The sequence below is a fragment of the Cupressus sempervirens genome, chromosome 9 (assembly GCF_028749045.1).
Source record: "Cupressus sempervirens isolate cs-2001-9-10 chromosome 9, ASM2874904v1, whole genome shotgun sequence".
Classification (NCBI taxonomy): domain Eukaryota; kingdom Viridiplantae; phylum Streptophyta; class Pinopsida; order Cupressales; family Cupressaceae; genus Cupressus; species Cupressus sempervirens.
In genome coordinates, this window is record NC_143126.1 from 339,084,359 (window position 1) to 339,228,537 (window position 144,179).

At 33.6% G+C, this 144,179-nt stretch overlaps 1 protein-coding gene across 1 annotated transcript; it reads left to right on the top strand.

The window, feature by feature from the left end:
* The first annotated feature begins 44,550 nt into the window (after positions 1-44,550).
* Positions 44,551-45,745, top strand: LOC149538717 (uncharacterized). The gene is made up of 2 exons (XM_089798895.1): positions 44,551-44,886; positions 44,970-45,745. The coding sequence occupies exons 1-2, from the start codon at positions 44,575-44,577 to the stop codon at positions 45,273-45,275; spliced, it is 618 nt and encodes a 205-aa protein (XP_089655021.1). The 5' UTR covers positions 44,551-44,574; the 3' UTR covers positions 45,276-45,745.
* The last annotated feature ends 98,434 nt before the right edge of the window (positions 45,746-144,179 follow it).

Consider the following 144,179-nt stretch of genomic DNA (forward strand, 5'->3'; position numbering starts at 1 on the left):
GGTTGACATTTCCTATTTAACTATTTAATTTAATCCTCCAATGATTTAATAAATCTAGACTCATTTGCATTATGTGATTAGACCCATGAGTGTGTGTGTGCATTTAGAGGTTGACATATGTCATGAAATTTATTAAGGAGTATTGTGATTTAACAGTTAATTAGAAATTTATATTTGATTTAATTATTTTAATTCTCAACAACTTTTTCATAGTTGAATTCCATTTAATTGGAATCACCCAATTTTTTATAGGTTGAGAAAGGGATTTTTTTAGTGGGCTAGTTAATTTCCTAATATTATATTCTACTTTTAAAAGTGGATACGTTTGTATGTGTGTATGTGTGTATTCAAAAGGGGAATTGTTTTCACTCACTTCTCACTTGTGGAATATAAATTTGAGAGAAAATTCAAAAATCCTCTCAGAAGGATTTATTATTTTATTCATTGTAGGAGCTATGGTCATGGGATCATCATGTCATTGAGCTTGTTGGATATGACTCAAGGAGACCTTTGTTTGTTGAGGATTTTGGTGTTGACCGTGGGGCAATTATTTTTTCACCCGCATTCCTATTTCAACCCTTTTGGCTATGAGGTAGGGCTCTTCTATTTTATTAGTTTCACTCCATTTTGGAGTTTTTTTCTAGTAGTGAATTATTTGGAGGCTAAGAACTAGTATTCCCCTCCATTTTTACATGCTAACTCTATTCGGTTGGACAAGTATGAGTGTTTGAAGCTTTTTGGACTTGGGGTTTTGGGGTTTTGGGTCGTTATGCTGGCCATTTTTGCATATGAACTCTAAAACCAAATTTTATTTAATATTTTGATTTTTGTACCCAATAGCATAATGGGTTTTAATTTTGAGGTTTTTGGGCATTTTGGTTTTTCCCTCAATTTGTATGTCACCCAACTTTTTTGGTTTTTATTGGCACTATAGCTGGTCATGGATCTAGATTATTTGTAGGGATATCTATCTTACCCTAGATGTATTTTATTGCATTAAGATTTGTATTAAATTCATACTCCCAGAAAAATGCTTGGTTGAGTGATTTGATACTTGGTATTTTATTTGTTTCTCATCCAACAATTATTATTTATGATCATCGTGTAGTTAGTGTGCCCACACATGTGCACTTGTTGGGTTCTTGCAAGACCCAAACTCTCAGTCACTTTCAATTGAGTTATGTTCATTAAGGTTGGGTTAGAAAACTACATTTCCTATGGGCACTCATCATGTTATGAGCGTGGGTATGTAGGGTAGACAAGTGAAGGAGCTTCTTTTGTAACCCTGAGTTGTGTTTCTGAAAAGGTATATGTGAAGAAGTTTCTAATAAGAGATAATTAAATAAATTTATGGGTAATAAACTAAGATAAGAAAATACTATGTACCTATATGGCTCACCCAAAGGTATATGCTCATCGATTTATCTGAGGGCCTAATGTCTATGTGGTTCATCCAGGGACATAACACTATGGCCTTGTGAGGGTTTGATTATATTGGGTGATTAGCTTGGGCTCTATGATGCCAAAAAATCTACTCTCCAATAGGGTCCCTACATGGTAGACCCATAAAGTGTCTAACAAGGACAAGTTGTATTGCATTATCTCGTGATCTTGGTTTTGGCCCTCTATACAAACCATGACCTTCACTAGTGATCTCATCCTCACTTTCATGATGTGATTGTGATTGTCTAGGTGGTGATGGACATACTCTTATGTTGACTCTAGGAGTCCTTGGAGGTGTGTGATTTCCATTGTTGCCACTAGTGGGGATGTGTTCAAAAGGATTACAATAATAGTTTCTTCCAATTTCCCCATTATGTGTATGATGGTTAGCATCAACTTGTTTATTTTCTCTTTCCCTAGCATGGATAATTTCCAAAAGTCTTTGATTTTCATGCGCTTGCTCTTCTATGCAGCATTTGATTTCATCAGGATGCATGTTTGTCAAAATATTTTCACTCGTGGGTGTGTCAAAGGGCATTCTAAATGGGTTTTCAAAATTTTAAAGTAGATTGTGTCGAACATTGGTTGTCTATGTTTGACTAGAATCAGGGTCTTCTACACAAAGTTGTCCATGAGGATGCCTTGGTGGAGTCTTTAATTATGTGAAAATTAAAGGGGAATGACTACCATTACCAAATTGGAACCTAATTGTGACCATCATGTAAGGATGTGTCTTTGCTTAATAGGATGAGAGAAGTGGTTCAGATTTGAAGCTCTTACAATCAAGAATAATCACTTGTCAAGGTAGAATAGACGGCTTGTCAAAGGTGCTCAAGAATTTATAGCACTAGTGACTCGAGCCAAGCAAGTCAGTAAGAATATTAATAGTGAAAAGCTAGCATATAGTGGTAATAGGATTTTGACACATGATCATCAATGACATTTTGAGACTTACATCTGAGGAACTAAACCCATCTTTTCAACTTGGGACATCAACCTAACATATGGATTTGTGAGTAGGACTAGGAAGGACTCAAGCAACAAGACCCTATATTAGATAAAGTGGGATGCAAACTCTATTTTGACAACAAAAAAGACCTAGGTGATATTCTTACAAAACTGAGGAAATAGTAGGACAACACAATATATTCTACAACACAGTTTGTAATACATGTGCGACAATTTTCTCTTAGGCAATAGTTTGCATAAGGCAGAATGAAAAATTTTGGTATAGCAAGGTGACAAACTCTATAATAGTAGGGCAACACAATTCTTGAAAAAAACTATCGCGTGGTATTTCTCCAAAGAGTGTGTGATAAATGTCCACTTTTGTTAAAAAAGGACAAGTTTTGGCTACAATTTGTTGTGTTTTGGTTTGATAGTCAGATAGTTTTCAAACCAAACATTTTCAAGTTTTAGTTTGTGTAAAGTAACAACAAGGTTGCAAATAGTAGGGGTTTTTAACATGTCTCAAACAATTGAACAAGGGTCAAAACAACCTTGTCAATACACATTTTTTATATCAAAATAGCCAATCCTACCAGTTTTATCAAGATGTTTGATTTGTAAGAATATTTTTATAGGTTGACACATTCAAAAAAATTAGCCAAGCAATCTACCTTAGAGTCACAATCCATTACTCAGCAACTTGGCCCATGCTAAGTGCTCCTTCACCTCACACCAAGTGGTTGCCCATAAGAGATATTAGCTTTTTCATGGAAGTGTCATTGGTACAACCAAGGGAATACAAATGGTGAGTGTAAAATCTTGGGATGATCTGGGTAATCCACTAGGATCCATCCTTGCACCAAGAAGTTGAGCAGCATGATAGGGTAGCTACTAACTTAGAGTGTTTAGAAAGGGCTTCCATTTGTAATGTTCCTCTTGCACCGAATTAAGGGACACCCAACCTTGCAGTGGGTAACAGACCTCAATGTCACAAGAACACCTTAAGCATTCTTGCCTAGTGATCTCCTCATTGTCACAATCCCACAAGAAATCACACTGAATGAAGACAAACAATACATCTACCAAGATTTTATGTCCTTGATAGCCTTGAGTTTATAGTGGGTTGGAATAGTCAGGTTCACTTGTCCCCACTTGGGTCATTCCTCTTGGTTGTCCAAGAGCAAGCTCTCTAAAGGATTCTAACCACCATAGATTAGATCCACTTTCAAGAGTCAAGATTTTTGATTCACCACAAGGGTTAAGAGCATAATCTCCTATCTTGATCATTTCCCCAAACATGCTAAGAAGATCTAATTATCCCCTTTCTTTCAAAATCAAAAGGCAAGTCAAGATTTTTATTTCACCACAAGGGTGAAGAGCATGCTCTCCTATCACCAAAGGACCTTAATTGCAAGTTTAATGTGCCTATGAAAATGAAACAACTAGTAGTATTGTTGCACATGAAATAAATGAAATATGAAAAAGTTTGGATTTTTATGCTTTGGGTAGCCTTGCAAACAATTTTTAGTATCCCTTGTGCATTTGAAGCTTTGACATGTGTTCCTTTCAAGATGATTAGGCAAACATCTCAAGGTAACAACTTACAAACACAAACATTAACCCCACAAGTTAGCTTCAAAATAGCATGTAATATGTAAATAGATAGATTTCTTCCATGTGATATTTCTATCTAAGTTGGGTGATAAAACTTACTATACCAAGGTGATAAAGTTTATTATTTTCATGTGACACATTTATTGGAAAAGTATCATACTACGTAGATAACATGCAGAAAATGTAACAAAAATAACGAGATAAAGGACGAAACCAAGTGTTTTTCCCCACAGTGGGTGCCAAAAATTTACACTATAAATGTGTCACACTCTAAATCATTCTATCCAAATGATTCCATGAGTTCAAAATGCTTGGATGTCAGCCTAGAGCTCCCTATCCATGGAGTACAAGAGAGTATGATTCAAATATGAGGGCTCTCAACCGAGCCTTAGAAATGCTCTTCTTGCTAGTAAACTATGCAATGGTAGCTTCTCTTAGAGATGAAATGCAAGAGTGCAAATGTCTACAAAGGATGCCTCAATAATGCAATGTAAATGTAGACTAAACTAACTTATGAATATGCAAAATGTAGCTACATTAAGAAAGGATGAGAGTGTTACCACCAACCTAGTTAATCTATGTGAGATAAATCATTAAAAAAGAGAAACTAAACTAACATGCAACATGATATGAATCTAGAATGTGATGGAATGAGAGAATGAAGAAAAAAAAATGGAAGTTCTCCAAAAAGATCCAAAGAAACCTATTAGAAAACTTACATTATAACAAGGTGGATGGATCCTTTGAGGGGGAAAGCTCTTTCTCTTATAAAGTTGTACAGATGGTAGAGATCAAGGTCAAGATGATGGAAAATCAATGTTGGAGTTTGAAAATAAGAGTGATCCATGTGCATAAGCAATTCAACTAATAAAATAGAAGTTGACTTTCCATATGAGACAAATGTCACAAAGCCTTTTTCTTTTAGTTTGAAAAATATAAAAAGGGCTTTATATGTGAACTTTAAGTGGGTTAAAGGAAAGGGGGCTTTTATGTAATTAAAAGGCAACATGTTCTTTTAATCAAATAATGAACTGAGGATAGCATAGTCAAACTATAGGTTATAATCAAATAAATTGATTTTAGAAATTTGGTCTAGGTAAATGATGAATTAATTTAGCCAAAATGATGATAAGGGGGCTAATAGACTAGATGACCATTTTTAGGTGATTACAATAGGCATCTATGCAACTATTGCAAACCACCACATTGAGGAAAAAAATATTTCAAACACATGATCTTATAATTAATGCACCCATCATCTCATTTACATAATGCACTTGCAATATATTCTCTCAATCAATTAGGAGGTAATTGTAGACCACATTCCTACAATATATCATTAATTTGCAAAGTACAAGATATATAACAATAAACATCATAGTGCATAGAAAAATCAACATGAACCCTACAACAACATGTAGTGCGTGTATGATTCATTTTAACATATAATGGTATGGTCATCTCAAAAAACCTTTGGCTGATTTTAATTTGAGGGATAATTTGAAGAAACATTTCATAAAATTGTGTTTGAGTCACATCCAGATAATGTTTTTCATGTGGCTCGTAGTTTATTTTTCCAATTTGCCTCTTGACAACATCTTTTTTGTTTGGCAAAACCCTTGCATTTTCATGCCAAAAATGTTCGATTAATGTTATTAGTGCATCAATGATAACTTTATCCTTATGTGGGAGTGTACCTTGGAATGACCAAAAAGAAGTATTCTTAGAATCTTCAGTTTTGTCTCACCTTACTAATGCTTTGACTAATGTTGTTCTACTTATCCTTAATGATTGACTTGTTTTACTTATTATACAAGATTTTTCCATTTTGTTTTCCATTATGGTTGAGGTGAGGACATTTTGACTAGTATTAGCATCTTTACTATGTGATTTTGAATGAATGGATTGGTATTCATTAAAGATATTTCTAACTACACTTCTTTCACTTCTATTTTTAGAAATTCTTAACCCCAAAAGTCACATTGTCTCTCTAAATTTCAGATTTTTAAGCATTTCAACAAGAAGTTTGCATATTTCACTTCGTTTTAATTTTTTTAAATAGGTGTTCCAATTTTTTTTTTAAATTACTCTACAATTTATTTATGGTATTTTGTTATGCATTGGCTTCAAAATATTTTCATCAATTTCAATAAGAAACTTTGGTTATCTACAAATTATTTTAGGAGATGTTGATGTAGTTTCATGCTTTATATTTTTATTAGTTGCATTATGTGCATTCATCATGTCATCTTGAGATGTTGCATTAGGTGATGTAGGTGTATTTGTCATAATTATTTCAATTGGGGTATGTTGAAAATTTTTCATTTATCAAATTAGATGCATGCTCATGATTTTCATTTGTAACATTATGTACATTGATCATGTCAATTCGAATTGGAATTTTTATCACTTACATTGGAGGCATTTGAAGATATACCTTTATGTAATCTCCTAATATGATCCTTTGTTTGTGCCTTTGTTGCCTCTCATTTTTCAATCATTCCTCTCTTTGTTCTTTCCCATGATTGTAGATCCAAATTACCCTACAAAAAATAACATGATCAAAATACAAAACTAAACAAATTTGCATCATTATTTTATGATGAATTAGAAGATACAAACATAAAATATAATGTGGACACAAGAAAATAGATCAAATTAATCATTTCCAAGCAAAAAAGACTAATATTTGCATACCTAGTACAAAAAAATATCAAACAATAGTATATTCTCATGGACCACAATAAAATATTATAATAGTCATTGACATGTTTTTGTATTTATAATTTTCAATAACTGAATCAACTTATCAATAACCCAATCAAGTTATTAAGTCCTAATTACAATGTCCATAGGATCTCATAACTTGATTGAGTTATGTAGAACTATTTTACAAAGAGAGATGAGGGTTAGCAGGAGGTTGAGGGAGTGAGAGGGAGGGAGTTAAGGTATTGAGAGAGAGAGAGAGAGAGAGAGAGAGAGAGAGAGAGAGAGAGAGAGAGAGAGAGAGAGAGAGAGAGAGAGAGAGAGAGAGAGAGAGAGAGGTTAGGAAGGGAGGAGGAGAGAGGGATATGGGTTAGGGGTTAGAGATAGAGATTAGGGAGGTACAAGAAGAGGTAGAGAGGGGGGTTACAAATTAGGGGTGTGTGAGCGAGAGAGGGGTTTGAGAGGGGGGGCAAAAGAGAGGTTAGCGGTCAGTGAGAGAGGGAGGTTAGGGGTTAGAAAGATGGGGTTTAGAGTTAGACAGAGAGATATAGAGGTAGGTTAGGTGTTTGAGAGGGAGGGAGAGAGAGGGAGAGAGGTAGGTTAAGGGTTTCATGGGGGAAGATTGAGAGTGGTAAGGGGTTAGTAAGAAAAGGAAATTTAGGGTTCAAGATGTGGGGTTAGTAGTTAGATAGAAAGAGATGCAGGTTAGGGGTATGAGAGAAAGAGAGAGAGGTAGGTTAGGGGTTTCAAGAGAGAGAGGGTTAGGGATTAACTTGAATAGAGAAGGGTTATAGGTTAGAGGGAGTGGGTGTTCGAGTTAACTAAGAGAGAGAGAGAGAGAGAGAGAGAGAGAGAGAGAGAGAGAGAGAGAGAGAGAGAGAGAGGTTATGAACATATGTGATTGTATATACAAAAATAGAATAAAGTTATTTAATTATATATGAATTTAGTTATATACTCATAAATATAAATAATATTTGATTATATATTAATTTAGTTGTATAATTCTATATATATAATATTTAATTATATTTGAATTTGTTTATATATTTATAAATATTGAATTATAAATATTTAGTTTATTTATGATAGACATGACCTGACTGGGTTATTGCTATCATAGTAACCTAAGAGGGTTATGTCAATGCAATATATTTTTTATTCACTCATTAAAAACCCAATTAGGTTCTTTAACCATTGCAACCCATTTTTGGCTCTAATAACCTATTGAGTTATTTGAAAACATAAAAACTGATAAGGTTGTGGCTTGAAATTTTCCTTGGGAGTCGACCCTAAGGCTTGGGAGCTTATTTCACCTCCAATTTCAATCCTTTGATTTTTTCTCATCTTCTAAGATGAATTCTCATCTTTCCTTCATCAGGTTTCCAAATGATAAGGTTCATATCTCTGAAATCACCACCATAATCTAACACATCTTCTTACCTTTCCAAATATATATAATTTTTCTTTTTTCTACAACCTTAACATTGTAAATGTTAATTAGTTTTATCACTATCTTCACAATACTCATAGACACATGTTTAATTTTTTTTAATAACTTTTAATAGAATTAACCAAATGCAAAATAACTTACATATTGTTTTTCTACTCTTTATTCTATACACTTCAAAAAATAATTCATTTTTTATTAATTTGATGCAAGTTATGCCTTGCACATGAACATGTACCAAAATTTCAGTATGGATTCAATTCAATAATTCATAAAAATAAATAGACTCATTAAAAAAAACAAAAAAAAACACAACTTTTAGATATCACTCTTAATTATCATCCTACCAAAGAGATTTGGAAAATATTGAATATAACTAGATCTTTTGTGTTGTATAAGAAAAAAATATGTTATGTTTTCTAAAAAATCATGAATTATTTTCATGTCTGTGGGGTTTGACCGACTTAATCCTATCCATTTTGTAAAAACTCTAGTAGTTTAGAAAGTAGATTCAGAGTACTACAATCCATATTTTTAACAAAACTTATCATTTTGAGTGGATGACCCTCAAACGTCTCATCCAAGTTAAGGTTTACATGATTTCAAAAAAAAAGTGTCCACTTATACCCCCCTTTTTGTACACCATCTTGGTGCACTTACCCCATTAGCACCTTGATTGGCTAGTTCATCAGCTAATGTATCTCCCTTGTGTGTGTGTGTGTGTGTGTGTGTGTGTGTGTGATGTGTATATATGTGTGTATGTATATGTATCTATATGTATATTTATATATGTATATATATGTGTGTGTGTGTTTATATCTCTCTATATATATATATATATATATATATATATATATATATATATATATATATATATATATATATATACACACACACACGCACACACACACACACACACACACATATCACCTAAAAATGGTCATTTAGACTATTAGCCCCCTTCTCAATATTTTGGCTAATCTAATTAATCATTTACCTAGACCAAATTGTTAATAATCAATTAATTTGATTATAACCTATAGTTTGACTATGCTATCCTAAGTTCATTATTTGATTAAAAGAACATATCCCCTTTAATTAAATAAAGGACCCCATTCTTCTAACCCACTTAAAGTGCACATATAAAGTTCTTTTTCTATTTTGTAATTAAAAGAAAAGGCTTGTGAGACTTTTGTCTTATATGGCAAGTCAACTCATTTTCTATTGGCTAACTTGTGTGTGCACACAGATCCCTTCCATTTTCAAATTCAATCATTGATCATCAACCATCTCAACCTTGATCTCTACCATTCGTACAAATTTAAAAGGAAGAGAGATTTCCCTCTCAAAGGATCCACACTCTTGAGTATTTTTATGCTACAACATTTCCATTTGAATGCTTGAGAGCTTTGGTGGAGAATTCCATCTTCTTGTCTACATTCCTTGCATCCATAGCATTTTGTTGCATGGCATCATAGTTTAGTTTGCATATAGTGTAGTTCTTTTTGCAAGTAGCTTAGATCACATAGTCTAATTAGTATGGTCGTAATACTTTCATTTATGTAGCTTAGTTGCATTGTGCATCTCATTTTAGCACAATTGCATTCTTGTATTGCATGCATCAAGAGTTCTTTGACACTAGCATTCTTGCTCTTGCTCAAAGAATCTCCCATTTCATGGTTTACTAGCAAGGGCTACATTTCTAAGGCTTAGCTGAGAGTCATTTTATGCTTATTTGTATGCTTTTGCACTTCATGACTAGGGAACCCTAAGCTAGCATTCAAGCTTTCCAATCTATGGAAAACCTTGGATAGAAGGGTTTAGGGAAGTGCACTTTTCAAGTGTACATTTTTGGTGCCCACTGTGGGGTAGAACAATGGGTTTTGTCCTTAGTTTTTCTATTTTCATCACTATTTTCATTTACTATCCTGCATTTTCTTTTTTTAATAGTTGCAATTCTAGGCAACATTTTTCCAGTTTTGTACGACAATTCACATTACTATTGTGTGATACTTTTTTTGAAAATAGTATTTCATGGACATATTAATAATGTCACACCAGTATTGTAGATTTTGCCATCTTTCTCAGTAAAATCTATTGTATAGGAAGATTATATTGCCCATGCATACTAAGAAATATCATACAATAGCCTTCTAGTAAAAACTATCACCTGATAGGGATTTGCTTGTTGTTTAGGGCGTTTTGGTCTTTTTTAGTTTCTACTTGTTAGTTGTTGGTTTTTTAGGTCTTTAACTATTTTATAGAAGCCCATTTATAGATATATTTTGGTTCTTGGAAGCTAACCTGTGGTGCTAACAGTTGTGGTTGTAGGTTGCCATTTTGAAAATTTTGAAACACTACCTAAAAGAACGCATGTCAAAGCTCCAAATGCAAAAGGGCTACTAATGGTTGTTTGCAGGGCTTCCTGACACATAAAAACCAAACACTTGCTTGTTCTTTTATTTCATGTGTGGCATTTACTAGTTGTTCATTTTTGTAGGCACATTAAACTTGTAATCAGGATTCATTGGTGATAGGAGACTATGCTCTTTACCCTTGTGGTGAATCATAAATCTTGACCCACCTTTGGATTTTGAAATCAAGCTAATAATCTAATCTTCTTGGCATGTTTAGGGGAAGCACTCAAGATAGGAGAGTAAGCTCTTCGCCCTTAAGGTGAATCAAGCATCTTAACCCTTGAGAGTGGATCCATTTTGTTGTAGTTAGGATCCTTTAGAGGGCCTACTCTCAAACAAATTGATAAGAATGACCCAAGTGGGGACAAGAAAATTATCCAACTCTTCCAATCCACTATAAACTCAAGGCTATTAAGGATACAAAACCTTGGTAGATGTGGTGTTTAGCTTCACTTAGTGTTATCACTTATGGGCTTTCAACCATAAGGAGATCACTAAGCAAGAATGCTTAAGGTGCTCTTATGACCACAAGGTCTATTACCCACTACAAGGTGGGGTGTCTCTTAATTGGGAGCAAGGTGAACACTATGAACAAAAACCCTATCTAGACACCCTAGGTTAGTATCCACCTTATTTTGCTGCTCAAGTTCTTGTTGCAAGGATCAATCCTAGTGGACTATTTGGATCACCCCAAGATTTACACTCACTGAAAGCCAATATCTCTTTTGGGTAACCACTTGGTATGAGGTGAAGGAGCATCAAGCATGGGCCAAGTTGTTGAGTAATGAACTGCAACCTTGAGGTAGATTTCTTGGCTACTATTTTTGAATGTGTTGACTAGTGTTAACGTTCTTGCACATCAAAAAATCATGGTAATATTAGTAGAAAGGCTATTATCATATCACAAGTGCATATTGGCAAGGGTTTTTTTACCATTGTTCAACTGTTTGAAGACATGTTAAAAAAACTTGCTATTTGCAAACCTTGTTGATAACTGACATGAACTAGAAACATACACTGTCTAATTCAAGAAATCACCTAGTTGTCAAGATTGAATCACAAATATTGGAGTCAAAACTAGTCTTTTGTACACAAATTGGCACTCTATTGCCTGGTCTCTAAAGAAATATTTCATGACTGTAAGTTTTCAAAATTGTATCGCCTACCTGTTGTGAGTTATATTTCCATTATATACTAAGGTCTATCACATCGCTCTGTGGGAACTATCATCTTAAAGAAAAGTATCACTCTAATGTTCTAAAGTGTATCATATGACATTTTATAATGTCCTACTATCGCCTAGTAATTGAGAAAGTATCACTTGGAGTTATTTTTTTCCAAAACAACATTTGCATTCTAGTTTTTGTAGTCTAGGGTGTGTCACTCCCATTTCCTGAGTCCTTGTTGTATATCTGTATGTTAGGAAATTGTCCTAGGTTTAAAAGATGGGTCTAGTCCATTGGATGTAAGTCTTGAAACATCATTGATAAATCACTTGTCAAAATCTAGTTACCATCCTTTTTAGCTTCTTGCTCACTTTCACGGCTCAAGTCACTAGTGCTATAAATTCTTGAGCATTTCTTGACAAGCCATCTATCACACTTTGACAAGTGACTAATCTTGATTATAAAAGCTTAAAATTTGAGTTTCTTTTCTTGTCCTATTAAACAAAGATAAGTCTTTACATGCTAGTTACAACTAATTTTAAGTTGGGAGTGGTAGCCATACCCCTTTTGTTTTCAAACAATTAGAAACCCCACCTAGATGTCCTCGTGGACAACCTTGTGTGGAAAACCCTAAGCCTATTGAAATGAAAACAACTAATGTTAGGCATAATCCACTTTACAATTTTGAAAACCCATTTGGCACACCTTGTGAGACACCTAAGGGTGAGAATGGTTTGGTCACCATGGTGCACCTCAATTAAGTCCAATGTCATTTAGAGGAACAAGCATGTAAAAATCAAAGGATTTTTGAAGCCATGTATGTTAGGGAGCAAGGACATCAACAATCTAAAAACAATAACCATACCCACCATGAAGGGAACAAGGGGACTTGCTCTCAAAATCCTTTTGATGGTAATGATGGAAAAAACACACTGCCAAGAACTCCTAGAGTCACCACAGGCACATGCCCTTCTCATCATGAAAGTGATGAAGAAGTAACTAGCAAAGATGTTATAAAATTCCAACAAGATGGTTTTACTCAAAAATTGATTCTTAGAGCTTTAGAGGAAAATAGAGACCAATACTTCTGATACATGGTAGCAAGAGGATGGAAACTTTTCCAAGATTTTGATATAGAGCACATCATTCCAAAATGGGAACCCACTAAAGCTGAGATATTAAGGGAAGAAATACAAGAATTGAGGAAACAATTAAGTACACAATTGCAAGCTTCAAAAGAACCACCTAAAACTTCATTTTTTGAATCAATATGTGCACTTCAATTTGATAGGAGTCTATATATGCTACCATTTCCTAAGGATATAGAGGTTCCTAAGTATTAAAAATACGATGGAAATGGTGATCCTCATGATCATGTGAGGCATTTTTATGCTCTTAGCATGGATTTTATGCATGAAGACACCTTTCTTATGAGGTTATTCCCTAGGAGTCTAAGAGGGCAAACTATGGAATGGTTCACCAAATTGAGTCCTCCCATTAAGACATTTGACAAGCTTGCACAATGTTTTATCTAGCAATACTCCTATAATATTCAACATCCTATAATAGTGTTGAACTTCTGCAACATCAAACAAAAACTGGGAGAGCCTTTTGCAACATATCTTCAATGATGGAGGTCATTATACTCTTGATATCCCCAACAAGTTCTTGAGGCTGAAAAAATTGATATCTTTGTCGATACACTCATACTAGAGTTATACTTTGATATGATGGAACAACTATTCACATCTTTCAATGCCATGGTTGAGAGTGCATATCGTATTGAAGATTTTGCTATCAAAAGGGGTGATATTGTCATAAACAAAGACAAGAAAAATAATGGAAATGGTCAAGAAAAAGGTAAAACTTGGAATAAAAACAAGTATGTTGTCAATGATGGGGTAGTGGATACTCCTAAAACCAAGGAACCCACATTTAATCTTTCCACTACCATTTACACCACAAAGCAACAGGAAAATGCAAAACCACAAACACTTGACAAAAGTTCTAAGTTTACCAAGAAATGACATGTTTACACACTAATGGTTGAGTCCTATGAAATAGTCATAAAAACTCTAATTGTAAACAACTTGATTACTTTGCCAGATAATTCTTGACACTATGATCCACTCATTAAACCCCCATGGTGGAGAGAGGATCACATCTGTAGTTATCATTGAAGTAAGGAACACAACATTGAAATATTTTTTATGCTCAAAGATGTAGTTCAAGATCTTATTGAGGAAGAAAAAGTAGTCACAGATGGTCCTACCAAAAATTTTGATCACAAAGCTTTTAAGCAACCCTTACCAAAATACGAGAAGGATGAAACCTCTAAAGTTGCTAAAAAGAATCATGATGCCAAGATCAACTATGCGTATGCTTATATCAACAATGTTATAGGTATGCTTGAGGCTATTGAGTATTTATGCATGGAAAATTATAATGATGACAACTAACAAGTAGATGAATGACCTAAAGTTGTCTTACAAATGCACAATGTTCCTCAATACCATAATGAATCTAGGCCTAAGGCGGTGCTCTAGGTGACCAATTTTTTTTCATCAAAAAGTGAACCACTTAATGTTTTTACTAGGGGGCAATCTAAACTTGTTCTAAAAGTTTCCCAGGATTCCAAGAATGCTTCATCTTCTAAACAACCAACCACTTCTAGGATCTCAAACTATGACCTTATCAGTCAATTACAATGTACCTCAACTCAAAGTTCCATTTTTGAGTTGTTAAAGTTATCTTCTTTGCACAATGATATCCTTTAAAAAGCTTTACACTCTGCCAATGTTCCCATAGATATTGATGTGGAATGATTCCAAGCTATGGCGAATCATATCTCTTCACCTCGTCCCCTCACCTTTTTTGAAGAAGATGACCAAGCTCCCCATCATCCTCACAACCTTTCTCTCCATGTCAAAGTCAAAATATTTCATACTTGCATTCATTGAGTCTTGATAGACAATGGTGCAGGGTTAAACATTATTTCCTTTAATGTCATCCAAAAATTGGGCATGTCATAATTTGTTATCAATCCTAGGCACAAGATCATCGTAAAAGCTTATGATGAGGTTGAAAGATCTTCTAAGGGTCTAATTGTGCTACCAATTAGAGTTGGTCCAGTAGAAAAGGATGTTGTTTTTAGAGTCTTAGATATATCCCTTGCATACAATTTTTTGTTGGGATGACCATGGATTCATGACATGCAAGTGGTGCCTTCTACATACCACTAGTGCATCAAGTTTCCTTTTAATGGTACTAAAGTAGTTGTCCCTGGTGCCAACTCAATTTCCATCAACACATTGTCTATTGCTAAAATACTAGTTCCATACAATCTCTCTTCTCATGAGCCAACACTATCTCTTATGAAGTGTGAATAGAAAATGAAAATGATGAGTCTTGGTATGGGAAAATATACTTTAGACTCTATTGTAGCTCTGCCTATCTCCCCTCGGTCTTATGGGAAGTCATATACCAAAAAGAAACCTTCTATATCTACCATGAATCTTTTTGGCACTTTTGTCTAGTCCTTAGTTCCCCTGGAAGTAGAAAAAGAAGAATAAGCTATTAAAGATTGGATATACAGGGGAGAGGAATATGAAGGGGATATTACAGTCACCACTCCCATTTCTCCCAAATGATATGGAAAAGGACATAAGATGCTTGTAAACATGGGCTATCAAGGTCATGGGTCTTTAATTGGCAACAAAAAAGCTCTATCTGAACCTTTAAGTCATACTCAAGGTTGTGATGCTCGAGACACTGCTGGCTTAGGATTTGGGCTAGAGAAAAATGCTCTAGATTCTACTCAAACTGCACCCATATCTAGTGAATCAAAGGATGATGATTCTCCCTTTGTTACTACCACTTCACAAGATGAAGATTTTGTGCCTACAACTTCTATTCTTTGGGGGGAAGACACTCCAAATACTACTAATGATGCTAAAGCTTCAACTTCTCGACAACTAGAACAAGATGAATTCAACCATGAGGACATGGATAGAGGTTGGATTAGACAAAATATTGCTCATCTAATTGCTAGAGATTAGAGTATAGAATCTCAAGACTATGATTGGGAAATTTTATCAGACAACTCTTGTGAACTCAAGGTTGATCACACTTATGCAATTCAATAGAATGTGGTAGATGAGTCTAGTGTAAGTTCCAATGAGTTTGACTCAAAAAATGCTTTAGTGGGTCACACTAGTTCCTCTAGGACTATTCTTGATCTAGATACCTTTGCAACATTCAATATAGGCTCAAATTTGCATGTCACTAGAGATGACTCTTTCCACATCAATAACCTTGAAACTTCTACCTCACTCTCATTGATTCATCCTAATCTCATAGATTGGTCCATTCAACATTGGACACTAGAAATACTATCTTTTTGCAATGACTATGAGATTGCCTACCACCTAAATGCCATTGAACCCATCACTTCTTCCACTAGTGAACCCAGGATTCACATTACAGAATTAGATATCACATATCTTAGTCATAAAATCAAAAGAAAAAAAAAATAATTAGATGGAAAAAACCACATTATGGTGGTATCTGAACCTAAAAATAGTAAAAATAAAAACATTTTAATAGTGAAAACCTCTTTGAGGGACCTACAAATGAGGTACTTGGTAGTCTACTAAGCTATTTTTAAGATAGATTATTGGTTCTCATTGAGCCTATGCAAGCAATCAACTTGGGGACAAAGGAATCTCCTAAAATTATTCATGTAGCTCAATCATTGTTAACTGAAGAAAAGGAACAATTTGCCCAATTTTTTAAAGATAAAAAGATCAATTTTGCATGGACATACTCAGACATGCCTGGGCTTGACATAGATCTTATCACACGTCATTTTTTTATTTCTCCTAATATCAAGTCCATTAAACAAAAATTAAGGAAGATGCATCCACATGTAGCTTTATTGGTGAAAGCAGAGTTGTAAAAACTTTTGAGTGCAAATTTTATTAGAGCAATTGACTATGCAGAATGGATCTCCACTATTGTACCTATATCCAAACATGATAAAACCATCTGATTTTGTACTAATTTTAGAGATCTTAACAAAGCATGCCCCAAGGATGATTTCCTACTACCAAACATTGACATGATAGTAGACATGACTGCGGGGTATGAGATGTACTCTCTTATGGATGGGTTTTCTGGGTATAATCAAATTAAGATAGCTCAACCTGATCAAGAGAAGACAACCTTCACATGTGCATGGGGTACTTTCTATTGGAACATAATTCCTTTTGGGCTCAAGAATGTCGATGCTACCTTCCAAAGAGCAATGACCACCATATTCCATGATATGATGCATAAAAATATGGAAGACTATGTTGATGACACATTGGAAAAATCAAAAACAAGAGATACACACCTTCAAGACCTTAGTTTGATATTGGACCGTATTGAACAATTCCAACTTAGGCTAAATCCAAAAAAGTGTGCCTTTGGTGTCACTTTGCGCAAATTGCTAGGCGATATTATCTCAGCAAAAGGTATTAAGGTTGATCCTAAAAAAGTCCAAGCTATCATGGATATGCCTCCTCCAAAAAATATCAATCGACTTAGAAGTCTACAAGGACATCTACAATCCATAAGAAGGTTTATTTCTCAATTGGTTGATAAAGCTCAACCTTTCAACAAGAATTTTCACAAAGGTTCTACTCATATTTGGAATGATGAATGTCAACAAAGTCTAGATCAAATCAAAGGGTACTTGGAAAAACCTCTAGTTTTGATGCCACCTATTCTAGGCAATTCTTTGATCTTGTATATCTTAGCTATAGCTTCTTCTCTAGGACCTTTATTAGCCCAAAGTGATGAGATTGGTAAAGAATGGGCCATATATTATATTAGTTGAACTTTTGTTTGTTATGAGATGAATTATACCAGCATTGAGAAGGCTTGTCTCATAGTGGTCTTTGCTTCTCAAAAGCTTTGACATTACATCTTGGCACATACAGTCCACCTAGTTGCTAAAATTGATCCTTTGAAATATCTGTTGAAAAAAGTTGTGCTTATTGGTCATCTAGCTAAATAGATGATGATTCTTTTAGAATTTGACATTTAGTATGTCAAACATAAATCCATCAAAGGACAAGCTATAGCTGATCAATTAGGTGATTTTCCTCTAAAGGATACAACACCTATACAAGCTGAATTTCTAGATGCCTCAATTATGTACATCACTAAGAGAACTTGGAAAATGTTCTTTGATGGTTCTCACCCACAAAATGGAGCTAGAGTTCATATATTGTTTGTTTTCCCTCATCGGTATACAATTCTAAAGTCTTACAAACTCTTGTTCCTTGTACAAACAACATGCTAGAATGCGAGGCTTTAACAAATGGGATCAAGATGGCTATTGAATGGAGAATAATTAAATTACATATCTACATGGATTCCCAACTTGTTATTAACCAAGTGAACAGTGACTATCAAACAAAAGATGACAAGTTGATACCTTATAAAAAGTTGATAGATGCTCTAAGGAACTACTTCACTTTTGTGACATTTCAGCAAATTCCTAGAGCAAAAAAAAAAGTTGTTGATGCTATGGCCACTCTAGCATCTATTCTCCAACTACAAGAACATGAATCTTGATTTGAGTTCCTAGTGGAAGAACTACATCATCCCACCTATAATTCTCTTGATTACCAAGTGATCTACACCATTGTAGGTCAGGATTCTTCCCACTATGCTAACATCTTCTCTTACTTGCATGATCAAATTGTTCTTGAGAAAATCACATACAACCAAAAATGCCAATTCCTTTGTAATCCCTCACATTACATTTTGGTCTTGGGTGACTTATATAGAAGGGGTCTAGATGGAACATTGCTTAGGTGTTTAGAGCTAGAAGAGTTTGAAAAGGCACTTACTAAAGTCCATGACAGCATTTGTGGGGCACATTCTAATGGCCTTGGACTTGCTCAGAAGCTACTTAGAGAAAGTTATTACAGGCCAACTATGCAAGCTAATGATGTTCGTTATGCCAAGTCTTGTCAAAAATGTCAACTCCATGGTAATTTAATTCATGCTCTTAGATGCAAGTTGATTCCTTTTGTGACATATTGGCCATTTCAACAATGGGCCTTTGACTTGGTTGGAAAAATTCACCCAATTTCATCTAGTGGCCATAAGTTCATCATTACAACAATTGAGTATTTCACTAAATGGGTTGGAGTTGCTCCATTATCTACTACTATAGGCAAACATGTTGCCCTGTTTATACTAAATCACATTTTTTTTGGTATGGTATTCCTTCCTCTATTGTCACTAGTAATGGGGGATAATTCAAAAATAAGGATCTAAGATAGCTATGCAAGAAGTTTCAGATCAAAGAACACTAGTCTTCTATTTATTACCCTCAAGGGAATGGTCAAGCAGAGGCCTCCAACAAAACATTGTTGAAAATATTGCATTGCACAGTTCATAAATCTAGGAGAGATTTTCACTTATAGATAAATCCAGCACTTTGGGCATATAGAACTACTATTTGTACTCCTACAGGGGCCACACCCTTTTCTTTAGTCTATGGTTTTGCGGTCATTCTCCCATTAGAAGTAGAGATCCCCTCCTTGCATGTCTCTTTGCATGGGTTGATAACCAATGAAGACCATACAACTATGTGAATACAGGAATTAGATACCCTTGATGAGCATTGTAAGGAATTAACTTTTGATCACATGAGGACTTATTAGAAGTGCATCTCTACTCAATATAACAAAAAGGTTCATCCACATGAGTTTCAAGTTGGTGACCTCATGCTTAGAGAAAATCCAAAGAATCAACAACATAGAGAGAAGAAGGGAAAGTTTGAACCCAATTGGTTAGGCCCATACAATATCACAATAGAATTTTGGTCTAGTGCTTATCAACTATCTACTCCTAAAGGTGAAGAGCTTTCAAAGCCTATTAACATCCTACACTTAAAAAAGTTTTATGCTTAAAGGTCTACTGCTCAACTCTCTTGTACATATTTAAGATCCTGAAAAAACCCTAAAAATTAGAAAATGTCCTAAAAAATGATCATCTTAGTGAAAGCCTGGCAATAGGTGCTTTGATGTATCACCAAAAAAATCAAAAAAAATCAAAACTACAAAAAAATAGAAAAAAGTCCTGAAAAAAAAAAAAAAAAAAATCTGCCAAGTGGTGAAAACTTGGAAATAGGCATTGCTTGAGGCCCTTGCACCTATGTCTATCAGTCTCAATCACTCATTTCACTACACATTTCCTAGCTTGGGATTGTTTCGTGTCCTCGTATAGGGGACACCACTATTTAGCCCACTTGAGGTTTCCTTGTACACTGGGGTTTCTTTGGCAACTCACAAAAGAGTGTTTCTCAACACTACCTCCAACTTGACATCAAGTGTTTCTCAATACTTTTCAGATAGTTTACCTACAGTCTTTGATTTCATGATATTTCTCACTATTAGGATCAAGTCTTGAAGAAATAGCCAAGTGGCTTACACACACACACACACACACTTAAACACTTAAATGATTGAGCTATGCTGATCTTTATTTACTTTGTGATCTATCTATGATGATTTCTTTACTATGTGCTCCCTCCTTAATAGTCTCTTGAGGATGTTATTGACTAGAATACTGGGGGCATGGGGCATGTTTTCTTGATTTTTTCTTGTGGGTATACCTTATTTGTCTATAGTGTTTTAAGCATTTCATGCTTGTCTTATTTGACACTTGGACTTATAAACACATCATTCTTGATTGTTTTCTTGCAAGACTACACTCAAGGGTTATCCTGGTGCTTATGCCTTGATATAGGTGTAATCTTGCTATACTAAACTTAGGGAATCTAATCACATAGTTATCTTGACTTGTATGTCTTTGATGCTTTGGATTTCAACATACCTATCTGATATCGATCATATTCATATCCTCATAGTTATACCAATGATGGTTATGATCTCATGATGTCCCTAATAAGTGCTCAATGATGAAATAAGAATCTAAATGTTATGTGTCCCTTGTTGGTAAACCACCTTACATACTAGCTTGCATTTTAGGTTCATTTTTCTAGTCTAGTCTTGCATTCCTGCATATGGGAAGAGCTCTCTCTTTATCCTTTTGCAGAACTATTAGCTAGTTTCTTTCATGTCCTTCTTTGCTTTCTTTATCATGTCTTTCACCTTCTTGATCTTTTCATTTCATATCTACCTTGCTATCATGTCATCACAAGGGGTTAATCTAACCATCACATTCAATCTATCCAAGTGTCACATATTTTCAAAAATATAAAGTCTATATCATACACATGAGAGCTAAAAACATCATACATAAGAGAGATACATGAGCATAAGTATCCAATTAAACACATACATGATCAAGAAACTAAAACTAAAACATCACATGGAAATTAAAATGCTAAAACATTTGAGACAAGCACACAAGACTACCAATTGAATCCAGCATATATATATCAATGTACCATAGTAAATATACAAAAGTGACATCCAAAATTTGGATATCTATCTCAAAAATACATGTTGTACAATCAAAATGTCCAAACATCAATATCAGCCTATGATTGACTCCCACTCTCTATAGTAGGTGGAGGTGGTGGAGCCTGTCTCCTATCCGACAATTGTATTGCACCCTTTGATCTACCTGCTTGCTCTAAGTAATTAAGTAGTCCCTACCCTAGTGGCACCACACCCCTATAGGTGGCATAATAGTATGTGGCATGGGCACCATGATGAGTTGCCTCCCACCTTGTAGCATCCAGCTCCCTACGGAGCTTGTCTCCTCGCACCCACTCATATATCAGTTGTTGATCCCACATTGCAATGGTAACTTGAGCTGCCTATAACTCTACCTCTAAAGTGTTTATCCTAGCATCATGCTCATCATCACCCCCCCCCCCACCAGCTAGCTGCTCTAGCTCTGCCTCCACTCTTCTTGCTTGCCATTTCCTTAGTGGCACCTCCTCCTCCATCTTTCTCATAGTGTGTGCCCACATCCTCCTCCTTCATGATTGAGATCTCTCTCCAACCTCCATCCATCTCACACCCCTGCCTCAACCTCTACCTCTACCATCTCTATGTCCCCCTTCTATGGGTAGTGCATCAAGCTCTATAAATCATGGGAATGGGTGCCTTTACCTCTCATATAAATATGTAGGACTTGCCACTGCATCTATGACATCTGGGCAATAATCCCAAGGATTCGCCACTAGAATAACTATATCTCATACTACTATCTAGTAATCCAAAATTGGTAACCATCCTCATACCTCATCTGAATGCATCCAAACATAGGTGGTAGTCTCCATTGATATCACCTGGTGCTCTGCAAACTACCGCCATACTCAGGTGATCACAAACTGCTCCACTACATCTGCCATCCTACCCACTAGTGGCCTACTATATCTCATGTAGTCTAACTCCCATGCATCAAACCATCTATGGCACTCTCAATAGGGCTGCCATGTGAATATTGTCAGCTCATCAAAGATGCATTGATAATATTTCACATTCCCACTATTTGTCTATGGGATAAATCCTCTATAACTGAAGATATATGGATGGCTCTGCTCTTATGGCTGCACCCATTGTTAGATTATAGAAATGTGCTTCCAAGCCCAAATCTATGTCACCACTATGTGGCATACCCATGAGTGGCCCTCGTGATACACTATCTCACGTAGCTCATGGTACATCTCTACCAGTATCGTAGGCCCCCATGTCATCCTGCATGGGTGTGCAATCAGATCAAATACCAATCGACCCCATCCAAGTGGAAAGTCCTTCTAGCCCTTGTCTATAACCAAACCCTAACCTACCAATGAACATAATAAGCTAGGAAGAGGGAATTCTACTCTGTACTTAGAAATCAATCACTCCCAACCCAGATGCTAGTCTAAAATGGTGACATCATGAAATAACTACTCTATCATGGCTCGCCCCTATGTTAGGGTCTAATCATAGTACATCTATGACATAACCAAGGTTAACATCAATATTCCTCACATCAAAATTTGCAAAACATGACAAGAACAATCAATCAAACAACTAACTAGCTCATTGTGGCATGGCACTCGAAGAATGTGATACACATCCTCCAATGTGATTGAGGCCTCTTCAATCAATAGATGAAAAGTTTTATGCTGACTGTGCCACTGCTTAGCTAGCGCAGTCAGCAATCCATGGTTTTCCCATATATGGGGCATCTATATAACCCATTGCAACCCCATAGCAGATATGGTTGTATGCTCATCATCACTCAGATATTGTACAATACGTAACCCCACCACTTTGAGGGCTCTGATCGATAGTGATGGAAATACCTCCTATCAACACACAACATGTGCACATCAGTAATGCATCACAAACATGATCATAATGCAAAAAATCCACAAAAATATGCTAAAAAATAGTTGTGTGATACTTTTTCATACTATAGGTGACATAATTTGTTGACGTAGTATCATATGATACTCTAAAGCCGTGTGACATTTCACACTGGCTCATGTGACATATGGGTATGTCCCATACAATAGACTACATAGCATTTGTGCAATACATTTTGGGCAAAAATCTATCACACGATATTTACCAAAGTACCCATGTGATACTTTTTAAGTATCGCACAATATTCTACATAAAATGCTAAAAACATGAAAAAAAAACCATAAAAAGCTCAAAAAAATGACAAAAAGTTGTTACTTACCGGTGCCCCATACTACTCTAGTTGGTTGTGCAACCAACTGCTCTCAAAACGGTGTTGGTGAAGCGAAATGTTCACTAAAGCCATTGTAGCCTCTCAAACACTCACAAGTTCTCAAAAAATCACAAAAGACAAAATGAATTTGAAAATGACACTTGGGCCCCTTTTATATAGCTTCGACCTCATTTTGACCTAATTTTCAAACCCTTTGGAATTGCACAAAAATTGCACCCCTAGCTAATCTTGACATCTTGGATCCATTTTTGGGATCAAAATTGAAATCTGAGTTCATCTCAATGGTCAAAATTACATTTTAAAATTCTACCTTCTTTTGAGCAACTAGCTGACCTTCTAAGGTCTAATCTCTGAATCATCACTAGGGCATCTTCATTTCTTCATGTCTTCACCATTCCTATGCTTCATATCTCCTTCTATTCACCTTTTCATACTTAAAATCACTTTTCTACTCGATTTGACCTAATTTTTATGTTTAATCCTTCATGGTCAACTTTGGTCAAATTGAGGCATTCTATCACTTCTTACTAGTCACTCTTTGGTTCTAATCATTCATCTGTCATATTGTACATTGCTATATCTTTATTTATTCATATCTAGCTCATTTCTATATCCCCCTTGCCTCATTTTGATTTTGATCCTAAGGGGGCAGACATACTTTATCATCACTTGCTATAGTTGTTTGCATAGGATTGATCTTTTCACTTGCTCTTGATCTATCTACTTTTCTAGGTGTTAGCATCCTTCTTGGATTCTGACATCATCTTTCTTTTCCTAGTGTTCAATACAACTATTAGGCTGTACATACAAGATTTTCTATCTCTTTTTGCATTTCATTCTTCGAAATCAGAGACCTATATCTATTGCTGCCTACTTGGCTTCTGTTTTCTTTGACATAACATGTTCCCAGATTGATCACACATTAGTCAAAGAGGGGAAAATGTAATCACCTAAAAATGGTCATCTAGACTATTAGCCCCCTTCTCAACATTTTGGCTAATCTAATTAATCATTTACCTACACCAAATTCCTAATAATAAATTAATTTGATTATAACCTATAGTTTGACTATGCTATCCTAAGTTCATTATTTGAGTAAAAGAACATGTCCCCTTTTAATTAAATAAAAGACCCCATTCTTCTAACCCACTTAAAGTGCACACATAAAGTTCTTTTTCTAGTTTTTAATTAAAAGAAAATGCTTGTGAGACTTTTGTCTTATATGACAAGTCAACTTTTTTTCCATTGGCTGACATGTGTGTGCACACAGATCCCTCCAATTTTTGAACTCAACCGTTGATCATCCACCATCTCAACATTGATCTCTATCATCCATACAACTTTAAATGGAAGAGATCTTTCCCCCTCAAAGGATCCATACTCTTGAGTATTATTATGCTGTAGGATTTCCACTTGAATGCTTGAGAGCTTTTGTAGAGAATTCCATTTTCTTGTCTACATTCCTTGCATCCATAGCATTTTGTTACATGGCATCATAATTTAGTTTGCATATAGTGTAGTTCTTTTTGCAACTAGCTTAGATCACATAGTCTAATTAGTATGGCTTTAATACTTTCATTTGTGTAGCTTAGTTGCATTGTGCATCTCATTTTAGCATAGTTGCATTCTTGCATTGCATACATCAAGAGTTCTTTGACACTAGAATTCTTGCTCTTGCTCTAACAATCTCCCATTTTATGGTTTACTAGCAAGGGTTGCATTTCTAAGGCTCAACTAAGAGCCATTTTATGCTTATTTTTATGTTTTTACACTCCATGACTAGGGAGCCCTAAGCCAACATTCAAGCTTTCCAATCTATTGAAAACCTTGGATAGAAGGGTTTAAGGAAGTGCACTCTTTTTAGTGTATATATATCTACACACACACACACACACACACACACACACACACACACACACACACATATATATATATATATATATATATATATATATATATGCTTGATTTTAGTCTCTTTGAAATTCCTAAGGACTTGTAAACTACATTCCAGTTAGGTGTATATCCTATCCTTGTTGCATTAATCACTATCTCAAAATATCCCTCCACTATTATCTTTTTAATACCAAGATCCTTGCTAAGGTGAAGACCTTCTATTATTTCTGCCATTTCTACCAAATTGTTAGTGGTGTTTTTCAAAGGCTTTTCTAATTATTCCATGACCTATGTAGTACTATTATGTATTATGCACTCAATACCAATTGTGCCAAGATTGCCTCTTGAGGCTCTATAAAAAAGTTAATTTAAATAGCCTTCTCTTGGGTTTTCCCATTTATAGGGAGTCCTTGCTTCCTTACTCTATCTTCCTCCTTTACCATGTTTTAGTCATTTAAATTTTTGGAGTAACAGACAATCTATGCATTTACACAACCCTGATCAATATATGGATCTCAAACATGAACATAAAACATTGAATAGAGATGCTTAAGGGATGTATAAGTTGCTAGGTCGAAGGAGGTGAAAGATCAATGCTTGGTGGAAATTGCTAGTTTCAAGAGGCTCAATGGAAAGGTTTTAAGAGATCATCGTATGAATATATAAGTTTCCAAGATGTTAGGAGATTTTTTATTGAAATAAGATGATAAAATATTTGTAAGGTCACTATTTTTATCTGTGTAAAATTTGACCCATTAATTTGAGTATCGGGAAAACAAAATTCTACATATTATAGTTTTTAACTAAGGGATTCACAAAAAATATAATTAGAATATTTTAGAGTGGAATAACAATAAAAATATTAAATATTAGTTATGGAAGAAGGTCTAACAAGATTTCAAAAATGAATTATTTATATAAATTCTAAGATCTTTATAAGACGTGTGTTTAATGATCTTATTATGAGTTTTTTTGTCTCATAAACTATAGTTGAGGGGTTGGGGGTCATCTTTAACCTACAATTAACTTGAAATTGTACCAACCAATGACATAATAGATTTTTTATCATTCCTTTTCATGCCATGTTTAAGCAGATAAATGTGTGTGTATGTGAAGATGATATATTTATATTGAATCAACATATTGGTTATAATGTAAAATTTATATGGAATTTTGAAGAAGGAATTTTAGATTGCATATTTCCTTATTATGTTTAAGAAGAGTCATAATTTCTCTTCTAATAATAAAGTAAAACAATTATATAGATTAAAAAATAGAATGTAAAATAAACTTAAAATATTATAGGTGGAATAATATTATTTTTCCTTGTGCGTGAAATAAATAGCATAGTTAGGATTGAGTTTGGTATGCTACAATTTTACCCAATTTCATGTTATTCACTCAATCACTACTCTCTCATAAGTCATTAATGAGAGAGAAAAGTTGACATCCTAAAATAAAAATTATTTTTATTCATGGTAATGGACATTAGTATCTCTTATCTAGCCTTGTAGTTTAGTTTAGAAATTGTGGCATTTATTAAAAAGTGCACGTGTCTTATCTACATCTCCACATGCTTGAAATATGATTTCACTTCTTCTTTCATGAAGTAGAATGATGATATTTTATTATTTTTTCAAAGAACATTGTAGCTATGCAAAGCAATATTTAAATTCTTTTAATTAGCATATAAGAAAGATGATATCTTCATCTTTACTAAAAGATCACTAGAGATCGTATGTTTTTTTTTTCTATCAATTGAGATTATATGTTATTATTTGTTGTAAATATTCAAGACTATGCTAAGGTATTGAGAGGGGAGGGGTGAATTAGTAACTTTTAAAACTTCTACCAAATTTCATTTCTTAATCCAATAAACTGTCATGCCCTGAATTTAACAAGATGAAACACGACTAATTTTTTTTTGTAATTTAGTTTACTTCTCATTATTATTTATTAATTTCATAATCCTAAATAGCCTTCATTAAACATGTGTGTGATTACACTAGATCTTCAATGAGTAGGACATTCCTCTAACATCTACTGACCTAGGGTTTGAACTAGGACTACACCTTGACCCACGTGCCTCTACATTGAAAAACTATTACCAATGCAAGAAACTTCCCTCATAAATCCCTTAGGTGGATGTGCATGGTCTGCATAGATGTGGGTGCCACTTGCAAAGGGTAACCAAAGACTTGCATTATACCGTGGTAGTTAGGACTGACATAATCATGTAATTGCAATTAATGTTTATTTCATCCTTTTTCTCCAGCGCCTGCTCTCCCTTTTCCCTAGGCATGGAGTATGGAAAGTCCAATGCATTAAATGTTGCAGTGACTAGTATGAGGTGCCTAGTGGATAATTCTAACCTTTTCATCATAACATATTAAATTTTTCCCTCATGCACCAATCCATTATCGCCTAGTGGGGCCCTTTCTCCATTTTTTTTTTGATGGCAGATTTTTAAATGAGTTTAGACAAGCTAGCTGGTTGCCTAGGGTAGATAATGGGTTGCTTGTCATGCTATGTTCTTTTTTTAAAATTATTACTCGGTGCTAGTTTACACAAACATTATATATATATATATATATATATATATATATATATATATATATATATATATATATATATATATATATATATATATATATATATATATATATATATATATATTTGAAGTTTCCCTTTGATTTAAAAGGATGTTGACTTGAGTTATGAGTCTCATATGAGGTCCCCTTTAATTCAATCAATAGGAAGGTGAGTTTATTATATTAAAATATGCCTTATAGGTTATAGGATCCTAGGATACTAAGAAAGCTCTTGAATATTTTAATGTCTATATTAGGAGAAGTGATTTATTTTACTTTCTCATATATTTTCCAGAGGATAAAATGTGCACCTATAGAAAACTTATTTCCTCTACACAAAATGCTACCTTGTTCTCCATTAATTTATTACCTATAAGTCTATACTATAATTTATAGAATTTTACTATGCTAACTTAGAAATTCTCTTCATATTGTATAAACTAGGTTGATAACTTTTCTTTTTAACATCCAACAATAAAACTCAATGCAGTGACTATACATTGCATGATAAATTCTTATATCAACTATTAGGATTATTCATATAAATAAATTATGAAGTTCAACAGCCATTTTCCCAAGGCAAGGATTAACATGATGTTCTCATGTATATTCAAGTTTGAATGTGCATTCACGATTATCATACAATGGAACTGAAGTGATAATAAATCTCGAGAAAGATAAATCTTTCAATCAATTCTATCTCCTGAGAGGATCACTATACATGAAACTAATGATTTCACTTAACTTATGAATAATGGGATTTGGAACAACATATAAAAAAAACTAATGATATATTCTCATGCAAGATGCTACTATGATGCATTAGAGCTAAAATGATAATAACTTCTATAAACCACAATTTTGTTGTCTCCATGCAAATCAAATCCAATCTAGAAATCTACATAGAAATGAAGGAACACAATAATATTGAGAACCAAGATAGCTTATCCGCTTGCACCAATTATGTGCTTTCTTCAAGAACTCTTAAGATACACAAAAAGGTGGTGAGGCCATCATATCCAAAATACACAAAGGATGGTGGGAAGAATGTATCACAACAAAATTCACAAAGGAACACCTTCCACCATATAGAAATATGCATACCCCTTACAATTGACAATTGAAATGAGACAATAACATTACTCTTACAACACATTTGGATTCACATATCAAGATGGAATTGACCCTCTATCTCATCACAATGCAATAGTGAAAGTCTTCATTTCCTATGCACATAGAAAGGAAATGAGAGCTCCAAGTTCCAAGACCATCAAATGAGGACCTGAAAATAAATGGTAAAACAAATAATGAACCATGGAGGCTCACCTCCCAACCTAGGCCTCAAGGAGGCCACCCTCGTGCTAGGGGAAACAAGGCTCAACCGGGATACATCCATACATTACCACAACAACATGAACTAACAGGATCACACATTTAGCAACACATTTATAACCCCAACCAAGGTTTCCACAATGATTCTCAATTGGATTCATACACATTGGGTGAAGGTGGGCCCTCAATTAGGAGACTTTCCATATCATATAAAATCTATAACAACAATTTTCATGCCCTTTAAGGGCTTTCATAAATCAATAATTTCCATGCCTTTCGGGCTTTCACTAAACAATAATTTCATGCCCTTTCAGGGCTATTCACAAGCATTCTCCCATCATACTACCATCAACTACAGCCACCTTGAAAACCATACTTCATAACCTCCTTTCCACCCCATCTTTTCCTTCACACCACAAAGAAATCCATGAACAAATTTGGCATACAATGGAGCCCATACTCCAATGTTCTCAACTACATTTCAAGCCCAACTAACCCCTTCACCCAAGGCTTACTCTTCCCTCACAAGGGTGAGTGAAGCCTTCACACCCATGAACAAAATCCACATCCAACAAACAAGAAAATCTAATAGAAAACCCCAAGAAGTTTCACAAACCATACATATACTCACAATACATCACAACACAAGAAACCCAAGAACAATACATGATACCATATCACTCACACAACCCTGCAAAAGGCACTCTTACAATTTCCAATAAAGAAGCACGACATAAAGAACTAACCTATTTACAAGCTATGGCAATGGAATGAGGACCTCTTCCTACTTGGCTTCCAAGCTTCTTCTTCCCAATCCCTGGTTGTCTCTAAAATTAGAGAGTGGGTGAATGATCACCAAGGTTAGCACAAGCTCCCTATAAAGACCTCCACTTTCATTCTCACCTACCCCTCTTAATTTCTTGTATTTTCCACCAATAAGAACTTGACCAAGTGGTGTAATGAGGAAAGAAGTTATGTAACAATGTTATTTTCGAATTGGCTTGGAAATGACTATTTTTGAGGGTCCCCTAGACCCACTTATGATTATATTTTAACCCCCAACCCTTACTATTACCATGTGGGTGACTTATTTTCACAAAATTAACACTAAGGAATCATTTTAGGCTCTCTAAAATTCCTATCACTTATAACTTGAATTCTATAAAGAAGGTGACTCTTCCTAACACTCTCCGAGGTGGTTTAATTGATTTCATAATGAGGATTAGGCTTAGGTTAAGTGACTTCATGCCAAAGAATCCTATTTGACAAGTCATTTACACATAAACAATACAAGTGTCAAATCACACACACACACACACACACACACACATGTTAAAACACTTTACTCATCATGATGACATGTCTCTAATTAATCATGCTCTCTGACTATAACACTCATGCACAGTCACATTACGAAAGAAACACAATACAATGAAGTTTAGAATCTTCCAAATATTCACTTTGGCTTCACTATGTTCACATAAGATTGAACCTTGTATCCCCATTAATCTCCATGGTTCAACTTTCCTACACACTCAACATAAACATCAATAACCCAATAAAATAGTAAGAGATACATACAAACACATACAACATAAATCCAATATCTCATACTTCTCATTAACGTATTTAATTAATTATCATCTAATCATTCCTATTCTAAGTACTATCAATAAAACATGGCAATATCATATTCCATTTAACTTTCATCTAAGTGCATATTCAAAACATTGCCTTCTTTGTCTCATAAAATATTTAAAACATGAAAATATCAAATATGTGTATCAATAGTCATCTTTCTTAATAGAAATCACTTTCAATTAGAGTATTATCACAACTCTTTCTCACATAACAACAAAACTCTAAGTCATCTTTAGTAAATCGTAAAAACAATTTAAAATGGATATGTGCAGACCGGTTAACTAGTAACTTTTGATCAAGTTAAACAAAGTGACGTTCCTAGCAATATCCCTTTATCACATTATGAGGGGTTTGTGTGATTTTCTAGGTTTAATTCCACAGATTGTTAGAATGTTTCAATAATTATGTCATGATACTTGAGAACCAATTTCAAACATACCCCTATGTCTGGTCATCATCATAACCTATACTCACAATTGTTCTTAGTAGGCTGAATGTTATCTTATCCTTCTTAACTGCCTAGGAGATCATCTATAGTGTCTCATGGTTAGGTTCTTGTCTTGAAAATTTAGATCTCATTTCCATGTGGTCTTATCTTATCGACCTAATTTTACTAGAGAGAGTATCAAAATCTACATTAGTCTCCTAAAATCATAACTCAATTAACTCCTAACCATTTTTATTTCATCAGGATCAAGAATAGGGTACTAGTGTGGGCCTTACATAAACCAATTAGCATTTAATTCATCACATCTGATCTAATTGCATGCATGAGAAATTGAAAACATGAAAGCATCCATAACACTCGAACACAAAGATTTGGTGACCCTGAAACCTTCCAAATAGAAAGTAAAACTAGGGTGGAGATGATACCCACAAAGTTTAGTATTGCAACATAAAGTTGGCTAGTTAAGGCTTACATTGATCTCTTCTAATGATCTGCCTTGTTAGGAGCAAATAGGACTGCTAGGTCCACCTTGTAAGAGGATTCACAAACATACAATAAAGTATGCACTCGGTAAAGAGATTTAAAAAAGACTATTAGGTCTACCTTGTTAGAGGATTTTAACTGGTTCACCTATTAGGATGAAACAGTAGATCTCTAATTTGCAACTAAGTTTTCTGATAGAGACTCCTTAGTGTAATAATCACTTTTCTATGATAGATTTGTCACTGTTGCTCCTTGTACTAATATAACCTTTATAATTATTTATCTGTTGCATTCACAATACATGCTTTTTCACATTTGTATTCTTGCACTTTCTTTTTCTTACTTTAATTTTTCATACAATGGATATGATACAATACCTCACATATATATACCAATCCAATTTACAAAATTACATAGTCAACCATGACACAAGTTAACACAAATATTAAATGTTAGCTCACATGAAGACACTCGGGTCCTGGAGACTAATTAAGTCTACCTTGTTAGAGGATTTTAACTGGTTCACCTATTAGGATGAAGTAGTAGATCTCTAATTTGCAACTGAGTTTGTTGATAGAGATTCCTTAGTGTACTAATCACTTTTCTATGATAGATTTGTCACTGTTGCTCCTTGTACTAATATGACCTTTATAATTCTTTATCTGTGGCATTCATAATACATGTTTTTTCACATTTGTATTCTTGCACTTTCTTTTTCTTACTTTAATTTTTCATACATTGGATATGATACAATACCTCACATATATCCAATCCAATTTACAAAATTACATAGTCAAACATGACACAAGTTAACACAAATATTAAATATTAGCCCATATGAAGACACTCAGGTCCTGAAGACTAACTCAGTGAGGTTCTAATACTTGGCATCCACTATCACTACTTCACATCATCATGCTCTTGGTAGATGTTGAAGCTCGGTTCATACTGATCACTTTTAAGTACTCTTGAACTCGATATGTATTGGTGACTTGGTAGATATTGTGCAACTTGATAAACATTGAATCACTTGGTTTTCATGAAGTAGCTCAGTTAACATTGGTTTCTCATCACTTGAACTATGAACTTAGTAGATAATGCAATGCTTGGTAAACATAGGCTTCACATCATATGAGTTGTGAACTCGGTAACCACTGATAAAATTGGTATATACTAAAATGCTCGGTTTGAACTATTGAACTTCACACTAACTGATTCTGCTTGGTAACCACTGAGATTAGTCCAAAAGACTCGATAACAACTGTAGAACTTGGTGGCTACTGAATTACATGGAAAACATTGTAAACTATTCAATGAGCTAGGTAGCTATACAAAATCTGAATGAGTGTATGTCACTAATAACAAACTTGAGTGATATGTCAACAATCTCCCCCTTTGGCATTAGTGACAAAAACACTTATTAACCCAAAACTAAATACCTTGTATTCATCACCATGTGATACTAGCTTGGTCTATTTTTGAGATTTTTCAAAATTGATGTTTGTAAGTATATACGGAGTATTTCTTCAGCATATCATATTTCTCCCCTATACTATGTGTTCTACTATGTACATATAACTTTTCTCTCATATAATAAGATATTTTCTATAACAACATATCTTCCCCTATAACTTTTCTCCCATATCTCATTTCCCCCTTTTTGATAGTAATGCCAAAGATCTATTCTAACATATTTACATGGAGAGACCAAAATGAGATAAGAATTTAGAGTGTATCTTGAGGGTGATTGCCAAGGTTTTATCCTTGTTTTCTTGTAGTACCTTACATGTATGAATGGCAATTTGCACTTCTACTAATAATTCAATCATGTGATCAGCAACAGAGTTGTTATCATGAATCAGATTCTTTGAATATACAATGTGTTTCTGCATAGAATCCATGACTAGAATGATCATATTTTGTATATCAACCAATGTTGAATGGATCCATGCTTCTTCTCTTAAAAATTTAGCTTGCAAGTTTGACAAAACCCTGATCTTCTTGAAATGTGTAGAGCTTGAACTAGGGTCAAGTTGTAGCTGCTGAGTGCTTGTCTTAAGATCTATATCAATTTTGGATAATTTTTCCTTTACTTCCTTTGTATACTCAGTGACATCACATAGTTCTACAAAAAGTGATGACACATTTGAACAAGATGCCTCAAGATTGACCAAAATTGTTGAAAGCTCAACTTGATGAATAGCTATTTGCTAAGAAATGTGCTCCAACACTTTATTATTGAATTTCTTTTCAGCCTTTTCAACCAATTTTTCTTGTCCATTGGTGTCCTCTTTGAATTTTTGGATTGCCTCTCCAAGCTGAAACAAAATAGGTTGAGAAGAATCAACCTCAATTCCAATAGCCTCAGTCAAAATATTCTTAGCATCATCTATAATCTTATACTCTTTGTCTCTGTCCTCTCTCAATCTTTGTTGATTAGCCTTTTTTTGGAGGAGTTCACCAAATATGTGCATTTGATCTATAGAAAGATTGTAGATATCCCATTTGGGAATTTCTATTTCCTCATCCACGTCTATATCTTCCTCTATCTCCTTTCCTTTCAAAAATTTTATACTCGGTTGAACCTTAGGTTCAACTGTCCTTGCACATGTTTCTTTAGTGCCCAAAATGGAAACAATAGTGGACATACACAGGCTTGTAGTGAAAATTGATATAGAATTGACTAATGGAATACTTATAGAGATGCTAAAAGAATCAAAAATTGATTAAGTCAAACTTATAGAATCCAAAACTAAAGTAGACAAAACTTGAGAGCTTACCATGGATGCACTCAAAACTAAAGAAGTCAAAATTGGAGAGGTAATGACTAAAGAACTTAACTTAGTAGATGAAGAGGGAGTCTATAGCTCAGTTGATGAAGTGGAAGTCACTTTTGTCAATGATATGTTGAGTTGATTTGGGGCAACAAGTGATTGGACATTTGATGTATCTGTAGTAGTCACAACCAAACTTGTTGAAGTTGTCTCCATGCTTGATGTAGTCAAAGGTTTTCTCAGGGAGTGAGGAAGTGAGGCATTGACTGTAGTAGCTATCTTGACTAGGTCAATCTCCTCATCATCTTCCTTTTCTTCCTCTATAGCTTCTTGCTCCTTGTACTCTTCATAATCAACTATAACATAATGAGTTGATCCTTCATCATCCTCTTCATCCTTATCTTTTTCATCATCATCATCCTTAACTTCCACTAGGAAATCACTTGGTTTGTGTAACAAATAGATATTCTTCCAAGTATTAGTAGCATCCAAACAACATGCTCTATATCCTTAATCAAAATCAAACAAGTATTAAATCTTAGAGTCAGTTTTTCTTCATTTTTATTTAAAGACTCTTTCACCTTAGCATCTATTATGCTCGGTAGTAACTACCTCAGGGTTTGTGCATATATGTCTTTCACTATTTGTATAGCAGAGTCCCATCTTGGCTTTAACTTTTCTAGCAATTCACTATAGACTTGAGAGGCGATCTGATCTGGTGAGTACTTCTATTTACCCATTTTTCTCAACACCAGTTCTTCAACTTGTTTCTACTCTGCCTCTATCCTTGTCTCATATTTCAAAGATTTGAAATTTATTATTCCAACTCCTTCCATTTGCTTCAATTTTTCCTAAAAGGTTGGTGGAGATTTGTTGAAAACAATGTCAGTTCCTTTCTTCTTTGACCTCCTTGTGAAGACTGCAATGGATGATTTTTTAGGCTTGGTGATAATCACCTTGCCCTTTTTCTTCAAAGGTTCTTCTTCTTTCTTTGACTCTTCTTCATCCTCTACTTGTTCCTCATCTTCACATTTACCTTTGGTTAACATGAGAGGTGCACTAGATTTCAGTTTGGCTATCCTCCTCTTCCCTTTGTTAACTATCTAAGGAAGCTTTATCTCTAGCTCTATTCTTGCCTTAGCCTCTTCATAAGTACCAAAATAAGGGGCCTTGGGATCAAAAAGTAATGATATCCTTGGTCTCATCAATGTTTACCTCATAGCCAAGAGGCTTGACCCACACAACTCTAGGCTTGACTGCTTGGATGTATACCTTGTCATAGTCCACCATGAAGCACACATCATCCTTGTAGTCCTCAACTAAATTCTTAGGTATCCTGAACCTATTGTTCATTTTATCTTTGAACACATCAAATTAGTTGTCCATAATTTTTTCATAGTTCTCACCCATTTTTGCAATATATTCATTTATTTGGTACAATACAGACACATCTATTCTCCAGACTACAGTGCCTTTGGAAGGGAAGAACTTCTAGACATAAAAGAATAAATAGGTTAATAGAGAACCAAATTTGCATGGATTATTCTTGGAAGTTCTAATACTTTCCATATTCTTATTGAATTGCCTCAATAGTAACTCGGCAAGGTCATAAGATAAGTTGTTCTTCACCACTTTATATGCCAAATCCACCACTTCACATGATACACAATTAAGACCACTTGAACTATATATCTTATGAGCTATAACATGAATTCCAAACTTCAACTATGCATCAATGACACTGCTTATTTTCATACCTCTGCCATTCCACTTAGCTAGGGTTTTCTTTTCCAACTCTGCTCAACCTAGGGTTTTAGTTGTTTTGGCTTTGGCAAGCATGGGTAGGCCAGTGATTCGATGAATCATTTTCTTGGTTATCAATATTGGTTTCTCTAACTACAGTTGTCCATTATGCACCCACTAAGGATATACCTAATCCATTTTATTTGAAATTTTTGAGGCATATGGGGAATGTGTGCTAATCCTTTTGCTTCCAAATGTTGATGCTCGGGTTTCAAGGTTCTATCAACACATAACTGACCTAGGGCATCATCCATCTCTAGAGTACCAATTTCTTGAATTACACATTCAAAATGAGTTCGAATGTCATTAACAAGAAGTACCTTGGGAGGGATTTCAGATTGAGCTCTTCTTGGGTCTAGGGTTTCAGCAACCATGGGCATGAGCTTGAAATTTGATGCCTTCCATTCAACACCTCAAACCAACATGTCTAAACCTTTCTTGACCTTGCTACTACTGGATGTCATTTTCACTCGGTAGCTTGAGAGAACTTTGAAAACTTTTGTAAAAAAATTTCTCAAGTCATTTGATCGCACATAAAATAGCTCTTTGTAATAGCACTCAAAATTTCATGGTGAAAAATGAATTTGTTTCCATGCCTTTTGTTAAAAAGTTTCCATTAATGCTCGATATAGTAGTAGATGAGTTGACATAGTGCTTGACAGTCTATCATCCATTATTCTTTATTGATCACTCGACGACATCTCCATGATTTGATAACAATAAGTGCCTTCATTACTCTTGACCTTGCTCAGTAGAGTTTATGACCTAACCTTACTCAGTAGAGAAGCTAACTCGATAATAACTGATATAGATTTTGCTTAGTGATCCCTTTGTATCTTGCATATGGATTTGGATCTTTGTTACCTTTCAACTGGAATTGATTCAGATGTCTTCTTTGATACCCTAGTTCTAGTTCTTCCTTGAGAACTTAATTAGAAATAGTAGAGTCACCCAATTCTTGAGTGATTTGACCATCATTACTCAGACCAATATCCATGATAGACTTAGGAATCCATTGTTGTCTCATCTACTTTTGAATGTTATTTAGCCTTTGCCTTCTTCTCATCTTCAATTTTACTATTATTCATACAATTCTTGGCAAGATGACCAAGTTTTGTACAAATAAAACATCTTTTAGTGGTATCTCTTTTCCTCATATGATGTTTAACACAATTCATGCCAATGTGTCCAAATTCTCCACAATAATGACATCTACACCAGGTATTGTAATCTTAACCAAATATTACTTTCACAATCTATTCTACAGGATTCAATGTCTTTGTTTTCCATTTTGATACCTTGTGTCCATGTTTATTACATTTATGATAGTTTTCTTCAAATTTTGGTTTCTCTTTGCACTCATTAGCCTTGTGACCATGCTGATTGCAATTATAGCATTTTCCATTGAATTTTTCTTTTTCATTACTCCAACATCTGTTTGATGTATGACCTATCTTACCAGAGTGATTGCAAGTAGGTCTTTGATTCTTTTGAGCACATTGTTTGGAGGATTCACCTTCTTCTTTGTATCCAATTCCCGCTTTTCCTTTTTTCCTATAGAGGTTCTGCTCATTCAGTTGATCCATGTTTTCTTAAGATTTCATCATTCTTTCATTAATTTTCTTCTCAATGTTTAGCTCATTTCTCAATCTTTCACTGATTTTTTTTTTCAGATCTTAGCTCATTCTTTATTCTTTCATTGATTTGTCTTTCAAAATTTAGATCATTCCTTATTCTTTCATTTTCAAGTCTTAGGCTCATGATTTATCATTTTCATTGCAAAGCTAATCAATAAGGTCTTCTTGCTGAAGGGATTGGTTTTGGATCTCATTGTTCCTTCCATCCATCTCATCTATTATCTTTTTTCTCTATTCCAAGACTTCACATAACCTTACCAACTAAATTTCTTGTTCTCTTTTCAGCTTTCTTACTTCTTGCAGGGAACCATTCTTCTCTAGGAGTTCTTTGATTGCATCATTTGCTTCATCTGAATTGCTTGAAGAGTGAAAGTCTTCAATTCTTTCTTCAATGTAAAGATGATCATTCATTTGATTTGAAAGTTCCTTTATTCTTTTCAGGGATTGGGGAAGTTTTTCTTTAGCTTTCTTGAGTTGGGCAATGGCCATTTCCAGATCCAACTCTTCATTGTCAATAGCTTTGTCAAGTTTGAATATCTCCATATCCTTGATCTTTTCTCAATCTGTTAAACTTTCTCCTGAGAACCACAAAGCTCTAATACCAATTATTGGAAATATTCAAGACTATGCTAAGTTACTGAGAGGGGAGGGGTAAATCAGTAGGTCCTTTTTTGTGGTTTCAAGTCCCTATAAAACCTGATTTTGTAACTTTCATACTACAAGTTTGAGGTCCTTGTAAAACTTGGCTATGCTTATTTGAATAATTTTTGTTTTTTTGTTAAGGTTTTTGGGTCCCTTCAAAAAATATTTTTACCTTAATCTAAAACTTCTAAAACTTCTACCAAATTTCAATTCTTAATCCAATAAACCAATTAGCATTTAATTCATCACATCTAATCTAATTGCATGCATGAGAAACTGAAAATATAAAAGCATTCATAACACTTGAACACAAAGATTTGGTGACCCATAAACCTTCAAAATAGAAAGTAAAACTAGGGTAGGGATGATATCCACAAACTTTAGTATTGCAGCATGAAGTTGGTCGATTAAGGCTTACATTGATCACTTCTAACGATATGCCTTGTTAGGAGGAAATAGGACTGCTAGGTACACCTTGTGAGAGGATTTACAAACATACAATGAAGTATGCACTTAGTAAAGAGATTTAGAAAAGACTGTTAGGTCTACCTTGTTAGAGGATTTTGATTGGTTCACCTGCTAGGATGAAGTAGTAGATCTCTGATTTGCAACTGAGTTTGCTGATAGAGATTCCTTAGTGTACTGATCACCTTTCCATGATAGATTTGTCACTACTGCTCCTTGTACTAATATGACCTTTATAATTCTTTATTTGCTGCATTCACAATACATGTGTTTTCACATTCAAATTCTTGCACTTTCTTGTTCTTACTTGCATTTTCATACATTGGATATAATACAATACATCACATATATATACCAATCCAATTTACAAAATTACAAAGTTGGCCATGACACAAGTTAACACAAATATTACAAAGTCGGCCCATATGAAGACACTCAAGTTCTGAAGAATGACTCAGTAGGTTTGGGTACTTAGCATCCACTATTATAGTTGGCATCATCATGCTCTTGGTAGATGTAGAAGCTTGGTTCATACTAATCACTTTCAAGTAGTCTTGAACTCGTTATACACTAGTGACTCGGTAGATATTGTGCAACTCGATAAACACTGAATCACTTGGTTACCATGAAGTAGCTCAGTTAACACTAGCTTCTCATCACTTGAACTATGAACTCAATAGATACTACAATGCTTGGTAAACATAGGCTTCACATCACATGAACTGCAAACTCGGTAACCACTAATAAACTTGGTATATACTAAAATGCTCAGTTTGAACTGTTGAACTTCACACTAACTGATTCTACTTGATAACCACTAAGATTAGTCCAAAAGACTTGGTAGTAACTGTAGAACTCAGTGGCTATTGAATTACATGGCAAACACTATAAACTGTTCAATGAGCTCAGTAGCTATATAGAATCTGAATGTGCGTGTGTCACTAATAACAAACTTGACTGATATGTCAACAATTATTTTCATTACATATTTAGGTTTTAATTCATATCCTTAAAATATGTTGTGTTTATCAAATATTCATATGTGATTCTATAAAACATGTAGATTTAAGCTTTAAAGAATACCATAATTACAAGAAGTTATTAACCAAGATCAACTAAACAAATGCAACTACTAAGAAACTATATACATTGTAAAGGTTGAAGATGATAAAATTAAATATATGAAAATAAACTTAGTAAGGTAGGTATACGTAGTTTTACAATAGATGATGAACAAATAATGTTTGATGTTATCAAATTTCAATATAATGTTCTTATTAAAATTTAATCTTTGAAATAAATTATATTTTATCTTTCAAAACTATGCTCATTGATTTTAAACCCTATTTGTTATTGTTAAGTAGCATCAACTAATTTTAGTAGGCATCATTAAAATGAAATACATAGGATTAATATAACAAAAAATGTGATAATTAAATTTTCAAGATTAAAGGTCCATAAAGAATTGATTTGAGGTCATATTGTACTTATAATTATGTATATAGGTTGAATTAAATGTTTTTTTTTGTATAGATTGTTTTTTTAATCTTTTTAGGGTTTTTGTATGCTTCACACGTATTGGTGAAGGGTGCCCATAATTTATTTCACTAAATCTGCATTAGACTATAGTTACAACTTTAGCACGAATGACAACCAAGTCATACCATGTAGCTTCTACAATTTTAGTTTACAAGAAGAACATGTGGCATTTGATGAAATGTGTATGTCTCTTATGTCTGATTCCACATCTCATAGTCTCCTCCAAATGTGGTATCACATATTTTATATTGTTATAAGTAGCAAGTTATGAATCACCTTTATTCCATCTCCAATTGTAATGTGAACAACTCGACATGAGTCACCTTTATTGCCATACACTTGACTCTACAAATAAATTATAGAATATGATCATGACTACCCACAACTTCTAACATATGAAAATTTAAGTTTTTTCTTTTATTGGAATGCTTAAAAAATATTTGTATGCATAAACATGCCCTAAAAATACCATGTTTACTTAAGCACAATAAAGAATTTCCACCATGACTTTCCTCATGTCTTCTCCATCTCCCTTATGAGCGGTGTTATTGTTGTACCAGGGTGCATGCAATAATGCTATAAGCCACAGTGTTCTTTTTTAATCCACCCTTCTAAGATCCACCTAATCTCATAACCAACATGCACTTCCACAACATAAAATGAGTAGAGGAGATTCAATCTTGAGCTGCTATTTTTGAACAGCATTTTCCATCTACCATTGTATGCTCTAAATTGATCTCTTATTATGAGTTAAAAGGTCTAAATCTCATGATTTCCTTGGATAACCATCCATGGCTTGCTACTTGTAAACTAGGGAAGTTGTGTGGATCCTCCATATCAAACTACTTTCACTTACCATAAACTAGACTAGAATCCTATAAATTGTAGAAAATGTTGAATTCTCATACCTTTTCATATTATTTTATTTGAAATTTTTTTGACACTTATGTCGTGGTTGTAGAGGTTATTTATGCATTATATACATATTAGATGCATCGTTTCAACATTTTACAAATTCTTTATTACCCTGATTTGAGGTTTGGGTGTTTGATCTATTCTTGATCTTTTGGTGTCTAGGTCACACTTTGTGTTCAATTATTAACATTATAATTTGCAAAATCAATGAGCTTAAATTTAAATAGTTTTAATGTGAGGCCCATTAAAAATATGTTGATATGTTATTATGTAGTATTCTATATTGTTGCTCTAGAGTGCAATTCATTTAGAAAGTGAAATATCTTTGGTTGAATGCTAATTACTTCTAGAACTCATGATAAATAGATTCATGTTTAAAATGAAAATTCCTCAATAATCAAAATAGAATGCAAAAGAAATAGGAATCAAATTCCAAGAAAACACACCTAAAGAGGAGATGCAAAAAGAATAGTCCAGTACCGACCCAAAAGAGAACCTACAAGAAATGCTCTAATGAGAGGAAACATGGATGCAATAACTGACTAGAGATTCACATTTTTTTTTTTATCAAGAGTGCTCTATTGCATGCAAGTTGTGAAATACATGATCAAGTTGGAAGAAATGCTAGTGTAGGCTAGATTTTTCTCAATATAATTTCGTAAAGGCTAACTTTGTTAACAATTGGTATTGTATATATTATTTGGGGATTTTATATATTTTAAAATAACAAAAAAAAAAATTCATTGTTGTGTTAAAACTCCAAGGCACCCTATTTCAAGTTTCTTTATAGTTGATTGTGGTTTGCCAAAACATATTTTTAATTTTGGAACACAATCATTTGTGCTAAAAGTAAACAACCATCATGTTATTAACTTATTTGAGATTTCGATAGAAAACTATTTCCCACTATTTAATGGTAAAATATTTTGATTTTATCATAAATTTCAGTTGAAGCAAGTACATTATGCAATGTTAAGAAAGGCCAAGGAAAAACTACCCTTTCAATTGTGAAGATCCAGCAATTAGAAAAGAAGGCGACTAACATTCAAGTAAAATACAATAATAATTTTTCCATTATCTTTGAATGTGAAGAGATTGTATATAAGCGATTGTCCATATTGCGTTGTATGCACAAGTTGTTTAAGGCTTTATATGCACTGGTTGTGTTCTCTCTGTCTTGTAATTATCATGCTCTAATTGTGCCCAAGCTTCAAGTTGTCTTTTTTTGGGTTGTGGTGAATGAAGTTAACAATTCCTACCATTTTCCTTTTCTTGGCCCAACATCATTGAACTTAGTAGTTCTCAGTTGCAATGTACAAGCTTAGAACATGGGTCTCATAGCTAAAAAGAGAAACCTGAATTTTTAGGCCAATTGCTATATTATTAAGTCTCGTCTATAAACCCAAATATGAGAATGCCAGAATCAACTAACTCACACTTGGAACAAGAGATATAGGTGCAAATTCAAATATTATTGCCTAAAGAGGATACAATTTCTTGTTAGAATTTTTGAATAAGGGGCATGAACAAATCAATCATCTTACGCTGCACAATTTTGGATTCTCTCAACCTCTACCCTTTGAGAAATAAAAGAGAGTAAAAATGGAATCTATCTGACCTTATCAATTTTGACATCCTTAGGCAATATCCAAATTATGAATTTGCTCAAAGTTATCAAAGTTATCAGTGGCTCCAAAGCACATACAGTTGTAATGGCCTTTCATACACATGCCATAAAGACTTACAAACTTTTGGAAGAACAAACTTTAGAACCAAAAGCTTCCAGATTATTAGATTCGTTATATTATAAATTTGGAAGAACAAACTATAGAACCAAAAGCTCCCAAAATCCCAAATTTGATACATTATAAATATGGAAGAACAAACTTTAGAACATATAAATAATGAACTTTATTTAATATTTTTAAATTATATATAAATATATAAACATAGATAGAAAGTTCAAAGTAGATATGTCTGATGCATTATCTGCTATACCATAAGAAATATTGAAATCAGATGTATATATATATGTTCCATAAATTCCAAAATATCATTGACTAGCATAATTGTCTATTTTGCATACATGCATAAGTATTCTACCCAGCCAACACAGCCAAGAACTAAGAACTAATAAACTGTTATAAAAAAATTAAGATTGATTTGAAAAATTCTAATAGGAATATGGATGAACTAAAACAACCCCCAACATGTAACTATTTGGCAATAGGAATATGAGTAGAATAGGCATATGTAAATTTTTAAAATTTAAAATCCTCTATTTGGGTGCACCAAATCGAAATTGTGAATAGGAATATGTATTCCAATTTTGGTCCAAAAATGAACATTTGCAATTCCACCTAAATAGGTGGAATCGGAATGTGTATTCCTCTTCCAGTTTAATTTATTTTAGAAAATATAAAATTTTGGATCCGTGAATTCCCCATCAAATTCCAACTGAACCAAACAAGAATAGGAATACCTATTCTTATTTTCTATTTTAGAATAATGATTCCAAATTATGTATTCCTATTCTCATATTCTCATTCCCGCAACCAAACTGACCCAGATTTTTACCTCAAAGAAATTCCATGCTCCCCTATAGGTAAACCAAATTTGAAATTGGAAAACAAGTGTGTTCAGTGTGAGTCTGAGAAATAACATTCTCTACGTTCAATTTGACCAGATTCGGTTCAGCCATTCCTGCAAATAGAAACCCACCCCAATAGAAAGCAAGGGAGTACGGTCTAATATAACTGCATTCATTTCCCTCTCTATTCATGCAATTCCTGCCTCTGCAAAGGGAGCGCTGTCAGATGCGCAGGAAAACATTCTTGGCGTGTTGGTCGTGCAGTTGCAGTGAATGCTCATCTCCTCTGTTGATAAAGGCAAATGGGCAATCCTTCTCAGAAAGTGAAAAGAGGAAGAAAAGAGGAAGAGATGTTGATGGAGATGAAGAAGAATGTAGCGAGAGGGTGTATAAAGAAGACGGCGGGGCCATGGATTGTGAGGCGGGCGTCGGCGAAGGGAGGGAAGGAGAGGAGCGGGTGGAGAGTTCCGTCTGCAAAGGAGAGAGAGAAAAACAGAGAGAGGGAGAGGTTCCGCCGGGCTGTTGCCGCCAACATATTTGCAGGTCTCCGAGCTCATGGGAATTACTCTCTCCCCAAACATGCCGATCACAACGAGCTTCTCAAGGCTCTCTGCAACCAAGCCGGTTGGCACGTCGAACAAGACGGAACCACTTACAGAAAGGTTTTCTGCTTTCACATCCTCTCTTTTCAACACTCTTCACTTTCCCTCATTCTCTTCTCTCTCTTTTTGCCTTTTGCCCACAGAATTCGGGGATCAAGTTACCGGCGGCGGAGTCTCCCGGGACAAGCAGACCCAGTTCTTCAAGATGCCATATTTCTGAGCAACGCGAAAGATCGCAGATACAGAGCAGATTTGAACCCAAACTTGATGTGAGCTACGAGAGGGAAAATATGGGGAGGCCATTGCCATTGCCCATCTTATCGGAGTTCGTTTTGAATGCAGCTCATGATGCTGAACAGAGTAAGATGATGGGACTTGCTCAATCCTGTGCCTTCATCCCCCCCGCTGTACCCACCGGATTATCTTTATCTTGTGAAGGAAGAGAGTAATGGTTCATGCATTGTAAGTTTGCTTTTGTTGAAACAGGGTCAAGGTGTTTTGCAGGTGAAGTGAGTCTGTAAGTTTATGAGCTTCATTGGTTTGATATGAAATGGGTACACTAGTGCTTTGAGTCTGTAAGTATATGAGTTTTAATTGTTCGGTTTGAAATGGGTGAAGTCGAGCAATGTCTTTTCCCCTTCCTCTTTGGCAACCTACTCATAGTAAGCCACAACTTCAGCATCCTCTTTTTGTTTATTACTGAATTAAGCAGCAATAGCTTGCTTCCCTCTAGAGAAGTTGCAAGTTTATAAGAGGTCTTAGGGGTTTGGTGTGGATTGAATCTCATCAACAGCACAAGTAGGTCCCTGATATTTCACTTTTTAATAAATGTCCTATAAATTTCAACTAAACAAGTGAGGAGATTAATTTGACAATTTGTATTAACTATGTTGGTATATTTAAATTCTCGCATTTATGGTACGGGTGATATTCTTAATTTTTATTAGAGTTTAGAATTTTGTGGAGACAATTATTGGGGAGGGATATAGTAGTTGAGTACTTAAATTTTGTTTCTTAAAATCGTTAAGAGTATTCAAATGATTAAATTTTATAGAAATGTCTATAAATAAAACTTACTTCTACAAAAGAAAAGGCATAAATTCTCATAATGAATGTAAAAATAATATTGGATCAAATTGTGATCAATAATATTTATATATAAGACCTTGTGTATATAGGCAAGCTTAAGAGATTATTACACGAGACTGAAAATATTAAATGATGCAAGACACAACAAGTAAATGACAAAATGATAAGATCTTATGACAACTAAGACTTCTAGAACTATTTCTAGAACCTAAATGAATTAACATATGAATAGAACCTACTAAATGAAATAAGAAAATAAAACATCTTACTCACACCAACAAACCTCTTTAAGTGTAATTTAGGGAGAATGTGCATGACATACACTAATGTGAGATGTAAAGATGGATCCCAATCATTAGGCCATGTTAGATGACATGAATAAATGCAAGCTCTCACTAACAAAGAAAAAGAGGAAATCCAATGGGATAAACTTACTTCCCAAAAGAAAAAGAAAAATTTTCTCAATGAAGAATGAGAAGGAAAAAATCACAAATGAAGAAAAAGTCTCTCCATAGGAGAAAATGAAGAAGAAGATGAGGGAGAAGAGAAACCATGTAGGCTCCTTCACTACAAAATCTTCTACAATTATGGTAGATTATCATGAACAATTTATGTTGAAAATCATCTAATTTTGTTGAACAATAATCCTCTTCTTAGGAAGAAACAAAACCAAGATTGAGTGCAAGATGTCTTGTTATTTGTGAAAGACGGATGGGAAACTAAAAATAAAATATTATACATTTGAATTTTGATTTAATATCTCCATTTCAGTGTAAAAAAATGTTACAATCAAATCAAGGATTCTAAGCCACATTGATGAAAATGACATTACAAAATCTTCGAGAAACAAGTGTAGAACATAATCCAAGGAAAAATAATATCTCCTTTAAAGATAAAGATTCCTCCTCCAAATGTACTTAGTAAGATCCATGCTTATGTCAAATTATGAGGAATGATATGTGAAGAATAAACAAGAGGTTTGAATGTTCCCTCACAATTATTGAAGAACCATCTCCACCAAATAGAAGATGAAGGCAATTGATAATGTCTCTCAAATTGAAAATGTTGGACTCTACAAAAACATGTTATGTTTGCAAGTATTTATACCAAGTGGTCATTTGAAGACAATGTGTGTACTACTACACTATATCACAAGTAGTAATTATAGTAGTAACACAACCATCATTAAATGCAACAATAGATGGAAGAGATGAAATACTAGCATACTGTTGCAAATATAAGAGAGTAACTAAGAGGGGAGAGGTGAATCAGTCACCACAAAACAAAATCCTTGTCCCTTAGATGTCAATATAAGCTTTCACTTATCATGTAATATTGAATAACTCGATTAACACTAATATTATTGATGCTCGGTTAACAAAGTAATCTTAAGATTATTAATCAATTATATCCTTTAGTAACCTAGTTGTAGAAACATAAAGCATAAGAAAATAACATGAACATAGATGAAACCAAGATTTTGTAATGTCCCCGTCATAAATAAATGTACTTAATTAAACCTTGTTAATGGGCTGATTGATTTAATATATCTCGGACCCATTATTTAAATTTATTTGTTTTTGTAGGTAAGTGTGGTCATCAATTGTCTTTGTACACCCTCAGAAGGTTTACCCTACGGGTATTTAACCATGACATGTAGGTAGTTGTTAGGTATGCATTCTAGATGATTTTCTTTGTACTGCAAATTCTCATTGGGATTCTCTGTTGTTTGTCATTTCAAAAGTGAAATACCTTCCTTATTGGGCTTTCCAATTTCAGTGGGATTCAACCCTCACCTATTTCGTTCTACATTACTTGCTCATATCTGGCAAATCCATGCATCATCTTTGTTATAGATTCATACACACACGCGCGCGTGCGCACGCGCACACACACATATGGGTTCCATTGTTCTGGCATTAATTGTTTGGAAAATACATGTTTTGGCATCTTGTTCGTAACTCATTTTGCATTCACCACGTGGCTCTTGCATACCCCATGGCATAACAAAACATATCATATGACCTCCCAAAAGCAACCTTACGACTACTAGCAACTATCGTACAACTTCCCTAAGCTACCATTCTTCTAACATACATCCGGAATGAAAAATTATAGTGGTATCAGAGCTTTTTATTCTACAAGCCTATGGAAGTGAATGCAAGTTTACACTCAAAGGAGGAGGAAAAATTATAACCCTATTGATAGAATGACAAATCATCAAGATCCTATAGCAGAACTCATGAATCTTTTAAGAGAGCTCAATAGAAACCAAAGACAAATCAATGAAACCCAAAGGTTGATGCAGGAAACACTAAAGAAATTATCCAAGGGAAAGACAACAGGAGAACAAAATGGGCATAGAGATGACTCAGTTTTAGGAAGGTAAAATTTTCAACCATCTCACTCTCAACCCACAATACTCATCTTCCTTCTAAGGATGGAAGCATGATGCAAAGAAAGAGAGCCCACTTTTTAGGAAATACAAGAAAAACTTCGACAAGATTGGCAGAATACAAATATGGAAGGTGATATATCTTACAGAGACTATGTTGATCTAAAAATGAGATATTATGGTGAGGAAAATCATAGTTATTTTCATGATGATCTCAAGAGAAATATTGGAAAGGTAAACTTATCACCATTTGATGGATCTAGAGCCATTACTGTGCAATCATGGATTCTAAAGGAAGATGCCTATTTCCAACTCAATCCAATGCCCAAAGAGGAAGCAATCAAGTTCGCAAATCTAAAAGGAGTGGCACATGAGTGGTGGCATCATGGATTGGCCACTCTCAAACATGACTAAGTAACCTCTTATGTCGAGTTCACTGAGAGACACATTGACCATTTTGATGGGAAGGACCTTGAGCTAAACTTTAAAGATCTACCTCTATTAAAGCAAATGGGAACAATAGACAACTACATCATTGAGTTCTAGAGGTTGTTAGTATTAGTCACATACATCTCTAAAAGATGTGAAATTGTGTTATTCATGCATGGGCTGAGAGAGGCTTTGAGAGGATAGATCAAAGGGTTTAACCCATGTGCACTCAACAAAGCTATAAAGAAGGCATGACATGGTCACATCTTCCTCCAAAACTCACACAGCTACACCAACACCATCCCCACAAGAAGACAAAGACAAGGAACCAATTCAAAAAAACCTCTGTTTGATGAAGATTCTTAGCAAGAGCTCTAAAGGAAAAAACTTTGTTTTACATGTAAAGAACCATGGGGACTTGCTCATTGCTGCCTTAGGAAGGGAAAGATTCATTACATTGAGGTGATTCCTAATGATGACGAAGGAAAAATACCTACAACAACTGATGAAGAAATTACCTAGCAGGAAAGAATAAATACCCTGATACAAAAAGTAGGTTCCATTGCTACCCTCACTATAGCGACTAGAAGTGGTATCTTCAAGATTTGTGGCACACTTCATGAAAAATGAGTCCCAATCATGATTGATAGTGGTACCACACTCAATTTCATCAATTCATCTTTGGTCACTAGTAAAGGTTTGCACGCAGTTGAGCATGGAGGATTTGAGGTTAAGGTTCCTAGAGGAACCTTGTTACCTTGCACTCATGTGATCCCACAACTACAAATTTCCATGAGAAACTATACCATGACAGATGAATTCTTTGTCATAGATTTGGTTGATAGTGACATTATTTTGGGCATCCAATGGTTGGAAACTCTTGACCAGTACACCCAAAGTTTTAAAAGGATGGACTTTTCATTCGAGATGGATGGCAAGAAGGTGTTGCTAAGAGGAATGTCAAATAAAGGATCGAGGGAAGTCACAATCAAGAAGATGGAGACTATTTTTAATTATGATTGGATCCTAGACACTACAAGTAAAAAAATGATTGCCAATGCCTTACCCCATTCCTTGGATGATTGGCAGGCCCATCCATTGGTCAAGTACTCCAAGAACACTTTTGCATGTCAGTTGATGGATGGTTATGTGTGTGATAAAAGATACAAAGTTATTTATGACATCATTTACTTTGGGAATAAGATCTACTTAGTACCCAACTCAAAACTAAAGAAGTTGATTACAGAAGGTTTCCTACAATTGGATTTGCATTTGCTTGAGGACAAGAAAATGGATAGGAGGACTGTAATGTCCCTGTCATAAAATAAATGTATTTAAGTAAATCTTGTTAATGGGCCGAATGATTTAATATATCTTGGACCCACTTTTTTAATTTATTTGTTTCCCTAAGTAGATGTGGTCATTGGCTATCTTTTTACACCCTCAGAAGGTTTACCTGACAGGTATTTAAGCATGGCATGTAGGTATTTGTTATGTATGCATTCTAGATTATTTTCTTTGTACTATGAATTCCTATTGGGATTCTTTGTTGTTTTCCATTTTAGAAGTGAAATACCTTCCCTATTTGGCTTTCCAATTTCAATGGGACTCAACCCTCACCCTATTCTATTCTAATTACTTGCTCAAATCTAAAAAATCCATGCACCATCTTTGTTATAGATTCATTTTTATATATATTTATATATCTTTGGGTTCCATTGTTCTAGCATTAATTGTTTGACAAACACATGTTTTGTCATCTTATTCATAACTCATTCTGCATTCACCATGTGGCTCCTACATACCTCGTGGTGTAATAGAACATATTGTAGACCCTCCTACAAGCAACCATACAACCTCTGAAAGAAATCATATAGCCTACAAGAAGCAACTGTATGACTACTAGCAGCTACCGTATGGCTTCCCTAAGCTACCGTTCTTCTAGCATACATATGGAATGGAACATTATAAATTTAATGGGGAAACCCAATTTGGGAAAACTACCATGCAACTAGTCACAATAATTTTCACTCTTCTGAAGTGAGCCCTGTTAAGAGCCAACCCTATTAAAGGTTACAAAAGATACTATTAAGTATGACCCTGTTAGATGATTTAGATCACCTTTTTAGGACTGGCTTGGTTAGAGGTCTTCAAACACTTCAATCTTGAAATTTCACCTTGTTAGAAGATTTACAAAATGACTATTAAGTCAACCCTATAAAGAGATTTCTTGACTGCTACAATGGTTAGAAAGCAACAACAATTTGAACCGATTTATAAAGAAACTATCTTTGCAGATTCAAATCTCTATTCTGGCTTAACCTCTAGATCCTTCCTAATCATATGTTATTTGCAATTTATCTTCCACACTTTTCATGCCTTGTCTTTCCTTTCCTCACATATCCATCTATTTCATATTCCACTTCTTTCTCTATTTATCTTCTCAACTTGACCTTTCTTATATATCATAAGCTAGGAAAAGTTAGCTTGAATACCCTTTCAAAACATCAATAAACATTCAAATAGTCAGCCTTAATTAATAAAAATTTGACAATTACATTCTTCTATCATGCAGTTAACACTAGGACTAAACATTTAGTTGACACCATGACTTCTTCATTTCCCAACCACTCTATCAATACCAATCTCCTTCAATGCCCAACCACTCATTCAATATTGTTCTCCTTCAATGCCTAACCACTCAATCAATACTTCAAGTAGGAATCCTTTTATTAACCAACTGCTCAGTTAATACTGGAAAGTCTTCATTACTTGGCTGCTTAGTTAATACTAAGATATACAAGGTTAATACTACAAACTCTACATTACTCTGTTAATACTGACATTTGTGTAAACATCAATGATAATATACAATTAAAGAATTGTTTCCAACAAACTCCCTCATTGGCATTGATTTCAACATAAATTGATAAAAGTATGAGAAATTAGATAATATCCTTAGTTTCATTCTGATTTTTGTCCATACTAACTCCCTCTAAGATTCTACTTAGATCTATCTCTATTGTTTTCCTGTTACTACTCTTATGTCATTTTCTCCCTCTTAGTTGTGCATTTCATCATCTAAATATTAAGATGCTCCCTCTTTCTCATCAACACTAATCTTTTTACAATCTTCCATGTTGATACTAAAATCTCCCTCTTTGACATCAAATACCAAAGGATACAAACTTTGAAGTTATAATGTACCTTTTGTACTGATTCATATGCATTATGCTTTGCATTTCACTGCATCAACTTGATTGATCTTCAATGGAGCTTGGTTGATGTCACACTATCTTTTGCATTTAGTGAGCATCAAATAGGGGAATAACCCCTAGTTTACCTCTTAGATACATAAATGCATCCTTAGGTAAAGCCTTAGTGAATATATATGCTATATGTTCCTTGGTGTTCACATATTCCAATCTCACCTCTTTGTCTTGAACTATCTCCCTTAGGAAATGATATTTGATTGCAATGTGTTTTGTCTTTCTGTGCATCACTAAATTTTTGGATATATTAATTGTACTTGTGTTATCATGATAGATAACCATTGGTTACTTGATTTATTCCTTCATTCCTGACATCAATTGCTTAATCAACATAATGTTAGAACAATTAGCTATTGTAGTAACCCACTTTGATTTTGTTGTGGATTGAGAAATACAATTCTATTTTTTGCTTGTCTAAGACACTAGCCTCTTTCCAATAAAGAATTCTCCTTCACTGGTACTTTTTCTATCATTAATGCTTCCTACCTAATTTTCATCAGTAAAGGCTCTTAATTCAAGATTTCCTCCTTTCTTGTACCATAACCAATAGTCTTCAGTTCCTTTTAGATATTGCAAAAGTCTTGTTTTTTTCATCATGTGATTTGCTTTAGGATTAGCATAAAATCTTGCAACTATGCCAACTACCAATACAATATCAAGTTCGGTATGAACCACATACTGAAGTTTCCCAATCATTGATCTATAAGTAGTTTGATTTACCTCCTTTGAATCATCACTCTTTGAGAGCTTGTGTCTAATAGACATAGGTGTCCCAACTAATTTGAAATCTTCCATTCCAAATACTTTTAATGTCCCCTAATGTATTTTGATTGAGTGATGTATATGCCATCCTTCATCTAATGAAATTGTAGACACACAAAGAATTTAATCTCTCCAAACATAGAAATTTCAACTTATTTCATCATTGCTTCAGAAAATTATTTGCATAACATCTCATGTTGACCAAATATGATGTCATCCACAAATATTTCTGCAAGCAATATCTTATCCTGTGGTCCTTTCTTAATATACATATTGTTATTATCATTTGTCTTTTCAAAGCCAATTTTAACTAGATTATCCATGTAGTTTTTCATTCCATGCTCTAGGAGATTTCTTTAATCCATATAAAGCTTTATGAGGTTTACATACCATGTTTCTTTGGCTTGGATCAATGAAACCTTCAAGTTGTTCAACGTATACTTCTTCTTCTAGGACTTCATTCAAGAAAGCTGATTTGGCATCCATCTGATATACTTTGAATCCCTTTTATGTTGCATAAGCTAGAAGTATTTTGACTCCTTCATGTCTTGCAATAGGGTAAATTGTTTCCCCATAATCAATGCCTTTTTCTTGAGCATAACCTTTCATACTATTCTTGCCTTGTTTCTTTTCACTTCTCCTTTCTCATTCAACTTATTTATGAATATTCAATTTCTAACAATCATATTTTTATCCTTAGGTCTAGGAACAAGAGACCAAGTTTTATTCTTTTCTATTTGCACAATCTCTTCATTCATTTCTTCTATCCAAATTTCATTTTCTAAAGCATCTCTTATAGATCTAGGCTCAAATTCACTAAGAAAACATGTACCTTTCAATTTGTTCCTCGTTAGTATGCCTTCTATCTCTCCTCAAATTATTTGATTAGGTGCATGATGCCTTCTAACATATTTGGAAAGTCTTGGTTCTTTCTTTTTTTGCTATAAACTTGGTTCACTTGGTTCTCCAAGATCTCCATCCTTTTTCTTGGGCTCGTATAGCTAATCTAGCTATAGCTTGAGTGCCTATAACTGTGACTCGAGTTGCATTGCTTAGGGCTACAACTCAAGTTGAGTTGTCTATGACTCGCGCTTAACTACCAATGAATTATTTGGTTATCATTAACGTAATTCTAATTCTAATAAGCCATTTCAAATTTAATGTATGGTTAGAGAACGAACAAGAGGTAGCTATCAAAGTATCCTTGGCAACATCTAACCAGGGAACACATGAATTTACTATAGAGGTCTATATGTTTCTGTGATAAATTGACTTATAACATCATTTTGAGCATTGATCAATAGTTTGTTCTTATATAAATATATGTTTTTAGGCTATCTTTCTTTTGAGGGTGCACTACAAAAATCTTGTGTCTTTACTTGGGTATTGTTGTGAAGAACACTGAATATTGATTTACGATTTTATGCCCAATTGAAGCTTGAATGAACTTCTACATGGAAATTTTATGCTCCATTTATTTTCTCCAACTATTATCAAGTTTAATATTTTTAAATGAATATTCATTCACTATTAATTAAATATTAAAGTTATATATTCATAAAAAAGGTATTGGGGGATACAAGATCACCCTGCCAGAATTCAAACAATAAAGATGGAAAACTTACAGCTATCCATCCAAAAAAAGCATAAAAATAGCCCTTAGATAGCTAAAGCAGTGTCACTTTGAAAACCAATTCTTTATTTAAAATTCGTGTTGAATACTATTTTTATTAAAAGAATGGTAGTATCCTCTCAATAGTCACGCAAAAATTATTTAAAATCTCTTCATAAATAGACAAGCAAGTGATGTGGAAACTATTAAACCATTTTATTTTTCCTCTAAATTTGAAATGGCATAGTACAATTATAATTACAAAAAATTCCCTCCTTACCTTATCATAGGCCTTAGAAATGTAAAGTTGTAGAGCCATACTTGGGTTCCCACACTTCTCCATGTAATGTATCACCTCATGGGTGGTAATGACTAGATCCAAAATCTATCTACCAGGGAAAAATCCATTCTGGTAGGGACCTATAAAATTATCGAGTAGGGGCTTAATGTGGTTCACCATGACCGGAGGATATTATAAATCATGTTGTAGAGGCTTATGGGTCTAAATTCCTTGTCATCCATCTTTGGTATTAATACAATGAAGGTCAAGTTAATTTTGTTTAGAAACATGCCCGTTCTCACAAAGTCAACAACAACATGGGAAATATAGTACTTAACAATATCCCAAAACTCTTGAAAAAATGCAGGAGGAAACCTATTTAGCCTTGGGGCTTTAAACTAGTTCATACTAAACACAAATTTTATCACTTCCTCCTCTGTAACCTTGTTAATCAAGGCATTTTTTATTTGGTTATTAACAATCGAGTTCATAATCCTTAAAATATCCTCCTAAGTATTAATACTAATTTGATTTGGTGGGGGGTTATAGATCTCTTGAAAGTATCTAGAGGCTTAGTCCTTTGCCTAGTCCTCCTCCAATATTTCCTGACCATTATTGTCCACTAATAGGCTAATGGTGTTCCTCTCTTTTTTTTCCTCGTTGATGCTAATCTATGGAAGAAGGTCATATTCCTATCCCCCTCCTCTAGCCACTGCACTCTATATCATTGCTTCTAGAAGATTTCCTCTTGTTCTAAAAAAAAACTTTCCACTTAACCCAACATTCCTTCTCCTCATTTTGATGTTCTGGAGAAGAATTACCACAAGCCAAATTGGATTGGAGGGACTCTAACTTATTCTCAGTCATCATCTTTTCCTTAAAAATGATTCCAATTGATGACTTTCTCCATCCTCTAATTGGAATGTTCCACCATTGGGAAATATGCTCTCTGAACTCCAATTGTGTGTACCACATTATCTCATTCTTGAAGGGTCTTTTCCTATTTGTTTGGTTATGCTTCTATGAGAATAACAACATAGAGTGGTCAAAGATGGTCCTTGGGTAAGCCGTGAAGGAGGTAACCCTCTAAGATAAGAGCATGATCAAGACTAACATGGTGCAAAATTCTTTTATAGAATTAGTTGTGACCAAGCACCCCATTTTAATTTCAAAGCCACTACATTCAAAAATGGTTTATTCATCCCCACATTCACACAATATCGCAAAACCTGATTTGGCCTTGGAACTGGTGGTTTGGTCAACCTTAATGAAGTGTCCAAAAGAGTCTCCAATCCATCTAAACACTCTCCTATCCATATATTCAAGAGGAAGCTTGGGTAATTTGACCCAAATAGGTGCCAAAATTAATAGGTATTGGTTAGGGTAGAAATCTAATTTCCATCTAGCGAGCATCAACAAATACTTACCAAAGTGCCAACAGACCACCAAGATAGTGTTACAGTTTGTTTTGACTATGAATCCAAATAGGAAGAGGGAGCTTGCCATCACAAAGATAGTTACTAATCTAGACAATCTCCATCTAGAGCACCATTTCCTAACCATTACCACACTAAGTCAGAAATAAAAAAATTTTCCAATGAGGCTAAAGGAGAGTCCCAAGGAAATTGAATCAACCACAAAATTTGAGATTGAAATCTTTGGCCTTGTAACACCTGAAACCACTGTAGGTTTTATCCCAGACTCCATAGGAATATTGGATCCAACAACTACCTCCAACCAGTTTAGTTTTAGGGAATTGGTCCTCATGTGACCCATAAAACTTGTGGGACCCCTTAGAGGGTAGGGACCCATACAAGCCAAATCATCAAGAACTTCTAATGCCTCATCCACGTTAAGATACCAAGTAGAACTAGACCCTTCCTAGGCACTAAGTATTAGTAGAGAGGACCAGATGGAGGTCTGGACAAGCTTGCACCAATTCTAGTGGAGGAGAATGTGGGGGACTCCATCTCCCCGAGGATTGTGAAGTCATGCACCAAAGTTGCAGGCAGGTGCAAAGGTGCAGAGTTGTAGAGCTCAAGTGAGGTAGACACTATATTATTATTACAACTATATTAAATTAAAAAAATTCTTAAAAGTTTTGTTAATTAAAAAAAATTTAAAAATTTATATTATTATTTTTACTATATATACCTAAAGGAAAGTACTTAGCCACTCTATGACACTTGTTTAATATTAAAAAGAGATAGAGTTTTCCAAAAGGACAATTGGAAATCCTATGTGAAAAAGAATATTGTTTGTAAAGTTTTTCAAAAGGACAATTATAAAATTATGTGAGAGAGAATATTATCTACTTTTTTGGCTCTCTTAGTCCTATCTTGACTAAATTTGAGAACTTATTTTTTTAAATGTTAGAATTTCAATAATCCCTGAACAACATTATGGGATTGTCAGGGCACTTAGTTACCTTCTAGCCCCTAAAAAAATAGGGAAGAAAGAAAGGGGGCATGAGAACAAGTGGTTGCATTATTTGTTGGAGTTTTAGTGTTATTAAAGGGGTTGTGGCACATGTAATCATATTTTAGTGTTCTATACTAAAAGTTGTTAGTGTTTTATAATTGTGATGGGAAATCTTTCCACTAGCTCAAAGGTTAGTAATGAACCATCTCAATGGTTAGTCCATGGCTATAAACATGGTTTGGTAAATTATGATTTCTCGGTCTAATGACAATGATGATGGCCTAGGTAATTAGAGAAATTATAAAAAGTGTGCTACAAGGAAATGATATCCTCCTAAGATAACTTGATCTTTGATCTAATATTTTATTTATTGAAGAGATGGGTTTAATATGATTGAAATTTTTTTAAATCTTCAAAATTTACATTAGATTTTCAATCCACATGCATTTCCTCACAAGTATCATGGAGGAATTGTACCAAGAGTCACATGCAATAAAAGCTTTATGTACATACTTATACTTTCATTACATCTGAACCTGATGTGCATACTTTGAATGTACCTCAAATTTGACAATTTCATTAAAGGAATTCACAAAGTTCTTTAGAATTATTGCAATAATTATGTAATCATTTAGTATTTAGTTAATTAATTTTCATTCTCATGCATTGAGCATTACCTTGTGAAAACATATATGTTAGGTTAACTTATCAAATAATTGCTAAGTAGGAGATCCTCTATGTGAACAACACCTATGTACAATGAGTGTGACTCTCTCTTTCCCCTACCCTCCACTTTCACACTCTAAGGTATTTTTAAATATATTTGAGGTCATCTCTCCCTCTCCCTCTCCCTCTAAGATATAAATATATATATATATTCAATCATCTCTCTCCCCACTGCTCTAGAAAATAATTCTTTCTCCCCCTCTTCCTCTCCCACTTACCCCTTTTTCACCCACTATTTCAAAGAAATGTAATTCGATGTTATAATAATTGTTCCCTGCTTAATGACAGCTTCATAATAAATAAGAGTTAAAGATACATGCTCCATAACTTTCTTAGATATAATTTTCTCAATAATCCTTCTATTGTCTTATTCATTCTCAACTATAACAATAAAGTTATTTTTTCTTTTATCTTACTCATTCTCAACTATAACAATAAAGTTATGAATTTTCTTGCATAAACCACTTTTCCATATATATGATATTAACATTAACTATGCCAACTAGCTGAAGTTACATATCATTTGTGTGAACTTAGAATTATAAAAATTAATATTAAATATAAAAATTAATTTAAAGATTATTAATATTATTTCCTAAAACATTGGCTTGCATATTATAGAAATAGGCTATATTGACAATTCATCAAATTTCATAGATTGAATTTACAGTTTCCAATCTTAGAATCTAGGCAAGTATGGATCCTCACATTATCACTTGCTAATTTGGGTGCTAGCTAATCTCCAGACAAAATGCACCAAAGATTTTTTAATTTTTTTTTAAAGTCAAATATGATTCCTTTTCAAAAAACACAGCCAAATTTTTCTCAAAAATTTTGTTATTTTCAGTCACAAAATATACACATATGAAGATCAAATGCTGAAAATTTCAAAAAAAAAATCATTGTATTTTGGGATTTTTGAAATTTAGTCAATGATACAATTTGTAGGGAGGGTCTCCATTACTGACGTGTTATGTGCAGGTCAACAAAGCACACAATAGTTTTTATTTCCATTTGTGCCATTTTTACTTTAAATCATCTGTGTCACTGAACAGGCCATGAATTTATCCATCGCTAATGGTTGGCAAAGAAAAGAGAATTGTGTCTCAACCTTGTAAGCTCTTTTTCCGAAAAACTCTAGAAATTTTTTAGAAAATTCTAGAATTTGTTTGTGGTAGTTTTCCACATGTTTATGAGTTGGAAAAAGGTGTGTGATTTGTTAAAAATGTGTCTAGTCTCTAAAACAATGTAGAAGGGCTATTTTTAGAGTGTAAACAACTCATTATATGACTTTTATGGGGGTTTAAGCTAGAGGAAAAAATTATGGATGAAAATGGTAGTCTTGGAGTTACAAATTACAAATGGGTAACATGTGGCATGGTTGTTTTGCCCATGGTTTTGGCCCATAGTATTGTAAAACCACAAATGGTTTCCAATTGCCAAATCACTATAAAAGGAGGGCTTGGGGAGGTGTTTAAATCAATGAGTTCAGTTTGCAAGATTGGTACTAGAAGGAGTCTCTCTGAGTTTGAGTTGTGGTGATGTGCTTCTATAAGAACTTGCACTACAAGTATATTGTAATCTTTTAGATTTGAGAATACATTGTACGGGTTTTGGAGGGTGGGGTTTTTCTCTCGAAAGGGTTTCCCCATGTTAATCATTATGTTATGAGTTCATTATTATTTTGATTATGTTATTATGCATTTCTTGAGATCTCTACAATAGTTAGTCAAATTTGCATAATTGTCCTCTCAAATACTAGTGTAGGAAGTGATTCCATCCACCTTTGCTTCCTTACAAGTGGTATCAGAGCCTGGAAAGTTTTGGTTCTATTTTTTGGGTACACGGTTTTTTGAGTTAATCAAGGTTTGAGTGGGAGCTTGTGTAGAGGTTTTTATTTTTGTATTGCAGGATTACAAAGATGGCAAGCACATCAAGGAGGATTGATGTAGAGAGATTTTCTAGCACAAACCTTGAAATATGGAAGCTGAAGATGGAAGATCTATTGATTGATCAGGATCTATGGGATGCAGTCAATGAAAAGAAACTAAGGCCTACAGATCCAACGTCAGTTGTAGAGTATGATGTGAGAGACAAAAAAGATAAAAGTCTCATTAGATTGTGTCTTGTAGACTCCTTTCTAATTAATGTCCATGAAGAACCTACCGTAAAGAATCTTTGGAAGAAACTAAGTGAGATCTATCAAGATAAATCACTTATGAACAAGATTTTCTTGAGGAAGAAGTTGTATTCCTTGAGAATGGAAGAAGGTGGATAGATTTTTGAGCATCTTGAAAGTTTTAATATGTTGGTGACTTAATTGACCTTAGTTGGGGTGTCAATGGATGAAGAAGAAAGGTGCCAAATATTGCTATGTTTGTTGCCAGACTCATGGGATAGTCTTGTCATGGCCATAGGGAGTACTTCAATCATCTTGAAGATGGACGACATTGTTGATTCTCTACTTTCCAAAGAGATGAGAAGGAAGGTCTCTCTAAATGCCAACGAAGCTTTAAGTGTTTGAGGAAGACCAAAAGAAATAGGCAAGAACAAAAAGTAGCATGATCATTCTAAGTTCAAGAATAAGGGGAGATCAAAATCTCATGGTAATCCCAAGGCAATCTATTGGAATTGTGGCAAACCTATACAATTTCGAAAGGACTGTAAAGAGGAAAAGAAAAAGAAGAAGAAGTAAGATTCTAATTTTGATTTTGAGAAGGAAGATGGAGATTCTTTCATCATAGCCTTGGCCACTCATGTAGGTGACAATGCATGTTTGATAGACTCAGGTGCATCTTTTCACATGACTCCTAATGGAAATTGGTTTAGTAAATATGAAAAGTTTGATGGTGGTAAGGTGTACTTGGGTGATAACTCGGTTCTTGATTTTGTTGGTCGTGGAAGTATTCATGTGAAATTCTCTTATGGTAGAATTAGAATATTTGATGGTGTCTTACATATCGTGAAACTAGTGAGGAATTTGTCGTCTATTAGTAAACTAATAGATGTGGTTGTTCATGTACAATTTTCTAAAGCAAGTATGAAAATGGTGAGAGGTGCTATTGTAATAGCAAGAGGAAGTAGATTGGGTACATTTTACTAGCTTGATGCATGCACATTTGAGTGCAATAACACTTCTGATAAGATTGTGAAGAGGACTACTTTGTTGGAAAAAAAGAGAGTTTCTCTTTTAATAGATGGTCATGGTTTTTGGGTACCCAAGGATGCTCTATCTACTGAATCAAAGTTACTTATAGAGAAGACTATGTTATGGCACTGGAGACTTAGCCACATAGGTGAAAAAGGTATAAAAACCGTAAAGAAAAAAAACATTGTTGATAGGTTGAATGACTGCAATCTTGATTTTGATTTTTGTGAGCATTGTATCTATGGTAAAAAAAACCCCGTTTAGTTTTACTCAAGTTCTCATAAGTCCTCATGTATTTTAGATCTAATCCATTTGGAAATATTTGGACTACTTGATGTTCCTTCTATTGGTAGGTCAATTTATTATGTTTCTTTCATTGATGATTTTAGTAGAAGAACATGGGTTTATTTTCTTAGAAGTAAAGCTGAAGTTTTTAGTCATTTCAAAGAATCTAAAGCAACGGTTGAGTTGCAGACTAGAAAGAAGATAAAGCACTTGAGAACTGATAATGGAAATGAATATAGCTCCAATGATTTGACACATTTTGTAAAGATTGTGGTATTAAAAGAGAGAAGGTAACTCCATATTCTCCACAATAGAATGGAGTTGTAGAAAGAATGAACATAATCTTGATGGAGAAGGATAGGAATATACTAAGTGGAAATGGACTAGAATAAAATTTTTGGGCCGAAGCTATAGCCACTTCCTACAACCTGATAAAGAGGTCTTGTACATCACCTCTTGTTGATAAGAAACCAATGGAAGCATATTTGAGCCACAAGCCTTCACTTAGACATCTGAGAATTTTTGGTTGTGAAACATATGCTCATGTGCCAAAGGAGAAGCAGAAAAAATTGAACAACAAAGCTATCAAATGTATCTTCATCAGATATAGTTATGGTGTGAAAGGATACAAGCTTTTGGATCCTATTGCACAAAAGGTATTATACTCCAATTTTTTAATTTTTAGAGAAAGTAAGCCTTCTTATGTTACAGTGCAACTAGAATAGATTAAAGAAAAGAAAGATGTGATTCTACTTCCTGCTAAACTTGAGAAAGTTGAAATGAGGCCCTTAGAAAGAAAAGTTGTTGAAGAGAGCTCTATGAGTTATGAATCATTAGATGAAGAGGGAGAACCTAATCACGAACCTAAACCTGAACCTAAACTAGATCTTGTTTGAAAGTCTAGTAGATAGAGGAAAGCACCAGAAAGGTATAGATATTCTCCTAATGATTGGAGGTGTATATTTTCTTTGAATGCTAATATTGATGAACTAAAATCTATAAAAGAGGCTCTTGGTATGAATGATTCAAAGTCCTAGAAGATAGCCATGGAAGAAGAGATGGTGATTCTTAAGAGGAATGACACATGGGACCTTGTACCATTTCCTAAAGGATGGAAGCTTGTTGGTTGTAAATGGGTGTTCAAAAGGAAGATGGGTTCAAATGGAAGCACTGAGAAGTATAAAGCATGTTTGGTTGCAAAGGGTTACTCCTAGGTTACAAGAATTGATTATGGTGAAATATTTTCTCCTATAGAAAAAATGGCATCCATTCAATTTTTACTTTCTGTTGCAGTAGCTTATGATCTTGAAGTTAAGCAGATGGATGTGAAGGCAATTTTCCTTCATGGAGATTTGGAGGAAGAAATTTATGTGACACAGCCAGAGCACTTTGTGGTGAAAGGTAAAAGTTATTTGGTCTATAAATTGAAGAAATCCTTGTATGGTCTAAAACAAAGTCCTAGGATGTGGCACCAAAAGTTTGATACATATGTATTGAGTTTGGGATTTGTACAATCCAAATCTGATTACTCTATATACTACAAGTTTGATGGTGATTATTTCCTCGTTATTGCCTTACATGTTGATGACATGTTTTTTATTGGCATAGGAAAAGGTTTGATTATAGAATTAAAATCTCAACTCTCAGCAAAGTTTTAAATGAAGGATCTTGGTGTAGCAAGGTACATTCTAAAAATGGAGATTATAAGAGATAGACAAAATAGAAAGATTTGGGTAGGCCAGAGTAAGTATGTTGGTAGTATTCTAAGAAGATTCAATATGTAGGATTCTAGACCATTGAGTGTTCTTTTTACTATGGAAATAAATTTTTCTAGCTCACAGTGTCCTACATCCCCATTGGAGATGCAAGAGATGAGTCGAGTATCGTATCAGAGTGTTGTTGAAAGTTTGATGTATGCTATGGTCTGTATAAGAATAGAAATTTCCCAAGTAGTGGGAATACTTTCTTGTTATATGTCTAATCTAGGAAGAGCACATTGGGATGCAGTAAAAAGATTTTTTAGATACTTGCGGGGTACCTCAAAGTACTTTATATGTTCTCATGGAATAGGAAAAGAGCATTCCTTGTATATTCGAGGCTATGTGGATTCAGATTAGGCTGGTGATGTTGATAGAAGAAGATCAACTAGTGCATATGATTTTACATTATTTGGTGGTGTACTTAGTTGGATAAGAAAGTACCAAGCTATGGTTGCTTTGTCCACTACAGAGGTGGAGTATATGGAAACTACTCATACCTACAAGGAAGCTATCTAGCTAAAGAGGCTATGTTCAGATATAGAATTCAAATAGGGTACAGTGACAATTTATAGTGATAGTCAAAGTAAAATCTACCTAGCAAAGAACTCAATATTTCATGCTAGGACCAAGCATATTGATGTACAATATCATTTTGTGAAAGATATGGTCAACGACGGCAAGGTGAACTTGGAGAAGATAGACTCTGGTGAATGTTGCCAATGCATTAACTAAGCCTGTGAGCATAGAGAAGTTTAGATGGTGTTCAAATTCTATGGGCCTCTCAGCCCCTAGAAATTAAGTCCATGACACTGTAGATCCCCTGACTCTTGCAAGGTGTTCAAAAAGTGGGAGAATGTTGAGAATTGTGTCTTAACCTTGCAAGCTCTTTTTCTAGAAAAACATGAGATTTTGATCTCCCCTTATTCTTAGACTTAGAACGGCCATGTTGCTTTTCATTCTTGCCTCTTTCCTTGGTCTTCCATAGACACTCAAAGCCTCTTTGGCATTCACAAAGACCTTCCTTATCATCTCTTTAGAAAGTAGAGAACCAACAATGATCTCCATCTTCAAGATGACTGAAGTGCTCCCTATGGCCATGACAAGGTTGTCCCATGAGTCTGACAATGAACATAGCAATATTTGGCACCTTTATTCTTCATCCATCCACACCCCAACTAAGGTCAATTGATTTGCCAACATATTAAAACTTTCAAGATGCTTAGAAATCTGTCCACCTTCTTTCATTCTCAAGGAATACAACTTCTTCCTCTAAAAAATATTGTTCACAAGTGATTTTTCTTTATAGATCTCACTTATCTTCTTTGTAGTAGGTTCTTCATGGACATTAATCAGTATAGAGTGCAAGACACAATCTAATGATACTTTTAGGCTTTTTGTCTCTCACATCATACTCTGTGGTTGAAGTTGGATCTATGGGCCTCAGCTTCTTTTCATTGATTGCATCCCATAGATCCTAATCAATCAATAGATCTTCCATCATCAGCTTGCACATTTCAAGTTTGTGCTAGAAAACTTCTCTACATCAATCATCCCTAATGTGCTTTCCATCTTTATAATCCTACAACACAAAAATAAAAACCTCTACAAAAGCTCTCGCTCAAACCTTGATTAGCTCAAAAAACCCTATACCCAACAAATAGAACCAAAACTAGCCAAGCTCTAATACCACTTATAAGGAAGATAAGGTGTGCAAAATCGCTTCCTACACTAATATTGAGAGGATGATTATGCAAATTAAACTAACTATTTCAAAGATCTCAAGAAATGCATAATAACTTAATCAAAGAAACAATGAACTCATAACACAATGACTACTATGGTGAAACCCTTCTAGGAGAAAAACCCCACCCTCCAAAACCCTCACAATGTATTTTCAAATCTAGAAGATTACAATACACTTGCAATGCAAATTCTTACAAGAGCATATCACCACAACTCAAACTTGAACTCAGACTCAGAGAGATACTCCTTCTAGCACCAATCTTGCAAATTGAACCCAATGATTCAAACATCTCCCTAAGCCCTTCTTTTATAGTGATTTGCCACTTGGAAACCATTTGTGGTTTTACAAAATCATGGGCCAAAACCATGGGAAAAATAACCATGCCACATGTTACCCATTTGTAATTTATAACTCCAAGAATACCATTTTCGTCCATAATTTTGTCCTCTAGTTTAGAACCCCATAAAAGTCATATAATGAGTTGTTTGCAATCTAAAAATAGCCCTTCTACATTGTTCTAGAGACAAGACACATTTTTTCAAACTCATACACCTTTTTCCAACTCATAAACATGTGGAAAACTACCACAAACAAATTCTAAAATTTTCTTAAAAAATCTAGAGTTTCCAAAAAAAGCTTGCAAGGTTGAGACACAATTCTCAAGACTTATCTCACAAGGGTTTTTTGGAGACTCTAATGAGAAGCTCTGGAAGACTTTATTAGATGACCAAATTGTTGATAACATAATTAGCATTATATTTGTTGCACACAATACTACTACCAATGTATTCACATGGGTTCTCAAGTACCTCACAAATGATGCTGACCTCCTTCAAGCTATCGCAATACATAATTAATATTCATGAGTGAAAACAATTTAGACTCTTTCATTATTTGTAATATTTATGGGCAAAAGTAATTTAGACTCTTTCATTATTTGTAATATTTATGGGCAAAAGAAATTGAGACACTCTTATTTAGAATTATAACATGTGAGAGACCCTATGTAATATTCATGGGTGAATGATGCAATTTAGACACTCACGTGTAGAACTCTAATTTGTGAGAGACGCTATTTCATATTCATAGGTGAAAGCCTCTGATATGTGGGAGAATTTTCAAGTTGACCAAGAGGCTATACAAAAAGAAAAAGGTGAAGAAAAAGGGCATCTAACATGGGCTGACACCAAGAATATGTCATTATCTTCAAGGGTAAGGTGGCAAAAACATAGATAGATTTCAAAACTCAAGGTTTGTCATTACATAGTAGCATTAAAAAGACATCACTGTCTCTACAAGTGATTCAAGATACATTAAGAATGGCCACAATATTGTCCTTCACATTTAGAGAAGCAATTAAAGATGTAGAATACAAAGGTGATGCAGAGCTTTCTCTAACTATTTCTCAATATTAAAAGCTATATTATTATTAGTGTATTATTAATAAAATTGTTGTTCTCATCTAATATCTAGGTTATCTGATTCCCAAAGGGTGGAAAGTAACGCTCTTGTTTTGCAACATTCACCATACACTAGTACATTTGGGATCATTTTTTGACCTTTATTGGTCAAAATTTTGACCCTGTTTTCTACCAAACTTTGACCAAATTCGACCAAGACATTGGTCAAAAATTTTTTGGTCAAAATTTTGACCAACTAGTAGGTTGGTCAAAATTATAACCAATAAGTTGGTCAAAAACTTTTGGAATTTCAAGGACATAGTTTGCCAAGCATTGGTCAAAATTTTGACCAATTCTTGGTAGCAAGCTACAGGGCATTGGTCAAAATTTTGACCAATTCTTGGTAGAAAACTACTAGGAATTGGTCAAAATTTCAACCAATTCTTGGTAGTAAACTATTTTGAATTGGTCAAAATTTTGACCAATGCTTGGTAGAAAACTTTTAGGCATTGGTCAAAATTTTGACCAATTCTTGGTAGCAAATTGCAGGGCATTGGTCAAAATTTTGACCAATTCTTGGTAGAAAACTATTGGGAATAAGTCAAAATTTCAACAAATTCTTGGTGTTAAACTATTGTGAATTGGTCAAAATTTTGACCAATGCTTGGTAGAAAACTTTTAGGCACTGGTCAAAATTTTGACCAATGCTTGGTCAAAATTTTTTTGAGGCTCACAGTTATTGAGGTTCACTTCAACAATGGCCCTTCCTATAAAATTGTCATCTAAAACATTTCTAATGAGATAATGTGTTATGGGCTCTTCATCAGTGGGATGGAACGTGAATCCAGGAGGTAGTTTACTGTGAGCCTTAGGGAGGGTTCAATTCCCTCCTTTATTATTCACTATGCATATAATCCCATACACCCATTTGATCTCGAATGATGATATGTACAGAATGTTGAGTATCTATGATGAGTGCTCCAAAACCATCCATTTCATGCCTTCATCTATACACAATGTCTTTCTAGTTTCTTTCTACTCGCACACCCATTTCATTTCATATGATCATGTGAAATTTGTGTCACTCTAAGCTCTCAACTATTTCCTCTTGATTGATCATCTAATAACTGCTGAATGAGAACTTTGGGATAAGCTATAGGCATCCATCAAAAGTTTGGGCAGATTTTGATCTAGGATATAGTGCTAGAAGCTATATTTCATGCTAGTCAAAAAATGTTCTTGGCCATGGCCTGGGGCAATATGAACCAACCAAATGAATGCCACATTCATGTTTGATGGAGGAACCCTTCCTAAGAAAGGGGAGAGATTTTTTGTTGACCACTCAGTTGCTGTTCTCCTAAAGCTACATGCTAGAATTAGAAAAAAATAGACCCAACTTTGGAGTTGAATCTACTTCCAGTTATAACAAGCAAGCTTCTATCAAATAACAGAAGCCGAGAATTGGGGACTTCAAGGAAAATGAGTTAAATGAAAGGAGATTTACACTAGAAGATATGCATTGTGCATAACAAAAAGAATCAAGAGAATTAATGAAAGAGGATATATGTGTAACAAAGATTGTTTGTTAATGATTGCAACCCATCAGCTATAAATTTATTCTCATCCTAAAGCACATGATAATGTGTTGGTCTATTGGTCCCCTGTAAATGATAAAAACCAGATCAATTTTTGTTATAATACATGGTAAAGAAAGCATGACAAGTTGATCTAAGAAATAAGTATTATACCTGTATCCCAGCATGACTACAGAGATAAAAGTTGAATTCCATGGGATGGCAAATTTTGGAATCAACCACAGTGCCTAAAAATATAGGAAACCCACATCAGCGTTACAAATTGACACCTTTGAATAGAGTAGAATAGTACTATATAGCCTTATAGGACCTTCATACCTGGCAAGATGTTCCCACTTTTTTCTATAGAATGCCTATTTGCATGGTTGTTTTCAAATAGTCTAGTATGGTGCCACTTTTGAACAACAAATGTCAATGGGGGTTGGTAATTTGGCTCAAGACATGCACAAGCCTATTCACACCACAGAACTTATAGTTCATAGAGCATTCATCTATCTTCTTAAACAAAATCCAAAGAGAATACAAAAAAACTAATGAGCCACAACAATCTCAATTGAATAGCAAGTACTATTGTGAGTATTAGGAAATTGACCCAATGAATAGCATCCAATTCATAAAGCAGAACTTGGTAAAATTGCCCTTCACTTACACCATCTCTGAAGAAATACCAAAGCTATCACTAAGGAGACATGAGAAATGCAGAACTAAATCTCACCACAAAAACCAATCAAGATGAAATAAATTACCTATAAAATATGATTTGCAGAGGCCTTTTTCCTATTGCTCCGCGAAAAGAAATTAGTAGCTCCCTACAAAGAATCAAAGTGAAATAATCATTCGAATTCCTAATATCATACTTTAAACTTTGAGTAGCAAGTGAATTTCCAAAAATCATATTTCACCCAAATTTCAACCAAATGGGTGAATGGATCATATATAAGGTTTAGTTTAGAATTTTATAAGGGGAAGAAGCTTGTGGGAAAACCAAAGTACCCAACTTCCCTGGGTTGCCCTTGGGACCACTTGTAGATTTTGTATAAAATCATCATAGTTCGCATCAAGGAAGGTATATTTTTAATTTCAAGATTTAAAGCCATGAGTTTCATTTGTGTGAGTAAAGTGAATACTCTAGGGTGATGTGTCATAAACTATACAAGTCTCCTTCCTCTTCTCCATACTCTCCAAGTTGAAAGCTATAAATGCAAAAAGGATTTTTATAATTGTGAGTGGCATTGCAAATATGTGTGTAGGTTATATTTAAGGTGTATTTAGCATTTCATAAGTATCACAGAACAATATGTGGGCCCCCACTCCTTATTTTTCTTTCAATTTCTTTTAGTAAGTGTCTATGATTTCATATACTAGAACTACGATTCCTTCTTGTTAAATCAACTAAAGTCATGTACAATGTTCCTTTCCTGATTGGAGGTTGAGGCATTGTGTAAAAGAAGCTCTTTTGTTGGGCTCTTAAGTTTGTCAATGTTATATTTCAAAATTGCACACTCCATTTAAATGTGATAGAAGACATTTTTGCTAATCTTGGAGTCAGTCAAGATCCTTTACGTTATAAGATAAGAAAGGATTGATTAATGAACAAGGAGAATGTTCTAAGACAACAAATTTTAGAGCATATCAGATTGAGAAACCTAATGAGATGCCTACAAATCAGACCAATGGGTAGAAATTCAATGGCAAATGTTTTACATGCAACAAGCTTGATCATAGGGCAAAGGAATGCTAAAGCAATTCAAATGCTATACCCTTTTCCAGATATTGTTCCCAAGCTGACAATATGGGCATAGATCCAGAGAATGCAGATCAAATCTAGACTAGAGGTGAGACCTAATAGGAATGGAGGAACCATACATGTTACAAATATAACAACTTTGGACACATTGCAAGAAATTGCAGGTTGAGGACTAATCCGAACAATCAAAGATATGTAAATTAGAATGTTGTTTATTACAAATGCAATAGTTATGGATATATTTCTAAGAATTGCAGAGATAGAGGTAATGAAACAAGAATAAATGGTTTAGTTAAGAAGAGCAATGCAAATAGTGATGATAGAGGAAAGAAAATTGATGTAAGTGAAGTTAAGGATGAAATGGAGATGACATGGGTTAAGAGAGAGTAGATAGACTCTATTGTGCTAGATCACACTAGTCCTTGATGTGAATTCTTCATCAACAACCTGATTAGGTCAAAGACCTAAATGGGGAGAATATACCATAAAATCTAAAGACCCTTCGAGATGGCATCAATTTTTGATGTGGCATTAAGTATAGTTGGAGATTGATCCTAGAATGCTACATCTTGGATTGTAGGAAGAGATATTGTCATATCGATGATTGCAAAGGATTTTTCAATAAACTAGTTTTTATCATTCTTTTGGAGGTTACAATATGAATGACATTTAACAACCAAATTGATCATATCAAAGGGTAAAAAGAGGATAAGAAGTCATATTGCTTTACAATATAACTTGAGAGCTTTTAAGAGAGAGACTAAGAGGTGATTTCATCTTTGGTTTGAGCAATTTATCAAATTTACAAGAAAACTCTAGCAGAGTCAAAAAGGTAGTCAATACAAAAAATACATCTATCTTTAATATAACTCTGGATACACCATAGATTACTAGTGATTTGGAGAAACATAGGTGTGAATTCAAATTGCACCAATTTTAAATCGATAGAAGATGATCCTAAAGATGCATTTTTGCATGTGCAACATTGTGGATGCATGTTGAGGACATTCATGCCTACATCCATTACAAATTGGAGAAATTGGTAGTTTGGATATTCACAAGAAATTTAAAGACTCTATGGAGTTCAAAGAACCAAAAGTAGAATTCATCATCATTTTATTTGGATTGGTGATCAGCCAATCAAGATCTCAAAGGAGATAATTTAAGAAATCACTGGATTTAATGCCAGTGAGCCCCTAATCTGAAACCTACCAAAAAAAAGATTGCGGAATAGCCTACTAAGCCAAGATGGGCTAGAGAGCAATGACAATCAATAATATCAGTCAACTAGATGCCAAACTTTCCTCTATGATCCTTGGTTACAAGGTATACTATAGTAGGAGCCTTAATTTTATTTCAGCAACTATTATTCACATAGCTTAGCAAATGTTGAAAGAAGACATATGTTCAATATTTGTGAGATTTTGAGAACTAAGTTGTTGGAAAGCTTAATAAGATCACATAGCTACAAAAATAAGAAAAGAATAATAAACAAAAATAATATGCATGCTTTATTACTTAGGATTTCATGCCATCCAAAATGGGTTAATAGCACCTAAAGGTTTCATGACACAAAATAATAACAATAGTTGAATGGAATGCGCTCAAGTGATAAATGCATATGCCCATTTGAGAGACAAGAAAAAATATTAAAACTAAACAAAAGACCTACTCCAACATGTTGGGCAATGCTAGGTGGACGTGTTTCATGACATAGACAAGACAGATTCCCCTTCATCAGCCTTGGACAAGCCTGCAAAATAGATTCCATGCAACCTTAGAACTCATTCGCATGCCAAATGAGACTATTAATCTCTCTAAGAAATTAATGAATGAAAAAAATTCATCTCAATACTGTTAACATATTCGCAGGGATATCACAAAATTTTTGTGTTCAATAATTGAAGCAAAGAAAATTTTGGTGTATTGTGCAAGTCTAAATAATGCTATCATTTTATATTTATAAAAACACTTACTAGGAAAAATAACGAAGTGTTCTCCCCTCAGATTACTTTCCATTTAACAAACCAAGGAAAATACAATAGATATATTTATCAACAAATAAATAACATCAATGAGAGTAACCATGCCATCTCTTAGCATTCTCAGTATTTCCATTGGCACATAAAGAACTGGGCTACAATTCACAATGCCAAAACCTTGAGCAGAATTAATTGTGGGAAGAAGGAAGTTATGTTTCCTTGGTAGGTGTTAGCTAGAAATCATTTCATATAAAATCTTATAAAAGAATTCCTAAAGCTAACCACATTTTGAAATGAGATAACAACTGATATATATCATTTCAAACTCAATTTATTCCTATTTGTGCATAACATTAGCAAGTTAGTGTTATGCCAAGGGAATGGAATTTATGTATCCTCTTGACTCTAAAAAAGAAAAAGGGCCATTCTTGTCACTCTTTGAAGGTAAACCATAAACTCTAAAGAGACACTAAGCCAAAATTATTGGGCACACAAAGGTCAAAAAACATGGCAAATGTATAGGACAAAAAGAGTCAACTTTAATGAAAATGATAAATATCTCCCAGCAACAATTGAGAAAGGTTCAAAGCACATGCCTCCTCATACAACTTTAATATCATTTTTGGACGAGATGTTATCACAATAGACAAACACTTAGTTGTTGCCCTCTGAACCTTCTAGGTGATATCCTCATCATCACTATATTCATTAGAACTCTCTCTACATTAATAGAATAGTATTCACATGTTGGTAATAAAATTCATAATTACATGAAAATAAAAGACACCATTCTGAAAAAATTAAATTTTCTCAAGAAAATAATTCTCTTAAAGAATTTTAACATACTCATTCTCCTCTCCATTACTCTCTTCTGTATCTTCTTCCATATTATCAGTGTAGTTTGGATCATAGCTTATGTAGTCCAGAGCAAGTTCCAAAATTGTATCATAATAAACAACTACATCTCTGGCACAACATAGGAAAAAACTCTCCAATGCCTACAAATTGCATCTTTAAGGTGATTATTTACAGATTTTTGAATAATCAGGGTTTTCTATTTGAAGAATGAAATCTAAAGATGCATTTCACAAAACATACATATACTTTCAATATAGATGATATGAACTTTTAAAATGGAACCACTAATGTTAACAAATAGTGTGAAATGAAAATACATAATTTCTCTACAACCAAACTCTTTTAACACCTGCAAGCTATATTCTCTTAGCTCCTCATCAGCTTTAGATGCACTTTTACAATAGTTAATAAGCAAGGGAATAGTTTCATTTAGATGCAGTCCAAACCTATACCCAACAATTCGACTGCAAGGAGAAATGAAATATATTAGAATAAGACTATAGCTTATATAGCTAAAGGCCATTGATGATACATTGATGAACCGGTGAACTACAAGATTAAAAAATGGAAACAAAATATAGAATCACATTTTTAAGTAACATAAAATTTCACAAATATTATATTGTTTTTATATTTTCCATATCAGTTACAATATTCAATTATTTTTCAAAAGGCCTTCACTTTTTTAGCTTCTAAAACCATTTTTCCCATAAGAAACAACCATTAACTACCCAACACGGCAATATATTATTAGTAAGTAGGAGATATTTTCCACAGCAAGTCAAATTATGATATTGCTATGCAAATTCAACTTTTTAGATTTTAAGTCAAACTCATTGACCCATGTTTCATGAGTAATAGTTCACAAGGACTCATCTCTCATGAGAATGAATGGAACACTTAGCACTCATTGCAATTAGGTGATGCTCACAAGTGGTGGATAAGCTAATATTATAATTTATTAAATATAAACTAACACTATGAATCATAAACAAACAAAAGACTAGTAGACTAAAAATGTGTTCTTAGCAACAATAGTTTTCTATTCATTCAATGTGACAAGAATGTATTCAGAACCATGCATGAGAATCTCAAAAGAAGTTCAACTTTCACTGTTTGACTGTCATGGCTATACTAGGATAACTGTGGTACAAAGGGTGAATTGATAAATCTGTCCCTACAATTGGGACTGACAATAGCAACAAATAAATAAGCAATATTTGAGAGAGATTTAAACAACATAGATCACTTGGAAGGCTCTTAAGGTTGGTGCTAGATGACAAAATCAGAGGTTTGAAAAGCATAGTTGAATTACTAGTCACAATGGAAAATAGAGACTTGTTGCCTACCGCTTGGAGAGCTAATGTGGATCTAGAATTGTAACATTTCTTATTCCTATACATGTGATTTGAGATATAACAATGCCTTAATATTGACTATGAAACTCAATCTTTGATTCTTTATAGTTAGTTCTGCAATTTATATTGCCAAAGCATTGATGAGAAATATCATTCAGTGTGAATCTGTAATCTGCTCAAGTAATCTGGTTCCAAATGTTTGGTGTGACAAGATCACAATGTACTAGTCATTTGAGTTCTTAGTTTTCAATATTGGAATCAAAGTTTCTTTTTAAGATTGAGGATCTGGGGACCAAAGGAACCACATTTTCAAGAGTGGTGGGTTTTTCCTTGGAAAATTTGCTAAGACCAGAACCTTTCACACTGAGGAAATTCATATCCCTTTCCAATGAATCAAATTGTGGAGGAAGAGAATGAATCCCTTCTATTGGATAGTTCTTTCCTTCGAGAATTTCAATCATAACACCTTTCCCACTATTTTCTTGCATTGTCAAACCTCTTCCCTATTCAGAAGTTCTAAAATTATTCATATCATATGGCATTTGGCTTGTTCTCTGTGTAATGGGCTTAGCAGTTCTTGTTTGACCTATATAAGCAGGATTCAAAAGCATTTTATTCCAAGGTAGCTTACGTAACCTTGTTGAGGCTCGATCACTGTCATCTACACTTTCTCCTCTAGAAGCTTCATACCCATCATTCGTAGATCTTTGGAGCTTGGAGCCTTTGGGAATACATGAAGAGCCATCTAAAATAGATGGTATGTCTACAATGCCTGACAATGATTCCATGAAAGATTGAAGATTGGGTGAAGCAAAGCTGCTTTGAGTAGACGATGCAATCAACCTTCCAGATGACATTGCCAAGTTAGATCAAAATGCACTTTGTGCCTCTAATTGTAAAGGAGCCAATCTCTTTAGATTTTCTACCACATGATTAGGATGATTACACGAGAATACTCTAGGTATTGTGTTACAGGTTGTATGTCACTTGTAAGGAGGCCAAATTTTATAACTTGATCATCACCCCCACACATTACAAGTGGTGGTCCAAATGTTATAATAGGCAGCAACAAAGACATAGGCATCAATCTCCTTATCAGAAGCATCAAATTTACTGACACAGAGAGACTTCCTCCAAGTGAATGGCCCATAAAATGGACAAGACCATCCTCTCCATGTGTTTTCAAATGAGAATAAATCTCACAAACATTTCCTCATAAATACCATTAGCTGCTTCATATATGAGGTTGAGGTTTAGTTTGTTTGATAGTCACAGGCCATGTGGAGGGGATATATTCTTTTGACTAGTACCTTTAAGCTAAGTTCATATAGGGCACTTTCTATTGAATTGTACATTTATGTTGTAGGCAAAGGGTATCTATTCATTTGGGTATAGAAACCAAGACTCCTAGGAACTTCTAATAAAATAAGTTTAAGGTGATCAAATTAAATTCTTTCTTGTAAAAGTATTATCACTAACCAAAGTTTAGAAGACCATCTGGATGCAACTAAACAAAATTTGGATGTGGGCTACAGTTATTCCAGATGAGATGGCAAAAAATCTTTTATGTATTTACAAGTCTAACAATAGGTTCCATAGGTGAAGCATTTTTGTAATAATTGTTGTATGTGTTTCAAGCACTTTATGAAAGGATAGATAATTTAATGACCAACCATAAGAGAGCACAAGAACCCAAATATTGTTGTTGCATGAGGTGTTTTGGTCTCAACATGGAATATCAGACCAACAAGAAAGTTACATTGTGTGTTTTCTAGGGACGAGACAATACAGTGTTGTTTCTTGGTCTTTTGAAGTACTTGGAACTGTAATTGTGTTTGTCTAAAGGCTTAGAATTAAAATCCTTACAGGTGTTGTTAGGAGTTACAGTTGAGACATTTGGAATATGTAAAATGGTTTACCTATATTTCCAAATCTAAAAATCTCTTTGCACTAGCTTCAATCTAAACTATTTAAGTACAATTCATTCATTATTGGAGACAGTGTGAAGATTGCACTAAGAGAGGTTATTCTCTATATAACCCTGTTACCCAAACTAGAATTGGTGTGTCTGATGAAAGTTAGCATTTAAAATGATTACAATGTTTCAACATAATAACTTACAAAGGACATTCCAGTATTTTAGAGTTTTCACTCATTTCAAAAATAATTTTACCAAATTCATCTTAGAACTAAAATAATGGATTCCAAATGAAAATCATAAATAGAAAATGTAACTTACGAAGTTGTATTGACAAGATGCATCATGCACTGCTTGTAAGTATGACATTGTCCAACAAGATCTATAATCACTTCTTGCTTTAGACCCTACATATTGTAGCTATTCCAATTACAAATCTAAGCCTTGTAAAATAGCTTCAATACTACTAATGCATGTATGAGCATATTCATTTTTTTATGTCCTTGAAAATCATTATGTTGATATTTAATCATTATAAAACTTGACAGAAAACTTCAATTTTTTATAAAATTTGACTGAACTCTGTTAAACAAAATCAGATTACACTAAGCTATTAAATATTAAGAACTTTAGTGATGCAAAAATATTTGAAGAAGGTTACATGTATCAATTTATATATGGTCATTGGAAGATGCATGACTATCACTATAGGGACCCCTTCTTAAGCCTACATTTCTAGTCGAGCAGCAGAAGTCAGGGTACAATCTAGGTATGTCAATGTAAGACATAGATTTTATATATATATATATATATGAAGCCTAAAACTTCTATATCCATAAAAAGCTAGAACCATATTAATATTTTTAAACTATATTAATTAAATACTATGTCATTATTCATATTAAAATGGTAATGTAACCTTAAAACAAAATTTAGTGCCATGAATCCTAAGGTTGAATGTAGATGGTAGAATGAAGAGTTTAGCTTGAAGCTTTGAGCTAGATATATTGACCAAATATATGGCATATATATAATATACACTCATAATGATCAACCATTTCTATTAGAATGATATTGTAGTATTTACCCATAATGGTCATTTAAATCACCTAATGCATAGTTCAGAATATCATTATTGACAACTATTGTTAAGGGCAAAAAAAATGGGTAAATATATAAAGGGAACAAAATGATCAAATATAAAACATTGTCGATAACCACACATAAATCCCATATCAGATTTGCATTGTATGTTATGGGCAGTAGTAGTTGTGGATCATTTTAGACCTACGACATGCAAAGTGTCCATTTTATGTTAGTTTGAGCTTCACTTGGTTTCAAGAATACTATAATACTCTCTACTTAACAAGGCCAACCACATGAAGGTGGAAGCTCATCTAGCCTCACCCCCCTCCCCCTAACATCAATCTAAAGTACCCATTATCATCTAATTACATACTACATTCATTCATTCATTCATTTATGAATTATAACATTCAATCAATACAATCACATAACATTCATTAATATGATATAAAATTCATTAATACACAATACTAATCAAAACTTCAATAACACATAACAATATTCATTAACATAAAATAAAAATCTGTATTAATACACATTATTCATAAATAATTACTTAAAATAAAGTTCTTTCATTATCCAACAAGGTTTATCAAAGAAGATTTTTAAAACATCATTTCTTTTTTTTGTTTTTCTGAGCTCTCTTAAGAAAAGCGCTCATAGGAGCATCCATATCTACATCATTCTCCTCCTCTTCTAGCATGTGTAATGTCAAATTACGATGGCTCCTTCTCTTTGGAGGAGCATGAGGTTGCTGCACTAAAGGGGGCTCTGTTGCAAGAACAAGTGAATGGGATAAATTGGCATACTCTTTTTCTTTTTCTAACAGTTACAAGTTTGTAATTAAGTACGAGTACAACATAAAATACATTTTTCTTACCTAAAAATGCCACATCATGAACATTAACATTTTGATCTACCACTGTGTCAACATGGTAAACACTTGTAACATGGTCCACTCCTTCAGCATGATGTTCAACATGCTCTGAAATATTCAAAAAAAGGATACATGTCAAATTCCAATTAAAGATGTTAAATTGTATTCATAATTGCATAATTAATTTCTAATAGCAAATTAATACCTCCACCACTATAATGCACATCATGGCCTTCTTCATGAGTAGGTTCTGTGGTAGGATATGAAGGCTACAGTAAAATTTTATGCACATTGTTATGTAGTCAATTTACATTTAAAACTAATACCAAAAAAGAATCTTCTCAACTATTTAATTTCATTTACTTTTCATCTAACCAATTTACCTATGAGATATCATTTGGTGCACTGGATTCTTGGGCAAGGCTTACATATTCTTCATGTAGGCATGCAACCACAACTTTATAGCCTTCCTTCAAGGCAATTTTTCCATCTTCATCTGTGACCTCCACATTGAAATCTGTGCCATGTGTTTTTTGCTTGATAACATCAATTTCCCATGTATGGTTTCATTAAAATAAATTGTTTGCAACATTATATTTTTTTATTTTTTTTAAATCATTGCTCTACTTACAAGTCGAGACTGCATATTCATATAGCCACCAGAGCCAAATTTGTGTTGGCCAACCTTTTCTACTCTAGCTTTTGTAGCCATAGATGTGTCCTACAATCTATGAACAATTTCAAACATCTTAGATTATATATTTACAAATATCAATAATTAGTGCATGATTTCAATGTATTAATACTATAATGACATACCTCTTTTTGCCCTATGCTACTTCATTATCTCTATCTTCACATAGCCTTTTTTCCTTTGGATCTTCTATTATTTCATTCCACTCCATCAGTAGAATCATAGGAGGATGGTCGTACTTTGGGTTATCCTTAAGAGCCCTTCTGTATTGATCCCTCATAGTCTTTATATGCATTGCTTCTCTTTTCAGAAGTAGGCTAGTGTCAAAAATGTTTTTCCCAAATTTCTACTCAATAGATGCAATCAACTGATTTTTTAATTCCACAGCTTGTAAATTCCACCTTTTTAAAAACAAATAGATTGCTAGATCAATAACTTTAATATATTACAATAAATAGAAGAAAAGAAAAATTATGTAGAATGATATGAAACTACGTACCTTTTACGTATGGTGGGTCCAAATAGTCTCAATGTCATATGAAAAAGATGTTCAAAGAAAGAATTATTAACTACAAAAACATAAAGGATTTATCAATCCAAAATGAGTAATGTAAAAGTAAACTAAATTTACACTTTAAATAATATCAATTTTAAAGCACCTGGAAGCTTTCATTCTTTTAATGGAAACATAGTTTTCTTATTTAGCAATAATGTCCCTTCATACGAACCAATACTAATCACACGAACTACTCCAGGAAATGGATCAGCTTCAGTAGTACTACTCTCTATTGGTCTATCAATTGAAACATCATAACAATTAAATGAAAATTTTAGTACTACTCTCTGTTGATCTACCTCCCTGCCTATGTCCATGTGTCTCTATGTGTGGGTATATATATATATGTCTGTATGTATGTATGTGTGGTGTGTGTATGCACGTGTTTGTGTGTATGCAGGCTTTTGTAGACATCATTTAAGCACTGATATGCTACTTTTTTGTTCAGAAACTTGTAGAAAGACATTACAAAATATAGCAAAACAAGGTTTTACCAGTTCTAGTGGGCATAGACAATGATATTTGCATGGTCCTTGTTGCTGACAATGCAACAAAAAATAGTGGACCACCAACTAAAGGAGTTCACACTTCATCATGAGTTGAAGAATAGAATATTGTTAGCAAAGACATTTACAATAGATAAAGATCAAATGGGATACTAGTGAGAAACATCCACAAAAAAAGGTAAGTGTTATAATTTTGATCAAAACAAACAAAGTGTTACTTACACGAAGATTGTACACAACAACCCTGACCATGTTCACCATGTGATGTCGCAACTGACTTGTATATCTATACAAGAACACATAAAATTAGAGATCATGATCCATAAGATACTATTAAATATTAATATCTATTGAACTTCTATTATTGCTTTAGTCGAATTACTGCTTACCTTCAAAGATTGGATTCTACGGTCCAATTCTATTCTTAGTGTCTCTTTCTCCTCACTTCTATCACCCTTGATGATAATGTTAACAAGTTCATCAGTGTATCTTTGCATAATTTGTTGGGTGATGAATACAGGGTCAATACTAAGGCCAATGTCATGTAGATATGATGCCTGTATTTTAGATTGCATTTGATCAGCGATCATTGTAGCTTTTTCCTATCATTTGTGACATCAAATATTCGTATACTTCCATCAAAATAACTCTAAAGCCATAAAGAAAAGAACATAATAATTTGACATTTTTTTCTATATTAACATTAAAATTTACAATAATTAATGTTTACCTCTATTTAAGGTGTCTGAGATCGTACATCCATATCGCCCTGTGAAAAAAATTAGTAAGTCTTAGAAATCAGCAGCAAAATTAAAGTAATAGACTTACCAAAAAAAATATTAATAATAAAGCAGATTGTATATGTACATCATTTGTCTTAAGATAAAAATTTAGCATAACTAATGTTTATATCAAAAAAAACATTTGACATGTTCTACTTAATGTTTATATGTGCACATATGATTTGGAAAGAAATATTTGGTCATACAAGACCCCATCATAGTTGACATTGATCCTACCTATACATTTCATTGATCATCATGTTCTTCATCCATGTTATGATCATCATCATCATCATCATCATCATCACCATCATCGTACTTGTCACTTTGATTGTTGTTGTCACCACCACCATCTTCATCACAATCATCATCCTCTTGATCACTATCATCATCATTATCATCATCACCATGATCATCACCATCTTCATCATCATGATCATGATCTTCATTAGCATCATCATCATCATCATCACCATTATCATTAGCATGACCAAAATTATCACCATCTTCTTCTTCTTCATCACTAGGTAACTGTCGTTCTTGATAATCATTTACTTCCTCTTGTGCTTCTTCAATATCTTCTTCTTCGATCACATTATACTTTACGGGCCTTCCTCTTGGGTCATGTCTAACAACAAATGACCAACCTAGTTTGTGTGAAACACCAAATTAAAACACTTGCTTGCATTGGCTTGGAAGAACATAGGGCTCATCTCTAATTGGCTCAAATGACCTTGTATTAATCATAGTAAATCCACTATCATGTTCAATAATAGTCCTATTGGGGTCATTTCAATTCAATTGTAACCTAAACTATTTGATGACAAATAGAACTATTTTGAATGAATTAAAGTTTCACTCAAGTAAATCATCCAAAATTTCATAGTATCAATTTTTAGATTGTTGAGGATGTATGTCAGTTCTAGATGAAATATTGGTGACTGCGAAGATAGCACTTATCCCATAAAAACACATTTTATTTGTTTCATCTAATTTTTTTGTGTGGAATTTATAGCCATGGTAGTACATAGCTTTGTGGTGTTTTACCTACAATTATTCAAACATGTCAAGAATCTTCTTATTGATCTGTGAGTTGATATTAAACTTATGTCTCATGATTAGTAATCTTATGCATACCTTTGTATCTCTTAAGCCATATATTAGATCAAGTACCATTGGCATAACATTGAGATCTCCATTACGATGAGCTTCTTTAACCAACGATGCAACACCATCTCATGTTAATGAGTGACCATTTTCTTGAGACTATTCAGTCCATGCTATCATCCAATCAAGATTGTTTGCAATATACAAGTGTAGTGCATCCCACTCATGACCAACTATAAAGAAGTAAATTACACCAATTAGAAACAACTTATATATATTGATGATGGATAAGAATTGTTAAATTACAAAAAAAAAATTATAATTACCTCTCACCATCCTCAATCTACCTTTCCCCACCAAGTACTCCCCTTTAAATTTGTCATTATAGTTGGGATCCCAAATGCGATCTACATGGATACCTACTAAAAAATTTGGAAGATATTCACTGATATATACCATGGTCTGGTATATCATATATCCCTCTATCATAGAACCCTCAAGACATGCTCTTTGTCAAACTAAGCCCTTCATAAATTTCAAGTGTCTCTCAACCATCCACATTGATCTAGCTTGTACAGGTCCACACAATTCAATCTCCTCAACTTGATGTATGAGGTAGTGTTCTTGAGCATTGAAAAATTTTGGAGGTAAACACTTTTGAATTTCACACATAAGCTGTGGCATTTTTTCTTCCTATATTTTATATCTTTTTTATCATTTTTTTTAGATGATAACCACCTAAAAGAGATTCAACATGCAAAAACACATAAAGGAGATTTCAAATAAAATTATACAATAGATTTTAGATAAAAAACTACAGATCTAAGAAAAAACACTTCTAAACTCATGTATTTTCCAAGATCATATATAACTTGTTTAATATTTTTGTCAAACTATTGTGGAAGGGATAGAGGTAGGACGAACTACAATCATTAAAAAATGATCATTTCAATATATTATTAAATAATGCAATTGGTACTACATTCAATGTTACAAATATACTATAAATAGAAAACATGACTTACCTTCAGGAAGGTATGCCAATCATGTGTTTTCAACCCTAGCCCAAAATCTCCTTTCTTTGATAGAAGAGTGCTTATATTTGAAGCAAATCTTGTTGGAAATTTTGGTTTTTTTATGATTTCTTTTAATGCATCACTTTGTTGCTCCATTAATTACTAAGGAAGGGCACTTGTATTTATATGGTCTCCATTCCTATTTGATTCAATGAAAAATTTTAGTGCTTGATTGGATTCATGAATATCAGTACAAATTTTAGCAAATTTTTTTCTATCACACCTTCCATCCAACATTTTCCATAGTGTCTCTGTTACATTCTTTCCAATATGCATAGCATCAAAAAAATGTGCGATTGGGAGATCCTTGTAGTATGGTAACCTAATAAATTGAGTAGGATAACTTTTCATTCCTTTAGGAAGTTGGTCATTGATGCCTTGATGACCTTCATGAGCATCAATTACAGCATTAGTAAATGTAAGACAATAACAAAATACAAATTGTAAACTTTGGACGACAAATTGGACATTACCTCGACGATTTAGTCGATTGTATTCCAACTTCCATAAATGATGTGTCATTCTTTGTGACCTTGATGGTGTCTCTTCTTTCCCATTGAAAAGATTTTTTTCAGCAATTCGATACCTATGATTATTGTGGAGAAAGTTTCTAAACTCAGCAAACACCTACCTTCCTAAACTTCTCAAATGACAACATTTCATCTTTGGACCACAAACTAGACATGCAAATTTTCCCTTTGTCTGAAGACCTAAAAGATCATGTATAATTGGATCATGTACAATTATCATGTGTAACTTAAGCATTTTATAGGAATGTGTAAGCACTATAATAGACCAAAAATATGTGATCTTGACAATATAACATACCACAAAAATGAGTTAGCCCAGGGGCATCATGTATTGTCCATACAAGCATTGCATGGAATTGAAATTGTCAATGTCCTATTGGTCTAGAGATGTCATACATAGTGATGTCATTCCATAACTTCAACAACTCGTCAATTAGGGGCTCAATATACATGTTCATATCTTTAACTTGATATTTACCTAGCAATTGAATGAACATAAACATTACATAATTATTATAAACATTTGCATGCACTATTTATAAATTAATTTAGATAACTATGAAATAAAAAAATATCTAGCACAATCATTGACAACATTATATGATCCGTCTTTATGGATATCTAAGGAGGAATGTTATTGTTAATAACAAAAATAGGCCATACTAAGTAAACAGATCCCACATCTCCATATGGATTGACACAATTCATCGCCAATGAAAGATTCAGATTACGAGGTTCTTCTTTAAAGTGTGACCATGTTTCTTCTATCTCTTTAAATGAAGAACCATCGGTAGGCATTTGCATAATGTCATCCTGACTTCTACTGCGTGCATGGTAATCCATAAATTGTATCAAGCTAATGCACTTGAATAATCATTCAAGATGTGGAATAATGGAAATGTACCGAAGAACCTTGTGAGGCACTTTTTTTATTATTTGATCTAAGTGATATCTACTAACATCAAAATCAGGGCATTCTGTTGCAAATTCATGTTGTTTATGATATAGAATGTGATCATCAAGACATTCATGTATTGTCTAATACTTCACTCCAATCTAATACATAATTTTAGATAATTCTCGCTACAAACGAGGAAAAATGTTTGATGGTGGTAACAAAAACTCACTAATCAACATACAACAACAAATATGCATTGTTGTATTGAAAGTCATATCTATTTTCAGCTTGTAAAGAGAGAAACGAAAGCTATGTGAATATTGAATATGCCCAATCAATTCATGTAAGTCTTTTTCATGGGAATGGGAGCGCAAGTTCAAAATTCAAATTTGGAGACAGGTGAGAATTCACAGGGAGGCAGACCTCGATCACCAGGCACGCAGGAGGGGATCCAAGTAGGCATCGGGGAGGAGTCAGGAGATGGGGACCCACGTGAGGACATACCAAGGAATCTCCCAAAGTGTTGGGCCTCACTCTTTGGAGTCAAGCCATCAGGTAAGTCCTCTTTCCCTCTGGTTAAGGTTGTGTTAGGTCTAGAAAAGGGATCTTGCACGATCACTATTCTAGATGAGATTGTTGATCATAGCATTGCCTCCATGTCCTCAACACTCATTGGAAAGTTTATTGGCCCAAGACCAAACATTGATGTGGTCTAGGCCTACACTCTAAAAAAATGGAGCTTGAAAGGTCAGGTCAGTGTCATAGCAATTGCTAAAGGTTTTCTCTCTTTTTAGTTCACTTGTCAAGAGGACATGGTTGACATCCTATGTGAAAGTCCCTAGAGCTTTGGTAGGGCCACCCTCATGCTTCAGAGATGGTCATCCCAATTAGACTTAAATGAATCTTTCCTCCAGCAAGCTCCGGTATGGGTCAAACTCTCGGAGCTACCTTTGGAGTTCTGGAATGAGGATGTCTTCAAGGGAGTGGCCTACTCTTTCAGAGAGCTTCTCTCCATTGACCCAATCACTACTTTGAAGAGTAGGCTAATTTATGCAAGGATTTGTGTTGGAGTGAGGGAAGGGGAGGATATGCCCAAAGTGGTTTGTTTTTAGTCCAAACTTGGCACTCATATCTAGTAGCTGGACTTTGAAAGTGTCCCTTTTGGGTGCTTTCACTGTCTAAAAATTGGTCACAAGGCATTTCAATGCCTAAAATCTAAGTTGACTAGAAAGAAGAATCTCCCTTCTACTTCTCAACTGAGGATGAAGAAATTTTGGAAAAAGAAGACATCTGCACTAGACTAGAAGGACCTATCTTCGAAGACCCAGCATGCAATAGAATCCCCAAAGAGGAAAAACTAGATCTTTAGGGAAAGACAAGTAAAGAAGGAGAACTACTCAAGTTTGGACCCAGTTCCTCTCTACCTTTAATCGAACCCCAATTGTTAGGGGATGATCAGGTCAAGGAAAGGACCCTCAAGCTTGGAGAAGAGAAAGTTAAGGATGTCTTGCAGAAAGGTCTTCAGGAGGCTAGTTTGGACCATCTCCCCACTGAGGAATAGATGGTTCTGGGCTCCACGGAAGAGATCAAGGAAAGAGAAAATAAAGAAATTATCATCTTCCAAAATCTTGAGGAAAACTTCGTCTCCACTAGAGATGTAGCAACCAAAATAGGAAATAAGGAGGGCTTGGTGAAAGATTAGGACCAAAGGGTTGATCTTCACAGCACCCCAGGGAATGCTAATAAGGCTTCTAGATCTTTGAAGTTCAAAAAGAAGGGAGAGATACTTAGGAAGAACCAAATCAGAGATACATCCAAGGCTTCTCTGGTGATGACCAAGAGTAGTTGCAAACCAGATGTGGGCTCTACAACCAAAGCAAGTAGGAAACCAGAAAGGGAGTCTAGAGAAGAGGAGACCAGAAGGTGTTTCACGAATGGGTGCCAAAGCACCCTAAAGGACTTTTCCAAGAGTAAAAAATGAAGATCATCTCATGGAATATTAGGGGCCTAAATGGTGCCCATAAACAAGAAATCATTAGAAATTTGATTAGAGACCAGAGACTAGATATTTTGATGATCCAAGAAACTAAAATGAAAAAGGATCCTTTGAGAAACATAGAGTTCAGTAACATAATGAGCAGTGAGGCTTTGGACTCTAACGGAGCCTCTAAGGGCCTACTAACTTTATACAAGTCAAATCTTTTCAGGGTGGAATCGATTTCCAGTGCAAGTAACTTTCTATTTTGTAAAGTGTTCAATATTCATTCCAATGAATTTTGGTTCTTGCTCAACATTTATACCCCTAATAACAAGAGAGAAGGAAAATCCTACTGGTCTAGAACTGAAGGGCTAGTTCAAAATAGTAATCTAAAAAAAGGCATTATTATGGGAGACTCCAATACCCCTCTTCTAGATAAGGAAAAGAAGGGTGGTCTGCCTGTGACTTTACTTGGTCCAATAAATTCTTAGGCAAGGAGTGTATTCAGGTTGGACTGGATAGAGCCCTCATTTCTCCTGATTGGCTACAATCCTCTTCTTGCAAATTAGCTCTTTTTCCTAGAATTGGGTCCGACCACTCCCCCATCTCCCTCTTGATTGTTCCTTTTGACTCCTGTAGACCTCCTCCCTTCCATTTCAAGAAAATGTGGACCTCCCACCCTGACCTTCTTGAGAGAATTAAGGGTTGGTGGAGTATAGATGTGGAAGGCACTGCTATGTTCAGGGTAGCTAGAAAACTCAGTAATGTTAGAAGGATGATAAAAGCTTGGAATAAGTCAGATTTTGGTCATTTATTCTCTATGAAAGAGGATCTTTCTTCTAATCTCACTTCCATCCAAGACTCCATTCAGGCAAATGGGTATGATGCCTCGAGAAGAGATGAGGAACTATCCATCCTGTCTGATTTACATGACATCATTAGTAAGGAGGAAAATTTCTGGAGGCAAAGATCTAGAATCAATTGGCTCAAGGAAGGAGACCAGAACACAAAGTTCTTCCATTTATCCACTCTTAAACATAGAGCTAACAATAGGATATCTGGCCTGAAGAAAGATCAGGGTGTGATGACTAAGGAAGATGATATTTCACTTGAAGTTGTCTCTTTCTTCTCCTCCCTTCTTTCTTGGGATCCTTTTCTCTGTAAAGTGGACTAGGAAGACATTGTCTCTTATATCCCTCACATCCTCCAATCGCACCATAATAATATGATCCAAGCCATTCCTTCTGATTCTGAAGTGAGAGAAGCTCTTTTTTCTCTTTTGGCAGACAAATCGCCTTCACCTAATGGTTTTCCTACCTTCTTTTTCCAAATGTATTGGCCTGTCATTATGAAGGATGTTGTTAAGGCGATTCAGGAGTTCTTTGGAGCTAGAAGCATTTTGAAGGAAATCAACTCCACATTCTTAGTACTTATTCCCAAAGTGTCAGGGGCTAACACTCTAGATAAGTTCAGACCCATCAGCTTATGCAACTCGTTTTACAATATCATCTTGAAGGTGCTCACTTTGAGGCTACTTAAGCTTCTCCCCCAGATTATCTCTCAACAATAATCAGGCTTTGTCTCGGGCAGATAGATTTTAGATTTTATTATCATGGTGCATGAAGTGATTCACTCTATGGAAGCTCGTAAGAGAGGAGGGATGTTACTCAAACTTGACATGTCTAAAGCTTACGATCAAGTGGATTGGTCCTTTTTGGAGTTGGTGTTGAATGCTTTTGGATTTGATGTTAAATCTTGCAAGCTAATTTCCTACCTGGTCACCACCCCCTCGCTAGATGTCTTAGTGAATGGATCCCCCTCTAATTTATTCAAACCTTCCAGAGGCCTTCGTCAAGGGGATCCTCTATCACCGATTCTCTTCATCATCTTGGCGAAATGTATTGGAAGACTCATGGAGAAGAAAAAGAAAGAAGGAAGGATCAAAGTCTTTAAACCTTCTTCCAAATGCACCCCTTTCACACATCAGCAATTCGTTGATGATACCATTATGGGAGGAGAGGCTTTGGTCAGGGAGGCCAAGGCTTTGAAAGACACTTTGAACACTTATTCCAAAGGGTTGGGGTAGATCATCAATTGGGATAAAAGCTCTATTTTCTTTATCAACACTCCAAAGGGAAGACAATAGAGAATCTCTAGAATCTTGGGATGTCAGGTGGGGAAGCTTCCTTCTACCTACCTAGGTCTCCCCTTGGGCATGTCCCCCTTTGAATCCTTCTGGAATGGCATCTTGGATAGGTTTAGTAAGAAGCTAGCTGGCTGGAAAGGAGCCTCTCTTAGCCAAGCTAGAAAATGTCAACTAGTTAAATCCATCCTTCAAAACCTGCCAATATATGCCCTGAGCATTTTTACCATAACCGATAAATACGCCAAGAGGATGGAGAAAATCCAAAGGGATTTTTTATGGACGGGAACTGAAAGGATTAAAAGGTACCCCCTTGTTGTTTGGGAAAAAGTTTGTCTCCCTAAAAGAATGGTGGTCTAGGAATCAGGAAACTCACTCATATCAACAAGGCCCTCCTAGCAAAGAAAATCTAGCACATCTTTAGTAGCACGGGGGAATGGAGAGACACTATGGTGAACAAGTATATAAAAAGGCCCTCTTTTCAGTTCACTCTTTTTAGTGAGGATATCCCCAAGGGCTCGGTTGTTTGGAATGACTTCTTAAAAGCTAAGAATTTGGCTAATTCTAAGGTCTCCTAGAAGTTGAGAAATGGGGAGAACATTCTTTTCTGGATGGATTGTTGGCTTCCTCAGGGTCCCCTCATTAATAACCCTAGCTTTGGTGTTTGGGCTAATGATTGTATCAACCTTTTTGTGCACAAAGTCAGCAACTATAGGACTAAACAAGGATGGAAGGACCTCTCTATTATCTCAGAGGACCTTAAACCAATTATGATCATGCTTAATTCCTTATCCCTCAATACCAAAAAGGATGAACTAGTTTGGAGGGATAGTGCCAATAGGTTCTATTTGGTTACCTCTAGGTACTCTGCTTTATGGAGCACAAATGAGTCCCCCCTTGGTCGAGGGCATGGCTCCCAGGCCTAACGCCAAAAATCAACATGTTTTTTGGGTTGGCACTTTAGGACAAAAATCTCACCCAAGAAAATCTCATTAAAAGAGGTCATATCATGCCCAACAGATGTGTTTTATGCAAAGATGAGTCAGAGACTGGCAATCACTTGTTTGTTCATTGCTCTTACTCTAGGATAGTATGGGACTTCCTCACCCAGGATCTTGACCATAGCTAGTGCTTTCCTTCCAACCTCCTAGACTTTTATTGCCAATGGCATGGTATGTTCAATGGGTCTGCCTTGAAGGAAATCAGCTCTTGGCTCCTGCCCCATTTTTGTTGGAGCATATGGAAGGAGAGAAACAACTAGATTTTTAGAGATAGAGAGGAGCTAGCTTTGGTTGTTGGAAGGAAGATCTTAAGTAACTTAAAGGAAAAGAATTTTGTGAGGAAGGGGGGAGCTTTCGAGACAGGAGGCAAGAATAAGGAGAAGGTAAAAGACAAAATGAGAAAAAGATAGGAAGCCAAGTGGCTCCTCCTCCCTGAAGGCTGGCACAAAGCCAACTTTGATGAAGCCTCCAAGGGCAACCCCGGATCTTTGAGTAGTGGAGGTGTGGTTAGAAATGAAAATGGAGATAGTATTGCAGCTTTTTCTCTCCCGTTGGGTTTCCAAACAAATCATTTTGCGAAAGCCAATGCCGCATGCAATGTTGTTAAACTAGATTTTGAAATCGGGGTCACCAATTTATGGTTGGAAGGGGACTCAAATAACATTATTAAGTGCATCAATGGCAATTCGCTTCCATCTTGGATGATTGCAAATCTTATCAATTAGACTAGAGAGACCCTTGCCAAATTCAAAAAATTCCACATCACCCATACTTTTTGGGAAGCAAACTCGGTTGCCGATAGGTTGGCAAATATAGGGGTCAGCACAAACCAAAAATTGACTTAGCTTCCCGAAACTTCTTTGTTGGTAGATGTCAAGTGTCAGATCGACTTGGATAAAATCCAAGGAAGTACAGAGGATATCAAGTTGTAATTATGAATATGAAAGGGTTAAGATATATGGGTACTTTTCATAATAGAAGATGGGAATTCATAAATGCAGATATCCTTAATTGATTATTTTTCATGCTTTTTGGGTTGTTTATTGCATTCGTTTTAGGGGCAACAATAGAATTAAATTTCTCTACTCTTTGCTTAATCTCAGCGGTCCATTCTAGTCTCACAGCGAAGAGATTATGAGTAAAGCAGGTGTGTAGTGTGCAAAGATGGTGGATGAGAGATGCAAAAAGGAGTCGGTGTGGGACTTTGAGAAATGGAGAAGTAGGCCAAAAGTTTGGGAAAAGTTGGATGAGGGTGGGGTAACCAAGTATCTCATGAAGCTGCACAGTTTTGATCAGGAGGTGACCAACAATATGGTGGGGTCCTGGAAAGATGATAGGGTTAAGGTGAATGGCATCAATTTCTAGATTACAAAGGAGGTGATTGTGATTATCACAAGGATCCTTATCGATGGTTTCAAATTCTTCAGGGATAAGAAGCTCTCAGCTAATGCAGTTAAGGATTTTGTGGAGAGTGAGAAGGAATTGAAGGCATTGGAAAAAATTGACACCTACTATGTTCCCGACTCCATGAAGAAGCGGTGGAGGTATGTTTTGAAAGCTATTATTGAGTATATCACTTTGGACCCAAGGTTTAATAGAGCCTAAACTCACCACTTTGTTATTTTAAATCATTTTTGGAAGAAAGCTAAAATTTCTTTCCCTTTTTATCTGCTAACCTCTATGAGTAAGGCAATGGATAGCTTCAAAAAGAAGCCCATTGCTAACCCAACTCTGCATGTGGGACTGCTGCTACTTATCCATGAGCACTTCAAAGCTCAGACTATTAGCAATGCCCCCCTTTAGACAGAGATAGTGGAGTCTGGAAGTTCCAGTTACTCCTTTGACTCGGATGATATTTAGAGCCTCAGTTCTGAGAAAGGAGGGATTTCCTCTTCAGGAAAAGTAGCAACTTATCATGTTAAAAAATCCCCCCCCCATTACCCCAAGCAAAAAAATCCCTAGGGATCTAGGGCAGAAGCAGGCTGAGAAGGCTAAGGAGGGAAGTAGCAAAGAAGAGGAGGATCCAAAGTCTAAGGAGGTCATGAAGGAGATGTAGGAGGAAAAAAAAGGAGGACACTAGAAGGAAGAAGTGCAAGAGGGAGAGTCTGGAAGATGTGCACTCTCAATATGAGGAGTTCTCCTGTCCATCTCCACCCTGAGGAGCAAAAAGAGGAGAAAGATGGGTATGCAGAAGGGGAAGTGCAAATTAATAACAGGAGGAAAGCGTGGATCAACTTCAATGTCAAAATAGCCAAAATGGGAATCTTTAGGGAGGTCATGAATCCCCAAATCCTTGTGGATAATCAAGAAGAGCAGTGTCTAGAAGAATTAATTGATCCAGTGATTGTGGCTATTTCAGAAAGAGCCAGGGAGACAGGGATGAACCTTTTAAATAATGCTCACAACAGCATGATTGATAATTTCATATCAATCAAATGGCTTTTCCATGAGCTTGAGGAGGTTAAATACTAGGTGAAACACATTGAGGCAACAAGGAAAGGAATGGATGCCAACAAGAAGACGGATGCGGTTGATAGGCTCACTCTGGCAGAACAGAGGATACACAATCTAGAAAACTATAATCACAACCTTGCAAACTAGATGTTTTCCTTATTAAGTTCCATCAATAACAACATCATCTCTCTTATGGGCTGGATCAAAGATAGATAAATGCACAATGATGAGGACAGAAATGACACAGACGATGCCAGAAAGGAGGACGACCCTAAAAAGGACAACTCCACTCCTGCTTAGGAACAGGTTAATCAAAGGGCACAACAGATGGAAGCGAAGGAGAATCAACAAGCCTTAGAGGCTGCTCAGGTGATGCATGATTTGGAGTGAAAGAATGAGGAATAACTCTTGCCTGTTCTTTTGTTTTTCATTGTCTTTTGGCTTTTTGTTCTGGCTTTTGGCCATGGCTTTGGTTGTTTCCTTTTCTTTTTCTTTTCTTTGTACTCTTTCCTTTTGATGGGCTTAATGCTTATTATCAGCCTTTGAACTTTTACTTTTTTGGTTGGGCTATCATGCTTATTATCAGCCTTCTTATGTACTAACTTTTGGGTTTCAGGTTCCTCATAAAACCTGTTTATCTAATCAAAAAAAAATATGCATTGTTAATATAATGAATAGTAATTGCATGCTAACATTGAAGATGACAAAAATGACATACCTTAGCATATGTGACATTGCTATATTGGATATACTATTCATAACCTTTAAGTTCACCAACAACACTATAGCCAATAGTAGAGTTGTTTGGGAGCCTTCGTATGAGGGCTCGTGTACCTTCTCAAGTAAAGGTATATCAAGACCATCTTCATCATTATTATCAGATTTGCTAGTACCATCATTGTGAGCCTCTTCATCACCTACCCCAATACCATCTTCTTCAATCATGTCCTCTGGCACATTATCATCTTCTTCCATGAGAGTGTTATCCTCAGCTTGGATATTCACACCTCCATTTTCTTCCAGTAGGAAATTCACATTCAACAATGGACGAAAATCGTGGCCCCCTTCAACATGACCATATTACCTACAATGACTCTGGGGTGTTGTGATTAGAATTCTTCAATTCTTTAAGCCCTTACACTTTTTGCAAGGACAATAACATTTATCAAGTTTTCTTTGGAACTGAGCCCGCAATGCAGCCATTGTCTCATTATTTTGTTTTGGGTTCATATTGTCAGGCGTGGTTTTTATTCATAGGAAAATATACCTGCAAATAAATTGGACATGTTGTACTTAATATTTATATCTGCACATATAGAAATTTTTTATTAATGTTTTCAAATGTAACTGAAATGATCCTATAATTTGTAGAAGGCCTAGATGTTTGCAAAATTTGGATTTATAGACAATGTATCTTAGTTATTTGGAAAATTCCTCAAAGAGATGTCACAAGCTGAAAGTTACTTAGGTGCTAAGAGCAGCATGCAATGACTAATTTGATTAATGCATCAACTAAAGAAGATGACTAAAAGATTGAAACATATTAATGCAATCTTCAATCAAGAACATGTGAGCTCAAAAGATGGGTAAATCTCATAAACTTGTGAGCCTAAGATCATTACAATTTCAGCCATGAAATAATTGCAATTGAAATTTGTTCAAAAATAGGCCTAAGTGAGTTGGCCTAAGGGTCAAAAGAAGAATTCAGATTTCACTTAACTACAAATCAATTAGCTTATGCAAGTTTGGCCTCATGGTGGTTCTAAAATTTTTAAAAACTTAATCCTTAGACCATTTGGACCTAACATCAAGGGACGTGAATTTAGGACTCAAATGTCTATAAAGGTTGGATGTTGAAATTCTTTGGAACATCAAACCTTCCAAGCACTTCTTGATCCTTACAATGGATCTAACACCTTCTCTTGGTCCAATATTGACCTTCTATGCAAGAAAATATACCCCTCATGTGGATGGAATCTCCCAACTCATAACTATCCCATTCACCTAGTGACCCTTAAACAACACCCTGTCACATTCAAAGTTCTTTGTCTCTAATCTCCCTGCATATCTCTACACCAAATCATATCAAACAGGTTCATAATACATTAGCAACTCCTCTTCCATGAGTTACATATACAATACAGTAGTGGGAGGGGTCAAATTCATTGAGTTTGCCTCAGACAGTCAAGTTCTGTCACGTAATAGTGACAGTCTCTTATTACCTGTGCAAAATCCTTTACAAATGACTGTTCAAAAATAAAAGCTACTTACAAAATAACCTTCTCAATCATTTTCATATTCAAAGAAAAGCTTTGAAGTGAAATAAAGCTTGCACCAATTAAAAACAACCAAATTGCATAGTCACTATTCTATGATAGTTTAAACAGCAAAATACAGAGTTTTTTTATTGATTCTCCAGGGCTATCACATTGAAATCTCGTCAACACCTTTACACATTCATCTATCATGTTCATATAAGCTTCTTTTTTTCCTTTTTAAAATTTCCTAACTCCCTAAAACTGACCAAACTCCCTTTAACTATCTTGGGATAGTTTAGAACAATTTTTAATATCTTTAATAATAGTCCTTTATGATAACCTCGGGCTTTAGGACTCATTCTTGTGACATTTTTTAGACTAATTGACCTTTCTAATGCTTAAAAGACTCATAAACCTTCACTTAATCCCATGACTCTACCATAGTGCCATATGTGGCTTGTTTGGCAACATTTTGACATATTTTCCAATTACATTGCATTTATTTGCATTTGATATGCATTTTATGACTCTTTGACCCCATTTATCAACCTAGTACATTCTAGGACTCCCTTTGCCCATGACATTTTACTACATTACATAAATGATCCTTGTCCTTTAATCTTGATGCCAAGAATGGCTTACAACTTGAACTTTAATGATTACAAACATATCAAAAATGACCTTCACAAGGTCTTAATTGTTCTAACATGGTCATGTTGGTTATCTTGAGACCTTAATGTCTTCTCGTGCCTTCAACCTTGACCTTGATGCTCCTACATCATTCTCCCAAGGATCAAGGAAAGTTGGATCATCACGAAATTGAGTAGGCAGACCTTCTAGGAAGTTGCAATACTTCAACCTTGTAAGTGTCACGTCAATGCAATGGGTACTAAACAAAAAATTTAAGTTGATGAGAAATGGTTGTTATGAATTCAAATTGTAAGCATCACTTCAATGCATTGGGTATTAAATAAAGAATTCAAGCTGATGAGTATGGGTTTTTATGAACCACAACTCATGAAATATGCATTAAGTCCATACCTATTGTTTACAGTGAGTATGGGTTTTTTTTTAAGAACATACCTACTATTTACAGTCAGTAAGTTTCTATATCCTCTAAGAAATTTGAAGCAATAAAACAAAGTCACATGGTTGAAGATGATCATTGTCCCCTCAAAGTGCCATCGTTTGATAAATTGTTGCATTGAAATATGATCTAGAAAGGGCCTTTCCACATAGTATGTTGGCACTATTTGGAAATCATTGATCATGTGGTTATTGAAAAGAGGCTAAGGACCAAACATGGAATCATGGAGATAATGCATGGATGTATAAAGAAAATGCAAGAAACATCAAAGAGATTGTTAACCATTCAATGGCCTTAGTAAAGACAAAGCTTGGCACTTGAAATGCATAGTGCAATGGGATTAGTAAGATATCAAATTTTTTGATAGAATGCACAAAATAGAGCTTGGAATGCTGATTGATGGACATGCATATGGAAAATCATGATATGTAATGTTTTATGTCAAAAATGGCTTTGACTCTATTGGCTTGGTGCATGAAATACACCTACAACTTCTCTACACAATTAGCTTGCTATGAAATGTTTTAATCCAAATGGTCAAAACATGTACAAAGAACATGAATTGTTTGACTAAAGTCATTCATGACATTGGTGTCAATGGGTCTCTATGAAAGGAAAAGAAAGGATACCAATTCATTTAACAAAGTCCCAAATATCATACTTCCATCACAATTCAATTATGAAATATAACATGCAACACCATGTCTGATTAGATTGGTTCAAGGAGATATTTGATCAAGGATGAAATGAATGATCACACCTGGTGTGCACCACTTGATGCAGAGCCTTCCAATATCCCCTCAAGGAACCCTATTTAACTTGAGGACTCAACAACGTCTTAGAATCCACTCAAGGAATTAGAATTCAACTCAAGGATCAACTAGAAGTCTTTGACTTTAGGAAACCAACAAAATACTCCTCTTGAATAGGTTCGCTCCCCTGAATCATTTCAACCAACTTATCAACTCACCTTGCCTTTGTTTCAACTTCCCTCTCCTTGGGAACATTCCTAATTCACTCCTCATGCAACAAACTCTTGATCTCTGTACTCAAGGATTCTCCTTATCCTTACAATGCTTCAATACCCTTCAAATAACAAAGGAATTCAACTCCTATCAAACATCAATTTTGTCTCAAACTCCAAAACTGCCTTCGATAAGCCTGTCCTATTAGCCCTATCCTGCAAGTAATATGCACTTTACTTCCAAACTTCTCAAACAACCTAGTAACCTCTTCATCTTTACAAATACCCTTTATTGAGTTCTTCAAACCCTATGAATCTTAGTCCTTCATCCAGTGAATGATGAACCTTTCTATGACTGTTCCTATTTGCAACTAGGCCTAATTAGTCCTCCAATTACAAAGCAACTACCTTTTACACTTGCTCCCAACATATTAAACCTTGAACCAGTCTTAAGGAATCTATTAAATAGAAAGATTCCTAAAATTTTTTGAACATCCACTCACATAAGCATTTTTTCATCAAACCCTCATTTTAAGGGTTTCTAACCTAGGGATCTCTAAAAAAGACCCTTAACAGTTACACAAAACCATTCAAATGGTTTAGACACCTTAAACTATCTCCTCTAAATGTTTCCAACCTTCATTTATCCATTCTAACCCTCAAACCTCTTATATCCACCATGTGGTGTTTCCAAATGCACCTTTACTATTTTATTTTATTTTTCACGAGTCACAATTTTGCTCCTTTCTCTGTTCACTATCATAAACTTTCTTGCATTTAAATCATGGAATGTACATATTAATTATACTCCTAATTCCCTCTCCCACAAGACACAAAGACATCATAGAAAGTGGGAGGGGATTCTACATATTAAAACAACAAAACTAACTTAGACTGTCTCGAGACAGTGACAGGCAGAACAAGAATTGAAATGCTTTCAATGAAGTTTTTAGAATATATCTGCTTCTACTATTAAGAAATCCCTTAATATATCATGGATGGACTCCCTCAAACATTAAATATTACTAAACACAAAGCTTTTCATGCAAAGAAACTTGCAAATGGAACAACAAATTTGGAACAACAATTAACAGTCACAATGTGACAATGAAACAGAGATTTCATTGATGTTTTCTCCAAAACTTGCTTTCATTTCAACCACCCTCTCCAATAAAATCCAAATAAAATATTTTTAAAGACTCTTCTCCCTCTAAATACTCACAAAACTGACTCCCATCCACAAAACTCCCTCATAACTATCACATGACAGTAAACAAATGATTTTTATAACATTTGAATAGCAATCATTACATGTTTTGTTGTCCTTTTGCCACTTTGTTGGCTTAAGACCTTGGGAACATTTATTATTGTACCTAAATGACTTCATGATGCCTAAGTGACCTAAAGACTCCACCTTTATCCTTAACTCCCTCTAGTGTGCCTAAAAATAGAGAAATTTAGTTAATTTGTTTGTCAACTTGTGTGAATCCTGAATTCAGCTCTAATGTTATGTGAAACATTTATATAATGCATATGATGAACAAATTATTAAATAAATACTTGACATTATAATATTTTAAAATTTCCCTTTTTTTATTGTTGTCCCTCATTGTTCCACACAAAAAAGGCCTCCTACCCTCTGCGGTCACCAAGGACATGTTCCCACATTTCCTACCATTCCAACATTAGAAACACCATGGGATGTGGGGAAAAAACAAAGTCATGAATAGAGGCTTGGAAGTAGTGGATAGAGGCTTGAAAGCCTGTTGAGGAATATAATCAAAAGATGAACAAAAAATGTGGACAAATCCCAAAATGATGATTAATAATTTTAAAAAAATACACCGTTAATCAATTTAGATGACTCCATTCAAAGTGATTGTTGGTTACAATTCTCCTTAACTAGAAGATCTGACCATTGAGTTATAGAAATCTCCAATAGCTCAAAATATAATCTAGAAAATTGAAGATATCAATATGTTGAAAGATAACTAAGTTGTAGTCATAAATATAATGAAGGAACCAATTTACCAATGTCGAAGTAAAATGAGTTTTGAAGTTACAGTCATATGCCTTGCGTGAATGCCAAAAACTTATATGTAGATAACATTAAAAATATAAGTTGAAACCTGAACAAAAATTCCTAGATGATGAAACATGCAACTTATCAACTCTCAATCAGACCTTGCTGATGCTCTGATGCCACCTGATGGATTTATACAAAGTCATGTGTGGTGGCACATGATAAAAGAAAGACTAAAAATTATATTCCTACCAGTTTCCTATGAGTGAGCTTAGCTACTACCTTCACACTACTAAGATGATAAATATTTGAGGCAAATTGTGTAGTAATAACTCTTCCTTTTGTAGAAGCAATATTTCTCAATAATGCTTTGGCAACATTTGTTTCACTGGTAGTTCTTCTAGGTGAAAGAATGTGGAGTCACTCATCATCAAACAATAGAACAAATTTCAGCAAGGAGCATAATCTAACAACTATCAAGTACATTTGATATTCCAAGCACTCTAATGGACCATAGAGAAGTTGATCAATTCCTAAGCATGGAAAATAAAATAGCAATTTTATAATTCATTGACACAGATTAAATAATAATTATCTAAGAAGTATTCAATTATATTAGACACAAAACCTTGATCCTTGGGAAATAACCATCTATTCATTGATTTTCTACTAAGATGTACTGAGTCAAAGGTATTCTATTTCCATTTTTCATTTGACACCCTACTAACAAACAAATAGAAAATATTTTTTAAACTATATCCACAAAAATCCTCATCAAATGGGTATATGAAACTTCAATAGAACAAAATGTTATGTGAACTGTAGTTAAATAATATGGCTCTAGTTTCTAATTAAGATTTGTAACTATTATACCCCATTACAATTTTATTTTCAAGCTTCTTATGCAAAAGGATTTGCTGGAAAATGGTCAGAGATCATTCAGTGAACTAGAAATTGAAATCTTTATGAAATCTAGTCAAAAGATTGATGTTAGATATTTTCTACGGCAATTGAGGGATACAAATCCCTATAATCATCTCAATCCACATATATGATGTGGCTTTGAAGTTTTGAATGGTTCCGAAAGATACATATTTAATAAATATGCTTCTCAAATATAGAGTAAATAATTGTTTGGTCTGGCATCTCAAAATTCTCCCTTGATCCCCTAAAATCAACAACATTCTCATCTTCTAGGGAGCATATATGTTGGCAATCATATCAAGCCCTAAAACATAGAAGACAATAGCATAACATTGCTAAGATACATGTTGGTAAGGATAGATGGGAGAAGGGTGTGTGGAGATAGCAGGACCTTTTATTAGACTCAGATACAACACCCATCCAAAAAAATGTCTCACTCTTAGAGTGGTGTAGGATAGTTGTGGAGTTTTCTACTTGTATAAGATTCACAAGCTTCACCATTCATGGATTTTGTTATCTTTTCATTGCTAAAACTCAATTGTTTCTAATATTTTAATGCATTCACCTTCAAGTACACAATCAAAGTTCTTCAAAGTTGTATCATAAGTTCAGTTCCTTCTGAGGGATTCCTTCTAAATTCTTATGCACGGAGATGTGTATGTATGTAAAAAGATAAAGATATTGTTAAGAAGTGGGGGGCATTGAGAAAGATAGGATGGATAAGTAATGCCTTCATTTTCCCGATCCAAGCATTGTTACAAAAACTGATCTGTATGGAAAGTGGCAAATTTAGAGAGGACCCATTTCTGAAACTTCAAGAATCGATTCAGCTCACCATAAAATATCCAATATCTACCATTAAATTTTGGGTTATTAAATTTTGGGTTGCCCAATTCAAGCATGCTTATTGAAAGGCATTATATTATCGACATAGGTCTCTCAAATTGCCAAGTCTGCAAAAATATTTAGGAGTCTGCAACATAAGAATTCATGCTCAAGATGTTAAATTTTGGATTACCCAATTCAAGCATGCTTATTGAAAGGTGTTACATTATTGACACAGGGCTCTCAAATTTCCAAGTCTACAAAATATTTAGGGGTCTACAATATAAGAATTCATGCTCAAGATGTTAACATTTATACTTCACTTTGGTAGCCTCTCTTCAATTTTTATCAACATAGACTAAGGTAACAAGAGTCTAAACCATGAACAGTCCATGACAAATAAGAGTTTTTCCAAGAGATATTAGGAAGTTTTGGATCTCTACAAGTTGTGTTTCACTGTCCCCATCTCTTATTGCACGAAAAAACAATCTCCAAGGCTGCATCATTGGCCTCTCATACGGCCCAAGATCAAGCCTCAAAACAACATTTTGTCTCATTGGAAATCCATGTGACAATTACAATGTTGTATATCTCAGATCATATTAAATCCTCTAGCTATCGATAGTTTAGCTTAAAATTAAGCATTGCCTAAATATGAAATTTCAGGTATTGGTAAAACCTGAGATTAATTGTTTATGTTTAGCCTACAATAATTCTCATTGCAAATGTGGGTTTCATGGAGTAAAACTTATCTTCCTTACCTCCTTAACCATTTGGAAATATTTGGAAGTAAGAGATATACTGATGAAGAGTGTGTTTGTTTTCATTGTTCTTTGATTAAGACCATTAATGTTTGGTAACTTATGCAGGAGAGAAACAAATTTAGGTCTTATTTTCTCTCTAATCTCTATCTACCAGATGAGGGAAAATTCAATATGATATAGATGGAGGAAAGAAAGATAATGTTGATGAAAGATCAAGTAATACTACCCTTAAGGAAAAATAGGGAAATACTGAAAAGAGAATCTTCGAAGGCTCCATCTACACCTACATAATATAATGAGCAGAAAGGTACCATAACAACTGAGTTACATATGCACAACTTAACTACCAATCAAGGCATCTTTGATCAATGTCCTTGTTTTTGTATTCATTCTAAGTTACTCTTTGGTCCAAACTAGTTATAGGTGAGTAAATTGCTCCATTTGTAGGGTTATCAAAAAGAGTTATAAAAGTGAATTAAAGATGCATTTAGTGTCTTTGTCAGAAGGTGTTGTGATCATTATGCAATAAAGATAATAGCAGAGCCTCACAACTGGTGATCTGAGTTCCCATGAAGACACTAAGAACTCACACCCATGTGACTTAAATAATCAACTCCATATTCATGCCTTGTGATCCTCGTGACTGACTTAACTACCATTTTCTACCCAATTTTTCTTATAAAATAAAATTAGGGGCAATAAATGTTGATCATTAGTACAACTATACATCCAAACTTTTAGGGTTGGAACAAGGGACTGAGTAGTAGAAACATATGTGACAGGACATAAGTCAAGATTGTTACTAATACTGAGTTGGTTGCATTTTGAACTCTTACAAATTTTGAAAGGTATTCTCCCTCTTATATTGACAACAATTTGAGTTACAGACATGTGATAATACCAAGCACACACTACAAATTTTATTTATCTTTTACAAAATTGTTCTATTAACTATTACTTACACACTAAACTGCTACTTTACAGGGTACGAAATTCTGAATCCATTCCCTATATTGATTTCCATTTCTATAAATTGACACAATCAGAAAAAAAATGTCCAGCTAACAATCTATAAATTGCAATGTCATAAAATATTTTGAATCTTTGAAAAGACCTAGATCAACATACCTATTTTAGCAAATAACCCTTCAATGTCTTTAACAAATCTCTCCAAATCAGAGAGAGGTGTGCAAGCCTACTCGGTTAGAGTGTTTTTGCTCACCATACAACATCCCAAATGTAAGTCTCATCTAAGAATATCCTGTAAACTACATCTACTAAATAACACTACATGCATACAAACCTACTTTCTTATGGTTTGATATTATGTATTTACTTTCTTTAATTGCAAATTTTGCCTATTTGTAATCTTCCTTTAAAGCTGATATTGTTTTCCTAGATTGCTCGAGAATTTTCTGTACACTTTCAGATACAATTCAAAAAGGGGTTCTTCCAAAACTAAGCTACTACATAGTGACACACAATCCTCCCTTAATTTATGACCATTCAATTATTAGAAAACTCAAATAATAAATGTCTTCTAATGACATTAAAAAACACAAACTATATAAAACTATCTTTTTGGCATTACAATAACTATCTTGAGCTCCAATAGATCATACACCTCTACCATAGGTGGAAATTATCATTAATTGTTGCAAATCAATTTTTATGCAAGCAAAAATGAAAATGGAACAGTCATATATCATCTAAAACATCATTTAGAATGATTTTGTACTTGCAAAGCTGAGTAAAATGTGATTTATAATAGTAAGAAAGAAACAATCCTCAATGTATCTTTGTCTTGATGGTAAAGTAATATTTTTGTAAGTCAGATTACCTAATCAGTGCAACTGAACAATTCATTTTGTTGGAAGCTGCCAAAGAACTTAAGCAAAAAAGAGAGCATAATAGTTGAATATAACTATCCTACAATGCTGTCATTTTGTCACTATCACTCTTATTCCAATGGTTCATGCCTCTTTGAAGAACTCTCTTAGGATAAATATGAAGATCTCAATAACCTCAAAGCCCATGAAACTTCTACAGCTGTTAGGAAGTATTTTATATATGCGAAAGAGAGGGACTTCCAAAAATTGTCATTGATCACAAATCAGAAAATTAGAACAAATTTCTACACAACTACTCCCACACATCATTGTTGGTACCAGAACACAAGATTTGAAGCAAATATTTAGTATTAAATCTTATTCATCTATTCTACAATTCTTAGTCTTTTAAGAAATAGCTCACAGTGGGCATATGTCTCCAAGAAAAGTGCAAATAAAATTTAACAAACAATAGCAGTAACTATAAAGATGATAATGCATTTCCAAAAAAAAACATTTTGAGCACACAATAATCCAAGTTTTATCAAACATCAAGAACTCAAAGCATTCATCTATGGCCAAAACATTAACAATGGAGAAGCTAGCCAAAAAAAAATTGACACTTCACTATTACAAAAAACAATTTTATCTTTCAAGTCTTTTCCTACCAAGCAAAGGATGGGATTGCCATCTCTACTTCAAATTTTCATAATAGCTAAAGAATTAATAAAGGAGAAGTGAACCAAAAACTTTCGAGGCTTCACTGGAACATAAAACTATCTCAGTATTTCAAGACTTTTACCAAGTAAAGTATGTGCTTACTAACTTCTAGATTTGTGAAGCTTACTAAAAAATGTCTATTATCATCCATTAGTATGAATTCAATATTTGGACATAGATCCAAATGGGTGAGAGAAAATCTGAGCCACAAAAGGGATAGGGCCTTACAGAGAGAATACAGGTGTCCAGTGAACTAAACTTTAAGATATAACCAGTGATATCAAAAATATAAATTTTACATAGCTTTATCCTTGTACTTAAATATATGCTAACCCTGAACCTAAACATCATCTATAAAACAACTTTATGACCTGAAAGAATTAACAGTGGCTCTATTTTTTAAATTGCAATGAGTAGAAGAGAAAGAGAAAATGTAAAGGAATTGAATAGCTTTGGAATCCACCTCTCCAACTTTCTGATAGATAACAAACTTGGAATGATATCTAATGACTAGATTTAAATATGTGAATACAGTCCTCATTCTGCTACTAAATTGGACAATGGAGGCTCTTGCTTGAAGAGGCATAATTGGTAATATAGTTTTGGCCTATTTTGCAGTAAAATTATTCCAAAGTGGGGTATAAGGACATCATGACTAATCAAGGAAGTGGCCATAGAACCCTATACAATTATCTTCAGATAGGTCAAGATTGGGATAGAGAAATCTTAGCTAGCAAAAAGTACAGTGCAGTTGATGTTGCACCCACTTGCTATACCAATTCTTCCAAGTCAAAACTAATGGATAGTGAGGCAACTGCAACAAAAAAGAAATTACCCCCCACAGAAAACATTAACTCTCTTGAGCCCCATGAGTGTAAAGTTCCCATTAGATTAAGTAGTCATGGCCACATGCTTTCTTTTCAGTCACCAACAACAAGATAATACTGGAACTACAGGGTGGTCGATTCTTACCTCCTTCTCCTCTCCTATTGACCTTGCACCAAACTCTCGCCCACTACAGTCGCCACATGCACGAAAAAAAAATTTGAACACTGCTATGACCTTTTATTATCAGATATGTTCTGAAGGTCAAAATTTAACCAATTTAATCATGGTCAAAATTTCAACCATATCGGGCCCATTTTTTTAAAAAAAATGAAAATAGGCCTTTGGTAAAAAAATTTGGTCGAAAATGGGGGCCTAATGCACTACTATTTGGTTTATTCTCATGCTTTGGAGATAAAAACTCATTTACCAAGATAGCCTATTGTGTACCTCAGGCTATTTAGTATTATCATGTAAATGGGGCACAAAGTAGCAAAAATGTGGTGCACGTAAACTTTGGTTAGCTATATTAGGTAAATCATTATATATAATGGGTTCAATGGGCTAAATGTGGTAGAAAGTGGCATTGACTATTTATCCTCGCCCAATACTACTAAATGAGGGAGATTATATAGGATATTCATGTCATTGTAGAGGCATCACGTGAGATATTTTGTTTGGTTAACCTCTCATACTGGAAGATACATCAAAGAGACTCTTTGGTAAGGAATATATATGATGCAAAACTAATTGAAGGGTATGCTTTATAAGTTATTAAATGTTAAATTACATTGATGGCATTCTCCTCACTTCTCTTGTGTGATTCTATTTTTTTGCATATCTTTTTCATTGTATGTTTCGTTCTTTAAAAGTACAAACATGCAATTCAAATGTATGCATGTAAAAAGTTAACAACAATAGGGGTATTAAATACAATATTCTAAGTGTTAATATTTTAAAATACATTGATACAATTATGCATTCTTAGTTTATAGTAAACCATCTTCCAAACTATGTAATAGCATGATCATTTTTATCATATTTTTGAAAGATTGCAAAGAAGGAAACTCAAGTTTCTTAGTAACTATTCATAAAATGAGGATCATATCAATATCAAACATTGCTTGTACATTGAAAACACTTGAAACCCATAGTAACTTAGTATGTGTTCAAGCATTTCCCTTCAAGGTTGGATCATTAACATATTCTAGAACTTAAAAATTCTCTACAGAGTAATGAAGGATTTCCTCATTTATTCTTTTAATGTATTTTGATGCCCTTTTCACTCCACTTTTCACATTTTCTCTACAAACGATGAAATTCTAAAGAGAAGAAAATGGAAGGTCAAATACAAAATACTCAAATTTATCAATAAAAGTGATGATTTGGACTGGAATAAAAGCAAAAAAAGGTTTCAATATGAGGGTTTGTATACTTTTCAAAAATTATCTCCATGTTTCTCTAGATACTTTTCTTTATAAAAGTAGATTGATAAATTGTTTTGTACTTGACTATTCACTTTCATGTTCTAAATGTTGATCTTCTATTTTGACATATTTCATATTTGTTCCATTTGATCACCAAATAAAATTCACTACCTATATAGCCCAAGAAATTTTTTAAATAAATTAAAGAAAACATGAAAATATTTCAACATTGCATCATATTCAAATTGCTGAGCCATGATTCTAAAGCATTGGAAGCTTTTCTTATAGAAAAATAAGAAAATGCAGAGTGTAAAGAGTATCACTAATTAGTATTTTTCCCCTAATATTACAAAATTCCAAGGAAAAATGTCTTAATGGTAAGAAAATATGGGAAACTCATTTACATGTGCTGCACAATAACATCAAAATACAATATTCCCAACTCACATGTGCACAGCAAATCCATGTCAAAGAAATGAACTACCCACTCCACAAATTGTTAATAGTCCATCAATAAAGTTTGTTTTAGTAACTAGAATAGTCACAGGCCACCAATGCAATTGTGTAGGTGTGGCTAAAGTTGAAAACTAATTCAATTCACTAATTAGATAATCATGTGATCAAATCTTAGGATGAAAAGGTTCATGCAGAATCAATGCCCCAATTGGATGAATAGTTCACAATGTAGAGGACTTAAAATGAAGTGTGAGTATTATATGCTACAAGACAACAAACTATAAAAAAGGAACTATTAAGGGATCTACTTGAAATGTTTAGGACGTGAGGAAGTGAAAGAAGTCATTGAACAATTTCATGACAAGTATGGTATAGGGCATGGTTCAGCAAAAGCAACAACTCACATGATTTTAAGATCGGGTTATTTTTGGCCTGTATTGTTCAAGGAAACTTTTGTGCACATGTGCTCTTGTCATGTCTATCAAACAAGTGCTAACAAAGAAAGACACTCGGCAATGCCACTACAACCTGTATACAAGGTTCATCCTTTTGCAAAGTGGGGGCTAGATTTCATTGGTCTAGTTAATCCACCATCATCAACTAGATACACCTACATTCTTATAGCCATCGACTATTTTACAAGATGGAAAGAAGCTAAAACTTATAGAAATTGCACTACGAAGGTGGTGAAAAATTTCTTGGAAGAACACATTGTTACTTGATTTGGAATGCCATTTTCCTTTGTGTGTGATAATAGATCTGTTTTCACATCAATATTTTTGACTCAATGGGCATTTCATAATAGAGTTATTATCAAGTTCTCTTCAAATTACTACTCATAAGCAAATGGGGTAGAATAATCTATGAATAAGAACCTGATCATAGTAATAAGGTGATTATTGAAGGAGAACCCTAGAGATTGGCATACGTAACTCAAATATGCTCTGTGGAAAGATCGAGTAAGGGTCAAAAATGCTTTAGGGACTTATCTGTATTTTCTCATTTATGGACAAGAGCTAGTGTTCCCGCTTAACCTTGAGATTCCTATTTTGAAATTCATGAGTGGGTATGCTGAAGATGCTAACAAAGTACAAATTAGATTGATGAATCTTTTAAAGATGGGCAAAAAATGGATAGCTACATTGGAGCACATGGCTAAGCATCAAGCTATCATGAAGAGGTGGTTCAATAAGAGAGCCATGATAAAATCCTTCAAGATTTTTGACCTTGTTCTACTTTGGGATAAGGTGAAAGAAAAACTAGGCATCTGTACCAAGTTTTAGTGCTAGTGGACTGGTCATTATTAGATCATGGAAATCCTAAGAGAAAATACTTTTAGGCTCAGTTCCTTACAAAGGGAATTTCTTCCCTTACCAGAAAATGGGCAATTTCTGAAACATTATTTTGAGGCATTAAAAAAAAAACACAAAAATTAGTTAGGTTTTACTTTTTGTACTCAATTAGATTTTATTTCTATGATTAGTTAGGTTTTATTTACACAAGTGTGTTTATTTTCTACAAGTGTGTTCATTTTTAGTTGTGTGTTTGGTTTCAGTTATGTCTTTGTTTCCAAACCTCTATCAGTCTCAAGGGGTAAGGTGCACTTGGGATTTTATCTCAAGATGTTTTGCTAACTACTCTTTGGTTTTGATTTTAGGAAGAGGTATTTCTTTGTCAAAACATTTGGACAATTATGTGTCTTATATTGACTATGCAACAAATGTTGCTTGCAAAAATAGGGAGACTTCCAATCTTGTATTTAGGGTTCTAAACCAACGAGCTCTCAACACTTTGCGAACTTAAGAATTGATTGTCTTAGGTGTTGTCAAATTAAGGTTGAAGATAGCAAGGGATGATCTAAACCCCAATTGGTTCAAACATGAGGGGTCTTCTCGAAGGGTTGCTAAGATCACTATTTGGCATGAGAGTTTCTAAAAGTTCTAAAAGAGGAATGCAAGGGATGCTCACTAAAGATTGAATCCAAGAAATGACACTGATGTCCTGGCTACATAGTCTAAGCATAGTCAAGATATAGAATAAAGAATAAATAAATAAAAAGGAAAAAGAAAATAATAGCATTAAGACTGAAGGATTCTAAAATATCTAAAATGGCAAAAGATATGTTTTCAAAGCGAAGTATCTTGTACTAAAATGTTGCTTCATCAAGAAGTGACATTACGAGCTACATGGAGTGATTATTCAAAATTTTCCAAAAAGTTAAAAGAAAGTGACAGCTCGCTAAGATCCCTCGATCTAATTCTCTCATTTGGTCAAGCAAGTGATCGGTAAACACCTTCATGAACATTCTAAATGGATGAACCAGGAAGGATGGAAGATTGTTTCCATGATGCCAAAAAACTTTGATAGATTGCATCTAAGGATGTTGAAGGGAATGAATACACAAATCACACATTGAGCTTGAAGGTTTTGGATTCTAAAGTTTTGACTATGAAGTTATTCGAAATATGCTTGAGGTGTTCAAAGTTTTATGGGTGTTCAACACACGTTGAAGGAATGTTTACTAATGAAGAAATGCCTTTTATCATTACTTCCTTTTTTTGGGGCTATTTGTTATAGTTCCACAATGCACACCTCATTTCGATTAGGAAATGGGGACCCCCTACCTTTTTCTTAGATTTGGACCAATTCTGAGGCCCTAAGTCCGCGTCTCGATGTTGAAGAGTCTGAAAAGTGAAAAGTGAAAAATCAAAAAATGTCATAAAAAGTCAAAAAATTGAAAAAACCAAAAAATCAAAAAATCAAAAAAAAATCAAAAAATTGGAAAAGTCAAAAAAAATTAATTTTTGCACAACTGGGCAGGTACGCATCACCTTCGGTGATGTGATGTCGTGCACTTGCATAGCTATGTGAGCATGTGACAATGTACCATTGAGGGTGAGTGGGGTTATATAAATCCCTCCTCTCCCTCCAAACTCCACATTGTTCTTTTTCATTTGTCACCTTTGCAAACTCCAAGCTCCACAGCGCACTCACCCTCATCATTCTCTGCACTTTGCCTCTAGCTTTGCATATTTGCACCAATAGGTGCATAAAACATGTATAATGAATTAGCACTAGGCCACATGCACCACCAAGAGCCATGCATCATGCCGCACACCCAACACACCTGCATGCCACAAGCTACACACCTCATGCCAACTCACGCAACTTGTGTTGCACACCTACACATCATGCACCTCAGCCTATCGTACATCTTGCCACATGCACCCCACATTGTGCACCCATGCACACCTACATGCCATGCACCTCATGTCACTGCATGCCTCATCATGCACATGTCATCATGTGCACCCCATTGTTGCATGCATTGTGCCATGCACACCCACTCATAAACCCCTAGTGCAAACTCCAACACCCCTACATGCAAAAAAAAATAGGGTGTTTTGTTGTGCACCTACTTTGGTGCACAACCATGCATCCCATATCTAAACCTTATTTCCACCACAAGTCATGGTGGTAGATAAAGGCTCGGTTACTACTCTGCCCCAAAGTTTAGAAGAAGAACATGTTGAAAAGGAACCTTCATAATAGGAGGAACCACAACAAATGGCAACCAATGAAGTGTTGAAAGAGGTAGGTCTACTGTAGTGTCTACTGAGATAGAGACTGTAGAAGAAAAGCTATTACAAAGGAAAGTACTTTAAGGAGGAGTGATAAAGGAAAGGATGTAGCAGAACATAATCCTTCATCCTCTAGAGGTAGGTCTTCAACAAGCATAGCCCAAGATGATTCAGGAAAGAGATAATGAGGAGCACGAAGCCACAATTCTGTGCTGATGAGGAAGAAATTTTTGAATTGGCTAAGATCTTAAACAAACCTAAATCCCCATGTGTCAACAATACATGGGATCAAGATTTGTTTGCTCAAGTGGCTATCCCTCTTGATGATATAGATGCAGAAAGCCTCGATCCTCAAGATTATCAAATTAAAGAGGTCATGCTTGGGAGGTCCACATTTGATACAACCAGATTAATGGTAACCATGGGGATTAAGGAAGTTTTCAAAAGCATGGAGTAGGAAGAGGTTGAACTTCAAACACTTTGATGACAAAACAAGATCCTAAGGGGATATTTAGCTAAAGTGGTTGGTCCTCTAGATCATGAGCATCCTGAGGAGATGTTGAATACTATACTCATAGAAGGGGGAGTTGTGCATGTAGACCCATTTTTGAAAGCCTATCAATAGTGGCGGGAAATTTTTGAAGATAAGGGTATTTTTTTTATCCAAGGGAACCTAAAGTTAATACATGCTATACAAGAGAATGTGAATAAAATGGTGATGATTTTGAAGAAGGACTTCAGCATTATGGATGAGGTAAGGGCCTTGAGTAAGGACTAACAAATTTTGCAAGCAATAAAGGGGAAAAGGTATAGAGAAGAGAAGATTGGATAGAGAAGATTGTTGACAGTAATAAAGTAATGGAAACATTACATGCAGAGATCCATAGGCTCAAGGACCAAGCCTAAGAGTAAATTTTGGAAGCAGAGAAGCATTACAGTGATGCATATTTAGAGATTTTTGAAGATAAGGAGTGAGAGAAGTTGTTGCCTATAGAGGTCATAGTGGAGAATTTTGAGAAGATTTTTGAGGAAGCTACTAATGATGAAGACATCTGGCAGGGTTTCAGAATAGAAGAAGCTTTATTAGAATTTGGATACCAAACTCAGGGATTTTGTTGATACTTTAATTGGGGTAGACATTTATAGATAGAAGGTCAAAGATAAATATGAGGCTCTAGATTTACTAGATTTGGCTAAAATTACTGAGATCATAGTGAAATTCAAGGGCAAACATCTAGATATAGCTTTGGGATGAAGGGGAACAAAACCTAGATGCCAAAATTTCAATTTTGGCACTTATTGAAATTTTGAGATTTTGGACCATTTTGAGGTGCGCAACTCCATAGGTCCATAGCTCTGTAGGTGCGCAAGTAAGTAGGTGCATAGGTCTATAGGTCTACTTTTCTAGAGCTGCACTGACAATTAACTACCAGTTCTAAAAATAGAGCTTTCCATGCATCAAAAACGCATTCTAAAAGTTGAACTTTAACAAATGCCCAGTAAAGGATCAACTTCCATTTTTGGCACTTCCAGAAACTTCCACTTTGATTCAAATCTTTCTCATTCTTTATCCTCTCATAAATTCTTTTTTTTTTACATGTAAAGGATCATGCATCCAATTAATGAATAAAAAATGGATGGAGTCCTACTTAGCACCAGTTAGATTGTTAGTTTGTATATAATTAGTTTTTTTTAATTAATTAAAAGCATTTTATTGCATGAAGATATCTCTCACTCTCAACACAAATTGAGGAGACAATTTCTTTTAAATACTCCATTGTAATATGTAATGGAGCCACCATTATTTTGCAATAAAATTATGCTTTTGGTGCTCACATTTGGAGAATAGTAATTCTTGCCTAAATGTGTCAATGTTTTGTGAATTTACATTCGTAGAATTATGATTGAGCCAAAAGTTTATTGCTTTGTTTCTAGTTGTGCAATTCATTAGTTCTAGTGTTTGTTATGGTTTTGATGAATTTCTCTGACGTAACTAGCTTGAGAAGAAATCATTGAATTGTACCTGCATAACTTTTCATCTTACATGAGCACACTTTCCATGGCCTTACAATTTGATGAAGGGTGAAACATCATACGATCAATAAGTTTCTCACTAACAATTGCATCAGTGGAATCAAGGAAGCATTGCTCCTTCCTTCATTGGTTACCTACCAATTTCTTTGAAAGCTTAACTCGCAAATGTGTCATTTTCCATAGCTTATGTCCATTAAGATTTTAATTTCATGTTATTTTCTTTAAAGTCTTGTTATTTTCTTTGCTAACCCCCTATTAGAATAGGAATTCATATTAGTTGCATTATTAGATTGCATTCATAAAAACATAAAAATACAAAAACATAGTTCTTTCTTGTGTGTTTTATTTTGAAGCAATATGCAGGTTCTTCATCTCATCCGAAATCAAAATGAACCAGCAAAGGCCTCCTTGTGAAAAATCATATTTATCTTCAACTGAACGGATTCTAGTAGGTCACAAGATCAACCTAAAACCTTGGAGTTGATTCACAAAATCAACTTTTCAAGAGAGGAATTTGCAAGAATTCCTACCATTTAGCATCATGCATAACAATAGCTCAACAAAACCCCACCCTCAAACCTATCAAGCTAATGTATTATTTAGCAACAAGTTACAATACATTTTCAGCCTTTACATGGAGATTTATATCTTTCTCCATTCTAGAGAAAATCCAACAAGATAACCCTGTGCAAATAAATTTTCATCTCTCAATTCTCTACAACAATGCTTTGTACTTATAGAGTTTCCATACAAGAGGAAATATTTTGTAAAGCATCTACATTCAACACATCTACAAACTATTTTAGAAACTTCCTTATGCACAACCCTTACATAAAAATAAATCATAAGTGAATAAATCACCAAAAAGTAGAAGCTTTCTATTTTTCTACTCTAAGTCTTTTCTTATGGAAGAATCCAATTTCATTTAGAAACTTTCCAAGAAAGCACAAATAAAGCAATAAACTATGATAAGGCTGAGTCACCTTATCTGAACAATCTCCTACTTGATGAAGACCTTACAAGATTCAAACTGATGAAACTATATCATCACAACCAGTCATGAAACCACATAATTCTTAACACATGCTCTCGTGCTACAGCTAGACACCTATCCAAATAATACAAGCATAGGATCCCAATGGTAACAAAGGATACACAACACTGGGCCACCACTCCACTGTGCTCATTAGCTACACAAAAGAATCAAAAATATCAACTTCTTAGCCAACAAAACTATGAAGTCATCCTCTAGAAAACAAGATTAAACATCAACCAAAACAACAACCAAACTGATTGGTCCAATCTAACTGATAAACCCATGAGATTGAAAATAACATCCACAGTAAATACTAACCCATCCAATCACTCATACCTCCAAGGTATCCAACACTAGAAAATTCATGCCAGCAACATAACCAACCCATAATCTGCAACCTCAAGCTCTATGTGCAAACCAATCGATGAAGACCAAACACATACAAGAACTCCCACTAAATGGGTAATGTCAAATCTAAAAAATCAAAAGCATATTGATTCTACTAATAACAATGCAAAGAAAGTGAAACCATGTAGTATCAAGGACCATCCACAAAGACATGCAAATCCTTTAGCAAAAACACTACAAGAAACATCTCTCTCATCTAGTCTCGACAACTCTCTTGTGTTCTCCACATTCAACAAAGAAAAGAGATAAATGAACCACCTTGTCATCACAAAAAAAAATGAGTAAGTCATCATTTCATAAATAACAAGAAGATGGGCACTAGGATTGTCATTGTGTATTTTGTGCAGATGGGAGGTTGTGGGGCCTAATAATGGGATTCAATATGGGTCTTTTCTTGTTCCAACGCAAGGCCTTCCTATGAAGCTCAGCCCCAAAAAAAATGCACTATGAATAGAATGGTTTTCCATGCATCTAAACAGTTTGGAAGGACCATGGATAGGAAAAAGGTAGTTTTTTTAAATCTTTATTGTTTGGTATTTAGTTTTTGGTATATTGGTGGTGGTGATTGGATTCAAAATATTGAAGATCATAGATTATAGATTATAATATGTGATGATAGAGTGGGAATGATTCAAGATATAAAATGATATGGATCATCACTTTTATAGATTGTAAAAATCAAGATTCTAGGTTAAGTTGTGTAATGATGTATAAATTATAAATATATGTAGTGTCACCCAAAGATTTCAATTTAATCTATGTAATGAAACATGTAAGTTTTCAATATATGTTGTGCCATCCAAAGGTTTCAATATATGTCTTGTCATCCAAAGATTTCAATTTAAGTTGTGCAATAAAATGTGTGAATTTTAAATTTTTTTGAATATATTTCATGCCATCCAAGATAAAATTTAATTTTATAATGAAATATAAAAATCTATGGACATACTATTATTTAACTTATTTAATTAACAGACTCAACTTCGATAAAAAAAAAATATTTAATATTTGTGAAGTTGAGGATGTACATTTTACTACTAACTTCTTAAAAGATTAAAATTAATAGTTTACATATAGAAAAACAAAATAGAAAACCTTTTTAAAAAAGTACGATATACTTGTGAAGGATGTTAGAAACCAAAGAAGGTGGGGACTAAAATGATATGTATTTTGTGAATTGGGATGTTGTGGGGCTTGATCATGTGATTCGTTATGGACCTTTTCCTGTTCCAATGCAAGGCTTTCCTGTGAAGTTCAGCCAAAAAAAATGCACTATAAAAAGGGTCTAGAATAGAATGGATGTTTGTTGCACCTTGACAGCTTTAGATCTTTGAATATTAAGAAGTTGTTTAATATAAGATGCCTAATTATTTTGATGATTTCCATCACCTAAATTATCTCTTTTCTTTGGTTATCGACACTGGAAAGATTATATGTTTGCATTTTACTTATTACATGATAATTTAAATTAGCATTGCATACTATACTGATTATTGATTATGGCACGATGTGGTATAGATAGTTCATGAATTTGGTAACACTTCTTAGTTCGATCTTTGGGGTTAAGGAGGTATGATATATAATGGTCTTCATAACTTGTTTTCATTCCATATTACTGTTCTTGAATGCAAATATGAATTGTGGAGTTACCATTTCCAAATTATATTGGAAGCACATTGATCCTTTTCAGTATCGAGTTTTGTAAGCTTAACTAGTTTTTAACGCTTCATAATGTGGAAATTGTTCAAGTTATTCATACAGTTATTGCTAAAATTGGTTGGGTAAAAATCATGTTATTTCTTACTATATGCATGGAGGTTTTGTTGGGAATTGCTATGGTTTGAATTTGTTGCATGCAAATTTGTTCAACCCCATCTCAGTCTAAATGATCGGATAGTTTACTGTGGCATTTTTGCATGGACATTAGGATTATTTTTCCTATTTATGTTGCCAAAGTTTGGTATCATCTGTGATAGGTTTTGGAAATATGAAGATGGCATTGGTGGGAGTATTAGAGACTATCTAGAAAACAATTATCATCCGTAGCTAGCTATTTTTGGAATATTCTAATCATTCTAGGATTCTTCAGGGGAATTTTAGTCAAATATCATCCTAACAATGGATTATATATTAATTTCTGGACTATTTATTAATTTCAAGAGTAGTCATATGAATATATGCATATTGTGATTTTTTTATTCACTAAGTTAATTGATAGCTACCATAAGAAACAATTTTTTATTCGCTCAAGTTAATTGACAGCTACCATAAGACACACACTAAATTATGATAGATATGCAACCTATACAACTGCCTCTTGCTGCTATGATTGAATATGAATTGAATTGTATATTTTAAAAGACTGTAACTTCTAAAATTTAGAAAAACATTCACAAATAGCAACATAAACAATAAAAAGGAAGATTCATTAAACCAAAGGGGTAAAAAATATTCAAGATCAAAGATGGAGATGGAAAAACAACAATATTCAAGATCAAAGATAGAGATGAAAACTAGTTCTCAACACTGTCACACATCTCTAACATAACAAAATTAAAAATTTAGAAAAACATATAGTATCATGCACAGCCAACAAATATCATCTGATTTTATAAAGGTATAAGGGAGCCAATATAAGACCATATCAATCTAGATGACTACAATATAATACAAACCTTTACAAATTGTCAAGCTACATGATAGTAACAATAAAAGCACTTTAAAAGAGCATTTTAGACCTTCCATTCCATTAAAACATAAAAATAAAATGCAAGACTTGTTACAAGATTCAAGAAGAGTTGGCAGATTAACGAATTTTTGGATGATTGATTGATTAACAGAGGAACAAATGTGTTCCTTATAAAGAATTACAAGGACGTTGTTTCTAAAAGAAACAATGTAGACTAAAGACGGAATTAGAAACAAAACTAGAGACAGGATAGGAAACATTCCTATCTAGACTGAAAGACGGACTACAGACAAGTAGTTGACTATTATAGAAAGTATAAGATATTATCTTAATACCCTCCCTTAATGGTCAATGTATGGATGTCGAAGCATTCTGTGATAATTGAGACCCTCCCTGGATCTATAGAATGCTGAAACCAAGAAGCTTTGCCAGAAGAGTGCTATGACTCAAAATAAGTTGCATTTACAAAACTTTGTTTTTGTGAAAAAAATGGTAAAACCCAGAATCTCACGCAACCTTGCATATTATAGACAACTTGAAATGATTTTTGAGGAGAAAATCAACAAACCCATAATCTCACGCAACCTTGCATATTAAAAACAACTTGAAATGATTTTTTGAGGAGAAAATCAACAAACCCAGAATCTCACGCAACCTTGCGTATTACAGAAAACTTGAAATGATTTTTGAGGAGAAAATCAACAAACCCATGAAAAATAGAAACAGATTCAGAAGGCGAAAAATGTAGCTTTGCCTTGATCAAGAAGCTCAACAACTTGTGCTGTTGGTTGGGAAGCATTTTGCCTTGCTTGGGCAGCCAAACGTTTCCGGCACTCGAACTTCATATGGCCGAACTTGTGACAGTAATTACACTGCACATTTTGCTTCGTAGAGCCATCCAGGGATTGAGCAGAAGGTTGATGTTGGAAAGGCTGAGAAGACTGATGGTTGCCGATGTTCTGTTGAAAGGATTTTGCAGCAAATTCCTGCTTTGAGGAGGCTGTAGAAGCACTGCTGCCAAACTGCTGTTTCCAACGATCCTGCTGCAGAAGTTTGGTGCATAATTCTGGAAACTTCAGATCAACATTAGTTGACGTAATGTTGAGTGTTTCTATGAAGTGCTCATAGGATGATGGTAGACTTTTCAAAGTGATGACTACCATATCCTCTTCCTCCATTTTTTGACCAATAGCTTCGAGCTGATCACGGATGTCCTTAATCTTTGTCAGATGCTCTTGTAAGGACATACGTTCATCCATCATAATGGAGAACAACTGATTCTTTAGAAAGAATGCCCGAATTTTGTCAGATGTTTCATGCAGCTCCTTCAGATATTTCCAGATTTTTGCAGCTGACTTACCTGAAGGAATCTGTGGTAGTTGATCATCGATAACAGAGAGCTTAAGAAGCATAACAGCCTCTCGATTGCGATCATCAAACTTGTCCTATTCTGCTTGGTCAGAGGTCGGATGAGTCTTTGTGCCTAGAACAAGCTCATCCAAACGACGATATTCGAAGATGGTTAACATGCGTTGCTTTCAATGATTATAATTGTGGCCATTTAATTGTAGACTGCCCTCCAACATCAGATTAGTCAAAGATGCCATTTGCACGAAGTTTGAGGCAATGTTGAGGCTGACCTAGAAAAAAAAATGACAAGTGCCCAAAAGAGTAGACAGAAAACCCAGAAGGAATCTGCAGTCGCAATGTAAATCCGTCGGCTCAAAAATCGAGGCACAAAAAATAAGGTACCCAAAAAATTCTGACGAAGACCCAGATGAGGTCTCGAAAAACCCACCAAGAATCTGCAAACAAAAAAAATTTCCAACCCCAAAAATTAGGGTTTCAAAAAAAAATGGCCCTGGCTAAAAAATGCTTGAAAAATCTTCAGATTTCTTGATAAAAATGGTCGAATTTTCTTCCCAAAGCACGATGAAAGACTGAGACGGGACTAAAAAAGTCATGTTTGACCTTACAAAAATAGTGGCAGATTTATGAAATAGCAGAGATGTGATTTCGGAAATCGCAGAGCCGTTTTTAGCAAAAATGTTAGAAAAAATGACCTCCTGATCTGATCACGAGTTTGTCCAAGTCTAGGCAGCATGGGAGTTCGAGTTTGCAAAAAAACAAAACTCACGGAGCTGGAAAACACGCAGAGCTATTTAAAAACGGCAACCAAAAATGTAGACCAAAATAAATCCGCGATTTTCAACAATCAGACCCACGATTTGTAGACCCTGCACTTGAAAACTCCAAAATCATGATTTGCTGACCGAATAGAAATCCTAGCCGGGATTCAAAAAATTTGAGCGAATAATTTCAAATGAAATTATGAATCAAGTATTGGCTCTGATACCATGTTACAAGATTCAAGAAGAGTTGGCAGATTAACGAATTTTTGGATGATTGATTGATTAACAGAGGAACAAATGTGTTCCTTATAAAGAATTACAAGGACGTTGTTTCTAAAAGAAAGAACGTAGACTGAAGACGGAATTAGAAACAAAACTAGAGACAGGATAGGAAACATTCCTATCTAGACTGAAAGACGGACTACAGACAAGTAGTTGACTATTATAGAAAGTATAAGATATTATCTTAATAAGACTAACATTCTATGTGATCATTGAGAATTTGTAATTCTAAACAACAATCCTTTAAAATATCTTAGAAAATATTACCTCTTGATCATTCATCTTTTTTAAATCCATCATATCATTGGCATTGCTTGTTGTAATTCTAGTGTTATCCTTTCTATCATTTGATATTTAGTAGTTGTTATTATAATTTTTCCTTCATGCAACTACTCTAATATCCATGTATTCAAAATGTGATAATATAGAGAAACCAAAAAACTTTCTTATACAATAATAGTTGTGAAGATTTGAAGAAGTATGATGCCACGTCTCCAATGTCTAACATAATTTTTAATAAATTTTTGACTAAAAAATGGAAAAGACTACCCCCAACAAAAAAAAAATAAGTACAAGCCAATAAGAAAGAAAAATAAATTAACAATATGTGAAGAGGGACAATAGATAATATGGATTTAATGAGACATATTTTTTAAAAATTTTAAAATTAGTTATGAGATGATTAAGATAAATCAATTTAAGTTTTGTTAGTTTACAAAATAATAAAATCTTATTTGAAATCTCATAATTGTTGAATTAATATTTTCTTCACTTTTATTAGAATAAGAAGAAAAATATTTTTTAAAGTTAATTATATATTAGACTCTACTAAATAATTTATTTATCTATTTATGTATTTCTTTTGAAAATATTTGTTTTCCTCCCTTAAATTACAAATCCCTACTTCATTATGATTCACTCTGTCTAAATACTTATATCTTTATTGAACAAATTTCTTATTCCAAAATAGTTATCTACGAGGAATTTTTTTATCCAATTAAAGAAATAAAAAATGCCTATTGAAATAAATTATCTACATAAAACTTTAATACTCTTGACATAATTATGGGCTTGATATTTTATATATGAGATAAATAAGTTATTACATGTGTATAAAATGATATAAAAGATATTAAATTTTCTCATTAGAGAAATAATAAGAAATATTATTAGAAGATACATATCAACTTATATAATAAATTTAAGCATTATATCTCTATATCAATATGTTTTAAATAAATACATTTAAGATATGTTCTTATTAGTACTTGCCAGTAGGCTAAGTTCTATTCTGACAATTTTTGGATTTCATACATTAACTAGCGATTAAAACTAAATGCATCAACCAATCACAATTTACAAAAAAAAAAAAATGTTTTTACAAAAAAATTATTTATATAGTATAAATGAGAGATTTTTAACTTTATAAATTTTTTAAGTTGTTTTTTATTCATTTGATTGCTAAAGAGATTTGAGTCTTACATGGAATAATTCTGATAGTGTTTTTTATTAATGTAGTTGTTTCTTATATATTATTATAATTTATATTTAATAGAATTGATAAAGTAAAATTTTATATTTTTAATATAAAATATATATTTCAATTAATAAATTTAATATTAGAATTTATAACATGCATTATTTTAATTTTATTCAAACATGTTTAATATAAAACTATATTTGTAAAATATTATAATATATTTTCAATATAATGGTTTATGCATTATCAATATAGTCAAATAATAAATTGATATAAAATTATAAAAATATTTAATATCTATAATAATAAAAATAAGTGTTATATTTTATTTATTAAATTAAAGCTATAATTAATTAATAACTAAAAGCAAGTACTTAGCCACTACTTGGCACTTGTTCATTATTGTAAGCTAAAACAAGTGTCACATAGTGGCTTAGTACTTGCCTTTAGTTTTTATATAAATCTAGTAAATTTATTATAGTATATTAAATATTTTAATTAATAAAAAAATAAAAAAATTATAGTTTTTAATAATGATATTAATATAATTTAAATTTCTATTTTTATTTATAATTATAATTATTGGCATATATTTTTATATAGATCTAGTTTTAATTTAGCAAATTTATTATAGTATATTAAATATTTTAATTAATAAAAATATTATAAAATTATAATTTTCTATAATGATATTAATTATAATTTTAATTTAATTTTTATTCATAATTATAATTATTAGTATATATGTTTGCATATATATCATATATGATAGTATTATTTTATAAATAAATTATAATATGAAAATAAGAATATATAGAAAAATTTCTTAAATGATTATATAATATAAGAAATATAAATTTTTAAATATTTTTAATTGAATGAAAAAAATTATCGTAAAAAAAATACAATATAAAAATATAGACCAACACATTTACATTCAAAAAAAAATTAAACATTAATGAATCAATTCAACTTAATAAATTACACCTCTAATTTTACAATCCATCTGACCGATATAAGAGCTAAATGAATTCACCCAATCAAATCTTAGAAAATTAATTTCTAAAAATTGTAAAGTTAAAAATATTGCATCACTTCTATGCCACGTATTAGTTTGATAAGAAAACTTAAACCTGGTTAATTCTAACTTGTAGAAAATAAAAAAATTAATCACTAGTTATAGCATAAAATTCAAAAAGTATCACAATAGTACTTAGCCTATCAACAAGTACTAATAGTATTTGTTGTGATATTTTTGTCACGATTTAATGGTGTATTTTTTTGAATCAAAATCGTTGACTCGTGTTTCATGAGTAGTTGTCCACAAGAATCTATCTCTTCTAATAATAGATAAAACACTTAACACTCATATGATCTAGGTAATTCTCACAAAGGTGAAACACCAAGACTTCCTAAGAGGTCATCCATGTAAGTAATACTCCAACTCAAATGTGCTTAACCATAAATTTTCCTCAAAAATTTAGACCACTCTATATGTCAAAACACCAAATTTATAAAACCTTCATTAAGTGGTGTGCCTTACTAAATCACTCAGTATAAAGATATTAAAAAAATAATTTAAAATAATATTTATTTTATTACAATTTTTATTATTGTATAATAATTATATCTTAAACTTTTCTCTCCTTCTTCCCATTCTATCTCCTAATCTCTTTCTAACTTGTCTTTATCTCTCCCTCTCCACATCTTGATTTATCTATCTCTACTTGATATTTGTTAGTCCCTTTATCTATTTGATTTTTATCTTTATTTCCCTTGACACCTCCCTTCTATCTCCTTATATCTTTATCTCTATAGCACTCTATCAACTCCTATTTATATATTTTAATATATAATTTCCTTCCCCCCCTTCCTCTTTATCTCCCTTTTTTAATTCCTTAAGATGACTCTAATTATATCTAATTATTTTATTTCTCTTCAACTAGATTATACCAAGATAAGCTAGTATGAACCAAACAACAAAAATTCAAGCTCTATACATAAGTTGAAATTATATTTAGTTATAAATTTCTCTAATCTCTTTAAAAAATTAGATATACTATTGAACTGTCATGTTTTTATTTGAAAAATTATAAGTTTCACAATTAATAATTATTTGCAAACATTTTAAAAATTTACATTCAAGCTCCAAACTGTGGTTGTTATGGGACTTATGTTATCCTTGAGATTATATAAATTATAATATCAAAAATTAACTAACTATAACAATTGACATACATGGATCGAATTGATTCACTATACATGATATGAAAAAGATTCCAATAACCCAAAAATATAAATGCTATACACTAAACATTTAAAAAAAACAATAGAAAAACCTACATTTATAAATCTACATAAAAGTTAAGGAATGTATTAATATAATAAAATATTCATCGATCATCAATTTAGTCATTTGTTTGAGTGACCAATTATTTAGCCATTTATTTGACTATTTATTTAGTCACTTATCTTTGTCTAACATTGTGATTTTACCCAATGATTGAATTAGTCATTAATTTAGTTACTTACACTTGTAAATTATAAAATATTACTAGAATTTAATCACTTTTAGTCATGTGAATAAACATTTTAGTCTTATGACTAAAAGTTTTAGTCATGTAATCATTTATTTGACAAAATTCTACTAGTGAAATCTTTCAAGTACTTATATTGTGAAATGAAAATACCATCATTATTATGTACATTGTGCAATCCTAGGAAAAACTTCATTTCTCCTATCATGCTCATTTCAAATTCATTCTTCATCTCTTTAGCAAACTTATCACTTTTTTCATCATTGCCTCCAAAAATGATGTCATCAACAAATATTACAATAATTAGCAAACCATTTTCAACTTATTTCAAATACAAGTTATTGTATGTTGTACCTTTAGCAAATCCAAGCTTTGCCAAATAACTATCCAACCTCACATACTAGGTTCTAGGTGATTGCTTTAGACCATATAAAGCTTTCTTTAATTTGCACACCATATCTTTATCTTCTGATAAAGGAAAACTTGTAGGTTGCTCAATATATACCTCTTCTTCAAGTTCTCCATTCAAAAAGGTTGATTTAACATCCATCTGATAAATCTTGAACTTCTTATTTGTTACATAAGATAGGAAGATCCTTATTGCTTCCATTTTGGCTATAGGTGCATATGTCTCCTCATAGTCTATGCCTTCTTGCTATGAATATCCCTTGCATGCAAGTCTATCCTTGTTCCTCACAACTTCGCCTTGCTTATTCATCTTGTTTCTGAATACCCATTTGTTTCCAATTACATTCTTGTCTTTAGTTCTAGGAACTGATTCACATGTATCATTCTTCACTATCTGATCAAATTCTTTCTTCGATGCTTGAATCCAATGATCATCTTTAGCTGCTTCACCTACGCTCTTAGGTTCAACATGAGATGTTAGACATATCTCCTCATTTTCTTCATTTCTTGTCATCACACCTTTATCTATGCTTCCAATTATTTTCTCAAGAGGGTGATTCTTTTTTAGATTCCTATTCGGGGTAGGAGTTGACATCTCAAATCTTATCTCTTCTCTTGATTCATATCTTTGTTCATCTCTTTGCTCAATAGTTAGCACATCATTTTGCAAATCATTGTTAGTCTCAATGAAAATTTCAACATTCTGCCTAATGATTCTAGAATTATCTTCTTCTCCATCTGAATTATAATCTAGCATCTTTTCTTTAGTTCTAAAATTTTCATCAATCCTTACATTTGCACAGTCAACTATTGTCTTAGTTCTATAGTTGAAACATCTATAAGCCTTGATTTTCAATGAATAGCCAAGAAACATATATTCATCACTTCTTGGATCAAACTTACCAATGTCATCATCTCTCTTAATATAACATTTGCTCCCAAAAATTTTGAAATACTTAAATGATGGTGAATGACCAAACCATAGTTCATAAGGTGTCTTGTCCATCCCTTTTCTGATCTGTACTCTATTCAAAGTATATACTATTTTGTTGACTATTTCTCTCCAAAATTTCTTAGAAACATCATTCTCAAACAACATCACTCTTGCTGCTTCTATTACAAACTTATTCCTTCTTTAAATAATCCCATTTTGCTTATGGTTCTTGGTGTAGATAGTTTCCTTTTGATTTCATTCTCTTCACAAAATATGTTAAAATCTCTAGAGGTGAATTCTCCTCTATCAGATCTTAAACACTTTATCTTAACATCAAATTCATTCTCAACTCTATTCTTAAATATCTTAAACTTCTCAAAAGCTTCAAATTTCTCTTTAAGAAATGCTACCTACATCATTCTAGTGAAATCATCAACAAAAATCATAAAATACCTTTCACCATACAATCCTCTTGTTCTAAAAGGTCGACTCAAATCTATGTGAATGACCTTTAGCCTCTTTGTGGTAGTGAACTTATTTCTATGGAATGATACTTTCTTCTTCTTAGCCAATATACATTTCTTACACACAACATTAGTAGGCTTAACAATCTTAGGCAAGTTTTTAACTACAAAAGTGCTACTAACCTTCACAATATTATCAAAGTTTATGTGATATAATTTTCTATGCCACAACCAACTATTATCCACTTTAGCTACCAAACATGTCATCTCAATAGGATTCAACTGAAATATATTACCTCTAGATCTAGTGCCAATTCCAATCATCTTACCATCTATGTCTTTGATAATGTAGGTCTTCTTAGTGAACTGCAACAAATAACCCTTGTCCACCAACTGTCCAACACTCAACAAATTATGCTTCAATCTATCAACAAAATAGACATCATCAGTGTTAGTTTCACCATCAAGAGTAATGGATCCAATTCTTATTATATGATAGGTTGCATTGTTACCAACTCTAACAATACCTCCATCATGATTCTTGAACTTAACAAACTTACTCATATCACTAGTCATGTGATGTTAACAACCACTATTAATTATCCAATCAAACTTCTTTTCCACTTGGGTAACTAGAGCTCTTTCTTCTCTAATTTCTCTATCAAGATCATCTTTCTTGATAGCCACAGATCCTAATTCATCATCACTTTTTCTTTGACCTTTCTCATTAGATTCTTTATCTTCATTTTCATATGTTTCCATGATTTTAGTCTCCTATATTTTTCAAACTTTTAGGAATAGGGTTTATTCAATCTGATGTCGAGTTTGAGTCTAGATATCCTACAAGATGATCTTTTTTCTCATCATCCCTTTGAACTAACCTAATGCGAAAAATCATGTGAGCAATGCATCAGTCCAAAGCTAGGTGATTAAGGTTTGGAGGGTTTTCTATGCATTTTCTTGATGAGAAAAAGATCTGGATGTTTCTAATGATTCATAATTTCTTGTTCCTAATCATGTTGAAGGCAAAGATTCATGTTGAGAAGCAGCTCTTGATGAAATAATTTCTTCATCTCAAAAATTTTCTAACTCCATGGTCAAAGATCTATATCTAGAGAAGGATACATTTTCACATATATATACAAAGAAAATGTAAAAGAGAAAATAGAGACTGAGGTAAAAGATTAATATACAAATCATGAGAATAGTTTAGAATCAAGTTCATTTGAATTCAATACAGAATGAATGCTTGAAAATGTAGAAATGGTGAAGGAATCAAGTCAAAGGTGGTGTGACTCTTTCAAAAATAAAATTGATGATTAATATTTGATCTTCACATCTATGTGGCAGAAAAAAGTCAAAATTAATAAAATATTACACTTCATTGGCTAGTTGAGAAGTTAAATAGTTTAAAGAAAGATAGCAAGTCATGCATATTCTCAGTCATCCAATTAAAGTAGATCTACGCTCAGCATTATCTCACTATGGAGAGATGCATAGTTTTTAATCATAGCAACATAGTGAGAGATTGACGCATGTTTGGTGGGCCATCACTTTTCATGAAGCATAGTCAGAATCTAGTCATGAGGTACCAACAAAGCAAAATGGTGCAACGTCACACTGCAAACAATAAAGTAATGCCACAGTGTGTATAGCTAGAAAGAGGGACCTGCATCATTGAGTAAAGAAATTTAACATCATTCTATTATCATCATCAGATTGGAAAGAGATCCACGATTGTCGATATCTCGCTATGTGAAATTGTTCAACTATTATTCTTAGTGACAAAGTGACAAGAGGACATGTGTACTAGGTGGACCCACGGTGGAAATTATAAAGGAAGGTCTCAACATTTAAATCATGATAATTGATTTAACATTGACAGTTTGAATTTGAAAATGCAATGACCTTAAGAATATGAAATAAGCAATTTGGCATGAAACAATGAAAAATAAAGGAAATAGTGCTTTTCCATAGGGTTTTATGAGATCACAAGATGCTGAAAAGCCATGGAGTATTTTCAGGGATATCTCTAATCTAGAATTGTCAATAGAAAGATATCACATGTCCATATCATTGGAAAAATTTATATTTTATTCTTATTTTTATATAACTATTGCTCTGCCACAATTTAGAAATGATAACAATAGACTATAAATGTAATCTCTTTTGACATAACAAAGGTCAAAAAACTTGATGGTGAATTTGTTTGTAATTCCATTGTGATATCCCCAATCTCATAGGTCAAATTAATTAAATGACACAATATTTAAATAATAAATATAATACCTAAATGATTAATAAATAGTAATAATATGATCTAATATAATATAATAATATATTATTAGTGTAACATTAATATTTATATCTTAATAACTTAACTATATATATATATATAGATAGATATTTTTGTGACCAGCTATTAATAATATATTGCTAAGACAAAATTAGCATATAACAATGATAATATCTAAAGTAATACAATATTATATTATAAATTGATAAATTATAAGTTATACTTTGTCAAAAATAACAGATAAATAAATATGATAATATTATAATATAATCAATATTGTTATTTAATAGCCAAACTCATGATTCAAATACAAATATAAATCATCCCATCATTAACTATATAATCAATCAAATATTAGGGTTGTTTATATCAACTAATTAACTATTCAGGAAGTAATGCATCGACACTTGAACAGATGAAATATTCTTCAGATAGGGTGGATTGTATTTCATTGATAGCAACATATGTTGAATGTGAAGGAGGATTGTTGGCTATGAGTTGGCTAGTGTTTCAGGATAATACCCATTCTAATCGATTGGTTAGTGAGCGATGGTATCCAAACAATGACTGAGAATGGAAAGAGATGGTTATATCAAATGTTGTCCCAATAGTTATATTGGAAATGATCCATAACTAATACCATTATTAGAAATAATATGGAGACAATAGTTTGCAAATTTATATGTATTGTGTGGGGTAAATAACTATGGAACAGACGAAATAGACTAGTTAAGTCGATGGGTGAAAACTACAAAAGAATTAGTAAAGAAATTAAACTTCGATACATATAAGGAAAGACATGTCCCTTACATAATTAATGGGTGCAACCACTCATATTATAAGATATATAATCTACCATTATAGAAGTAATTACGAATAAAAGAAAAAAGGGAAAAATAAGAGGAAGGTATTAATGTCAAGCATGTTAGGAATATTGTGAATCGTCCAAAACTAATACTTTGGTTTAGCCAACACCAAGTGGAGATTCAAAAGTTAGTACATTGGTATATGTGACAATAATTAATGTTTAGCAGTGATAATAAGATTGGATAGCAGAAACACAAGGAAGAGGAAACTAACTCTTCAGACATAGGAAAGGCTAGAGTCGATCATACATATATGTTTTAGTAGATGACACATGTAATAGTTGAATATACTCCATTACCAAGTTGAATAATTAGCTAGCATTCCATAATCAATAACCAAGGTATTAACAAATGCATTCAGTCCCCTTCTAGACTAGTCAGATCCTCTATCAAGAAAAGGTGCATATATATATACCAACCAAATAAGGTTCAACATGATTGGAGTAGTACCAAGAGATTTATATTAGAATTATAGTTTGACAATAGAATTTGTTAAATTAGTTTGGGAGATCCTTCCACTACTGACTCTTAAATTTAAATGTTATGGATCTAAGATAGACACCTAAAAGTCATATACAAGTTTGACTTAAAATAGTCTCATTAGTTGAACCATAAATCAATTAAGTATACATAGGGACATTACAGTGGTATCAAAGCATAATCCTGCCATCCTGTGAGTGAAGGCTTATGGAAACTTATGAGAGGATGACAAATAAAACAACAATGAATGACTTAGAAAATGAGGTGAGATCCTATATGGAGCAAAATAACCAAACCAACCAAACCATATTGAATCAAATGGAAAAATTGAATCAAGCACTTCTCCAAGCATTACAAGATATGGGAAATTCTATCAACAATTTGAGAGGTCAACCCAACAAGGCTAGAGAGACTATCTCCACTCACTTAGAAAATAATAATATGTTTTCTACAACTGGAATACCACAATAGTCATTCTTACATAGAGTAGAACTACCAAGAGAAGAAGATGGAATAGAACAACCAATGACTAGAACTGAAGAAATTGTGAGGGCATACGTAGCTCTAGCACCTAACATTAGAGAAGTGATATCATTCCGAGAATTTTGTGAAGATAAATGAAGGGAGACATCTAGAAGGACAGTAAATGAAGAACTCAAACATAAGATTAAAAAAATTAAGCTTCCATATTTTGATGGTTAAGAAAATATTACACCATGTCAATGGTTACAAAAATTAAACACATTTTTTATTCTAAACCCCATGATGTGTAGTGCCTACCCTCATTCACATCTTTTCTGGACATTGTTGTTGTTATTATCAGACTTTGATGGACTAGTTTTATGTTGATGGATTAGTGGTATTGTTTTGAGACTATCAGACAGTATGTTATGGATTTAGTGGTTATATGATGAGATCATTTAGACTTTACATTTCACGCATACATGATGATCATTCTATTGTTTTCAGTTATGGTTGATGATTAGTTGATGGTTATTATCTCATGTGTTTTATTATGGATACTTACCCCATACTTGCATGTGTATGGTGTGCGTGTTTTCTTATTGTATGGTGTTTCTGATGTGGTTAAGGAAGGGAGTCGTAGTCACCTGCTTAGTCGAAATCTACACAATGCACTGCTTCCTGCCATTGTCTGTTTAGCTTAGCATTATATATATTGTATGTACATGCATGGTTTTTTGCAGGTTGCAGGTACCGGGTATCGACTTTTCTGAATTGCCAAGATGAGCGTACCCTATTATACTATCTCAATGATAAGAGAAGGGAGATAAATTCTCAAGTCCAAATCCCAAACCTTTAAACCAATTGTCCTAGTGAGGTAGGACAGTTATCTAGATATTTTACCCACCGAATGTGTCAGATGACATGATTCGTGATTTTTAACCCTTTAGACTGATTTTGAGTGATTTTCTCTATGATGGGTTTTCATATTTTATCTTGGAGGTCTATGGTGAATTTTCTATTAATTAAGTCTTAATAAATAGATTTAACTAATAAATTAATTATTTGAGAAAATTAATATAAAATATCATGTTATTTGATATTTTGAATTATTGAGGGAAAAAAAAAAAGAGAGAGAGAATTAGAAATTAAAATTAATAATAATAAAATAATAATAATAAGTAATAAATAAATAATAATAATAAAAGTTAAAAAAAATTAAATGAAAGTTATAAAGATTAAAATAAAAGTTATAAATATTTAAATAAAAATTATATAAAAAGTAAATTGGAGTTATAAGCTTGCATGGGAGTTAATGCATTTTCCTATTTCTCATGTGTCAACAACACGGGGGTTAGTGCATCAATTAACCACATGGTGTCTACAACATGTGTCAATATATATAATTCAGATCTGCATTTCTGCATATAAATATATACTGTATAAATTTTTGCGTATATTTATATATATATATATATATATATATATATATATATATATATATATATATATATATATATATATATATATATATATATATATATATATATATATATATATATATATATATATATATATATATATATATACACACACACACACACATATATTTATATACATACATATGTATATATCTATATATATATATATAATTAATTGGAAAGCCGAGCGAATTATCGCAGTAAAAACTCATTAAAACGCATTGCGATTGCGTTTGGAAAATGTTATATTAAAAAACATTTTTTTTAAAATAAATATACATATGCATATGAGGGCGGGACAAAATATCCCAACCCCGACCACCGTACGCTGCATGTCTGTGGACGCAGAGTACTTGCACGACCGCAGTGTACCTATGGCTTGCAGACTGCCCGCGTTATGGCGGCGCATTTTTTATATAGTCCGCATTGTATTTATAAAATGTGCGGTTTGATTTTATAATGTTTTATAAATTCATTTTAATGAATCTCGTTTATGTTATCTAAATCATTTTTTATAAATATTGTTATGATAATTATATATGTATATGTATTTATATATATATATATATATATATATATATATATATATATATATATATATATATATATATATATATATATATATATATATATATATATATATATATATATATATATATATATATGTAGAAATATATATATATATATATGTAGAAATATATATATATATATATATGTAGAAATATATATATATATATATATTATTAATAATTAATTGATATATTATTTGATGTTTGAAATTTAAAGAGGAATTCTTTAATATAAGATATTTTACAATGGTGAGCAATATAGATTCAATATAATCTTTGATTTGAAAAGATGAATATGGAAAGAATTTCAATTAGTGTTTTTTTTTTTAAATGATGGGGGTCTAAATGGAAATATAAGAGACATTTAGAACATCTAGAAAACTGAGTTTAATGGTAGAAACTTTTACAAAAACACTTGGGCTAGGTTAAAAGTGAAGTTTCTCTACTTGATAATTGAATTGGGAACATAAATCGAGACTTTTGCATTTAAATTCAAGTTGTAAATTTAGCAAAACCAAAACATGTGTTTGCATTATGTATTCTTTATGCTATTGTTTTGGGTTTTGGGTTGACTAGTGTTGACCAGTTATAGGATGTCTACCAGAGGCTTGGGAGTTATGTGATTGTGATGTCATGATGATGTTTTAATCTTCATCTTTATAAACCCAACCATGGTTATGTGATGGAATGCTCTATGTATTGTTTGCAATTACTGATTGTTATAAGTTGAGATTCTTATGTATGAGACACTTGACTTAACCATTATTTTTTGTCATCGATCAGTTTACCTTGGTTATTTTCTAGTCACCATGATGGGACTATGATGTGGATGTATTCTTGATGATGTCATGTTGTGACATGTTTGATTCAACCATTTTTGGAGTCTTCGATCAGTTTGGTTGAGATATATTTGGTTATTGAGAACCATTGGATACTTTGATTATCAGTGATACTTCAGTTGCCAATAGAGAGTTGTTGTGTTCATGATTTTCTATGGATGTTTGCTCATGGAGATTTGATGCTTTTATGCATATTTGATGATTTTAATATGGATTATCTTTTGTGATTTTGAGATTTATGATTCCATGAGCACTAGGGTAGGATATCTACATGTAGTGACGAGAAGTGGCTTGCAATGGGGGCCGGGGCCCTAAGAGGCTGCCAGGGTAACTCATTGTAAGTTGGATTAATAATGATAACATTCACACCTAATACTAACTGAATGAACCTAAAAAGATAAGAGTTTTGTTCTCGCCCATGCCTTGAGTGCTTGTACAGGCTAGGATGGGAGTAGTGAGACGCATGGTTGCGACCTTGCATTCCATAATATGCCTCGTCAATATAAGAGGATACTAGTGGTCGCATGAAATCAGTATGGACCCGTGGAGTTTAGCTAACTGCCAAGGTAACTTGTACATGATAATTGTGATAACACTTTCTCGCTTGCATAGTAGGTTCCTACATGTCATTGTGTGCCTCTGGGAATTAGATGTCAGATTTTGTGTTTAGAACCTTTGAGTTAGTATACTTTTAGGATTCTTGGACTTATGGAGATTTGTGTATGTGTTATGGATAGCCTGTTTGGGACTTGAGGTTATCTCCTCAGCACGGTGGGAGTGGACCACTTAGGTACCACGTGGTCGAGTGGTAGTGTATTTTCCACTCTTATCATTTTGAGATTCATTGAGACATCATGGCTGATGTGTCCTTCATGATGGTGGATATGTATCCTTTTTCATTTATGATTAGCATATGTTAGATGATGTTATCTTATGCTTATATTTGCATGTTAGATTACTTTCTACATATGATGTTGTATATGTTAGGAGTGACATTCCTATTATGTTAGTACTGATGATCTCTTCGTTAATTTGGAATGTTATGCACGGAGGGATGGCTAGGATCCACGATGGTCTAATGATGCTATTAACAGTTGGGAGGAACCATACACTTAGTTTATTATGTTTGATCTTTATGATGGATGTATATGACTTCTATGATGATGTATCATGTGTACCATGTGATTATCTTTACTTTGATGTATCAAGGGTTAGAATAGGAAGATGTACCTTATTCTATGTATGTATATTCTTTTGAGCTTGTCATACCCTATGACATGTATAGTGGATGATTGAGTATTTGAAATGTAATGTATAAACATTGGACTTATCATTGTTATTTTATGTGGTTGTTGTACTAGATGGATTTATGTTTCTAGATGTAATCCAACATTAAGGGATCTTTAAGAATGTAATTTATTATGTATGTTATGTTTAATTTCAGATGGACATTACTATTGCTTCCATTATTGTGCATAAGTTTTACGTGGTATTTACTTTCATGGAAAAAAAAAATGCTACCAAACTTAGTGAAATTCTAGGTTAATTCTTTGGATCCCTTGGTGGGGCATTACATGATGGAAGAAGATAGATTGCAATTTTCTATAGTGAATCTAGAGGGAGCAGCACATGATTGGTGGACCCATAGGCATATCTCATTGGGAGATAAAGATATAAAATCCTATGAAGAATTCTCCTAAAAGCTTATGAATAGATTTGACAATAAGGACATTGAATGGTATTTCCAAGAACTAACTCAACTCAAACAAACTTGAACAATGGAAGACTATGCTCACAAATTTCAAGAGTTGTCAGTTATGGTTCCAGACCTTTCCCAAAAGAGACTCACTCATATATTTATAGAAGGATTGAAAGACTCCACCAGGCACTCTGTTAAATCGCATGACCCACAAAACTTGGAAGAAGCCATTAGAAAAGCAAAAATGGTAGAATCAAATTCATCAAAAGAAAGATCTAAGAATTTCTCGACAAAAACAAAGCATAGAAATGAAGACTCATGCAAAGACCAAAGAGAGAAAGAATGTTATTTTTGGAAAGAAAAATGGAGCAGAGGACACCAATGCTTGAGTAAGGAAGCCCAAAAGGAAAAAGATGATACATTGAAGAAAGGCATATGTTTCAAGTGCAGAGGCCCTTGGGAACATGGACATAAGTGTGACAAGAAAAGTCAACTCCATAAAATAGAAGCTACGCACAAAATGAATAATGAAGAAGCTTTAGAACAAGAATATGATGGTGATCAAGAGATAATAGGAGAATAAAGAATCATTGAAACTTTGAAGAAGTTTGACTTAGGAAATGTAAATATCAAACAATACATATATGTACGTATTTTTATGACTATTAATAGAGCTTTAATATTTGAATTAAATAAAAGGAAAGAGTGGCAATTAAGGGAGAACTACTCATGACACCCTATTGTTAGCACCTTCCTAAGAGTGAAATTAGGGAGAATATTTAGGGCACCTTGTTGCAGTAGTATGTTAGGGAGAACTATGGTAAAGGACACCCTATTTCTTTATAATTAAGGGAGAACCGTTAGAGCACTCTATTTGCAAAATTAATTAAGGGAGAATAGCTAGGGCACCCTATTGCAATGGTATGTAGGGAGAACCGTGGTTAGGACACCCTATTGCTCTATAATTAAGGGAGAACCACTAGAGCACCCTATTGCAGGAATAGTTGAGGGAGAACTGTTGAGGGCACCCTATCATAGTGATAGTGAAGGGAGAATTGCTAGTAGGGAACCCTACTACACTATGATTATGGGAGAACTACTAAGGCACCCCACTATAGAAAAAATATTTTAGAGATTTTTGGGAAGAGATAAAGACTCTACCAAAATTTATAAGGGTTACTTGTCAAGACTTTTCATGGACCAAAGGAAGAGCGGGAAGTACCTAATACATCCAAGATAAGTTTTTCTTTTCTTTGAATTATTCTTAGTACTTTGTAATGTAATTTTTTTCTAATATATGTCATTCTAATCTTGAGTTAAAATTATTGTTGTAGGATCATCAAAGTAGACATCAACATAGCATGCAATCTCTCATATTGAAGATTTGAATTGCTTGAGGACAAGCAATTTTGGACGGGATGGACTATGATATCCCTAATCTTAGAGGTCAAATTAATTAAATGACACAATATTTAAATAATAAATATAATACCTAAATGATTAATAAATAGTAATAATATGATCTAATATAATATAATAATATATTATTAGTGTAACAATAATATTTATATCTTAATAACTATATAACATATATATATATATATATATATATATATATATATATATATATATATATATATATATATATATATATATATATGGATTGTGATATCCCTAATCTTAGAGGTCAAATTAATTAAATGACACAATATTTAAATAATAAATATAATACCTAAATGATTAATAAATAGTAATAATATGATCTAATATAATATAATAATATATTGTTAGTGTAACAATAATATTTATATCTTAATAACTATATAACATATATATATATATATATATATATATATATATTTGTGACCAACTATTAATAATATATTGCTAAGACAAAATTAGCATATGACAATGATAATATCTAAAGTAATATAATATTATATTATAAATTGATAAATTATAAGTTATACTTTGTCAAAAATAACAAATAAATAAATATTATAATATTATAATATAATCAATATTGTTATTTAATAGCCAGACTCATGATTCAAATACAAATATAAATCATCTCACCATTAACTATATAATCAATCAAATATTAGTGTCATTCATATCAACTAATTAACTATTCAAGAAATAATGCATCGACACGTGACTAGATGAAATATTCTTCAGACAGGTTGGATTGTATTTTGTTGATAGCAACATATGCTTAATGTAGAGGAGAATTGTCAGCTATGAGTTGGCTAGTATTTCAAGATAATACCCATTCCAATTGATTTTTAGTGAGTGATGGTATCCAAATAGTGACTAAGCATGGCAAGAGATGGTTATATTGGACATTGTTCCAATAGTTATATTGGAAATGATCCATAACTAATACCATTATTAGAAATAATGTGGAGACAATAGTTTGTGGATTTATATGTATTGTGTGGGATAAATAACTATGGAATAGATGAAATAGACTAGTTAAGTCGATGGGTGATGACTACAAAAGAATTAATAATGAAACTAATCTTTGATACATATAAGGAAAGACACGTCCCTTACATAATTAAGGGGTGCAACCACTTAGATTATAAAATATAATATACCATTATAGAAGCAATTATGAAGAAAAATAAAAAGGGAAAAAGAAGAGGAAGGTATTAATGTCAAGCATGTTAGGAATATTGTGAATCGTCCAAAAATAATACTTTGGTTTAGCCAACACCAAGTGGAGATTCAGAAGTTAGCACACTGGTATATGCAACAATAATGAATGTTTAGTAGTGACAATAAGATTGGATAGCAGAAACACAAGGAAGAGGAAACTAACTCTTTAGACACAGGAAAGGCTAGAGTCGATCACACATATATGTTATAGTAGATGACACATGTAATAGTTGAATATACTACATTACCAAGTTGAATAATTAGCTATCATTCCATTATTAGTAACCAAGGTATTAATGAATGCATTCAGTCCCCTTCTAGACCAGTCAGGTCCTCTATCAAGAATAGGTACACACACACACACACATATACCAACCAAATAAGGTTCAACATGATTGGAGTAGTACAAAGAGAGTTATATTAGAATTATAGTTTGACAATAGAATTTGTTAAATTGGTTTGGGAGATCCCTCCACTACTGACTCTTAAATTTAAATGTTATAGATCTAAGATATACACCTAAGAGTCATATACAAGTTTGACTTAAAATAGTCTCATTAGTTGAACCATAAATCAATTAAGTATACATAGGGACATTACATCCATTTACCCTTTTTTCTTGTCATGTTTTGTTGTCCATGCATAGATTAGTTTCTACATTAAGAGTTGAAGGACAATTATATGTGATCCTATGATAATAAGGTGGATTCCATTTCATTTTGATATTTGTAGTAAAAGTGATTCTATTTACTTTCCTCATATATGATTCTTCTTCCTCTCTTGTTCATTTCATATCATGTTAGATAGCTTCATTAGGAAATGAAAGATAGATATATATAAATCTATTAGTTATTGGTTGGATTCCATTCAATTTTAGGCTAATAGTGAAAGCAATTCCATTTTCCCTCATGTGCATATCTCTTCATTCCTCTATTGCATTTAGATGATAAATCTACACTTAGAAGTAGGAGTAGATGTTAGAGAAACTTCAAGGTAGCTTGTGATAGGTTTCCCAAATCTATTTCTGCCTAGGGTGTTTGTAGTTATGAGTATCCTAGTTTATCATCTTCTTCTCTGACGTTAAGAGCATATCTCATACCCAATGATCTATTAAAAACATAATTCATTGTATATATTGCATATAAGGGAGTTGTACCTCACAATTCAAAGGGCAGTGATATAACACATACACTAACCCATTTTTTAGTAACATCCTTTTGTTTCCTCACATTTTGGGCATCTAGAGTCAAGGTAAAGCCAAGTTAGCAAGAGGGACAAATTATTAACCAACAACATACAAATAATTTATGTCTTTATCTCCTCTAGGGTTAAACTCTCTTATACTTTTTCTCTCTTTTAAGACATTTAGATGCATAATGACCAAATTCATTACAAGTCCAACATTTAAAAGTTTTCTTACCATGTTTTTCTTTTCTCACCAAAAGGGCTATTCCTTCATCAATCTTCTTGTCTTCATCAACTCTACTGCTACTAGAACAATCTCCATGAGTGCTTGCACTCCTTGTCAAATTAGGTTGAATGTTCAAGGCACTAAAAGCTATTACAACTCTTGCAAGTTCTCTAGACTATTGTAGATCTTCTTATGTTGATTCTAATCTTCCAAGCAACATTTCCTTTGTGAAATCCTTAGTGCAAGGCATTACCAGCTGAGTCATCTAAGCTATCAACTTGAATGGTGGTGTTAAACTTTTCAATATCTTCCATATGACTTCATCATCCTCCTTTGTTCCACCATGAGACTAAATTCTTGCACCATTTCTAATATTTTTCCAATATAACTTCTTAACAATTCATCTCCCATTATTCTAACATCTTGAAATGTACATATCCAATTTTGAAATCTCATTCTCTTTGCATGATCATCACCTTAAAAAGTAGATTCTAAAGCTTTCCAAATTTCATGAGATCTTTCAAGTGACTTTACCTAACTGTACTCATTCTTTGGAAGAGCTACTAGTAGAGCTTCTCTTGCTCTCATGTTACATATGAATAGATATCTCTCTTCTTCACTACATACTTCAATGTTTTCTTCTTCAACAGTTGTCTTCTAAATCTTTGTCAAGATCCAATATCCCAGACCCATGCACAAAAAATGATTATTCATCTTCTCCTTCCAACTGTCATAGTTGGCCCCATCAAATCTAAGACTATCCTTTCTAAAAATATTTTCCATCAATCTCTCAAAGTTGCTAAGCTTATCCTTCAAGGACCTAATATGTTAACTAGGGAAACCCTTGATCAAAGGGAAAACCCCAGTGGAGATGGTACCCACAAGATGGTGTATTAATATAAATATTCCTTGTTAGAAGATAGACCCTATTAGAATTTTTTTACAATATTTAGTACATATGAGTCCCTGTTAGGAGACTTTAAATCATTGTTTAGAGATTCCATCCCTGTTAGGAGTTGTGGAAGATAGTTGGACCAACTACCTAAATAGCTTCAAGGGCAAGACGAATGAACCCACTATCCAAATGATCTATTTATTATTCCTTGTAGAATAATAGAATGGTACTATGTTCATTCCTCCTTCTCTATTCTATCAACAAGACCTTTGCTCCTTCTGATCTTGTAACCAGATCACAAATCTCACATCCAATAATCCCTTGGACTTACATGCATTCAGTAAGCACTCTTCTCCTTTTCACACTTCACACTTCTTGCAAATAAATAATTCACTTATAGTTAAGGAAAATATCTTTCCTTTATACCATATCTTCATAATAATTCCTTGAGTCTACCTTGAGGCTTTCCCATTTAATTATAATAAGATAATTAATTAATTATAATTACAATAGCACTATCGGCTCATAGTCTATACAAAAATTCACACATGTGATATTAAGGCTTGCACACTCACTGACATCATCAACTAATTGTCCTCTATCACTACCTAACTACACATCTCTTTATTACATCTCATATGTAAGATAGGAAACAACCATCAGGAACTACTTCCCCAATACTTTGTCTTTGAACTGCTTTCTATAAATTAGGTACATCTTTTGTACATCTTTGACTCAGACTCTAGACACTTGACCACATCATCAATACATTGTGCTAAACATGTACATAACTGTGCATGACTAGATAATCAAACCATTTTTCATACCATCAAGATCTCTTTCTACTACTTAGCCAGTCTTTACAAAAACTATGCCACGTTGACATCAATGACAAACACAATCATGAATGCAACATGTCAATATTCTCTAATGCTCAAGATACTCCCAAAGTAGTATTTCTAGCATTCATGCTAACATACTAGTGCTTGACACTAACTAGTCATATTACTCGACATGTATTGTCGTGAGGCTTATGCTCAACATACACTATGCACTCAACTTGCACTATTAATCTTTGCTAGATAATGACTAAGTTTTTTTTCACTACTTTGTTAAAACCACAATGAGATTAACAATCTCCCCCTTTGACATGAGAGTAAAAAACACTTTATCATGGCATATTCAATCTTATCTTATGCATGATTTAGACAATACATCATCTCTATTCGGCTTCTATGTAAAATCTTCAAAATTTGCAAAAAATGTTGTCTCCCATACCTTATTACTCCCCTTGACTTCATTTCATTTATATAATTCCCTCTGTGTAAATATCTTGCTTGACAAAATTCTCCAAAATTTACAAAATCCCCCTTTTTTGACACTTATGTTAGTTGGGTGGTACACTTATAGTGTATTTGTCCAAAAATGGCTTATGTAGTTCTATTATGATTCCCAAAGTGGAACCCCAATCAGTAATGACTGCATCTAAAGATTGAATCTAGATTTCTAGATTCGCTGACATATTTACTAGACCTTCTTGTGTACAAAGATGAGAATCTTTCTTAAACAATGTTTTTGCAAAGACTAGTTCCTTCTACAAAACTTCCATGTGTGAAGTCAACATGGACTGAATGTTGATCAAATTTGATCTCATATTTGCATCCTTTTGTTGTAACTTGTCAAGCCTACTCTGTTTCAGCAATAATCTCTAAAAATGAACTTGATTAGTGCCAGGAGATTACCTCAATGTAGTATCTATTAATTGTAAATCTCCTTGGAGTTGGTCAATTAATTGTTGAGTTTCTTTAGTAAAGATATCAACATCACATAATTTTCTATACAAAGAGAAAATATTCTCCAAAATATTATGCACACTCTCCATCTTAGTTGATAAATCAACTTGTCTTAGTGCAATGGCACTAGATATCTTATCCATAACCTTAGCGTGAAATTTCCTTTCATATCATTCCAATAGCTTTACATTTGACTATATATCTTCATCCTTAATCTTATCAACTATATGTACAAGTTTCTCTAAGATAGCCTTATTGGAAAATGAATATGAAATATCAAAAGAATCTACAAAAATATCTCTAATATCATGTATAATTTTATTTTGTTTATGCTCCCTTCTCAAGATTTCTTGCCTTGATTTCCTCTATAGAGCCTATTGAAGAATAGTCATTTCTTCAAGTGTGATTATTATTGGATCAAACTATGGTAGAATAATCACTTCCTCTAAACTCACATCCTCAAATGATGTAATTTCATCACTCTTAGATGTACTGGTACTCAACCTTGACATCTACAATGGTGTAGCTTGAGTACTCAACCTTTTAAGAGTTTGGTTTTTAGGAGGAGGTGTAGTAACTAGTAAAGTGCCTAGTGTTTGTATGGCTACCTATTCCTCTATCTCACTAGTCATCTTATCATCTTCCTCTTCTTCAAACTTTGTCTAATCTTCAATGGGTTCCAACGAGGCAAGTGTAGGATTATTTTCCTTATCCTCTTTCTCTCTATTACTCTCTTTGTCAATTATGACAAGTATTGGCAACCCTGATCTTTGTAGACTCGGCAGTAATGTAGTTGTGGTATCTGCCTCCATCTACTTCATCTCAATGATAATAGTAGACATTTGTACGATCCCTACCCTAGTACCATATTATTAACCCTAAATAACACATACATGGTTAGAACTAGGAAGTGTAAGGACATGAGATGTCATGTCTTATCTCTCATGCATGGTATGTGAATTATAGACTATTACCATATACCTTATGGTAGAATGATGATAAGTAGGTTTCAGGATCTAGGTATGTCATGATTGGCATCCTTGTTATTAATATTGGACCTAAGACCTTATTAAGACTTATATACATTGTAGTCATTATTGTCATAAGTATCATATTCAAAATTTTATCAGGTTGGTAAGCTAAGACCCTATGGAATAAAGACTCAAGATGTTATAACTTGGAATCTATGTCGATGGTTTCATAGTATATTATGATTTATTAGGATAGTTGTTTTAGGGTGCCATTGTGAAAAGATGAATTAGCACCCACTCATGTAAGTATTAATAATAATTATAGACAAAAATTGTTATCAATTTAGATAAAGGCCTACTTGGTAGAGCTCAGCATGATGTAAATATAATAAGTCAATTTTTGTACAAGCTATATTGGGTGGATGGGCTATGGTGAATGATGATTAAGATGGAGATATAATACATTGATTAACAAATATAACAGGTTACCTAATGATTGATTTTGAACCTATGCAGACATGATTATGGAAACATCTTGCTTTCCTAACATTAGTGATTTTAGATAGTAATATTTCATTATGATAACGAGATATTTTAGTAATCAAACTATTTATAACTGAATCAAAGAATACTAGTTGTGAGGGTTACACTTAGGTGGTTTTGACCTATGGTATGTAATCAGAACTAATTTTCATGTTGGCTGATTTAGCAATATAGATTCAACATTTTGTCATTATGATAGAAAATGGAATTATGTTGTGATTCAAAATGCTTAAATTGATCTTGCTAGGAAAGTCGGCAATATTCAGATTTTTGAGGTTTAATGATTAAATGTATGTAAGAAAAAATAACAAAATTATCATGTATCTTTACTTTCATATGTATTTTATATGTGACTTTTCATTGGATTACTGATGCTCGAGTTTCATGTGCAGGAAAGGAACCATGGAAACATAATGGAGAAACAAGGTATAAACACATGTTAATAAGACAATGCCAAGGTGAATCTTTAGAAGATTCATAAGCCTCTTTGTGATGTGTTTATTTTCTAAATGTGAGATGTATGTGTGTAATATGTATTTCATGAGTAGATTCAGAATATGTCATGTGTGATGTATAGTAAATTTTGTGTGTGTCACTTGGCACTTGCACTCATTATGTGAAAATGACATGTTCTCTAAAGATAGATCATGTAGCCACCTTATCTCAAGTTAAATTCCTTAACTAAGAATTAGACTTAATTTCCTTGATTTAGTAAGGGAAATAAAGGTTACCCCCATAAGAAATTTGACTTTACTTAGCATTGTGAGGGCCAAAAAGTAGCTCTAAGGTGAATTTGTGATGAAAATAAACCCTACCCATGATAATACTTTAAGTAAGGGGGCTAATAATGACCACTAAGGTACCTAGAAGACCTAGGAGAACCCAAAAAGAATTTATTTTATATTGAATCCGAAAATGGGAGTTATATATAGAGGCATGGCCAAACTAGGAACCCACTTGCCCACTCTCTAACTTTAGAGACATTTAGGGTTTGGAGAAAAAGGATAAGAGGCTCTACAACAACTTTCATTTGCCATTTCTTGGAGTGAGGTTGGTATCCATGATCCATAGTGTTTTTTCATTGCATTGTAGATTTGATATGGTGTTTTTTCATTGCATTGTAGATTCGATATGGTGTAGATATGGTTTTGTGTAGAATCTTGTTGTATGTGTGTTAAATGTGAGAAGTTATATGTGATCTCTTCCTTGAATCTTGTTTTATACATCATGTTAGTTTGTGTAAATTGGTGTGAAGCATCACTCACCCTTGGGAGGGAAGAGATGCTTGGGTGAAGGGGTTAGTTGGGCTCACCCATGTAGTTGAGAAACTCTCCCATGTGTGGAGATGATTTTGATGTGTTTCAATGGTGTATAAACTCATGACTACTTGCATTCTTGGGAGGTATAAGGAGGTGTATGAAGAGGGAGGATTTGCTAAGCCTTGAAATGGTATGGTACTTATGCAATTATGTGAATATATGAGATTCTTGGATTTGAATCTCCTCATGGAGAGAACCCACCTTCACCCTATATCTTGTTTCTATTGTTGAATCTATGTGCACGCCTTTGAAATGGGTGTATTGTGTTGTGTTGAGTTGTGTTGCTATGGCTATGCATAATATGTGAATGTGAAGGAGTGCAACCATTTGTGCCTTGTTTCCCCAAGCTCGATGGGTGGCCTCCTTGAGGCCTAGGATGGGAGGTGAGCCTCCATGGTTCCCAATTTTGTGTTGTGGTGTACAGGTTGTGGAAATGAGCATTATGGAGAAGCTATGGTTTTCTTCTCTAGGGCATAGTGGAAGCATCAAGTATTATGGTGTGTTCATTCCTTTTCGTGTCATTTGATATGGGTTAAGATGGTCAAATCCTCCTTGTTATGCTCTCTGAAATGTAAGATGGTAATGAGTAGATGTAAAAATTGGACTATGTTATCTATGGGTATGGCATTGTGAAAGATGAAATATGGTATCCTCATTGTTGTAGAAAAATAAAGGATGGCTCATGTAAGAAATATATATCGTTATTTTGGAAATGCATATTGCAGAAAAGTTCTTGTATGTAAGTGGAATCATTGTAAAGATTAGTTTGTGCTTAATGTAATGGAATAAGGGTTTCATCATTGCATACATCTATGTGTTGTTTGAGAAATGATTCATTTGTTAGGAGAAAATTTAGTTCATGATTTTAATTCATTTCTTGGAATATCTCCAAAACTCGAATATACATGTGGGTGTTAAAATTTAAGTCGTATGAGACCAAAGCATAAATGGATTGTAGTAAGACTAACTTATTACTTGAGAAACTATCCAAATTTCATAGTAGTAAGAAATTAATTCCATTATAACTCACGTTCTAAAACCTATAAAGAAAAAAAAAACATGTTGTAGATACACTCTTGGTTCTCTAAAATTTGTATGAGAACAAGAAATTAAAAACTCTTCTTATTATAGACCAATATAAAAATAGAAGGAATATACCTAAGTTCCTTGGTATAGGACACTAATAAAATATTCATTTATGTCCAATTACTAGGAAAAAATTAAAATAAATAACTACCTTAATGTGGCTATTTACATTTTTTTTAAAACACTATGTAATAGGATGTCCTAGGTGTAGGCCTGTGAGCATGAAAAGACTACTAAAGTTAATCATAAAACAAAACAAAATAAGATATCCATCCTAGACACTCCTCACTAGGTACCATAATGAAGGATGAAAAAAATTTAAATGGAAGTATACTAGCACTTGCACCCAAAAGGAGGTGCAAGGGTAGCTGATAGGGTTTTTATTTGAAAGAATATATATAATAGAAGGAAGCATATGAAATTGACATTATACAAATATGTGTTTCACCATAACCATTTTGTATTAATAAATAAATAGTAGATTAATATTGTATAGTTTTTGAGCTTCTAGATTTTAGGAACAAACACAAAAAACTGATGTAAAATTTCAAATTCTTAAGTAGGGTAAAATTGCTAGCTATTTAACTATAAATTTACTGTAGCATGAAATTGTTGTTTAGTTCTAGTTTGGATCAATGTGCATTGTGAATAGTGGACATATATGGTTGTTCCATGTTATTAAGATTGATGTTGATGATCAATTTGAGCTCTATTTTACACTTATCCTCTTTATTTCATTTGGATAAAATGCTTCTTGATTGAAATGAAGTCCAATCCACTTCAAATTCATATCATAAATTGAAGATGCCACTAAATCTACAAGAAAACTGTGGATATCTAAAACCTATATGCATAATAATACATAAATATGCACATGAGATATTTACAAAAAGGAGACAATATTCAAAGAAAAAATGATTTCTATCTCTATACAGGGAGCAATCGACAACCTTTAAACATCACACACTAAGCAAGAAATTAAGCTTGAAAGAAAAAGTCAACTTTGACTATCAAACACTTTTAACTTAGGAATCAAGTCTGACTATGTGATGTTTAAGCTACCTAGGAGCATTCTCCATCTATATTATTTTCATTGCTTGCTTTTTTATACTGAATCTTAGTTTCTACCTAGTTTACTTGTAGCCCCACAAAGGAAACAATCTAAGAAATTGAATCACAATTACAAAACTTAAAAACAACCCACATGAAATTTATACTAAGAAATGATGAATCCTTACAAAGATGCCTTTGTTTGAAGTAATATTGAAGAGTGTAACTTGAATGGAGTAGAAATTTGAAACACATTTTCTTCCATGTGGCCATTATATAACAGTATTTAGCACAAATGCACACAAATATCGATCACTATGCCATGCTTGGAGGTGGCGATTGAGTCATGAGAGATGGTGAACCAAAAGCAACACCA

What these genes read in the sequence shown, in the direction of transcription:
- LOC149538717 (XM_089798895.1), top strand. Translation starts at nt 44,575, where the DNA reads ATGTTGATGGAGATGAAGAAGAATGTAGCGAGAGGGTGTATAAAGAAG. An exon ending in ACGGAACCACTTACAGAAAG is followed by an intron (nt 44,887 to 44,969) that starts GTTTTCTGCTTT and finishes TTTTGCCCACAG; the next exon opens with AATTCGGGGATCAAGTTACC.